This window comes from Leptonotus elevatus, chromosome 2, assembly GCF_054856555.1.
Source record: "Leptonotus elevatus isolate MCC_2025b chromosome 2, RoL_Lele_1.0, whole genome shotgun sequence".
In the NCBI taxonomy this organism is placed as follows: domain Eukaryota; kingdom Metazoa; phylum Chordata; class Actinopteri; order Syngnathiformes; family Syngnathidae; genus Leptonotus; species Leptonotus elevatus.
The window spans coordinates 13,034,691-13,178,869 of record NC_141240.1 but is presented as its reverse complement, the minus strand read 5'-3'; the positions used below and the strand labels follow the sequence as shown (position 1 = coordinate 13,178,869).

Sequence of the window (144,179 nt, the reverse complement as noted above, 5' to 3'; positions counted from 1 at the left end):
CTTAACTAAATTTATTTTTTACTGGAAGTACAAGCTACTTCATTACACGATGCACAGTTTGAAAATTTAACACAGTAATTCTTTCGCATACCACTAGAGGGAGCCCATATACCACTAGTGGTACTTGTACCACACTTCGAAAACCACTGGACTAAGCGTCAGCTTGTAACTCAAAAAACCTCTCACGTTGATGCACTCGTAAGTCAAGGTACGACTGTAAATAAAAAACTGAACAAACCACAAATTCACTTTAACTGAAAATGTGGCCAGGGTACAAATAACTTTATTTTACTTTTTCTCACACACACGCTCGCACACACGCACACCAGGTATTTGATTACAGTGTGTATAGAGGCATGCACATCTTTATGCAGTAGTCAGCACCGTCAAACGAAGATAAGAAAGGAATTAAGGCCTGTTTGCTCTCTAAATGGGTAAACGATAGCAATATTCAAAACAGTAGGGGTGGGAATCTATTTTTTTATTTCAATGAAATTAATTAGAGAGAAAAAAATCAAACACATTTAATTACGTGGAATAGAGAAAGTGATCTTAATTGTGTTTGTCATTATTTATGCCGGAAACGCAAGTTAAGCGATTGCCGTAATACTCTTTTCAACTGTACAACATCACTATCAACCAAATTTGGTTTTCCTATTAGCCAGGTAACCAATAACTAGCCTTGCTCTTACTAGAATGGTTTGACGACAAGGTGAGCTGGTGTCGATGCTTGTTGCAACAGGTTAGCAGGTGATAGCAAAGCCTTGAAGTGCCTCCGTGAAGCAAAGTCATTGTTTAAATCAGCAAAGCAAAATAAAAAAAAAATGACGTAACTCAAAGCATCATGTGCAAAATGTGTATCAGTCCTTTTTTTTTTTTTATCACATTAGTACCATCCCGAAGAAGTTGTAAATGTTTGCTCATACAAGATGTACTGCCTGATTTGATTTGAGGTTGAGAAGTTGAGAGTGCAGTACCTCTTGCTGGAAAGAACTCCCACAGAGAGCGAGGCCAGAGCATTGACAGCGTCCGCTTCTTCGCAGTCTCGTCTCTGAGCAGCCAGGTAGGACAGACCAACGGAGCCACTGAATGCCTTCAAACTCTGCCAGTACTGACCTGATACACACAAGACGCAGACAGACACATTAGCAAATCATGCAGGGGATGTTGACTGGAACGGAGTAGTACAGTGGTGTCTCCATTTTTTTTTTTTTTTTTTTATCAACTTGATTTTATTATGCCCTCTCACCTGGTTTATTCTGATAATACTTGTTCTTTACATATTATATAAACTCAACTAACATAAAGCAAATGTGTGTTTCTGTTAATTTATGGAACAATTATGAAATAGAAATGAAAAAGTGTGAATCACTCACTTAGTTTTAACTACAGTGTCAAGTATAAACATGAGCAGAAACTGGCTTTGTTTGTTACTTTGGTTTTTATTTTTGCTATATTATTGAGAATGAATAACCTACTAGTGTATTGGCATAATAGGAGTAATATGAGATGAGTTTTTGGACTTCTTCCTACTCCCTTCGAGCATGTAGACTGCGTTAATAGCATATAATTGTTTTTTACTCTAACCAGTGAATTTCTCCACAGTGCTATCAAAACTTTGTTTCATCTTCATTCGTGACCATGCTCGCTCTCACGCTTTTATCTCAAATCATATTTTCCCATTTAAATAAATAGAAATGTCTTTAATCCGTTTCAGCACAAAACAAAACAAGCAACCAAAATTTCTGTATCATGATTTTTTAAAAATGAGATAAATAACATTCTATATTATTGTGCTTTATAAAAAAGAAGATAATAACATAATTAAAAGTAAAGAATTAAACAGTGAGCTCGTCATGTTTTCATGCTTCAGTGCACATTTACATGCTATTTGTTGGTGTCTGCGGTGTCTTGCATTGTGTGTTATCATTAAGCTAGCAAGATTTTGCAAGTTAGGGTTTGGTGTGTAATATTGTTTAAAGGTGGATTCCAGGAACTTTTGTCGCTGCGTCTTCCGGGTCGATAATTTTAACGATTGTTTCTCGATCCCGTCAATCAATCTGCCGTAACGATGTCATGTGTGCTCGTTAATAGCGCACTTCGAATGTTTTTAGCATGTAGCCGCTGAGCTTAGGACTCAGACATTCATCGTTGTAGCTCCACCGATCTCACCACATATTTTGAAAATGGCTGAGAGCCGCAAGAGGACATCCGTTTATGAAGTGAGGCCGGCTGTAGCGACTGATGAAGATGAGCCCGCACGTTTCCGGCATTTGATAGGCGTTTCCCCCGGACAAGCAGAAGAGCTGGTAGGTTGGTCGATCGCATGCACAGTTTTTAGAAAGTGATAAACGGGCATTTGGCTTCTACTTTTTGAGAAGAACCTGAAATCCACCTTTTATTGTTTATTTGTTTCAACTTCAACTGAGGATGGTATTAAAAATCTTAAAACAAGCCCTTGGCCTCGTTTTTGAAGATTTGTTCACTATCTGCCGCTTTTTGTGAAGTTTGCTGCCACAGTTTAGCACTCATAATTCAAACTTTTATTTGCAACTCCAGACAAAAAAAAAATCATCTGAACGATAGCTTGTGTTTTGTAAAATTTGTAAGCCGGGTCACTTGTAAGTTGAGGTTCCACTGTACAACAACGGAATACACAGGATTGCTCACTTTGAATTTGTATGACCGTCTGCAGGGAGCGGATAGCGTTAGCATTTGGTTTCTGGAGCAGGACCTCTTCTGAAAGTGGGTCCTACAGGACAAGGAGGACACAGAAGAGGGGAACACATCAGTTTAGTCTAACATTTATTAATCTGGTTAAGACACAAACATCAAAGACACTTCGGCGTTATGGTAAAGTGGTTGGATGTCTTTTTAAAGGAACACCATTACCCAGCATGCCTCACCTGTGCACCGAGCAGCGCACTGACACAGGCTTCAGATGCATCGCAGATGGCCGTGAGGTCATGACCTCCCTCGAGGGACAAAACCAGGCGGCCCCCTGCCAGAGACGTCAGCTGGCGAGTCAGGAAGCTGAAACCTGGGAGACATCGCACACACAAATAAGGATGAGCTATGCTCACCAAACCAAAGTGACGTTTGCCTTGCTGCCTTGACGTCAGCTTTACTACACTTCCCAATATTTGCTTAAGACAAGTATATATTTTGACCCCGTGCTGCACTATGCCAAAAAGCAGTCACTGTAATTATGGTCACATCAGAGATGCATTCAGGGACGCTTGAAGACACAACTCCTGCTTTTCAGGCTAAACTTGACAAGAGCTATAATAATCTATTAATACCTCTCTTGAGGATGCAAAGGGCCAGAAATGAAAGTGGCTGGTTGCTCAGAAAGCAGCGTTGCATTCAAAACGTGGTGAGAGGCCTTGCTTACATTTGGCAGAGACCTTGTACCCTCCAAGAGGTGCGGGGTTTCCCTCGGCAGCATCAAACCCGGCGGAGACCAGAACGACGTCTGGGGCAAACTCCTGGGCGATGGGCATCATCACAGTCCTGAAGTTGCGCAAAGTCACACAAGGGTCAATTAGCCATCATACCATTTAGCGGGACATTACACAAATGATTAAGCAAAATATTAAAACCAGTGCATCAAATAGTGGGAGAAGAACGCTATTGTTTGATTGTTGCTCTGTGCTTGTGAAAAAGGTTAAAGGTTTCCATTGTATTGAACATTTTGGGAAGAGCGGAGGGCTGTTGGCGAGACTCGACTTGAGCTCAGCGCAGTCGGCGAAGTTCAAAGCGAGAGCGAGCGAAGTCTGTTTCCTATTAGAGGCCTGTCACTCTCCTCACGTCATTGACAACATGGAAAAAAAGAGGAAAACAGTCCATCTGGGATCCATTTACCTTCATTATTCTGCCGGGGGACTTTAGAGACCCAACCCCCCACTACCAAACCCTCCTCCCCAATCATCCTCTTTGTACACACGCACAAACACACAATAACACATGCTGCTGCCATGACTGCATGCAGATGGACAACATGAGCTCATAGACTAAATTGAGAGCGCGCAGAGATAAATCGCGCATTCCCATACGCTAATAAAAAACACCTAACACACACAAAGGTCAAATAAAAACATCCTAAGGCAAAATTATACTGCCACACACAAATACAAAATATAAAAAGTATAAGTGTGTTATCACGACACCAAGATTTTGACTTTATACCTGCAGAAAGTACCTCCATTCAGGTATCATAGCAAACACTTCATAACATCGATTTAAAAAAAGTGTGGAATAATAAGTCACGCCTAAGCAACTACAAACTCGTTATACAGTATTTGTATTCATTCAAACAATTACCATAAGGATGGTAATTAGAATACTTTTTCATAAAATAAAAAAATACATACAAGTTAGTTACATTCAGCAGACGCCAACAACTCCACTTAACATAACTGGTTTTGCCAATACTTTATTGGAAGTGCATTTTTTACTCATTTGCTCCCAAAAACATTTAAAACATTCTATTTTAAACGTTTTAAGTGTCCCAAAGACGTATTTATACGTAAAAATAAAATAAAATAAAATAAATAAATAAATAAAATTATGCTAGAGCATACAGATGGCTTTGGTTACAGCCTCTCAACTGCAAAGAATGGTTGAAGAAACGGTAGTCATTACAAAAACGGCTAGCAGATGGCAGCAGAGCAAAATATATCAACCAGGGCCATGTTGAAAAAAGCTCTTTTACTCACAGTTCTAAATAGATTTGTGAATAATGATGTATGTAACTTAGGTATATTCTAATGCTAATTGCTGCAAAATGGAAACAGAAATATACTTTTTTTGTCAGATGAAAGAGGAGACTCTAATCTTTCTTTTGGTAGGTTTCATGTTTTTATAGCAATACAACACAATATTCTGTGGGCATTGCAAAATCAGTCATAATCCAGTAAAACAGCCGGGAGTGAAGGGGATTGCTTTACTAAAAACGGCTGGGAGTGAATGAGTAACAGTAATGTTTAAGGATAAAGTTTTTTTTGTTTTTTTTAAAGGAACCAATTGGAAGAAGAAAAAAAGAAGAACAAGAATGCTATGCAAACACATGCCTGCTGTTTCCTCCCAACAATGCCTGTTAGATTACAACCCTAACCCCTTTTCCAGTAGCCATGTGGTTGCCAGTCTTCCTTTGGGTTGGGAGCATCAGACAACCAGAAAAAAAACAACAACCTCTACTATAAGTTTATCGGTGGCAACCACCCACCAATGACAATTATCTGACTATGGAGCAGGAAGTAACGGCCCACAAGACCTGGGGAACATTTACTTCCAGAAAGTTATTAAGAAAAGGGAGTGCCTGACTCATGCTGTGCAAATGACAAGGACTATCGAATACACACAAAGTACGTCAGAGTATTGTGAAATTGGGCTGTGAGTCTCTAAAAGCATGTTTGCTGGCTCACTGTGAGGGAGACAGAGAACAACTAACTATTATTCTTTGTTGGTTACTATGCGTTGCCTTGTTTTTAAGAAGCATACTGGAAATGTTTTTCCTACCTGAATGCAGCAAGGTACTCTGCATCCCCCATGGGAGGGTCCAGTCCTCCTGTCCATGCCACATTCACGTTGAAGCCCTCACCGGGACCCGAGCCCACCTAAACAGAAACATATTTAGTCAGAATCGATTGCATTCTTGTACATTCGGCCAAGATATAACACCAACCTCTACAGGTGATCCGCTGCCAGGAAAGAAGTTGCCATGATCATAGCGATGAAGCGACATGTAAAGGACACTTGGGTCACTGTAGAAAATTTCCTGGGTCCCGTTGCCATGGTGAACATCCTGGCAATGTAGAATATAATTTTACCATCACTATTAAGACCATTAGCAGTAAATAAAGCAAAGGCGATAAGCTTACCCAATCAACAATGAGGATTTTGCTGACATTGAGTTTTTGTTGGAGCTGTTTGGCAGCAATAGCCACTGAATTAAAGTAGCAGAACCCCCTGTGAAGACACATTTAAAAAAAATTGAGGATAAAACCGACCCAGTTTAAGAAATCTGACTATCTTCATGATGTTTATCTTAACAATAGGGGACTCAAACCCACACAAACTTACATCGGGTTGGAGGGGTCTGCATGGTGTCCTGGTGGTCTAACCACAGCAAAGCCATTCTATTTGGGAAAGAAGGTAGAAATGAGCAAAAAGGTTTTTCAAATCATCATCTTCTTCTTTTTTTTTTTTTTATCTGTGACCAACAACAGAAAGATGGAAAATCAGGCATGAAACAGTTTTGTCCTAACACAGAGCACCCCACACATTAGGATTTTGTTCCACCAGTGATCTCGTAACACGTTCTCCGATACGAACAGACACTTCCAGAAATGTGCCGATGTTTCTGAAATGGACCAGAGGCGGGAACATTTTAAGATGGCGATGCTGGCAATATAATGTTTGATTTGGAAAATACTTTGTGGCGTCTGGGGAACCAAAATCTATACAAAAAAAAAAAACATATCGGGTAGGACATATTTTTGTTTTATTTATCGCCACTTCTTTTTTGGCAGTCTACATTTCGTTCATATCACAGTCCATGGAATCAAATGACTCAGGGAGACGTTGGCTTTCCCCACACACCTAAAAATGTGTGGTTGTAAATATTGAACACGTACAATATTTAAGATTGTTGGCCTTATTATCTGGACAACTTCACTCTTAACACACCTCAGACATAAGTATAATCTTATAGGATAATCTTATGCAGCCACATCTACATATATTGATGTCTACATACGATATATTATCTATTTCCCTCCTCCAACACACCTGATTCAAGCTTGAGCTAGAGCTTGCTGATGAGCTGATCATCTGAATCAGACGGAGGAGGGAAACATCTAAAAAATGCACGACAGGAGTTGGTGACCCTGGCCCTGACGTAGACTTTCCAGTGAAATCTTTTGTAATTTTTAAAACTAAGCTTCGTAAAATAAGTTGCTAGTTTACTTTGTGTGGTGCTTTTCCTGCTCTAGTTTAAGGTAGAAAACATTTTAAATATGACAAAAATGTTAGTAATCTCTTTATCTAGAGATGTCATTCTCAGTGACTGCTTAGTAAGAAAAAGATGCAGCATGTGCACAACAGGACGACTTCACCAGGTATGTCTCAGTTGTGTGATAAAAGCATGATAGTTTTGTTCAATGTTTAACGTCAATAATGCATGCATTCGTCTCCTAATCCAGGGTTGTTTGCACCTTGGAAAACTCTGTGATATCTTATATTGTTACTTTTTTTTTTCATTTTTACTTTTTAAGCAAATTATGTTTTTAGATCATGTCAGACAGTTGCTTTGTGTGCTTATTTTAGACACTGAAAGAATATATCAGCATGTATAACTAAAAAAGTTAGAAACATCGTTTATAGTTTGAATGCAGTTGACCAGCACAGTAGTTTGTCTGCAATGCAAGAAATAGGACCAAGGCAGGGCACATATTTCAACACCTTAACTCCCAGACATCACATTTGACTGGCAGCTCTACATATTTCAATGATCTGTCCCTAGTCTGTATGCATATAATACAGCACCGTGTTCTTGTGTTGACATTTAGAATTGCTAAATCCTAAATTCACTCGCTGTCTGCTGATTTTTTTCTTCATGTTTTACGTCTCATCACCTGTGTAATTTTAACTCTAAGTTTTGCTAACGCTGGTTGCACGTTTGATTAATAAATAGATACAAATCTATTACTATTTTTAATTGCATTATTTCTATAGCTAACTCACAATTAATTGCATAATTAATCAGATTTTCTATCTGTTCTAAATACACAATAATATATATATATATATATATATAAATATACATACATACTGTATATATACATACATATACAGTATATACTGTATATACATACATGCTGTATATATATATATATTATATATATATAAAAAATACAAATAAATTCTCACCTTGAGCTCACCCTTAGCCACTCTGATAGCTAGCTCGACAACACTGCCGGCGGCCATGCGTGCCGCCGTGGACGTGTGCGACTCATTCCAGATGGTGTCGTTGTCAACCTGCAGCACGAATGACAACAGTATAACAAATCAATGCTCATGTACCACTATCCATCACGCTCCTTACACACTTTCCAAGGTTACATTCAAGCACATCAGTTGTCAAGCTTCTGCAGTACTTTATAATTGTGGTAAACTATATATGTTCAATACCACTTTTTGTCAGACCGATACCAGTACAAAATGGATACAAGTCAAGTTTTGCCAACTAAAAAAAATATAAAATGTTCAAGTAGTTTTTCAGTAATATATATAAGTTAAGCAATGGAGTATGAATATATTAAAATAATAGAACAACTTTTTTTTCTGTTTGGCACTGCACATCTGCATCTTATTTTTCACTGAAGTTAACGCTCACACAAGTGTGGTTATCAAGTCATGGCATAAAAACGTTACCACAATAAATAAAATATCTTCCCTTTGAAACCAGCCAAAAATATGCACAAAAAAAAGCTACAGAAAGTGTGTCTACATTCCCTTGCGGCTATAAAAGGCGTATCGTTTCTGAAAATGTTGGACTCTTTGTGAAAGTTGAGAACTTACTACCATTCAAAATCGAAGGGTATATATTTTTTTTAGCACTTTAAAAAAACACTTCAAAGTCAACTATTTTTTTTTTTCAATTTCAAGGCGATATTTGTTTGTGTTCTTTAATGTAATTGTTCACTAAGTAGTGTTACTGTCCACCTGACTCAACATTAGAAACAATCTGTGCTTGTTCATTCCTGACTACACATGATGCTTTTGTTAGTCATGGTCAGGGGTTGTCAAGCAAACATTTGCTCCAGTCCTAAAAAGCTGTTTTTTATTCTTCCATTGCACTGCATTTCATGTCATGTAAAATATTTTAATTCGACACAAAACCTATAATGTGAGTGCATCTGTGTTTTAAACTTACCCCTACACCTCCACATGGTAACATGACAAACATCCTTTGAGAGAGAATTCCTGAGAAACAAACAATAATCCAGTTTTTTTAATAGCAAGAAGCTGACTTGACATAACACCAAAACGTGAGGTTATTAAAATACATGAAAATAATATAATTGTTGAGTGTGTAACACACAGACACATTGTATCATCAAATTTATAAGAATGGATAGAATGAAAATATATGCTAAATTTGGGTAGCGTGGTTAGCACATCCACCTCAATTCTGAGGTTCAGGGTTCTAATCTGAGCACCGGCCTTTCTATGTGGGGTTTGTATGTTCTCCCCACGCTTGTGTTTGTTTTTTCCAGGTACTACAGCTTCGTTCCACATTCCAAAAACATGACGCTCAATTGACATGAGTGTGAACGGCTGTTTAACTATCGGCATGTGTGCTGCAATTGGCCGGCAAACAGTTCAGGGTGTAACTTTAAACCCAAATTTCCTAAACTACCAATCTAAGTGAAGATAAGCACTACAGAAAATGGCTAGATGGATGTTTAAGTTGCAGCATACCTGCCAGTTTGCGGTTGTCCAGTTTGAGCCTGTTGAGTGGGTTGGTGCCATAGAGCAAAACATGGCGCTCTGTATGGACGGACTGCAGTTCCTCCAAAGTTGCCTTGCGACCACGAATGCTCTGTGAGAACACAAGGAGGGCGGTCATCAAATTTAATAATATTAATTTGGTGCTGAACTATCAGGGAGCCCCATGGAATAACAACTGGAAATGAACACATACTAGCTTGAATGTATTATCAGTGTCTGGGGGAAAACAACTTTAGTCAACAAAATGGTTTAATGTTAATCAGATAGCCTTTAGGTTTGAACTAAACAAAAAAAGTTTCACTTTTGACAACTTAGTGCTAATAAGTGTCATACCTCACACTGCCCCCTCAGGCCCCTCTCCTGTAGTCGGGACCAGATGCTCTGTATTCTCCCAGCATGCTCTGGGTGACTGCTGTTGTCTCCACAGGCACACTGGTGCTTCAACATCTGAGAATCATACACCAGGCCTGCACAGGCAAAATAACCTCATATGTACATTTCACCAAGACTCACTGAGTCTGATTAGGTTTCAATGTTCACCACCCAGGTTTGGGTTGAAATGAGGGTAAGATACAGATAATGTGCATACAAACTCACACACGCAAAAGCCCTAATGTGCCACTCACCCGTGGTGAAGCGTGATTTGCTGCTGGCCTCCTGCCCGGTCAGGCTCAGAGGTTTTTCGGGCAGAGTGAGAGACGTGGAGGCCGGAGAGGACTGCGTACGTGACAAGGGTCGATGCACGCCCAACGCCCCACTGACCGCACCGCCTCCACCATTACGTAGCATCGGTACCGCCAGGGTCTCCATCTGTCGGTGCAACTGCTGCAGCTGCTTCTGCTGTTCCCAAAGTAATGACTATAAAACATAAGAGAGGTATTGACAAGGAAGTACACGCCACATAATGTCACATATGAGAAGGACAAAATGGTAAAATCATTAACACTGGGACGGCTGGAACTCTGATTCCTCAGAAATAATAATTCAAATAAATTTGTATTCTCTAATTAGTACTGGCTACAAATTAAACCCAATTCAATTGCCACTGATGAATCGATGCCATCCAGAGGTGGTTAATGATGCCATCTAGAGGACAGTCGACTGAATAACAGTTTTGGAGGAACTACATTTTATATGCCCTGTTTTCCTAGCATGTGAACTACAACTTTAGCACACCAACCTGATTGAGTATGAGTGCATGTTGTAGGTTAATCTGCTCTTGACTACTGGATGTTGCTGGCTCCGCCTCCCTCAAAGAATCTGGCCTCAGTCTGCTCTGATAGGCTGGCTCTGATGGCGACGTCCCTCCGCCGTCCTCTGAGTCCATGTCCTCGGAAGGGATCTGATGTAGTCTGGGCTTCTCGCTGGACTTGGACATAAGCTGTACACACACACGTACACACATCATTGAACAGGTTAAAATACTTAATTCTTGGTTAAATATTACATGATCTAGTTCCAATTCACTATGCTCATGTGTAATTTTAATAGCTTAAAAAGTTTCACATAGAACCAAGGATCAAAGATGGACATTTTACAATACAGATGCTCCACCATATTTATACACAGTATTATCTTTAGCCCCTACCACATAGTACAGACTGCTTTGGTTTAACACATCATTAATTGAGTTTGTATTATGAATAGTTAACCAACAAATTATCTGTGTCATGATTAGTCCTATGTTCACCAAGCAGTACAGTTTGGTTATTCACATTTATCTTGAATATATTGACATTTCTAAAAAATGTTAAGAGTCTGCCTACCTTGCCAAGGTGAGTCTGCTGTTTTAATCGCTCCAGTAGTTGCGTGTTGTGGTGCTGTTGGAGGAGTTGTGAGTGAAGCATCCTGGGGCTCTGCGGGAGGGGTTCTGAACGTGTTCTGCTAAGGGGCTTGTGGGCCTGAGCGCCTCCTGGTGACAGTTGGTCCAAGTGGGAGGAAAACTGTAGTGGGATGGAGTCGAGTCCTGGAACTAATTTGAGACAGTAAGAGATGGTAAGAGCTGTTACAATTTATTCAAGGAGGAGAAATATATTTATCCAAACACATAAAACACAAGCAAACTATAAATTACAGAGAGAAGAATGTGGAACAAAATACCAGTAACCATCCTTATTAGCAATTTGTGGATCAAGAGGCATCCTGTATACAAGTAAGACAGTATATGTGTGTCTTACCAGTGAGTAGTGGGGCATGTACCAGTCCAGATGGCTCCAGAATGATAACAGGAAGTCGTGAGCTGAGCTGCCCTGCTTGATCCTCTCTGCTCAGGGGCAACAAGACCTGCGGCGTCCCGGCTGTGACCAAGGGGCCTCGACCATGCTTCAGAAGGGACAGCTCACCTTCAACCTGTACAGTAGACATATATGTTGTGTTATTTTATGGCAGATAGATTTAGATAGAGTACAGTCGAAACAGTCTTACAACTTGCTTTGTTTTATTAATGAGCCCCCCCCCCCCCCCCACAGCAACCATTGTGAGTGAGTTAGTAAAAGTATATACATAGCAGTACAAATGCAGGATATGACATTAATGGGGTTCCATGTACATGTTGTGTAATTGTTTTTTGTCTTGTGAATATTCATAGGCCACAGTTAAAGGCACATTAGTACGAATGGTTCTGAGACACATTCATAATTTTTGTGTTTTTTAAACTGCATGATATTAAAAGAATGTGAGAAATTATTATACAAAATTGCTCAAACAACAAATCTAAAGATGACTTTTGTATTTTCCACATTATCAATGAATGCATACAATACATGAACCAATATTTTCTGAAGGACAATAAAGGAAGAATATCTATTTTAAGTGCCCTATGTCTGCTTTCTTTGTTGTTAGGCCTTGTGAATACCGGTAACTGTCAGACTGCTTCCATTGGTGGCCTTCTTGTAACAGAGACATCATCAATGCAATTTGTTTGAGTGCCGTGCTTACCCTGGCATTGGCCGGCAGCCCCAGCGTGATGGTGGGCAGAGTGGAAGGACTCTGGATTGTGAAGTTGGCCAGAGTGCCATCTCTGAGCAGCAGCTTCTGTGCCTGGGAAATGTCAAATACAGTGGTTTATTTTTTTTCTAGGAAAAATAATGCACACACACAACGGAATATAGAGGCAAACATTTAACCCAAATTGTTCAAACAATTGTTACAGAAATCAAATAGTCGTTAATGTAACTAACAATTTTCAAACTTTGCAAAATGCCCTTCAAAAAAATGTAATGTAAGAACACTAATAAAGGGTAATTAGACACATTAAATGTCATGAATCACAAAAACACAGCAGGTGTGACACTGGATGCTAGGTTTTTTACTTTTCTGTGATTAAATCAATTATGTATAAACAGCTGACACACTCAGCACTCCAGCAGGCTTGTGTGCCGCTGCATTAAACATGTCATTACTCAATGTCTGGTCATACTCCATGTACAAGAGACGACTTCTCTTATAATGCTTATTTGAAACCTGCATTATTTTCCATCTCATAAGACAAATTAGACATCCCGGCCGGACGAGGTCAAAAATTGGATAAATTAATCATTTATTGAAATTAAAAAAATAGCAGTCAACATTTCAATACATTACCTTAAGTTGACCGATTTAGTGTGAAATGTTACTATTGCTATACGAAAGTGGAATAAATTATGTTTACTACAACAATATTTGTCATAAAATTAAGAGAAAAGCTACTTTTGAAATTATGTATGCATGCAGGATTTCTCTTACAGCAATTTTAGCATTTACTATACCAATGCGCTAAATAAAAGTAATGTATTATATTTATGTATTACTTTAATACACCACTTTCAAATTATGGCATGATAAAGTTTTTCAGGCAACCATAATTTAGTAAAAATGTTTGAATAAGAAAGTGAATACATGCCATAAGTAATAAAACAATTAGCATTTCTCTGATACCTGCATTAGTGTGTGTATATAATGCAACTGTACATTTGTTCACCTCATGTGAAAGGCCGCCTGCAGATGGCACTAGTCCATTTTCACTGGGAAGACTGTCATTGGGAGAACTACAGCCAGAGACTGGTGTGCTGCTGCTGCTCGGCGATGAGTCTGCTAGAACACCAGAGGCAAAAAGAGTCTGACTCATGATGACAGTGAAAAGGTTTGATTGGGTGTCAAAGCGACGATCTTGTTACCAAGTGTATCAGGTACTCTGTGTCTGATGGTGGGTGGAGCACTTTCTTTGCGGGTGAGCGGGCTCTGGCGGGTGTTGAGATGTTTCTTCAGCTTGTGCTTCACTTTTAAATTTGGCTCAGATGCTGATAAAGAATACATTGATGAGAGTTACTTGAGTGATTTAAAAGGAGTAGTAGTTTTTGATAAGGTCAATTTACGTTCACGTCCTTATCATTATTGTTACAGAGTCAAGTTTAGTTTCGATATCCATTGATTTTCACTCCTGCTTGGCCCATTAGGGGCGCAGATGACTTTGGGCAAGAGGCAGAGTACACCCCAGACTGGTTGTCAGTCTACGGCAGGGGAAATACTGCATTGACAAACAACCATTCACACTCACATTCACATCTACTCTATTGACAATTTACAGTCTTTAGTTAACCTAACATGCATATTGTTGGGAGTGTTGGAGAAAGCTGGACTATGAAGTGAAGATGCAAATTGCACATATGACGGGGTCACAGCCGAGATTTAAACATGGGAATTCGGAATTGTGAGACAGATGTACTAACCGTTATACCACTGTGCTGCCTTTCATTGCGATACATAGATTACAAATGTCATTCCTTCAGAATTCAATGACATTTCAATCAAATCTTGAGTTATTGTGTATTTTACCTGCCCTGCGTAGACGTGTCCCTTCTGAACCCTCTGAAAAAGGCAGCGAGGGAGATGAGACCAGAGGTTGGGAGGAAATACTCTGGTCCGGGCCCAGTTTTCTGCAAGCACACCGCACAAACCCAAATTAACCCATGTCACCTTTGAGTAAGTTATCTTAATGGAAGAAGTCTGCCTCCAAATTTGACTAAATGACTATGATTTTGTACAGTTGGATCCAGAAAACATGTTAAAATTTTTAGGACATAAGCTACAGTCAGGAAAAACAGTACACAAATAATTGATGGAGATCTACGGGTAAGTACGACGGCCACGTATAAATATATATATTTTTAGGGGGCAATTTGCCACTTTACAAAGTCGCAAATTTGGCACTTTATTAACTCGCAAATTTACGATTTTTTTTCTCGCAAATTTGCCACTTTATATAGATGCCAGATTTGCGGGGAAAAAAATAATCAAAAACTTACACGTAACGTACTATTCGACTGTTTGTGCCAATAATTTTCGGTCAGGTTTCCAAATAAGGACATAGTAATTGCTTTAGCATAGATTAACCATATCATGTTAAGCATTCGCTCTTTGAACCGTTGTGTACGGCCACTGGCCAGCGACAAAAACGCCTCGCTTTGCGAAGGTCCACACACGGACGATCAAGCATTTAAGTTAATTTGTTAAAATGTAGATTTACTTGAACATTTATGTTTCTAGAATTATTATTATAGTATTTTTTAAAGTATCTAAATTGATGTGTCCAATCTGCTGCTCTCCATCATTCACTTGCATTTACCTATGGTATGCTGGCATCTTAATAGATAGTGGTAGTCAGCTGATAGGGGATCAGGAAGTGTTGTCGCTCTGGCTGCGGTGAATGATGAGTTAAGTTTTAATTTAGGAATGAATGCGTCTCTATCCAGCCTTTTCATTTTATAAACAGTGTCCCATTAACCACCAACGAATCCATACACGATTAGACTATAGCTAGGCTATGTCTATTTCTCGTAAGTTTCTGAGTTTTTTTCTCGCAAATCTGCCACTATATAAAGTGGCAAATTTGCGAGAAAAAAACTCGTAAATTTGCGAGTTTATAAAGTGGTCAATTTGCAAGTTTATAAAGTGGCAAATTTGTGAGTTTTTTCTCTGAATATTGCCCCCGCCTTCTAAAAAAAAATATATTTATACGTAGCCCTAATACGCTGTCGTAGGTAAGTAGAGATACTAGGGGAGAAAAAATAAATGAATACAAATTCAGCTAAGTTAAACACAGACATATGTCCAACTTCCATGGAGCAAAACTAAAAAATTAAACAGATTGCCAAGGTTTGGGGTGATCATTGTGGATTTTCATAAAGCCTTACAGGAACATGATTGTAAAAATTACTGCTCATCCTAAAAAAAGAAAAAAGAAAAAATATATATTTTGAATAAAGATACACTCCATGTATTACGCAGAAACTGTACTGCAAATTTTTGTATGCATGTTGTATCACCTGAATGTCACTGGCGTAGAAGTCAAAGTGTTGGAGCTTGTTCTCTCCAGTGCCGCCTGCTTCTGCTTCTTCAAGATGACCTCCTGGAGTTTCTGTTTAACCAGTGAACTGGCCACTGCACCTGTTCATTCAACCCACCAAAAACGCATCAGAAAAAGTCGGACAACATGTTCATGAAAAAGAAAAAACACACACAGTTGTTTAGTTTACGCAACAAATCCTTATTGTAGATGCTTTACAGTACCTTAAAAATGGTTAAAGATGTGAAATTGCTAATGTCTAACTCTCCATCGACTCTTAGTAAATATGGAGCACTGAAGTGTGACGCATGGTGAGATCACTTGTTTTGTATGTGTTTGTGTGCGTATTGGTGCATGTGTGCACAAAGAGGTGACAGAAGGTGTTCAAGTCAATATTGACCCAATGACTTGTACCAATATTCAAAGCTATATTTAACCTCACTGTTGCAGCTCCACCAGTCAGGTTATATTTAACTAAAAGCAAACAGTCTTTTGAAAAAAAGGAAAAAGGTTCAATAAAAAGATAACATAAATATGCAGTCTTTGGGCACGATACGCACTAAAGCCTTTATGTATTTAACATTATTTCTAAACCTAAACGTAACGTGAACAATAACTTTATGTTCTCAGAAGGTGTGTTGCATGTGTGTGCGTGTGCGCAGGCGTGCGTCCATTCATGAGTTTGTGTCCGCTTGTGAACAGACTTACTTTGTTGACTCTTGTCCTTGTTTTTGAGCTGCTGCAATTCTTGTTGCTTCTCATGGTGTTCCTGCTCACGTCTCCGCTGTTCCATATTAAACTAAAAATACAACATTTTCATTCAACTTTTATTTTATTTTTTTTAATCAAAGTATGTCAATGAATGAACTAAGATCAATAGAAAATACAACTGAATTAAAATTAAAATACAATATTTCCTCACAAGTGGCTCGGGGCATTTATTCATTCAACTACAGATTGAAAGAGGTTTATATTAATGGGGAGGCTTGAATTTTATAAACTAGGTGTTGAAAACGATTTTTGTAGTCGACTATAATGAGATGAAAGTTGAAGTTGATTAATCGGATCGTCTCACAGATCTGTGCAGAAATATGAAGACTTGCCTGCCAAACATATCACTGCTCCACAGAGGTTTATAAGTCTGGCGACGACAACAAACGGGTGGGTCGAACGTCCATTGTAATGTGGCCGATTGAAAGACAAAATGCACAAACCAAGATAATACCCTCAAGCTTTAAACATAGCTTTGCAATTGTAAATTCAACTAGTGGACTAATTGGTTTAAAAGCTACTACAAATACATTTATAGAATTAAGTAAGCATACAAAGTAGATTTGCATCATTTTATTATCCTCCCTAATATTGTGCTGATAACGCATTAACAAAATGTGGAAAGCCTCCATGCTTACAGTTTTGTGGTTAACAAATAAATGTAAATCTGTTCTAATTGATACACAGCCGTCCATTCAAAAAGGGGCCACTATCTGAAGAAATTTTATATCAGTTGAAGAAAAAGTTTTACAAAATGTACTAAAGCAAGCATGAATTATCCTTTGTACCCGTATGTGCTGTTGAAGCTGCTGTTGGGAGAAGGAGGTGCGGGTCTGCGGGGAAAATGGGCTGAGAAGCAACGGCGGGTGCAACGGTGTGAGGAGTGCCGTGTCGGAGCCAGGGCGCATCCCCCGCTCTCCCACCCTGAGGTCCATGGGAAGCAAAGTGACGTGCAGCACACAGGAATCTGTAACATAAGAAAAGAGGTGTCACAATTCATACTATGGTTACACTTGATTTACTCACACACACACAAACAATATTAATATAAATCACATGCAACATAATATTTGTTCCACAGTTTCCACTTTCCAGAACATTAATTCATTTCGCTCACAAACAAAAAAGAACAAACAGATGGTGGTGAAAACACACATACTTTATAGTGTATATTATCATATTTAAGAGGCCAGCTCTTAAGCCTTTAATTAGTGGCTTGAATTAGAAGATGCCGCTACCACAACTGCACATTCTAATGACTTAGAATATGAAAATAAGACCACTGTATTTTAATCATATGTCATTGTAGCTACTAAAGGTTATTTACTTTACATATAAACAGATTTCTAGAGTCATCTGGATAAACCATCCAGCTAGCAGCACCATTCAAAAATTCCTGAAAAACACAAATTTAATTGCACAAAACTGCTGCCAAAACAAAGTCAACATTACACGCAAGACCTAAGTTTAGAACATCAAAGAATCGACTGTAATTTAAAGTGTCTGCTGACTTTAGAGAGCAAAGGCTCATTGGTGTCATTTTTAAACTTTTTCACTCTATGGCTGTCAGGCCCTGACGTAGACTCAAACATATTTCCATGTTCTTTGCATGCAGTTGGGCATATTTGCATTGCACGGTTGAGTCAGTGGGAACTTTTGCCTCATCTGGCACTGAAAACAGGATCCAGGAAGAGAACAGTTTGGGAAAATGCTGGGGTTGTGCACAAAGACGCACACAGACGGCTTGAAGCAATTTGGTGTGACATCATCGATGTGCTGCTGTGTTTGGTAGTCAAACGTCAACCTGCAGAGTGTGAAGTAAATGCCACTCATTCAGAAGGTTGCTATAGCCGAGGAGAACAGAATCTAAAGTAGCTCTTTGGATTAGTGTGACAGTGTGTGCTGCAGTGTCAATCATTCATATTAGGAGGTCCCAGTGCACACAGCCTGAATACAGGCCATGATTAGGCCAAGACAGAAATCTTTTGGTAAACACACACACAAACACACACTTACGGTCATGACTATAAGAAAAGTATTTTTCCTTGGGAAGGAGTAGAATACGCTTGAACAAAGAAGAACACCAAGACCATTGCAAGTGGGAATACCAGTATCTCTCCCTGACTCCCAGTGGTTATAAATACACACTGATCTAACATTTACTAACAGTTAAGTCTTTTGTGTCTACAGGGGGTGAAAAAAACATGTCGACACTTGCAAGCAGACAAACAGATAAATCCTGTGAAGTCACATCTACTTTGTGGTTTTTGGGAGTGTGACTGCTTTATTGACAATGATTATTGAGTTTAACATTACTTACTTCATACTTTAGATGACTCTACAGTTTACTTGATTTACATAACAACTATGTACCACATTTATATAACGAGCCTCATGTCGCTAGCTTCGACTAGCCTGATCGCGGCTTGATTCATACCAGCGGCAACGTGACCACGGAATGGAACGAGCATGATATTTTGAATCTGTTGCTATGTCGGTCCTTCAATTTGTATTCACACGATCAGTGGTTCTAAAACACTTGGCAAGGTATACGATAAATAAATTCCATGTTGTGCTTGTGTATTGTTAGAATGTTAATGCAAGGTGCGCATTTTAACAATTTTGTAATTTAGTTATTTCTTTGAAGCATTAATAATATTGTGTGCTTTTGCAATAATTTTGCATTTATGTACATGTGTCAAAAATGTTTAATTGTGAATTGAAAACACTGTAGCTTTTGCAAGTATTTACCAGTAATAGGGTGAAAATGGAAAGGGAAATGTGAATATTTACTTATCAAGTCAATTTAACGTGTGCACCCCTAAATTTTCTTCCAGCGCTCCTAAAATTTCAAGTTAGGGCCTACTGTGCTCGAGTAGAGAAATATTAGTCTAGAGCCCTACGCGTGCATCACAGTTCACACACCAGCGTGTTAAGACAGAGCTAAACAAGTAGTGACCCTCTAGCATCACCATTGGTCTTCACAGTAACAAAAGCCGTAGTCGGAATTGGCCTCGCAGTACATATTAAGTGTGGGATGTAACTTATTTGCATGAGAGGACCGCCCACTCAAAGAGGCTCATTTCAGCAAGACAAAGCATAAGGTTGTCATTCTTCATCCTTGGGGTGTTTTACAAACATGTCACAGACATGTCAATTATTAAGACACTCGGTAAGTGTTTTAAAGCTAAATGTTGCCCTTAAGTCTGCTTTAGATCAATACCATTAAGTATATTTGGGTGTTGTTACTTCTAAACAAGGGTCCTGCAATTACTACTGTATGTACCAAAAAGACACTAAATACATTCAATGGATTTTTAAGTGGAGAAAAAGTCTCCTTAACCACTTGACAGGCAGGCTTCCCAGTAAGTGGATACACGATGTCCTTTGGCTTGTAAAATAACTGATAATAACACACTTCCCATGTAGTACTTTAAGTCTAGAAACAGCAGTGTAGTTGTTCAGTCAATGACCCTCTGCAACCACATTTATTTCCTCCGCTGTCATTTTCTCAACCAGTCATTTGAAGCTAAAATGTTTGTATATGCGCTGAAGAATGATATTCGATTACAGTCCATTACTCTTGTGCATCGTGCTGAGAAGGAAAATATTTGGATTCTGCCGCAGTAAGTCTGTGCTAATTGCATTTAAATAGCTTAGTGATCCTGTCAATGGAACTCTATGTGTCATGTCAGCAAGAAAGTATGACCTATTTGCCTCTAAAAAGCCTTCAACTGTCTGGGAGGGGTGAGGAGGGGGTGAGCAAACAAACTTAACAAAAGGAAACAAATATCCACAAATATTTATTCCACAGAAGGAAGCAGAGTTTTTGTGATTCTCCACAAAACCAAAAGAATTCAGTAAATGTGACTATTTTCTCGTCTTCTTTTTAAAGTCCTTGTAAAGCAAGCATGTTTTGCAAATTTGGAGCACTACAAAGAAGATTGTTGGTAACATAAAGAAAAAGCTACATATGTAACATGTGGTTTTAAAATTGTGAAAATCAAGTCATTGCCTCGACTCTAAAACGCTGTGGGCGAGTCTGCTGTGCCTTGAAACCACACCCCACTTGACTTAACTGTCATCAAATCAAATACCACTTCTACGACCTGAAATATTGATGATATTTTGTCTAGCATTTGGCTTATGCCTATACACCTGATCCAGAATCCAATTCTGAACAAGAAGACACTGACCTACGTAAGAATCAACCTCGTTCTTCAGTCCAAAGCAGAATGGTCTTTTTTTACCTTTCCCATTTATAACTTAGCACAATGTATAAATTAAAAATAGCTGATTGTTAAACACTAATATAATCACAGGCCAACTAGTATTGTATTTTGATTATTTTTGTACTAAACATTGTTACTTCCCATTATAAGAATGTAAATAATGTATAATGTTTAGGATGCAATCTTTCAGTCGTTTCAGCAAATATGTATTGCCAATTAAGAAAAACACATTATTTTGAATTGTTCTTAGGTGTCTAAATCTGTCCCAGGTGAGACATCGTTTAAACAGGAATAAAATTAAAAATAGAAAATAAAGTGTTATGATAATGATGTGCAAGCATGCACTGGTAATGAATGCACTTAGTTAACATTCATTCAAAATGTATAACAGTACAATTGAATAATAATCACCTTGCTATTTCTGTTCAGTAAAGACAATGCGATAGAGCAACGATTGTGTGGTCTGCATGCGTGCTCATTATCCTATTACTCAGCATTTTGGCTCACTTTGATCCCCCCTCTATTTCAAGTTGTTCTAAACTTGTACTGTGTTATTTTTGACTGGTTCAACAGGTAAGACCAGGATAATGCACTCGTTCGCGCTCTCTCACAGTACAATTGAGCAATAAAAGCAACTGAATGGAAAGAAAATAAGACAAAACGTTAAGTGATAGGGCAGATGACAAAACAAAACGGTATGTCAAAAGACACAAGAAAGCTGCAGGTCTGCCAGTCTTGTCAATGCCCGCACACTGAAGAAGGCACAATATCAGATTTAATCTAAAGCAGAAGATGGGTGGGAACTGCAAGTTCAAGTTTGATTCATTTAAACACAGCATGCATGAATGTATGCATACAAAGTATTTTGTCCTTAACATTTTTTAAAGTGTGCTTTTCTTGTGATGTGCACAATATGAGAAGAGTATGTATCATGTACTGTATGTATGTATGTATAATGTTCAATCACTACTACGTGGTTCATTATTGCGGATTCACTCTATTACGGATTCTTTTTTCCGTCTTTCTTTGGGTCTATTTATGCTGCTATTTCTGTTCTTTTTTGTAATATTTGAGTAAATAGAAACAGCTAATTCTTTCATTCAACATAATGTATTACATTTCTAAACAAAACATAGAATATTTGGTAAATTAAGAAATGTGTATCATGATAAGTTACATTTTTTTTGACATTTTTCTTCTTTTAATTCTTCTTAGCAAGGCAATGTCCCATCACTGGTGAGCTATTTTTAGAACAGATTACAGTTGCTCAGACATAATGCGTGTCTCATTCCTGCGCCCCTACTCCTAGGTACAAATAAGTAATGTTTATGCTTAGAAAAGGTACAAACATGGTACAAATGGGAAATGGTTTCTGTACCTTTTTGTTTGTATGTAAGGTTACAAACAAGTGCTAGGCTTATGTGAATGCCTTTCGAAAGAGGCCTCTGTGGAATGCAGTTGAAATAAGTCAACAAGAGTAGTAATCTAGACCAAGGATGGGAAATGTATTGCATTTTGTGCACTTTAAACCAACTGACAATAGTTATTGTGAATAGAAAAAAAAAGTTTGTATACGTGCAAAACACTTTTTGACCACTCAAAAGGATGCATTGTGGCATGCAATACTGAACTTTTTCCATCCTAAGGCCGGTAATCATTATCTTGTGTGTTTATGTTACCCATAGTGTGTTGAATGTGTGTCTTAACTGTCACGTTAAATTTAAGTTGTACATTGCTAACATGAAACAGTACAACATTCTTAGTTCCATTGATGCCAAGCAAAAGTCACACCTGTACATGTGATAGTGCACTTCTTAGCTACAAATTGATACGATGACACAATTCATCTACAGCTTAAAACTGATCAGCTGTGGTAGGGGAATAATTATTATAATGTTACCCATATCTGGTCTAGACAGTACCCTTTGTATGCAAATAGTTATCCTTAGAGACAGATTTGCCTTACATAAACCTAAGGGATATTATGTAAGGCAAATCTGTATCTAAGGATAACTATTTGCAAACATAACGTGTGGGGGGGAAAAAAATGGGAAACAATTAAAAAACTAAAGCAAATAACTAACTTCAACAGCAAAAAAAAAAAAAAAAAGTAGGACAGTCGCGTCCAATCAGCCATGTCCCTAACCCCTGTATAACATGTACCCTATGGTTCATATGGTACCAGTTACCAACATATAATACAAATCATTAGGGTCCCAAAATGTACTCTGTTTAAAGGGCACAATATCTGTACCCCTACCACCGTGACAAGCCATTGGATATATTTTCCACAAAGATTGTGGTTGGCTTCCAAGCCAATTGGTGTACTTTTGTGGTTCCACTGCATTTTTCGATGGTTAAAATTCATGCATTTTCAAGAATTTCAAAGGCCTCTTGAGAAGCCAGTAATAGAGTCACACAGTGTGTGTTTGTGTAGTAAAGCAGCACTGGTGTCACACTCACAGCTGGCTCTAATAATACACTCCACTCACCTTTAGTCATCTTTTACAGACTGCCACATCCTCTTTTTTTTTTTTTTTTTTTACTTCTTTGCTTCCTTCGACTTGCTCAAAAACAGTTTCATCAACAATGACAGTATCTTGCATATCTTCTTCAACTGCCATTCAAAATGTACGTGTAGAGAGATTTGGGCACCAAAACAAGAAAACTACAAATGTCCAGAGATTGAAGCAGGATATTAATTTGATAATGATCTTGTGTGTCATACTTTGGTCAGTAAGCAGAGATCAGGCTTTGCACGCTCCATAATCTTTACAATCCATCCCATTAACAACAGGCATGGTAACCGTAGTAACGGGGGGCGCTGGTGGAGCCAAAGCAGGAAGTCAAGTCTATAAAAACACAACAATGAGAGCACCAGGGCGGCTTCCTGTTTGAGAGCTGAGTTTAGACGCACATTTCCTCTCATTTCTCTGCCCTAGAGCTTTTGTCTGAGCGTTTAATTCTGAATACACTACCTTGTGGTGTGTTCAATACAGACACAAAGACGAGTTTCACCACTAAGTGATTAAGTAAGCTGCAGCAGTAGAAGTCATTTTTTCTGTGGGGGAAAAGTCTACCGGTATTTGTATTGTTATATTGTCTGTCTACATGTGGTATTGCGCTCGTTGTGCTCAAATATTCATTGCTTCAAGCACTTAAACACCACCACATACATAGCATTTGTTAGCCCATACCTGGCATTTTACATTGTGAGTTAGCCTTTAAGATAGCGGAAATTCAAAATGATGTTTTAAATATGCAACGGCTAATTGTCTTTGCTTTGTTTAGTTTGACAGTAAACAGTTAACTAGGAGAGATGATAAACAGCTTTAGTCTAATTAATAATATATTTATTTTATTTCTTCCTCTGCTTGGAACTTTTCAGTAAGACATACACTATAACTATTTATTGATTGAAATGGTAATGTTTCAAGCTCTTAGTCTTTAAGGGTCACCATTTAACATTAAAGCATGTTTCAAATGCTGAAACAAACCAACATTATCATAAATTTACAACCAATAAAACGTGTTCTATAAAGAGTTAGGGTATATAAATAAATATATATATATATATACACACACACACACATTATTACTATTATTATCATCATTATTATTATTTGATTTGCTTAATAATTCAGTCATGATAATTTTAGCTCTTTAGACTATTCAGTGCAGATGTTATCGCCTTTCCTAATTGTGCTCCAAATGTCCACCTTGGCGCCTGAGACGCTCCTGGATGTCGAATGCAAAATTTTGCTGTTCACATGACCAGAAAGCACACAAAGAGAGCATCATCTGATAAGTGATAACCACAAATAACAGAGAAGGTCTGAGTTGACATAATTTTTTTTCACAAAACCAACAACACATGACCACTTTTTTGTCCCTATTTTCTTGAGTTAGCTACATTTTAATCTGAATTTTGTAAGGGTACAACTTTAGGTCAATGATCAAAACCTGCCTTTGTGATTCCAGGAGAATGGCTGCACCTCCGAATCAATTGGGGCTGTGAGCGACAAAGTTCCTGACAACATTAACATTCCTTTCTACCCTAACACCCCAAACAATGTCCAGGTTGGATGCCCTTCAGCTTTAGAGCTCAGGTTCTGAAAAGTTTCTTAGGTCCAGAATTTAATGACACATCTATAAATCTGTGTTTTGTCCGTGTTACAATTGAAATGGAATATGATTGAAATTTTGCCTGCACAGATTGAAAAGACTAAAAATGGATCTCCACGCAAAAAGTACATTTATGTCTAAAAACAGTCAATTGTGTGTTTTCATGAAATCCTTTTACTTGCATGAATGGTTGTCATTGCACAGCTATGCTATACAAAAAAGAAAAGAAAAACAAAACAAACATTTTCAAGAATTCCAGGCAGCAATTGTGGGAAAAATGAGTATGTAATTGAGCTTAAATAAATTCAACATTTAGGTTGGCAACATTCCGAATAGCCATGTAAGAATGTAATAGAAGACACCCAATGTGGGTTATTTCAGCTGACTGCTGCTGGTTTTGCAATGCTACATGTGCACATTTTAGAGTTTGCAGCCAGATACTTTGCAGAGACCACCTGTTGATCAAAAATCTGAGACGTCTGCACTAAATCATAATACAAGTTCATCCAAAAAAACAAAAAACAAAAATTGACTTATCATTCTGATGACCAAAACAAGCTTCTTCTTAGCTTCATCGCCCATCTACTAATGTAAAAGACAAGTAAGAGCTCATTACTGAAAAAGTACATAGTGCTGAGGTCAAAACACACACACACACACACACACACACACACACACACACACACACACACACACGCACACGCACACGCACACGCACACGCACACGCACACGCACACACACACACACACGCACACACACACACGCACGCACGCACGCACTTAATGAGTCTTGTGCAATACAGGATCTCTATGAATAGTATAGTAGTGGAAGTGAAGGTCACATGGCTCTTTAAACTGGAGCACTCAGTTCCAAGAACAAAATGACTTTGTATGAGTTGCCAAAAATCAGATTTGCGTAAGTATAGTTGCGTAAGTTTGGCCGTGGAACTGACTATTTGTATTTCTATTATTCCCAATTGGATACATTGTCTTGTAATTCTAACAAATCTGAGGTCAATCAGCGTACTGGGTGGTATTGTCTGCACAATATTAGTGGACCAGCCTGGGTAGCGTACATGTTGTGTTAGCATCCTTGCAGTTCAAAATAAATTGCAGTACTTGCACAAAATAAGCAAACAATTTCATGGCATATGATCCCCCCCCCCCCCCTACCGACACATTATAAAAACAAAGACAGTAAAAGCAATTGTCTCTAGAGCACAAAGTCCTTACTGCTAATATAATAATCTACAACTTCTCCATGCCAATAATACAACTGTTTGACACACAAGTTTTAAAAACAAAAAACACTATCAAACATTCCACGGGTCCTTTTCATCTTACCATTCCGCCTGACTCAGTAGTGCAATTTGCCTGAAGCCAGACACAACCATGCACATCCACAAACGTGCGCACTGCATGCCTCTGTCAGAGCCACTAGGTGTGCAACGGTGATTGACAAATGACACTTTACACTATCTTCTGTTCAGACATCACACACAGTCAAGAGGTCCACTCACAGCCATGTTGACATCTTCAGCTCTGCTTGCTGTCTGTAACACAACACAGTGCACTGACGTCCTGATAGTCAACTTAAAACGGCAGAGAGACAGAAAGACAACTGGCAAATTTGGCACATTTTCACTGACGCAGTCGATTGGTCAGCAATAAAGCCAAAGAGCAATTATACAAAACAAAACAGTGCAGTAAGAGTAAGGAAAATGTTTTGGGATGTTGTAGGCAAATTGTTCTCATTTTTAGATTAATATCACTGAATTTTGAATGCTGGCAGAACTTGGAATTGCCCTTTCTGTCTAAAAGTAATTATCCGATTTACCATAAGACAGTGAAGCTTCTGTTGGCTAAGTAATTTCAAATCCTACATTAAAAATCATGACTAAGTAGCCTTAATCTATCCACAAATCTCTCTTGGACTTCATTGCTCTCCCTTCTCTTGTTCTGCTGAGCCCCTCCACATCAAACACATTCTCCACATTACACAACACAGATAAAGCCACTCGACACAGCAGCTAAATCTAAGGATAACCCCACTTTATCTTCTGACACACTCACAGACTCGCACAGATGGTCAACCTTTATCACGCCCAACTCAAAATACACGTCCAAGAAACAAATGTTATGTTTAATAACTGTGGTTTAAATGCTTATCAATAAAAGGCTTATCACTGGAATTTTAAATCATCTGTCCGGGGGTATAAGCAAAACTCATGTACAAAGTCAGCTTGTGTTTGGTGATGGATGGAAGGACGATTGATCTGGTCATCAGAATGGCTGAGTCATGAAAAAGTGGCGACATGGTGACTGATGCTTTGACGACTTGTGGTGGCAGTGGTGGAGAGATTGGTGGCTACAAAGAATTCCTATCAGCCGTGAAGGCTTTTCAGATGATAAGCATAATGGTATGAATTGACTTATCCGGTTAGATACTCCGCTACCCTGAGAGCCTGGCCCAGTTTGATTTAACCCAGTCAACACTTTACACTGGCCTGTGCAAATGAGTATAAAATACCATGAGCTTCTCTAATTAAAAAGGTTCACTGTGTTTATACGATTACATATACAGTCCAACTTGTTTTGAGCTAATCATCAACAATACAATAAAAGCAGGTGTTAATACAGGCTAAAAGAGTGTGGAGAATTCATTCCTTAGAATGTGAATTTGACCAATGTTAACAATAATTTGTGAATTTTGATGATAGCCTGAGTCAATGTTAGCAGTAGCTATGGTCGCTTAGCAACTTAGCGATGGCAACGATAGGAAAGCTGTTGCTTGCTCCGTGTCATTAAGTGTCCCTCCATATGACTTGCACTTTGTGTTGACATTTATGGCCTTCTTCTGCCCATTTTAGGCCTTGGTGTAATCACAGATGATTTTCTGTTGCTTGGCATTCTATAATGTTGTTTGGCAGCTATGGAAATATTGTATGAAGGAGTGCCAAGAAGACAAATAAGAATAGGAGTTATAAGAATGGTACATTTCAATGTTTCACTGATCTAACATTATGAAAAATAATAAGAACTGACGTATACACTGAAATGGGATAGTGCTGTGCAATAACATTTGTAAAACAACATTATTCAATTCGCAAATCAAAGTCTGGTTGGTGAATTTGTGGCGACTTCTTCTCTGCTGAGACTTACTGGATGTAGCAAGCTCATTTTCACTGTTCCAGACATCTAGCTTAAAAAATGGGCCTTGACTGGAGCACACCACAATGGTTATTAAAAGCTTTCACTTTGTGGGAGGGCAGCAGAGAAATAATCCAGTAATTCTTCTTAGTCACTACAGAAAAAACACACAACAAAAACACTTGGACAATGTGTGCAAGTGTTGAAAGGTAAACATAACTGTTTTGTTCACCCACATCTTCTACATTTTACTCTGATAATCTACCTAGGTAGATTTGCACACTTCACAGTTATTGTTTTAAATTGGTCCTTTCAGTGTCTGTTTCAATAAACTGTCTGACAACATCTGAAAGCCAGCACTCGGTTCTTGGAAGCAATTTTCTCAGCAACAGGAAAAGTACTGTACTTATTGCAAGACAAAAACAAACCATTAAGGACAATGGGAAGAGGCCTTGAACTTGTCGGAATTGTACGCTCCAAATGTATGTTGTAATAAACACTGGAAACTGAGCAAATGTTTCTAACTAACGATGCCATTGTTTGAAATTCTCCACATTGAACATCCATCATATTCTGATTTGATTAAGTGTTGTGGTTATGTGAATGATGTCCCCCGGGCCTTCTCTAGGCGTTATTCATATGATTCTCCTATACCTACACCAGCCTTGTTGCTCTTTATCAATTTTATTTTACAATAAGTTAATACAATGTCTGAAACTATAGTACTGATTTTTTGTTTTGTAAAGTATTGTTATTTGTTTATTTTACAAAGTACGTTCAAGTTGCTTTGTGGAGTTTGTCACTTTTTTACTCATGACTGTCACCTCTGGCCTAAAGTGCAACTGGAACCTCTGTGTCAAGTAAATTTTTTTGCATAATATTGAAATCAATAGTGTCAGAAAGACGGGGGGGGGGGGGGGGGTGAAAGTTTTGTTCCATCTTGTTTGTTTTCTGTGTCTCCTTATGAGGTAAGATTTGTTCATTGCGTTACAACAGCGCCATTTCGGTGTGCGTTACTGAGATTAAGTATAGTTGTGAGAAATGTCACCTATATATGTGGTTCAATGTGTTATATATGTTTGTAGCTCATGTAACTTTGCCGTGTTTAATTGCCTCGTTTACCATTGCTTTAAGTGACCTCTTCAGGTCAGAGGCTGCATCAAAGCCTTCTATATGCTCTAGAATTTATTATTATTTTTTAACGTTTAAATACGTTTTGGGAACCATGGCAATATTTAGAGTAGAACATTTTTAGACATTTTGGGGAGAAAATGAGTTTAACAATGGCCGATATTGTAAAGATTATGTAATGATTTCGCACAATAATTAGGAAACAAATCAATATCAAAATGCAAAAAAATTGCTATAGATAATATGCATCAGTGTCTATGTGTTCAAATGATTACTTATGCATCATTCCTATAAATGCACAATGTTCCATCACTGGTGTGCTATTTGTGGAACAGGCCCGAGGGCTACCCATTTGATCCTTGGGGGTTACCTCACACCATGTTGGTTACCCCAGAGTGAAAAAGTGGCTCTAAACAATCAGTTACCAAAATTGTGATTCATTTGATGATCGATTAATCGCTTCATTTTGACAAATCTACAACATACCACATATACATATAATAACAATTGTGTGCTGTACTCAAATGCAAGACACACAAGAACTGGTGGCCCCTTGGGGAGTATAATACACATTACCCCTGGCATATCAAGTGATTTCATGCACCTTGAGGCAGCACAATCGAGCCGTTTGTTCAGCAGGTCAAAAATAGCCGTCTACTGTTTCAGCCATTACTAGACCCAGTCCTGCAAGATTTTTGTGCACACAAGGCCCAAGGGAGTGAGTGGGACCAAATGATCAATCGGCAAAGGTTAACAAGTCCCTGTGATCACTGCAAAAGTTGATATTCGGCTTCAGGTTTGATTACTTCAAAAAGCAAATGACCAAAGCAGTCTTCATCAGATGAGCATGCAGGCATAAATAATACTCTGGTCAGCTGATCCAGAGTGCTTGAAAACCAAGACTGGGAAAAACAGAAACATGAGCGCCACCGCAACTACAGTACATCAATTGTGCCTGTTGTTTCTCCTTCTTCTTATCGGTGCCCTAAGTCTCCCCTGAACTAAACACAAGCATCCACAAGTGGAGAGATAAACGTGGAAACAGTGCGTGTATGCATCTGCCCACATTATGTGAACTGACTCAAATCATATTTTCCTTTGTTACAAGATTGTTGCAAGAATTTTAAGTCTCTTTGTGGGCATTATGGGGACAGGACTGACTGGTTCTTACAAAATCGCTTTGCATGTGTATGCTTGTGTATAAACTCGTAAAGAGTACAGTATGTGAAGAAAATGCTTAGCGTATAAGTGGAAAAGAAACGTACCATACTGTACATAGAGCGACTTGGGCACTTTGTTTCTGATCTTAGATTGTTGCGCTCACACGTGTGGTGTACTGGACGACATTATTTCTGAGTAAAGTCGTTTTACCTTATATGTGTGCTTGACTGATTTAAACAAAACCAGGTACGAGGGCGTGGTGTGGCAAAGAAAGAAACCAACTCATCTGGGTACTAAACGGGAAACGCAATACACCAAGTTGCAATTTCCGACTAAAGAGGGGGCAGCGTGGCACAGTGGTAGAGTGGTTGTCTCCCAACCCAGAGGTTGTGGGGTCAATCCCATGCCATTGTGACCACCTCAAAGTATCCTTGAGCAAGATACTGAACCCCCAGTGGCTCCTGATTCTGCGTCATGAGTAGATGAATGTAAAGTAGAGATAGACCGATATGTTTTTTTCCAAGCCGATACCAATTATTAGTAGTCAAGGACGCCAATATTTGGAGTCGATATTAATTATTACTAAAAAGGAATATATTAGCATCAAAATTTGGAAAAAAAATACTAACTCTAGCTCTAGAATTTTAAAGCATATGTTTATTGAGCAACTTTTAGGGTTCGTAAAATATTGGAGTTAAAAAAAATCTTTAAATAAAAACTTAAACAATTGTTTTCTACAATGAATAAAGTATTCAAAAATGTTTTAAATATCTGAAGTATTAAATTGTTCAATCATCCTAGTTTTAATTTCAAACAAAAACAGAAGGTGCAGAGTGTTCTCCCAGGGTCGGAAGCATCTATGAAAAGTTAATAAAAATATTTTTTTTAAATAGACCTATTATTGGCCATATGATTCTTTAAAGAGGTCGATGCCGATATTCGTCAAAATTCTGAATATAGGCGCCGATAATTGGCCAGGCCGATACGTAAAACGCTTTGAGGACCTTGTAAGGTGGATAAGCGCTATAGAAATCAAGTACCATATACCATTGACAAGCGGTAGGTAGGTAAAATGGATGGATGGATGTTTTTTGTAGGATTGTCTAAAAGCTAGTTTACCCATAAAAACTACTATTGTTCTGGAACTCAAAAAATGTTTGGTGCGAATCCAGCAGACTGAAATGTGTCAATTGATAATATCGTACATCAGGCTCCATCTTCTCGACTAATATTTTTGGAAAATGTTGTTAACAGCCTGTGTGGAAATCTTAAAACTCTGATTCATGAAAAAGGACATGCATGCCGCCGTTTCCTTGCCTACGTAGGTGACAGAGGTAATCAATTTGTGCATCACTGGCCCTTACAGGACTGTAATGGACCAATACGAGTGCAAAGCATGCACAAACCTACGAGGGAATTGGATGTAGACTATATTGCTGAACCCATTTGGGAATGAAACCAGCTATATTAACCATCAACAGTGACAATGACAGCAGTAAGTATGATCACCATAATAGTGGTCTTTGTCATGACAGTGTTCATATGAATGTGCATTTATCTAACAAAATAGATGAAAGGAATAAATGTAATAATGATATAATGAAAAAATGCCAACTACTTGTTGGCTAGTGATACTAGTCTGCAAGATGATGTACGCTTCCTGACAACTGTCGAGGTGCTCTTGAGCAAGGAACCGTGCAGCTTGTATGTGTGCTCTGGTTCTCTGTCTGGTTTGTAAAACAAAAGTCAGAGTGCAAGTTGAATTTTATCTTTTAAATTAAAATATTATTGATATTTTTAATAAGGCGAAACATTTAGTGCTATACTTGAGCCACTGTTGATTTGATCTGAATTAGAGTGCAGTTTAAAGAAGGCTAACATTAGGCATTGAATGCTTAATTGTTAAAAGAATAATTATTTTCATCTTAAAATGTAAAGAACCACTCCCCAGTACATTGTTTTCCATCAACAATTCGCATTCATAATCAAAGCATGTGTTATGTGAGTGTTTCACATTTTTTGCATGTGAAAAGATTGTTGCTGCCTTATGACTAAACTATTCAAACAATGGACAGTGTAAGGAAAACTAATTCAAGTGGGAGACAATGGTGAAAGAGCCAGTGTCAATTGCACACATGTAACCAGATGCTGTAAGCCACGGCCATGACTTCACGGACTTTTTCCACAGGAGCACACATACGCACAGGCAGTGCAGTGCCGAGTTAGCATCCAGTCATCGTAGGCTGGCACAGAACGAGCCAAACTCTATTGAGCCAGACATCCATTGTGATTTTACACAGTGCGATCACACAGGCATGTATGTGCCTCCCGCAGCAGAACACACAAAGAAACAACTGGCCAACTGGTTTGCGATGGGGCGGAGCAAAACATTTTTGATCTAAGACATGCTGTGTGATGTGCGAGTTATACTTGATAAAGTTATGGTTACAAACGGATGTTTGCAAACTACAGGGAAGCCTCCAAAGTCGAACACCTGAAAAGTGGCCAATTTGGAGTTGTTTAAATAAAAAATTCTGAAACTAATTATTGTACGTTTCAAAGCCAAACAATAATTTGAGTTGTAACAATCATCAGACACCAGCAAATCACAAATCATCAGTATATTGGGACATTCCCAGTGATGCTACCACAAAGTGGTACTAATATTGGCAAGAAGGAAAAGTAAAACAAAAACAAAAAACATAACTGGTCAGGGTACTGTGACATAAAAAGGGATCTCGTCTGTCTGCCTGCTATTCAGTATCGGGATAGATCCCTTATTGGCCGGGCCACTTATCGTCGCTAATATTGAGCAGATTGACAAATAGCATCGAACTATTATTTACTTATTACTTAACTATTATTATCGTGAACTATTATTTAAATTTAACTTTATATGAAATTTTAAATAAATTAAATTTAACTTTATATGAAATGGTGCGGGAACTCTCTGCATCTGTTTTTTGTTTGAATATTAAACTAAGATAAGTAAAAACTTACCAATTCAAATATTTTGGAAAACTTTATTTACAATAGAAAAGTTTCATTTACCTTTTTAACCTATGCTGAGCCTGGGAGGTCCTTGAAACTTTTGTTGTAATATTAAAACAAAGATGTCTACAATCTAAGAACTTCTCTTTATGCTTTTGAGACAATAATTGTAAATGGTTACTTAAAACGCTGCATCTAGAGTTAGTTATGAAAAAATAACAATTGGAAGTAACAAGTGTCACAGAACAGATGTTCAACCGGAGGTTCCACTGTATCTCGGGTTTGTTATTTGCATCATGTCAAAAAAAAAAAAAAAATACCGTAACAACTTGTGGAAATTTGGAATGTACCTTACCGTTAAGCTTGACATGATATTGCACTCACAATAGATAGCAGACAAGATCACTGAATGCACACACAAAAGAAAAACACAACAAAGTGTCATTCGCCTTTCCAAATAGGCCAACACCTGTTCTGTGCTTTTACTGCCAATCCCTCACAATTTAACCGCTTACATCATTGTGCATGCTGGGAAAAATGCTGTCACCACAGGCGTGTAGAGAGACTGCCAGCAATGTGTGAGCTGTTGAAATAAATAAAAAAAAAAAACTCTAAAAGAAGACAAGATGTCATCCTGAGGGAGCTTACTGTGGACTGGCAGCATTTTTGCACATGAATGTTCGAATGTTGACAGCTGTGGGCCATTTTCACAGTCATTGGTCTTTTACAGTCATAAACCTACCTGGCACCGGATGAAATACGCTGGACTGCCCCTCTTTATATATTTATCCTGTTGTTATTGGGTGTTGATTCCATCTGTGGGGACAAAAAAGCAATAAAATGTGAAATGCAAATTACATGCAAATACTTCAAGTGAATGTTAAAATCTCAAAAATGTCAGTGTATTGCCTTCTGAGCTGCACGTGAGTAAGCAAAACAAAAAAAATCAAGAGAAGTTGCTGCAATACTGACAAGCGGCCAACAAATGCAGATAAAAGTTTATGAGGTGTTCTACCCATTATGCACCTTGGTGGGCGCAAATAGACAATGGAAGTCTAATATTTAACCCCAGATATGGGTGAATGAATTACACAATGCCTGTGCAGGTAATGTGTGGCTTGGCCACCAGAAGAAAGCTTCCTCGTTCACACAAAACACACAACCATTCATGCAGTGATGGGGAGACATTTCAGGGTGCTTCTGAACGCCTATGCTATACTATCCTATAATAATAATAATAATAATAATAATAATAATAATAAATACGTTAACTATTAATTTCTCAGAATCAATTTGGAACAACTTTGTATGTGTTAAGTTTATGTTTAGAAATATAATTGTTACTGACTTAGTACATTTTACTACATACAAGCTCGAACATTCATTGAAAACGTACAAAAACGACACATTAACATGTCATTGAACGGCTCACGGCTCACTAAAACTACTGGTGAGAACACCTGTGCACCTCCTCGCTTTTAAATCAGTTAGCAACTCAAAAACTTACGACGCCAAGCAAGAAGAGAAAGTAGGCGAACAAACTTCCAACTCTTCTACATCGGCACCCCTACCTTGGAGGGCAACATTCGACCTGTGTGGATCCAAAACTCGTTGAAGTCAATCCAGCTAACGTCCAGTCCAGCTAACGTCTGTTAACATCCGAGAGCCATGGCGAACCTGAACCGGAGGTGGCGGTGCTGTTGTCAGCAGGCTTTACCGCGGCGGAGGAGGAAGGAGGGGGAAAAAAAAAGAGTTGTCGCGGCGAAGTTGCTGGAAAAAAAAAGTCCGGCCCCCTCCAGTACGGCCCCCCTCCTTCTCCTCCTCCTCCTCCTCCTCCGCTGTCGCTCTTCTGCTGACAGAAATAGCAAGCGAGCAAGGCGGGCCCCACCAAAAATAGCTTCGATTTGACTCGGACCTGGATCATTGTTTTCTGACACATTCCAATCAGCGCCTATCTCCATGTAGTTTATTTTCTAATTATCATCGTCATCATCATGAACATAAGAGGCTAAGGTGAGTGCTTAAATTCATCAATGGAATCTACTCTGTGGCTCCATCTGCTGTCAGTCAAATTCACACTCAACAGTACGTGTTGCACTGTAGGGCCAAATGAAAGTGGCTGTCCCGCAAGGCTCTTTTTTTTTTTTTTTGACTGTGAGACCCTAACCTCACCCTAGCTGACACTTTATTTAATCATTCTGATTCATTCTAAACGTGTTGTGGGAAATTGAGCTTGGAAACCTCCGTTTGAAACAATAGTCCATTTGGGATGCTTTTAAAATCAAATCTCAAATCCCAAAATATAAATAGTCAGTGTCGGGCTGTGTACGAAACAGTCCCATTGCTAATCTAATTTAAATTACATCGTACTGATTATGAATGTCCTGGGAAAATGGACCATTCCGTACAGAGCACGTAGCCATGCCCTGTCAGAGGTCAAAATGGTTCCAATCGCTTCCTTAGACAATTGTCCAAAATCACAGCAAATCCTAGCAGTAATAGTGCAAAGTTGCCAGATTTCCCAGTTGATTTTTCAGTCCAAGTTTTTGAAGAATATCAATATTGGAGAGCAAGCAGAAAGGTTTCAAATATTTAAGTCAGAGGTAGGCAAGTTCGGTCCGAGAGCCGCAGTCCTGCATGTTTTCGGTGTCTCCTGCCTCCAACCCAGGTGTTTCAAATCATCAGCTCATAATTACGTTCTGCAGGAGCCTCTCAGCTGTGTTCGAGGAGGGAGACATCAAAAACATGCAGGATTGTGGCTCTCTAGGACCAAACTTTGCCTACCCCTAATTTTTTTTCATTTACTGTATTTCTGCTACACTCACTGCATCCGGATGTTTTGTTGAAAGTGTATATGAAGGCATATATTTTGCTATTCATTCTCAATGACTTCAGCTGGACGTGTGGCCTTCCACATAGCTTGAACCAATGTAGACATTTTTCATAGTTGCTTCTTTGTTTAGGCAATAAACTTTACACCCCTTTCCAGTCATCGCTATTACACAAGCCGGGACTGCAATGTTTCACCATGATTTATGCTGGAACAAACTTTGTATGTCACCAAATAAAGCAATTTTTCACAATAATTTGTCATGCTGAGAAATAATCCGATGCAGGCTTCTATGTCACAGTTATTGAAAAATCCATGCTAATACCATGGTCTGTGATAGACCCCACACAAAGATTGTGAAAAATCAGGCAACAGTTTTCGTTGTTTCTGTGCAGTCTAGACTGCTGTTAGGATGATCTTAATACAGAGCACACACACATTTAGATTCTGCTACAACACAGGTCTAAAATCTGTACTTTGAAGCACAGCTCTGGCGTGATTACGTCATCTTACAGATGTTAAGACGAGCAAGCAATGCGAGCAGGAACTTCCGGGTATGCGCCGACGGTTGTCGAATGTTTCCCGTGGCGTAGAGGACCGAAAGTTGGGAGCAATTGTAAAATGGCGATGTTAGCAAGAAAATAATTGTTTTGGAAAAGACTTCCTGGTAACAGAGGAACCAATATTAAAACGACAAATGACATAATGTAGGACTTTTTTTGCTTTATTTACCGCCGCCTCTTCGTTGGTCAGTCAAGGTGACTCAATTTGATTGGCTACATTCTGCTCAAATCGCAGTTCAATGAGTCAAACGGCTCGAGAGTAGTCGCCAGTCGGCTTACCCCAAGCACATGAAGAAAATTATTCAGCTATTCTCGAGTCATGACTGAAATGGGACTTGGAACAGAATATAGCCAAACAAGGAAGCGACCATAAACAAAAACAAACATCCGACTCCATATAATTTTAACGGATAAGCAATCTTTAAGGACTTGAAAAATCCTTTTATGTGTGTACCGGGCTAAACGTAGTGTTTTCCAGAAATGAGGTGCATGCACAACTATGATTTGGGAAGTTATGATCGTCTTCCCAGTCACCTGACTGGCTCTCGTGGAAAGGTCAATCAGATTGAATTGGTAGTAATAGTAAAAAATACAATAAAAAAATCCATCATGTACTAGAAGCACTGCAGCCAAGACGAATTTACGGGGGGAATAAATATTTGGTTGTAAAGTGTGTCAATCAGTGTTTAGGCCAACAAATAAGAACTTGACAGCTGACCGCCACCGCAGTAAATGTATTATATCATATTATTCTTTCTTTCTTGTTTGTTTTGTTGTTCGAAGTACAATGTTTTCTGTACTGGAGCCATTGTTAATAGCCATGTAATTTGTAGTGTAAGTCAAAGTTGTTAAGTTAATTAAGTCACCCACTGTAACGTCAATCCATCCATTTTCTATGGACCTACTGTGGCCCCAAAAAGTTTGAGTACTGTTGAGGCTGTGTCAGCTACGTAAAGAGTGCAACATTCTATTAGCGTGACCCAATGTGATCAGCTAATAATAAATACGCTGAATGAGAGGAGACAGGCCACATATTAAACACATGACTACAATAGAGGAGACTCTGTGTTGTTTCTTCATGGCATGTACGTAGTTAATTAATACAAAAAAGAAGGCAAGCTTTGTCTGAGAAAATGGCGCCTTTTTGCGTACTTACCAATCCCATTTGCGTTAATACCAATAACAGACTTCATTGTGTACATAAATGCTAATCCAAGTAGTGCATGGTAGGAAAGAGGGTGAAGTGTTTGCAGTTTTTACCGTTTTACCTCCAGTATATGGAGTCATGTTTGTGATTGGCATTTTCCGGATTTATAAACACAAGATTTTAATGTGGAGCCCAGTAAAATGTCTCACAGTAAAAAGGTTCTAGGTTGGAATTGGAAATGTGGCTCTCACACATGTTCACACATAGTGTGTTCTACGCATTTGCGCAGCATTCGGTGTATGGACATAAGTATTGGGTCAACAACTTAAGCTGAAGAAAATAGCAAGTTGCCCTTCGCAGTTTACACTTAAAGCCTTTTGTGTTGACCGTCAGGTCTGGATTCCTAGCTGGTCTTAACTTATTTTTTAAATACAATTTAATCTAATTTATTTTATACTGTATTCTTTTTGCTTGCTCTTATCTTGTTGTTTCCCTCTTACTCATATTTCAACATTCACAGTTGTTTTTTCCAATCTGGCAGTACAATTTTTGCGAGTTTCACTCACATTCTAAAATGTTTTCCCCCACTTTGATCTGCTCTTTGTTTCCACAAAGCAAAACCATTTTCATCCTATTTTCCAACCTAAGCGTAGGCTAGGTCACCGAGTGATGTCTTCAAGCAATATTGAAACCAAGTGGCGTGCGTCTGTCTTCCTCACTAGGGGGTCCGCCATCCGCTCACTCAGCTTCCGGTGTGTCTGTGCAGACGGGGAACCCAAGTACCTTTCTCATAACGCACACCCCTGCATGGGTTTGTGGTGCTGCATGCTCAGCAATGTACATTAGTGTGCATGTGTACACACTCAGTCTATTCAATTGCACAATCTGCCATGAAGTCTGAATCACATCCGGTTTCAAGCTGAAAATAACAAAACCACATGGTGAGAGAAAAGTAGTGCAGCAAGCAACCGCCCACAGGGACAGAGGGATACACACGCACACATGAGTACACACATGCACACTGCAAGTAAGTTAATATTTTCCACAAACATCAAGTGTATTAATTTCCTTTACAGATGAGGCACCTTATTTAAAAAAAAAAAATCCACATACTATTCGCAAATACATAAATAAATGGTCCACTTGGGAGAATCTGCCTGAAGTCACAGAATAAGGAGTCGTCTCAAAGTTCTTTCTTGAGTAACCCATATAGATACATTTAATTAGAATTATAAGTGACCCCGATAAAGAGCGGCAGTCGTTCTATTAGCCAGTCTGGGGGCAGGATGTGGTCAACTATTTGCTAAATATTCGCCTCCCACCTATTCTAACAAACCACTTGATTGAATAAGTAAGTATTTAAACAACTGTGGGAAAATTACAAAGATGTTCACTTGTCAAATGAGATCAGATGAGAGGCCCAATGCCTTGTGGCTCCCTTGCAGGAGCCTTTTTTTTTTATTTTTTAAATAAACCAAGTGATGATAACCTTGGATAATGAGCTTAATATCCAATTTCATGTAGCAGGGGAAGTAAGTGGGTGACCCTCATTTGCAGATTTTAGAAACAAAGTTTTATACACAGTTTGATGCCTCTATCCGTGAAATAAAATTAGAATGCCTGCTGCGTAGGAAGGGTAAGGGCAAGCTTGTAAAGAGGAGAAAGAGACCGTCAAAGCATTGACATGTAATGATGAGTGTAGGGGTAGAGGGTGGAAGAAAGAAATAAAGAAAGGGGAAAAAAACAGAGGGAGGTTGAGAGCACTATAATAATGTTTGGCCTTGGCCTGCCAGCGGGGTCCTTCCCCTTAAGAAGCCAACAGGAATGCAAAGAATGCTGCATGAGAAGAAAAGTAGAGGACCTCTAGAGGAGGGGGAGAGAGACTGGACTGGGCAAGTTGATATGAAAGAAACAAAGAGGAGGAGGGTGGAAACGAGATGTGAAGAAGGAAGTGCAGAAAGAAGATGTTTTTAATAGAGAAGATAAGAAATAACAAGGCTATCAGATGTCTGAAAATCTGTGATTCTTTTTGTGGTGCGACAAGGGAGTACGCGGGTGTGGTCAGAACAACTTGAGCCACCCTCTCCACACTTGTTCTTTGGCGCACTGGAAACGTCACACCTGTAATACCCAGCAAGAACTCCATCACCCCTCAGCATGTCCTCCTTTTAGGAAAACTCTGTTCCTTTCTCACGCTCCTCATTTGATGGTCATCAGATACACTACTTTGAGAAAAATAACTGAACAGACAGCAGGATGTCATATGAATGCACATGATACGCAGATGAATGAGCACAAAGATGTCATCCATATTTGTGCTATTCATAAAACTTTCAACAGATATTAACTCTTTGACCGCCATAAACGTTATAAAACATTTAGCATAAACCTAGGGAAGGGCGCCGAGGACGTTAAAAGACGTTCACTATGTTTTTTTCTTGTTTTTTTTGGAAACGGGTGCAGGAAAGCCTTGGGCAGCTGTGCTGAAAGTATCAGGCAGATCTGGTTAGTATAAGACTCGTTTTGGCCCCTAGATGGCAGCGATGACTCTCTTTGCACAAGGTTGGATGGGCCGCCCACCGTGGGCGTCAGTAGAAGACGTGAGGCGGAGCTAGAGTGTTGAGGAGACAATGGCTGAATAAGCCACAATGGCTGACCAAGCAACCGGTTGCAAGCAGCTCACGCTTGAGCATTTTTTTCAAAGACGGAAAGCATCGATCAATACTAAAAAGCGCATTGATGTCGACGATGATGATGACTCCGAGCTTGACGCCAAAGTTGGAAGCCTTGACGCGACTGTTATGATCACGTAGTAAGCCTCACCGGCTAAGCGCGGCTAGCGCTGCTAAGGCCGGAAAACGCGCACAATAACCGACCGGGTACTTCTACACAATCGGACATTCGATCGGGCGATGGAGAGTTGGCATCGACCAATGCAGATTGATGATGATGGTGATGGTGAATCCCGAGGTTGACGCCACAGTTGGACGCCACAGTTGGACGCGGCCTTTATTCTCACGTCATAAAGCATCACCGGCTAGCTCTGCTAACGCCGGAGCTTTCACATGCGGACATTTTGTCGGACAATGAAGAGTACCCCGAGTCCAATGCATATTCATCGGAGGAGCGGGTACAGTCTGATCACGGAGAAGACACTGGTTCTGGACTACGATGCCACCATGAATGGAGTGGATAAGATGGATCAGAACATCTACCACCCGGTATAGGAACTGAAGGACATGAGGAAGCCAGACGTAACACCACCGTAACGTAACCGTAGCATGATCCTGATATTAGACTTTATGGCAACACACACTGCAGTATATACTTGCTATTCCCCGGAAAAAACGGCCTGCAAGAAAGTGGAGCTTTTGCACGCGAAGAGGCAATCTGTTGTGCAAATGCGGTTGCGTCTCCTTGCACGCAGGGGAGAAAAAACAAAAAGAAAAGCTCGTTGAAACATCCACATATTTGTAAATAGCACCACAGTTGCACACATTTGTAAATAGTTTGCCAAATTGTTGTCAAATTGTTACACTGTTGAATGTAAATAAACGTATTTTGCTATCAAAAAACACTTTTTCATTCTTGGTGGTAGTGTTTTATAGAAGTAAAGCACTATTTAGGTGTTTGTGGCATCATTCATGGACAAAAAGAAGTGTAAAATTCACTAGAATGCATGAAATAATATCGTTTCACTAAAATCTTGATTTCTCCGTATTTGAGTTCAAAACAAGCGAAATCGGGTGAAACTAACCATTTTCTATTGTTGATTACTAAAGAACGGAATAAGGTAGAAACAAACTTTTTTTTCTGATGAAAGATGAAAGTCCAGTCTTTCATTTGGTAGTACGTGTGTTTCCATAGTCCAAACAGAACCTTGACCTTGAAAGATCAGTCAAAATGCTTAAATCGGCTGGCACTGACGGCATCCCTTTTCTGAAAACGTCTGGCAGTCAAAGAGTTAACATTATTGAGATTGGTCTTTCTTTTGAAATACGGTGTCGCTAAGAAGCCTCAAAGAAAGAAAGAAAGAAAGACACAATTCTATTTTTTTAAACCGATTATTCTATCGATTATTCAATCGACTAATCAGATTCATTTAAATTTTGCATTAAAGTGTATTACAAAAGCGTTTCCCCCTGATTACTGTTTATTAACTGGTGATATTCGTATTCATATAGTGCAGGGATCACCAACTTTGGTCCTTGAGGTCCGGAGTCCTGCAGGTTTTAGATGTTTCCGCCTACCAACACACTTGATACTAAAGATCAGGATTGTTATCAGGCATGCTGATGAGCTGATTATATGAATCAGGTGTGCTAGTGGGCGGAAACATCTAAAACCTGCAGGACTCCAGACCTCGAGGACCGGAATTGGTGAACCCTGGTATCGTGATTCAAAATAAGGGGGGATTGATGTTGTACTGTTTCCGGTTCGATCATTGTTTTGCAAAGTAAAAAAACGAATTTGCAAATGTCTTATTTTGATTAAACACAGAAGATAATCAGTCTTCTTTCATGAAGGACTACATAAATCAGTGAACAATTACTGTTGATATGCTGAAATTTACGACGGCGTATTAGGGCCACGTATAAATATAAATATTTTTAGAGGGAGAGGGCAATATTCTGAGAAAAAAAAAATCATAAATTTGCGAGTTTATAAAGTGTAAAAAAAAGCTCTTTGAAGTATTGGGTACGGCCAGCGACAAAGACGCCCATTAATTTGTTCAAATGTATACGTATTTACTTGTACACTCATGTTATTATTTACACATTCATACATTTTGTTATTTTTTTTGTACAAGTAGCTAAGTTGATGCGTCAAATCTGCTGCTCTCAGTCATTCACTTGCATATACCTAAAGTATGATAGCTTCTGATTGGTTAGTGTTAGTCAGCTTATAGGGGTTCAGGAAGTGTTGTCGCTTTAGCACTCGTGTACGAGTAAAGTTTAAATTAAGAATGAATGAGTTTCCATCCTGCCTTTTAATTTTCATAAACGGTGTCCCTTTTACCACCAACGAATCCTCACATTATTAGACTATAGCAATGCAAACTTATTTCTCGTAGGTTTCTGAGGTTTTTTTTTTCTCTCGCAAATTTGCAACTTTAGAACGTTTTTTTTCTCTGAATATTGCCCCCACCCTTTTAGAAAAAAAAATAAATTAGACATGGCCCTAATACGCTGTCATAAAAATCTGAGGATTTGGACAATTTTAAATAAGAAAATGGCTGCAAACGAATACTCGATTATTAAAATAGTTGTCGATTAATCTTATAATGGATTAATTCGGTCGGTTAATTTTGACAGCTAATAATACATGCACATGATTTCCTTAACAGAAGAAATTAGAATTTGGAAAACAAATCCGAAGAGGAAAATCATCCCGGAGCAAATTGTGTTCCAGACAGTTTCCACGGTAGACAAAGCGTTTCAAATCTTCACTAACCTTTGTACACAAAGACATGGACAAACATCTATTCATTCCAACTGGCAACAATTTACATTAACTTTAGTGTGTGGGAGGGGGCACCCGAACACAAGCCAGACTGGGACAGAACATGCAAATTCCACCAAAGAGAAAGCAGGAGACACATAGGAGGTATAGGAGGGTGATATTGACCGAATGAATTGCAACCTCTTTAAGAGGGAACACTTTAATCTGAGAGTAAGTGAGGTCAACCCCGGCGACAGCATACACGAAGTGCATAATGACGGGCGAACGATCCACAACAACCTCAGGATGTTTGGAGTTGCGGCAAGCTGTTCACAAACCATAGCAACCACAAGACTATCCCAAGGATATCAACCTCTCGCACAAGCACACACACAAAAGAAGTTCAAAGTCTCAGAATGCAAATGTGCAAGCCTAAAAAAGTCTGTGTATGCCTGTGTGTGTGTGTGTAGGAAAAACCCATGAAGGCCAAATATAGCTCTACACTTTCATTAGCCAACTTTCAACGCCAGTTCATCGCTCTCTCTGCATTGCTGTAAACAATCAGCTGGGGGGAAAACAGTCGAGAACGTTCCCATACGGCAACTGTCACCTACTTACGTAGAATATAAAGATGATGAAATTGAGTCATGATGGAAATAAGGGCTGCTCTCATAAGAATGTTTCGGTCCGACTCATTGCAAAAATAATAATAGTAGCAAAACGTACGGTTCACAGAACATGCACAGGTAAAGTTAAAAAGGAAATAAAATCTCGGTTTATTAAATGATATAAACAAACGAAATGAGCAATTGCGGCATAATATAGCACCACGGTGAAATATAAAACACATAATTTACAAGGCATGCATGTCCTCCATGTTTATGGAATGTATTACCACTGTTTTTTACACAAGGACATGCAAAATGTTGCTGGTAAATAGTCTTGTTCTTATGTAACTCAGTATGGTATTTAAAATGAATTCCTTGATTGGCTATGAAGAAAATGAACAAACAATTTATCAATTGTTTTCTTTTCTTTTCATGACTTACTTATGATGGGACAACAAATGAGGGACTCTTATCAAAGTTACATATATTTTGCTTAATTTAATTCAGTTCCTTACTGGGAGAAAAACAGGGGTCTGTTTTACCGTCCAATCTTCATTATATATTTTTTTGTTTTAATTGTACGAACAATGAATATGCCGTGCATTATAAAACTGTACTAAAATGTTGCTACAGCATCTAGCAGACAAAATGTACATTATGGACGAAATTGTTCAGATTAGTTTTCCATGACACAGCATTGGCCACTTGTTGCTAGGCAGAATTCACAGGGCCCAATCCTTCCATTCTCATACACCAGTGAAAAGAATGTGGTTATAGAAAACGTTTACATCAGCCACGCCCACTTGACTTTTTGAATGACTAACCAGGAGCTGATGGTGGGCCCCTTGCAGTTTTTTGTTTTTAATGCACATTAATTAATGTCACAGATGAATCACTAATGTGATGTAATGTAAAGAAATAAAAGTATATTCTAGCCTATTAATTATTGAATTCTCTGAGACAAAAAGGATTATGTGAATGAATTTTTATGCAATGTAATGAACACTTTTTGTTGTATAGTTTGTAACGCAAAACCGGGTGATTGTATTTTTCCATCACAAGTGGGATGGATGCTACACTGTCTGCCTGCCCAAGATAAGATACGGTTACTTTGTTGTCTCAGCGAGGAAATTTATCTTGGCTGCTAAAGTGATTTGCTGCAGCAAGCCGCATGATAGAAGTACGGCACGGACACCTCAGCCCGCCGCATAAAGTGACATCAGGCGCACATCACGTCTATCGGTTTCTGTCACTGATGATTGATGAAAGCGGAGTTTCTCAGCTTGTGTTTTCTCTGGTGTTGGCAGTGAAAGGTTACACCTCGCCCCTGTGCCGTGCCCTCTGTGCGACATTATGAGGGAGAACGAGAGTGCGTAAGAGGGAGACAGATGGGTTTTCCTCGCAGGATATCCTGTTCTAAGTAGAGCTGCTGGGCCCACTCTGACCTCCTCACCCCTCTTGACCCGTGACCCGCTCATAGTTTATGCTCACATCTTCAACGATTCCTAATCGCCACAAAGCTCTTCATTTTCTTGCGATTCAGCAATAGCCTTTGTGGTGGCGTCCATTCCATTAGTTTCGTTTATTTTACTGGCCAGTGTGTTTTTCCGCTTTGCCTTTGTCCAAAGTTTCCCTGTGCTTGTGTCCTCTGTACTATTTTTATCATTTCCAGCTCACAATGAACACAAGCTAGTTTTATAGATAAGGAAATGAAGTTGTTAGCCGCACTCACCTCAAATTCATGCACTTTAAGATGCTGATAATTCATAAGTACATTTTCATTAAGTTACAGTATATACAGTAAGTGATTAGATCCATTCTCAATACATCTACTGTCTAATAGTCGGGGAGGGGGAACAAAAAAGTAAAGTAAAAACGTAAAAATGTAATTTGCTGTAGTTCTGTTGGTGTGAAAAGAAAAAGAAGAAAATAATATGCCCTAACCTCTCACATTTGCCACTTCCATCTGTCTTTTTTTTTTCCCTTTTCAAGAATATACATGGTGGAATAGCATTTTTTTGTTTTTACTCATTCACTCCCAGCTATTTTCACTGAAGCAACCCCCTTTGCTCCCGGCTCTTTTACTGGATTTTGACAGATTTTGCAAGGCCCACCGAATATTGTGTTCTATTGCTATAAAAACATGTAGCCTACCAAAAGAAAGATTCGATTCTATTCTTTCATCAGGAAAAAGTATATTTCTATCTGTTTCCGTTTTGTAGCAATTAGCATTAGAATATAGCTATATATAGTTATATTATATTATAGTTATAGTATATAGTTTCATCATTATTCACAAATCTGTTTCAAACACTGGGAAAAAGAGCTTGTTGCAACATGGCCCTGGTCGATCTCTTTTACTCAGCTGCCACCTGCTGGCCGTTTTTAACTACCATTGCTTTAAGTGACCTCTTCATGTCAGAGGCTGCATCAAAACCTTGTGTATGCTCTAGCATAAAAAAAACATTAAAAAACACAATAAATACATGTTTGGGACTATGGCAATATTGAAAAATAGAACGTTTTTATATGTTTTTGGGAGCAAATGAAATAAGTGCATTGTTACACTATTATTTTCAGTAGGCCTACACATGTCCTACATGCACACACTGTACTGCTAGACATCCATCTTGTATAGTACATCGCCATGTAAACGTAATAGCTTTTAGCTGGCTAAAAGCTGTCGCAAATAAGCAGCGTAATTAAAAAATCACATCAACAATTAATCTTTTTTTTCTTTTTTTCCCCACACAACTGTATGTAAATATAAAGACTACAAAAATAACACATAAGAGCACTCACTATGCAGTCACACTTGTTCTGATTGTTATTGAATTTGTGGAATATGAATAAAGCAGCAAAATTTACTGTTTTGTTTTTTTATCTGTCACAGGTGACGGCCATTTTGCAACTTCCTGTCGATTGAAAATGTCATCACAGTTGCTCAACGACCAATCACGGCTCAGCTTGTAAATGTCACATGACCAAAGTCAGAAAACAGGTGAGTTATTAACACTGCATTCATCATTCTATTTTGTCAACAATAATGTTTGAATTTTAGTTGTAGTTAATTCATTAGTTCTCGTTTACTACAATAACCTTGCCTCTTTGCTCAAATACTTTCTCACCCTTTATCCAAAACTATCGAAAGAACAAAAAGCACACAAAAGTCCCAGACGCCCTTTGTCTCTCCCACATCGTCATCTTGTCAGCCCCCCCCCCCCCCCCCCACACACACACACACCCTGGGGTGTTACTGGAATTCATTAAGTGATGAATGGTTGTTTGTGTTTTTTTAAGCTCAACAGCGCCAACCCCTACCTGCGTGGTCATAGCAGGAGATAACCAAACGTTAGCCATGATTAGGGAAATAATTAGCCAATCATCCTCTGACCTACTAGCTAACCCCGAGGTCAAAGTGACACGGGGTTCGCTGGTTCCCAGGTGGCTTAACCATCCGGCAGCTTAGCAAAGTAAGTAATATAGTGGCGTTCTTGTATGCAGACAGGTGACACAAGCACCCCCTGAACACACACATTCCCATCTGTATCCCAGTGTGTGTGCGTGCGTGCGTGCGTGCGTGCGTGCGTGCGTGTGTGTGTGTGTGTGCGTGCTCACATATGGGCAAGTGATAATGATCCCAGTGGACCCAGCACAGAGTTTTCTCAGATAGGCTGCAGCCGAAATCTACACTTCCTGCTTCCTGTGGCTAGAGGAAGTTCTACCATCACTGTCCTCTTATCACTGGTTACAGAGCCAACACATAGGGAGGAAGACTGGGAGGGAGGAAGAAGAGCGGGAGGATAGTCAAGCAGCCTAGATAAAGGAAAATTAGCCAAATAGTGAGATCACGTGACTCCCCACAAATGCATGATAAGATGCCAAATGATAATCTAAGGATGGAAATTGTAATAAGGGGACAATGTGAAAAGGAAAGTAGCACTCATTGGAGCGCAGACTTCTGCCACAGTTAAACTTCTAACAAAAGTTCATCCATTCCTTTGTTGCTGAAGGAGACATTAGGGATGGGTCAATAACATTTGCATAGTGGGGCAGGGGGAGACAGTTCCATTGTGACTCAAATGGTAAAACATAAAAAAAAAAAAGAATGTAAGAATTAAAAAAAAAAATCAGGTTCCGTTACAAACAAACGAATTAAGAAACAGCAGTCTTTATCAGCATTCCTCCTACCCTGATTAGCTTGCAAGGCAGTGACGCTGCAGAGGTTTGCAATTGCGCACAGAGCTCCTGGTTCATGCTGCTTGATAAACATCACACTGCAGCCGACTCATTTCATGGGTGACTGTTGCATGGTTGAATTGCCCAAATACCTAACATTTATGTACCTTCTAAAGTACCTGGTGACCTTACGTGCCTTGTGAGGCAGTACGTTTTTTCCACTATAAAAAATTATACAGCAAGAAAGCATCCTGACTGCATCAGTTGAAACAACCAACAACGGGAATTGTCACAAATATTACTTTTTATTAGATTAGCAAATAATTCCCGAGTGCGGCTTCTGCTGCACTCGGGAACCTGCACCGCTCCCTCAGGGCATGGGTCAAATGCGGAGAATGAATTTCACCCCACTTAGGTGGGTGTGACAATCAGTGTTAATTTAATTTTAATAATTTGCTTTATGGCATGTGGCTCTTTGCCAAGGTAAGGAGGTTGAGGGCCCTAACCCCCCAAAAAATGGACGAAGTGAACACTGTGGAGTGTAACAATGCAACATCCAGATTTACAACCTAAGTGCTGATATATGTTGTATGAAATTGTGTTGATTTGAGCTGCCATGTCAATCTAATCTGATGGCCAATGTAACATGAATTATGTTAGCAATGGAACTGTTTCTCTAATCAATCAGATGTCAAATTTGCCTTGGGACGGGGGGGGGGGGGTTCGGGTAGGTCAGATCGCTAGACCACAATAACGTCATTATTTTTCCATCCTTGGCTGGTCAGAGGAGCAAGCCAAGTTCAACTACCAAGACACATCTGTAGCGATAAATACTGTACTTTTATTAATCAGTGTCTATAAAGTATTTCATTTATTTATTTATTTTTTATCAATTTTTTGAATAAATAACGATTCTTAACTGCAGATATGTACAGACATCATGTGGTACGTTTGTGTGCTATTATATTGTGTTGTTGTTTTTATATTATTGATGGTTTCTATTAGGGCTGCAGCTAACAATTACTTTTGGCAATTGCTTAATCTGATATTTTGGACTAATGGAGGACTAGAATAAACAAATAAAATAATTTATTTCCATTCCCCTTCATTCAAAAACAAGACCCAAACACAGGTAGCCTACCAAAGGTAAGGGGAAAATGTAGGACACAGTTTAACCAACATCAAGTAGATCAGTGGGAAGCCTTGTAGGTTGTGTGCAGTGTAAAGGGGCTGAAGTGATCTAAAGATGGAGTCAGTTTGCTGATGTCTGTAAAACTTCTTTATGTTGCATGCTGGCTAACAGACAACAGGTGCCAGCATGAGAGATTCAGGAAGTGATATTTTGGGGGATGGGAAGGTTTGCTTGCAGGTTGCAATCCTGTCTAGTCGCACCTGATGAAGAGACGTTGGTTTCGGCAGAGGGAGAGAGTGAAGGAGAGGGGGGACAGATTTTTGGGCCCAGGGTGGGGACGTTTTGAGATGGGATCATCCCAGATGGACACAATCCGCTCCCTCCCTTTATAAACAGCCTCTTGCTTCTCGTCATTTCCCCACATATTTCCCACTTTCTAAACAACAAAAACTGTAAACAACATTTCTAACAAATAACACAAAGCATTTTGCTTAGTATTAACAAATATGAGTTCAAATTTATTGTTTTCTCTTCACTTCTGACATTTTTCAGGACCCCTTTGACCCCTTCTCCCCTCCCCCCACATTGCTCGTCTAATTTCTGCCATTTCCAAAGTAAACACACCACTAAATATCGAGCTGACTCACTTCCACTGTGGGTGGCTCTGTTTCCAATTTTCTCACCACCTCAGCCTAATACCTCTTAGAAGAAGAAGTGGGGGGGGGGGCAATGTGCACAACAAACAAAAAAGTGACAAACCAGGCATGCAGTAATACATGTGAACATGTGGCGACCCGGTATGAAAGCAAGCATTCTTCTCCCACTACTTTTGAGGCTCTCAAATAGTCACTGTTTTTCCTTCCTTTCTTTCTCTTTTAAAGAGCGTGGGAGCGCCCTCACAGCGCTGTGGATAAACCGCAGGGCTCAAAACAACAGGAGGAAGACGGTAACTTGAGTAACTTTGACTGGAGAGAGAGAGAGGGAGAGAGTGTGGGGTGAGGTGGGGTGGGGTGAGTTGCTGGGTCAGAGAGGCAAGACCAGAATGGGGGGCAGAAGACGGGCAAAAGATGCCAAGTGTGAACACAGACACCTTTCACCAAACAAAGATCTCAGTTGAGCGCTGCCAAGTGGAAGACACCAAGAATTTTGCACTAAATGATCTGTTGCAATCAAGTCGTCTACACCCTAAACACACTCAACATGAATCACTGTCCGGATGCCTTACCAGTGTGCGGTGCGGTCATTCAACAGGAAGGTCCCCTCAGTCCATATTCTGGTACAGTTCAGTCCAGGGAGCTCCACAGTGGTGAGAAGGGACACCCAACTGATTGCATAGGCACACATATGTACAGCACATAATATGCACATACATGCACAGCATCAGTTCTCCCCGGCCAAATGTTGAGAAAGTGAGGGGCTGCAACAAAAGGCAATAGGAGGGAGGGGAGGAGGGAGAAAATGAGGGAGAGTGAGAGAAAAAGAGAATGAGATTAACCCCTCAGAGTGGACTTGTGGACTCTCTCTCTCTTTCTCTCTCACACGCACATACACACAGACAGATGCTGTGTCATATCATGGACTTCTCGTGATTCTCTCAAGTGCAAAAAGGGAGGGAGTTGAGTCAAGTCGAGACCATGTGTGTCTGACTGGCATGTGTGTTAAGGTAGGACAAAAGAGCAGGAGAGAAAAAAAGCACAATAGAAGGAAACACTGTGTAGAACAGGGGGTCTCAAACTCATGGCCCAAGGGCCATTTGTTGTATGATATTCTGCGGCCCCCAATTTTAATTTGATGGGCTATCATAGCTCAGGCTCATGACACCTTTGCAAAACGTAATTCTGAAGTGACGCTAAGTAGAAGGGAAATATATCCTGGTTGTCACACAGTCCCCAGTTATGTCCTTTTTAAATCCTGCTGTGAAGAGAAACGTTGATGAGTGAGCAGCCAATTGAAAAAAGAAAACTACTGGAGACAGAATGTTTTTTGTTGAACAGGGGCACCCTGACATGTCTTGAAATGCACAGAAAAAGATGTGGTGCTCAAGAAATTAGACTACATACTCAACTCGACATTCTGAGGATGATGCAAAATCTGAATATTTTTGTTTCTTTCTTCTAGTATATTATAATTTAGATTAGAACACTAGTACATTAACAGATGTTCATATATATATATAAATTTTGTGGAATATTTGATGCACATCCCAACTAATTTTGAGAGTAAAAACAATGCCACTATGCAAAAAATACTAAACAATAAATATTGTGGTTTTTTTCTGTTCCAGCATGACTTCTGACATTGTAAATGTTGTTGTTGATGAATGCACAGTCAAAGCTATTTTGACTTTCAAAGCTGGGACCAACTCTTGATTTGATTCCATTAACATTTCTGATGTTTGTGTCAATAAAGTACAACAGTTAAAGGCTCCTGACCTTTTAAGACATATAAGAAATTCCTGTCATATTCACTTGTGCACACATTCCCAGCACAACCCGTCAGCCACGACTCCCACGCAAGTCTTAACCCCCCCCCCCCACACACACATTCTCCCCAGCATTAATCATATCTAGTGATAGGGGCAGCTTCCCCGAGCGGTCGCTGGCTCTCTACGATCCACCTCACAATGGCCCAGTATTGTAGGCCTGCCCTGATTACACACACACAAGGAGGTGCATTACTCCCGGCTAATTCAATTTCCTTCCCTCTGGGTCAACCTTGTTGTGTTTGTGTGTGTGTGTGTGTGTGAACTGACTGGGCACCTCTTGTTCTGTTCTACCGATAACCATATATAAGACGAGGCGGGATACACTGTGGCTTCAAATACAAAGTGCAGATGGACAAAACCATTCACACTCATATTCACACCTACACTGTATGGACAATTTAGAGTCATCAGTGTGTTGAACATACATGTTTTTTTTGTAATGTGGAAGGAAGGGGAGCGTATGGTGAGAATGTGCAAACTCCACAGAAACATCTGAGCTGAGATTCAAACCTAGAACGTTTAGTGACATACTCATCTTTCCATTTATAAATCTGTAACCTGCAAACTAGTTTGTTTTGTTATCAATGAACAAATATTACTATGGACTTACTTGTTCCCCCCACTTACCATGATCCAAAAGGTATGTTTTTCTGCTAAATCGAATCAAATTGATCCATGCAGATCAAGAGTGATTTGTGGTGCAACTGCTCTAATGCAACAAACTAGTTGGGTCTGGATTTGGACTGCAAGGTTGCATCTACACAACATAACCACACTGACATGAACATTCGATTGAAATTCCACATGGTTAACGCAATTCCTAAATACCAAAAATTGCTATTATGATTTATTATGACCACCCTTCTCAGCTCTTAATCCCCCCCAACCCCCCCCCCCCCCCCCCCCCCCCCCCGTTTTACTGTTCTCGGTGGAGACATCCAAATTATCCAAAGACAATTACGTATGAGTATGAAAGTCAGAATGTGGGGTGGAGGTGCAAAATGCAGAGCCGCATTAGTTTTGTGTGATGAAAATCAAATCAAACTCTGTCATGACAACTTTAAAATAGTTTGCAGGCCTGCTTGCTTCTGGCACGTCCCATGAGAACACAGGCGATAGCAATATGTCATACTGGGTGTGTCTCACAGTGCAAGACAGCAGATTCTCATTTGGATGCCCAGGCTGCAATATTACCATAAACCCCCCTCGCTTTCATTTCCAGCAAGATGTTAGCCTTGCGCACTTTCCCAATGGTTCTGTGTAATAAAATTTGTTTATCAGATGTGTTTAGCACATCTGAGTCTCATTGTGGCAAAATATAACAATGAAGGCATACACACACGCAATCCAGATGTGTCTTTTCAACTAGTTAACTTCCAGCTATTAAAAGAACTTGCGCTCACAGACACACATTTAAACCATCACTTTTTTGTTTGTTTTTTGTGGTTGACTTTGACTGAACTCCCGCTCACACTTACTGTCTCTCACTGACACATGGAAAGATGTCATGCTTGTACACAATGATTAGTGTGCGTGGATGATTTGTTGTATGTTTCCACGTCTCCTCCTCTGTTTTGGTTACCAACCTCATCTGCTCAGACTCACTAATCAGGCCTGCTGGCAGGAAAACATGGAGACCTAAACATCAGGTCTTAACGATTCGCTCGGAACAATAAGGGTCCTTCGTACAATTGTCAGACATATAGATGGTGGATTTATTTTTTCATAAATCATATTTTGAACTTTTCTTAAGCAGTGTTCAAGACACGCACACCATAATAAGCAGCACAGTCTGATCTGAAGGAGGAGTATAACAAAAGCTGTTGATTAAAAAAAAAAAAAAAGGAGTTACATTTAACTAAAAAGTCATTACTGTATTGTACTGTTTGTGTTTTTGTGAAAGATTTTTTTTGGGGTAGAGGTGGAGGAAGCTGCAATGGAATAATGGTATTGACATTTCCAATCAATGGGTAAAGATGATTTGAGAAGTGTTTTTAGTCACAACTTACAAGAATGAATTAACCCATATCTCAAAACACCACAGTAGTATAAAAAAATACAGTATGACGCAAAAGCCTTCTAGTGCTGTTTTGATTACCTTTTTCACTGTAGTCCTTTTGAGCAAATAGCAAAACAGTAAACAGTAGGACAGATACTAATTCAAATTAACTAACTAAATTCCAATTAAAAACTGAAAATGTGTGAAAACAATAAACAAAAAAACTTTAGAAACGACTGTCTTGTAGGCCCATGGAAAATACTCCATTAAATCTGATGATCTGGTAATTAAAAATAATAATAATGCAGGAATGGAATCGAATGTAGTTACTTTAAAAATTACATTCAGATGAATTTTTCCCACTTAAGAAAACATAAAGACAACTTTTGTTGAATTAGCATAATTCATTTATATTTAAAAAGGTATTTCTGGATTTCACTCAACACAAATGGGCTGTATATATATATATATATATATATATATATATATATATATATATATATAACAAAGACAGTCTTGATAAAAAAACATTTTAATAAATTAATAAAATAAAAGCAGTTTGTTTTTTTACCCGACACATTTAATTCTTAATATTGTAATGGCATGTCCTCCATAAAGAAGTGAAAGGAGATGACATGATTACATCTTTAGCTAACACAAACTAGAAAAAAAATAGTGACTGTAATTGCGGCTTGAAAACATAAATCTCTCTCCTTCCGCTAATATTGTTTATGTGGCATGGTATGGACACGTGGGTTGTCATCGTGCTGAAAACGTGACGTTCTGTACATGATGTTACTCACTCAGAAATTGAATTCCCCCACAATGTCAATTTTTTTTTTTTAATTTTTTCTTTTTGGAATGCTGGAACTGCTCCAAATGATAATGGCGTTTAGAGGTTTTCAGGGCAAAAAGGATTAAATATGATTCCTGCTTTTGTAATAATGGTATTCATCCCAAATATGCAACTTGTCCCTCCCTGCCTCTCATTTTCTCCACATTGTTGTATTGCTTTTTTTGGATTTAGTGGTGGTATTAAGGAGTATATCAGATCACTTTTATCCCCACTTAAGGCGCACGTCTGAAATGCTGCTGTGTTTCATTTAAGTTAATATGCATTACCTACTGAGTTACCGATAGGTACAATACAATAAGCTAAATGGTAATAATTCTTGAATGAGACTTTCTTTTATACTGCTGCTCCCTGTGCTAATTCATCTGTCAGGAATTGATGTTGCCAGGTACACTGGTGACTCAATGATTAATCCCATGAAAGGGTGGAAACTTCCTCTGTTGGTCACTGAAGTGGAAACCAAATGTAAACAAAGTGAAGAGCTACTGTAAACAAAGACAAATGAAAGGCAGGATTGAAAGGTCAAACGTTAAGGTTTATTGCGTGAAAGTGCAGAACTAGGATGCATTTTGTGCTGTGAAGAATTGATGTATTCAAGGGCTTGAAGTAAAGATGAATAACAATGAAAGCAAGAACACGGGTGGAAAGGAAGAATACAAAGAGGGGGGGGGGGGGGACATTATGGGGTCCAGACCCCTTGATGCCAGCAGCTGCTGCTGTTTTGTGGGTTGACATCACATCAGCAGGTTTATAGAAAAGGCTGGGAACCTCTTCCCTACTTGACCTACTTAAGGAATGTTACCGTTATAAGATGACATGCAATACTCCCTACTTACACGGCGCTCCCTTACTTCCTACCAGCACACATTGCATTGTCATCTTGTTGCTGGGAGAAGTCTTCATTAAGCAAGCCGGAACTAAAACGACTCAACTTTGCTTCTTTGAAATGTATTGAATGCAATAGTCAGAACATGCCGTACACCCGCAAATAGTGGCCTCTATTCTAATAAGACTGTATGTCTCAGGTGCATTGTTCATTCAAATAAATGCCTCCCCTTCACATCCTTTTGTTCCCCTTAGCTGCTACTAGGTACCTTACTATAGCAATGTTTTCACCAAGAGGCACGTTGGCTCGATACGCAACACCCTGATTTGGCCTTTTACCCTATGGGTATGTGTGTAGGCTTGACGTTGATAGCTGCGTAACTGGCGCAACATCATAGCTGAACAGCATGTAACTGACCAGTGGGTATAACAAAGAAGCACAGTGCTGGCATGTGGACATTATTTTTAAACAAGAAACACAAACGTCATTAAATCAAAACCCACAGCGCTTTTGTTTTCTTTCCTAAGTAGCACACAAAGATTTGAGGGTTTTTATTACATAGGACTTTATTCTTTAGCCCAGTGTTTCTCAAATTGGGCTCAATGAGATGTAGCTAGTGGGTCCACAAAACAATTAGCAAGACATTATGTTGTGCTATTAATAACAAAAATAATAATAATAATAATAAATACATTTGGGACCAGGCTCGACGCTTGGCTTTGTTTAGCTGTGATATATCGTGACATAAATGTGACATCCTTGTATAAATAAAGTCAAGGGAGAACTTTTTTTTTTTGACTGATCGTGTCTTATCCAGTAAAAGAATATACAGTAATGCTACAAGGATAACTTTTTATTTTTGTAAAGAAAAAATACATTATTATTCTTTTAACATTCTGACTTTTTATCCCAACAAAATGTTGTTTTCATTTTAAATTTTAAGGAGATTACTTTTTTCTTCTCACATTATTATTATTATTATTATTATTATTATTATTGTAATTAAAACAATTTCGCAGGTGTCCTACCGAAACCTCATCAATCACAAATTGATACATTTCTGGGGGGGGGGGGGGGAGTTGTGGTTTCCACAAATCTGGGTGGGTGTTATTTTTACGAATTAATGACCAATCTAAAGTTTTGAAAATGGCTTTGTCTCTTTGATGATGCAATATTAATGGTTGAGATAACATGCTGTTTTGGGGGTAAGTGTGCATTTCGGAGATACAAGGTTTTGGCCCGACCCGGTGATGTTATTTAAAAATAAAAAATGATTGTAATGTTACAGCATTTTTTTCAAAATAGGCACGATAACTTACATGGCTAAAAAAATAGTAATCTTGTCTACAAATCTATATCGTCCTGTGTTTTTTCTTTTTTAAGACAAAAAAAAGGTTGTGCTTTACCTTGACTAGTTGACTTGACTAGTCAGATCACTGAAAACAAGAAAACCATATCATGGACTGGGACAAAGCATGCATCATTGGAACAGAAGAACAAAAATACAAAAGATGGATAAAAGAAGCAATAGAGATCAGGAAACGAGTACCGGACACACTAAACAAGGACGAAGGAACTTTTCAACTGCCCCACACATGAGATCCACTTCTCTGGAGATCGAGCGACGGAGGGCGTAGTCGGCGTGGAGCGTCACATGACAGCTCCAGGAACATCAGCTGACAAGACACGTCACAACTGTCAGTTTGACAGCTTCTGAGGAAGGCGGCAGTCGTCGCTGAGACTAGTCAAGGTAAAGCACAACCTTTTTTTGTCTTAAAAAAGAAAAAACACAGGACGACTGGACGACTGAAACTTACGTAAGTATGTATTTTTTTTCCTGATGAAGTCACTATGGATGAGAGTTCTTTATTGTTAGCGAAAACTACGTAGCAATTGATAAAAGTATGTGTAATCTCAAAGTGTCACCATGAAAGGTAATGATCTCACATTTAAGCAGGATCTTCCTAAATGAAGACCTTGAACCAAGTGTGCATGCAATACGAATTAATTGTCACCAAGGTCAAAACCATCTGGGAGGACACATCATTTTGTCTTTTTCTTTTTTTGGTAATAGCTGTGTGGTCACAGTGACAGCACCTGTGGGGGCTGTAAATAGAGACGTGGAGGCTGATGTAAACCTCTGAATCTGCTAGCAATTTTCTCATTATTTAACCATCAAATCTTTGCAATTTCCACGAGGCAGCCAGATAGACTGAAGCTAAAAGTGCACTAAAACCCCATGTTTAATACAGATTAAGTGCATCTGTTGTGGTGACTATCCTTCCAAACAGGCTTTTAAAATGGTTAACACATTTGTCCTTCAAACTCTGAATTACATTGTGGAAGAAGATTGCCAAAACACAATGATCTGGACTACCTCCAGAACGTGAAATGTCAATCCGCTAATAAACGTAACCAAGGAAGAGGAACAGCACGTGAGCATTTTTCCACCTACTGTAATCCTTGTATTACAAATTATCAAGGTCTTTCAAACCAAAGTGATGCAGCAGAATATAATTTTGTTAACCTGCAGTTGTGGTCTATTTGATTATCAAGGCCATCGATGACGAGAGAACTCGAAAAGGAATTCCTTGATAGTTCCTGAGAAGCCTGGAAAGAAAGGTGGATGTGTGACGGTTTGACCTGAATTCAGCTCAGAGCTGGTTCAAATGTATACGGGCAGCTTATCTCGCTCTGTGGTCAGACACGTGTGAAGCCATTTCTGCAGATACGCTGATGCCATCAACAAGCACAATCACAAGTGGTCGGTGGAGTGTGAATCTATACCGTAGGCCAAATTTACACCGTTCAACGCATACAGCACGCGCACGTGTGACAGGGTGAACTAAGTTTGGCGTGTACAATCTCAGAGATGCTCAAGTTGAGACCTTCCACTGTACTTGGCTCAGTTCTGTCAGGGTGGTTATTTCAAGAACCCAAACCATGTGCAAACCACATACATCTGCCAGTATAATGCATTCTTTGGCCACATTTAAATGGACCTGACCCAAAACTGGATGTGCCCTTCCGTGACCAAAGTTCTACCACTCTGAAAGCTTTAGTGAGACTCTGCTTATTGTCTTTTTTTTCCTGTATTAATTTTATTCTGACTGACACACAAACCAAGCATGAGTGCCAAACGGCACCCGGCGGACTGGAAGTATTCACTGACTAGCATACAATTAAATCAAATGGTTTTTGGTTTCTGGTTTGGTTCAAGAAAGAGAATGAAGAGTATAGAAAAAATAGAGTGAACTAAAACCAAAATAGTGCTTAAACCGTGATTTTTTTGTGTCACTGCACCCATCATTTAAAGCAAACGTACACAAATCCTGAGATCTTGTGAGGTTGTTAGCAACGGTGGGCAGAGTAGCCAAAAACTGTACTCATGTAAAAGTACCTCGAGATTGAATAATACAGTAGGACTCAAGTACAAGTAAAAAGTATTCCTCCAAATAATTACTTCAGTGGGAACACGTATTTAGTGAAAAATCTATTTAAGTAGGCTACTGAGTAACTTTGGGTGTTTATTTTTTTTTGATCAGAGAGAAAAATATAATAATATAATGCTATAAGGCACTCAAAGCACTTCACACTGACTTCACATTCACCTACTAATGGTGCAGCATCAGGAGCAACTGGGGGTTCAATATTTTCCTCAAGGACACGTGGACATGATCACAAGGCCTTTAGATCGGCCACTCTTTACAAGCCAGCATGCATTGCAGCATACAATACTTATATTTGCACCAAAGACAAGCAAACAACAATAGAAATATCTACAACTTGCAGTACGGCGCTTTCTCAAGTTAGACGTCAAGCTTTTGTGGGCTGAAATTTCCACGATTGGGCAGACACGGGCAGCTTAATATGAAACTGTTATTTGTACAGTTAAATATAAGCGTTGACCTAAAATGGGTGTGGATTATGCAAATTAGGGCACTGCAGGCACACGCTATCATTTAAGATCGATTCTGATTCAACAACATAAACACAGCGGCGCGAATAAAATGGGCCGGTACGCACGTGGCGTAAATCTGACAGTGATTTTGGGTATATAGTGCGCTTGACTTTTGCGGGGATTACAAACATTCATTTATTAGTGTGAATGAGGCCCATCATCGTTGAGATGATATGCTAACAGGATTTGAGACGTCCTGGCTGCTCCGCCAATATGACTGACTGCTCAAGTAGGCGATTTGGGTCACCATGCATGACACAGTTGTTTTTATCAGGAGGCAAAGTATCATCCAAATGATTGCCAATATATTGTTACTTTAAGTCATTCATCCAAAACATACATAAATACCTTCTAACAACCAAAGCATTTTTATCACACTTATTATAGAGCTATTCTTTGCAGGCAAACGTCTCGCTTGTCCATGAGGGAGCCAGATGTGGCAGATAGATTTGCGATATCTGAATGCAGCGGCAGTGTGCGTTTTGCCAGGATGTGAGGATGGATAGATGGAGGAAGGAGGCGAATGAGGAAAACAATGGGCCTGAGAGAACATGAAGAGGTGTGTGTGTGTGTGTTTGTGTGTTGCAGCAGTATTCTCAAAAATGGGACAAGTCAACAGGAATTCACCAATTCATTTCCCATACTCTCTTCCACTCATTCAGCCACTCACCCTTTCTAGCCCCCCTTCGCACAGAATAGAGCTTTTCCTCATGTGACTTTCCCACAAAGACGCAGACACATGTACAGATGGGTTTTGTCCGAAGGAGGCCACAGTGCAAGTAAGAGCAACAGCTGCAGGGATTAGAGAGACGGAATGAAAACGCAAGAAGTGGAATGTGTGGGCGGACAAACAGAACAAAGTGAAGGAGGGGTTGGTGGCTGGCATTATTTACTCACTTATCTCACTAATATGAACCCAACTCTTATAGAAGGAAAAGCAATAATGTCCCTGAGGCAATTTGACCTATTATCCAAAAGTGTTTAAACCTCAGTATTGACTCATTACTATTTAGGGAATTTCTTCTATCTGATTATTCTTCAATAAAGATGATTTATTTATTCTTCTTTTTTTTTTAAATAGAAAATACATGTTAAAACTGTTTGAATGCACATAGGAAAGGCCTACATTTGCCATCAAATATTTTACATCACATTGATTTGATTGTACATTTAAAACATTTTTAATGTACACATACATTCAAACGAGACATTTTCTATTCAGTGTAAAACAGGGGTGTCAAACTCATTTTAATTCAGGGGACACTTTCTCCCAAAAATTGATCTCAAGTGGGCCGGACTAGTATGTCTACGGCCTATTAATCTTTAAATAATGACAGGTCAAAAGATGTCCTCTTTTTTGTTGTTATTGTTGTTGTGCAAATAGTTACAAGCACATTCTGACATTATTCCCTTGTATTATTTTATTGCAGAGGAATGTGGAAATTCTTAACAAAAACAGGTTTAACATTTTTGCATCAAATCCTGAGTTAACAGCTACATTTCAGAATGTCAATTTAAGTGGTCATCAGTGCGCTGTTCAGTGGACATATTTAGCAACAGCAGTTAATTTTAGTTAAAAACGACAGTTTGTGTTTCATCCTCGTGGGCCACATTGGACCCCTTGATGGGCCGGTTCTGGTCCCTGGGGTGTATGTTTGACACTCCTGGTGTAAAATGGACTTCCTAAATAAAAAATCTATACAAATGACCATGGTTGCAAATATGTTACGTTTTCATTTTAAATGTTTGCACTCAATGCCAGTAAAACATTAAGCTAAACGTCGCAATCATTTTTTGTTACAAGGCCCAGAGCAGAAGAAACCCCAACACTCCGCCACGACTATAAATAATATCAATTATTTATAAAATTGTTGTAAGTACACTTCTGCAGAGGAGCTTATACTCTTTGCACATTCTCTGACAATAAGTACACTACTGCCACCTACTGCAGTGGATGTGCAATTACATTTCATTTAAATCCAGCAACAACAACAACAAAAATCTGTAAGTTCACAAGCAGCGCTCTTGGCATATTTTACACAATATAGAATTAATAACTTTTGATCAGAACTCACAGTCAACTTGCAGTAAAGTTGCAACAACACACACACACAAAATGGTCCACACATAAGGAAATCCTCCATTCTGCACACACAAAGAGCCAAGTAATCTGTTGGGGACAATAAAATTCAAGAATAACATGAAGAGAATGTGCTACCAGGCTGCAATGTGTGGAATTATTTGAACAGAAACTCACATATTATTTTTTCCTGTGTCAGTCAGACTGTTGTGGGGCTCTGGGACTATTTTGTTGAGAGGACGGCTCAGCGAGGAAGTCGTCAAAACAGGAAATGTTTTATGTAGCTGAAACATTCCATTTTTAACTCTCACGGGCAGTCGAAAAAACAAAACACTCAGCACCCACACTGTGAACCACGGGCTCCAGTTTGTGTGTTTTTAAGGTACAAAGCAAATGTGTCACTTTAGTCTTGAAGTTTGAGATTGTGTGTGTGGTTGCCTGCTGGGGATGTTTACACACACACACACACACACACACACACACACACACACACACACACACACATGCAGGTATCATCTCTGTGTGTGCGAGCCGTGTGTCTACCAGGCCTCGCCCTGGACACTGCGGAGATGTTGGAGCGTGTCAAGTCTTTTCCTCTTCAAGAGAGGACCTTGACTGGGTGGCTGCACATACAGATTGACTGTATGAACGTCACCCACTCGCTAAGCATACATTTCCGGACTATGTCCCCGGTTCCCCGCAATCAGTGCGGCGGCGTTCTCCCTCGCTGCACCCGTGCACGCCATTCGCACTGAAACTGACAGGTCCGTCTTCCCCCACCTAATATTTATTTATTTGTTATTTATTTTGTTGCTATATTTGAGTCTAACAAGAGTTCGAACTTCGAACTCATCGCGCGGCAGACTCTGTGTTCTTGAAAAACAACTTCACAAAAAACAAAGCTAACTGATTAGCTTCGTTCCTTATTTTTGTTTATTGCACAGAACTTTTCTTCACACTTAATAATATTAATATTAATATATTAATTCATGTGTATTATTATAAGTCAGTAATTGTAAAATGTTATCCCTTTATTTTTACTATTCCTTGCTGGCTCATTTGTTTTAAATTTTACAATAACAATAAATCATTGTTATTGTCAAGTTTTATAAATTGAAAAGTAAATAAAAAAAAATTATATATAGAGAGAGTATGAGTCAACTATGAGTCAAAAATGGACTGATCATCTACTTGGGTCAATTTGACCCAACTTTGAGTCAATAAATGGGTCTTTTAGTGCATAACAACTAAAAAATATTGGTCAAATCCTTTACTTGTGTCAAAAAATGGGGTCATTTTGTATTAAACAACAGAAAAGTTGGGTCAAATTGACCCATAAAGTGGATCCATTTTTTTTATCCATAATTGGGTTACTTTTGACCCAACTGTTTTCAGAGTGTACCGGTTCAAACGTGAAAGGTTCCCATCCCTAATTATGGAATGATACATATTCATTCCGAAAGTATAATGGCTGCACTTTAAGTGGTGAGTTGTGCATTTGGTACCTGCACGTGACATCACGTTGTCCTTTTGTTTTTTTCAAATGTATTTCTGGACACTAGAATAAAAAAAACCAACAACATAATTTACAAGTAGGAGTTATAGTCCATAGCAGAGCACATAAAAATTTACAGCTGCTACAGCCATGCTGCAATAAATATTTGTAAAAAGATATCAATCTTTATTTATTTGTTATGGGAGATGTGGTTGGAATTTCACGTATTAAAAAGACACTTTGACAAATAACTCCACTGAGAGGAATCATTTTTAGAATTGATTTTTTTGGGGAAGAGGCAGTTTCGAGATCTGTCTGCACACCCGCTCTTTAAATGCACCCCACCGCTTTCATATTATTGCCAAGGCGACCCGAGATGACCTAAGACATTTTTTTTGATAAGGGGGCAAACCTGCTTGTACAGCTTTAACGTTTGCCGCTTTCAGCTCAACTGAAGGTATACTTTGGATTCCTGGAACGAGTGGAAGATGGTACGCCAGTCGATTCTTCTGAGAACAGATATTCTGCTGTTTGGACGGAGCTGGCAGTTCCCTGATTTATCGCAATGTTCAGAAGACGCATGCAGCTTTATTGGAAATGGGCTGCAGGAGTTCCCCGCCAATCTTGGAATTCCTCGCAGCCCAGCCCACGCACATCCTACAAAGATGTCCTGCAATTTCAAGAGGAGAGAGAAAATATACATTTGCGTATCCTGTCATCTTTTCAAGTTGATGTTGACGCTATTGTGTCAGATACAGGATCAAGATCTGTGTTTTCTGTTTATGGAATGTTTCAAAAGACACAAAAGCAAAAAAAAAAAAAAAAAAGAGTGGCCGTGCGTTGGTCCGCTGTCCTCCGGAGAGAAAGTGAGAACAGCGCCCGCAAGAGGAACTCACCAATCTTTAATTTCATTGCCCAGAAAAGACCTTCCTATTTTTACACAGGCGATGATGATGATGATGATGATGATGATGATGATGATCCCCCCGCAGGGAAAGCACCCGTTGCGGGCGCGCTCGCTTTTCCCGCAGATGTGTTGTCCCTGAAGACAACCGAAAATAAACGTTTGGAAAACCACAAGGATAAATAAGCTCAAAATTGTGCTCTCGCATGCGTTGGGGGGGTTTGGATCAGTGAGTGAGACCGAATGCTGAAGACATGCAGCATAAACAGGAAGGAAGGAAGTTTGAAGAATGTAATTTGGGGAATAAAAACAAAACCAGGGACCAAAAGGGTGGACTCCAATATATCCACAACATCGGCAATGAGTATGTATACTGTACATACAGGGCTGAGAAAGATGAAATCCACTGCGAGATTTAATTAAATAAAAGGGGGGGGGGGGGGGGGGGTATTCCTAATTCTCATTAAAACACAGTTTTTTTTTATTACAAGTATTCTCCTGATCTGAGACAATGTTTCCTTTGATCGTTTGATGACACCAACTGAGATAGTATGACAGCTTGAAAGAAAAAAATTATTCAGTGTCAAAGTCCCCAAAAAAGATTTGACTGTACGGTTATGAATCGTCCATCTTGAACCCTCCCCACAAACCGCTGCAACAATGCCAGACAAGTCCAACTGCAGCCAGTGGAATGCCGAGTCATAACACAGAACATAAATCCATACAACTGAGGCAGAGCTCAAAAAAAGAATATTAATATAACGCCAGTGTGTTATTTTTGTTGATATTTTCTAGAAACGATTTGGCGTTCACAATTTCCTTGTTTTCGTCGGGTAAGGACAAAATGGATGACCTGGACAAGCCCATGAGTGAGCCTCTTAATGAAACAAACGCTTTTGCACTTGACTAGACAGCACTCCGCACCTGTAGGGGGAGCCCAAGAGCGAGAGGAGTGGGCATCTATGCTGTTGGATGTTGGATGTTGGATGATGCACACATTGCAAGGAAATCAATGTGAATTGACAGATGCTGTGAAGTTTGTATCTTTTGTATTCTTTTTGCATCTCAAGTTAATAACAATAATAGAAAATAAACAGCAGCACTGCGCTGCCTATCATTAGCTATTTTCTGCAAATTCCTCTAATTCTTCCATCTTTCTTTCACTTTTCAAATAATCCCTCGGAGATTTTTACAACGTGCTTTTTCTTGTTTTACATAATTAGAAAAAAAAACATGGCTATTTAAAGCCACGCCGAGTTTATTTGGCCTTCTGCTCAAGTGTCATTTTTATTTAAACCAACTGCCGAGTTTTTTTTCCCGGTTTCATTGTTGTTAGAAGATGTGGGAGGCGGCGAGCGAGGTAGAGGGAGCGGAGGAGTGCCTGGGGTTTACTCGCGGCCCCTTGCGGTAATATTTAATAACAAACATTAAAAATACCACAAAAATCCTCCACCGCATTCCCACGCTCTCAAAGTCCGGCGCGCGCAGACGCGCGTGTGCACGTCCAAACGTGACCTGTGGACACAATTGTCACATTTGGACTCACTTGTGTATTCAAACACATACGTTATTTGCTGTCACCATGGAAATGCACAGTGATGGCAGAATGTGACCCCACGTAGTGAGGAAGCAGTCATGATAAGTTTGGAGGAACACATTTAGTTAAAAGGATTCCGCAACCTCATTCCTGATTGATAGCAACAATGAGTGCTGTTGCGTGTGTGTGCGTGTGCGTGTGCGTTCGTCATGTCGCCAGTGGATTTCTGACCTCGTCTCGAGGTTTGGTGATCGCAGCCAGAGATTCCTTTCCATCGCTCCCTCCCCTCCGTGTTTCACATGTGCGTCAGCAATGATACCGCAGCCCCCCTCCCGTCCCATGACCCTCCTCCGTTTTCCAGCGTCCCCACCCATGCTTCACTACCTCGCCTGCATGCGTGCGGTTGCTTTATGTTGCACTCAATTTACTGACACTGTTTTGTAAACAGGCTGCTTTTTCCCCCTGTCATTTTGTTTAAACACTAAGGATGTTCTATACCACTTTTTTTTTCCAGACGGATACCAAAAACTCACATCCGGATCAAGCCATGTAATTGACATCACTCACTTGGCCACACCCCTTAAAGGTACGCAGACACCACCACTAGTAATACTACTTAAAAAAGTAGAAACTGTTTATTTATTCACATTCCCTTCAATTCATTTCAGTGGGGAGTATTGATTTGACATACAAATATATTGAGTTCCAAGCTTGGTTACGGAAGAAATTAAACTTGCAAGTCAAGGTAATAATTTTTGCCCCATTGAAGTGCCTCCCGTTAGAGCTCTAATGAGCCACTTTTGTGGTGTTTCTGTGTAAAAGTTTCCAATTGTTTCCATGTGAAAATGGAAGACATGCACATGTCAATGTACCGGCTGCTTCATTTAAAGTGCGTCCAATGGAGTTAAAGCTAATGTGCCTTTATTTTGTGCAAACTGTAAGGTTGCACTCATGTACAGGATTCTTATATATATATATATATATATATATATATATATATATATATATATATATAAGGCCCACAGAATATTGTGTTCTATTGCTATAAAAACAGGGGAAAAAATAGTATATTTCTATTATCTGTTTCCATTTGGCACCAATTAGCAATAGAATATAGCTAAGTTTCATCATTATTCACAAACCTGTTGAAAACACTGGGGAAAACAGCTTTTTGCAACATGGCCCTGGTTGATCTCTTATACTCTTCTGCCACCTGTTGGCCGTTTTTGCAATAACTACCATTTCTTCAACCGTTCTCTGTAGTTGAGAGGCTGCATCAAAGCCTTCTGTACATATAAATACGTCTTTGGGAGCATGGTGATATTTTAAAAAATAACGTATTTATACGTTCTTGGTAAGCAATTGAGTAAAAGAATGGTTAAAAAAAAGAGATTTTTTTTCCTTCTTTTTTCCATGCAAACTTACAGTTGTTCTTGAAATTTATGAGCACAACTATAAACGGGCCAAACGTTGCTTATTGACACAAAAATGCAATAAATAGTCACCAAAATTCACGTGAACATCTCTACTCATGTCATGACTTTAACCTCAGAAAAAAAAATCTAAACATTTGCCATATTATTTTGGATTTTATGGGCATTAAGCCTTTTTCTCACCACATCACATACCTTTGGGGCAAGGGTCAGCAATTTTAGGCCAAAGAAGTAACAGAAATCTGGAGCCACAAAGCATTTGAAATGTATTGAGGGCCCAAATTAGAGCTGCACCACAACACAAAAATAGGAGAGCAACATCCAATACGTAGACATTCATTTTCTTCCAACTTTCCTCTCCAGACTTTGTTTTTTATGTTTTACTTTTCTGCCTGTCTGTCAAGTTTCTGAATTTTTTGGCAATTTTATGGGCATTTTTTTTTCTCTCTCTTTTTTGACCATTTTATGGTTTTGTTTTTACATATTTTTGGCAATTTTGTGGATATTTTATGGTTCATTTTGGGATTTCTTCTTTTGCTTTGGATATTTCATTGACAATTTAAAATGTTTTCTTTTCTGCCTTTTTCAAATCAATTTTCTGACTTTTTTGGGGCAATGTTATGGGCATTTTATGGTATTTTTTGGGATCTTTAGTTTTGGACATGTTATGGTCACTTTTTGAACATTTTCTTTTTTGTGTGCCTTTTTTAAAATTCAATTCTCTGTCATTTTTGGCAATTTCATGGACATTTTAAAGTAATTTTCTGCTTTTCCTCTTCTTTTTTGGGGCATTTTTAGGTAATTAAAAAAATATTTTTCATCTACCTTTTGTCTCTCATTTTCTAAAAAATGTGGACTCCGTCATTTTTTCAACATTTAATAATTATTTTTTAATCTAAATCTTTAATTCATTTAAACAATATTTGTATCTAAAAAAATATATATATTTCAAAATAAATATTAATTTCTCCTTTTTTTTTTTTTTTTAAAGAGATCAATGAGGCTCCAAAGCAGCAGGTTTGCAGACACCTGCTCTAGGGTGTGTACACTTTCAAGCACAAAATAAAATAAAAAATAATAATAATAGTGCCAAGATAAGGGAAATGTGTGGCCGTATTGTAGTATTTACGATATTTTTGCACATGCCTTTGTGTTCATCTTCCATTTGTCATCAAGATTCTTAATGAAGTGCCTTAGGTACAAGACATTTTCTTTATTATTCTTATTTTCTGCAAAATTGGATTGCAACTTTGGACTAATCAACCACCCAACTACTTGTGTCTGGCCTAAAACTAAAAATGATTCAAACCTCTAACTTAATGACCGCCGCAACAATAATCTGAACGACATTTCTTCAGCACTGAAAAACGACAAGCTCAACAAATTGTGACCTCTCTGATAGTGACAACCAAAACTTATCATTTGAATGTTTGATGCGAATCTTCCGTTGACTCTCAGATTGTGTTGGTCAAGGTTGTGGCCATTTAGTAATAGTCTGTATTTTGAAAATGACAGGGGTTGTTTTAGGTTTCCAGTATTGCGCCGTGCCCCCCCCCCCCCCCCCCTGATTTGTTACAGTGTTACGACATACTGTAACATTCCAGTAAAAGTGAATGCGTCACAGTGAGCTGGATGTGACTGTGTGAGGCACATGTGTGTTTTCACGTCTGTGCATGCCTCCAGTTTTTTTCCCCCAACAATTATGCAGGAATGCGACTGAGCACATTTGAGACACTTTTTTTTTTTTTTCTATCCCAAGCAGGACTCTTAAACTTCTCTTCTTATGATCTGTGAAAGCCAGAGAGATACTGTAATTGCCAAGCAATCAATCTGCACTCAATCTACACAGTGCAGCCAGCGAGTGGCTTGAGGTGGCACACAACTGAAACCACAGACAGGACAACATGGAGGAAATGTTGAGGGCCGTTTTGTTTTGTTTTTGTCTAGCTGTTTTGTAAGTCTGGGGAAAAAAAGAGAGACATTACTGTTGGGTATCCTTTTGAATCATATATCATTTGTTTTAAATGGACATTGGGCTCAGTTGATTCACAGATGAGTAGTGTTTTGATAAATTTCTAAAATGTGACTGATTAATAATCAATTAGTTGTTAAAAATAATTTTTTTCTTTGTTTTAACTGGCGGCATGAGCACATCAGGGTTGTTTCACATGTTGTGCAAATGTAAACAAATTTGTATTGGATATTTGTCATTACAACGAGAAAGAGATGAGTGAATAAGTCATTGACAGAAAACGAATATTTTTGACTCAATGCTGACAAGGAAGACATGAGAGCTTCATTCAACTCTACCTACAAAGTTGCCCAGTGTCCATGTTTCATCCTTAGAAAGGCTTGACACAACAACAAGAGACCCTATAAGATCGTGACAGGCTCGGACAGAATGTTTTGGAATTGTGGTTCAAGTTAGAATCCTTTTTTTTAATTATAAAATAATAGGACAAGCCCGGCCCCTTTTTAGGCGATTACTGCAGTCAAATGATTTGTGTAACTTCCGTTTTTTTACGCACCTATCAACAGGTATTTTGGCCCACTCCTCGTGAGCAAACAGATGATTCAAGACATTTGTGAGCAGTCCAACGTTTTGCTTTTAGCCATTCTTGGCCGTTTTTAGATGCGTGTTTTGCGTCATCATCCCGTTGATGATCGGCAAATGAGAGCAAACTTTCTGACCGCAGGCAGCACATTTCTCTCCAGATTGCCTTGATAGGCTCGAGATTTCAATGTACGTACTTTAGGACCTGAGCGCCCTCTGCTGACCGAAGGTGTGCACATGCATCTTGGGACCTAAGAAAAGAAACTATTAAGAATAACTTTAACAATGTTATTTTATTAGAGAAACCAGTGATATATGTTTAGATTTATATAGGCCTATGGCATGTAAAAGAAACTACAAAAAATATATATATATTAGAATTTTTTTTTTGGGGGGGGGTTATGGGTTAGGGTTTTTATATATTTAATTGGATAATGATTACAGTCACACGTAGTTGAATTCTTGCGAATTCGATATTTTTATATAATTAAAAATTTTGTTTTACTATAATCAGTAGGCTAGGTTTGTTACATATTTTAAGCTACTATGTTAAAGTAAAACACTAAAAGGAAATGTTTTTGGAATAGTGTACGTTTTTGGTATGTGGGAGGAGACCGGTGTACATACAGAAAACCCATTCAAACTCCACACAGGAAGACCGTAGCTGTGAGTCGAACCCAGAACCACAGAACTTCGAGGCAGATGGGCTAAGCACGTTTGACTCACTCACAAATGGTTAGAATACAGAATGCTAAAAATGTTGCTTTTTTTCTTCACACGACGGTCCTCTGAGAAGTAGTTCCAAAAAAGCCACACACACACACAATGGATGTTTTTGCATCATTATGTACAGCTGCTTTATTTGTGATTTGCTCCAAACATTATGAGATTTGTATTTATTTATTTTTTACTAGATACAATGCACATGTCATCAAAGTACAATGGATCTAATGCAGGGAAAAGAGCACAATAAAAGAAAGAAAACGCGAGCGACACGGCCATAGCAGATTTGCTGTCGAAGAGGGCGATGTAGTCATGGAGCCATCGACGATGATGGCCTGGCAACTGTGTGATGACTGATGACAGACAACGAGGAGCAATGAGGTCTAGCGGGTTTTACTGCATGGTGGTACTTATCTTGGGACGTGACTACATTACAACGGTACCGCTTGTATATTGAAAAGATCACAGTCTGCTGAGCTTAAGAAAATATATCAATCAAGACGTGATTGAATAAGTCGTCGATTTTCATCATTTGGCCTGCGTGATACAGGATTCCCGGTTAACTGTTGAACATGACAACGAGATTGGAGAAACAACCTCCCCCTAAATGAAGGTGAAGCGCTACAAAGACAGATCAAGATCATTCAAAGCCCTGATATTGTCCCAAAATAAGGCTGTGGGGTTGTAGGCACACCGAGGTACAACTGAGCTGAGCAATTATGTGCATCGGTTCAAAGAGTTTGACTTGAAAAAATGGACACGGAGCATTTATATCCACATCCAAAACATACAAGTGCATCATTGGCAAAAAACTGCTGGTGAGGGAGAAACAAGTGCACAGTGACGAGTGTGGCGGCGGCGGCGTCTGTCCGTCCGGGAGACTCAGCTTTTTGCCCCGTGGGCTTCGTTTGTACATGTGCATGAGTGTGACACTGTGTGTACAAGCAAGCAAGCCATCCGACTAGAACATTGAAAAGAGGTAGTGGAGAAAATCAGCCACCTGTCACAATACAGCCACTCCCTACATGGGGAAATACGTCAATCGTTAAAAAGCTTACAGCCTCATAAAATACATGCTAACGGATATACTGATTGAATCGGTCGGGTGCCTGATTTGTCTGGCTCGTCCTGTGTTATATGCCACGAAGGAGGCGGGACTTCCGACTTCCTGGTTTTCACACGTCAGCTTCGTTTCCGTTTCCTGTTTGCGACGTGTGGGCCGCGTCTCAGTGCTTGCGCTTCCGCCTTTGTGTCCAACGGCTGCGTGTTCCAGTCGACGGGTGCGAGTGTGTCTGTCTCAGTTGTCCGAAGCATTTCAGAGAGTTGAGACGCCCTGCACGCTCTCTCGCCAATGGGCGGGAGCGCGCAGGGAGGGGGTGGGCGAGTGTTGGAACGCGGCCATCAGTAGCGAGAAACAATGCTGACGTGTGAAACCCGGAAGTCGGAGGCATCTACCCCATTCGCTGACAGAATACAAGGTTTTCGGTGCAAGATGAGAGAGCAGCAAACAAATGTGAGTTGACATTTTTGAAAGACGGCAGTTTGGCGAGTTGGCTTGGAGTGGCAGGAACAAAACAAAAATAACAAGAAAAAAACTGTTTTTAAGTCTGGGTCCCAATGTCACAATCTTACAGAGTAGTTTGAAGAGCAAAAGTGGACAAAGAGACGCATGTATGTTGGTGCGACAGGCGCAGGTGGGAAGATGAGGAACCCATGCACTTGGGCTGGCATCCTTTACTTTTTACACTTTAGGATCACGCAGAAAAGACAAACAAAAATACCATGGGAAATCACAGAATTATGAGAATAAATATTACCCCGAAAACAAAAGTATTTTAAGTGAGAGTTGAGTCATTTTCTGCATATGTAGTATGTGTGCCTGCGTGTGTTTAATATCACATAAATAGTGTTAACATTAAGCATAATTATGAACATTTGTTTCAAGCATGTTTGCTGGTGTACATGATTAATATTTAGCGGCTGCGGGTCTCAGACTTTTCCTGGTTCCAATGATAATTTTGACATTCCCTCATTAAAGTCACTTTCAGTAAAATGATTCTGTTATTATTTTAGAACCTGTTGTTAAAAGAAATGATCACAATGATTGTAGCATTACAACTTAATTCTCTTAACACTACGAGTGAACTATTACAGCTTTGTGAAAATACAACTTTGCAAAATATTTATTCTAACAGTACAAGTAGTTTCGCAATATTACAACTTCATTCTTTGTGATTTTTTTTTCTCTCTCTTCACTTTTCCCCGTGTCAGTTGCACTAAACTACCGTTTACTTAAAAAAAAAAAAGTTTTTCATCCCAATTTGACGCCAGTTTTTCATAATCTGCTTCAGTTTTGTTTCCGCAAATATAAACTTCCAGTCTGAAATGAATCGTAAAATCAGGTCCGCTTTACACACTAAAAAAAGAATTCAACCAACTGAATCATGTATCGCATACATTTAACATTCACTTGATCTCAATAGGAGGCTCTTCATGACCTCGTCTGTACGCTGATGTGACGACTGACTTTACTGAAGATCTGTAAGCTTATCTATCTTGTGATATGTTGAGGTAAAAAAAAAAAAAAAAATCATCCAGCATTTGAAGATTTCAAACGGGGAAATATAATGACTGTACACGACAAACATATCCTTTCAGTAAGTGTTAAATTAAAAAGGGATCAAACAATCATGTTGCCACACAAACAAAGATATGAGACTGTATACTGAATGTCTATGTGCTGAATGGAGAGGTAGTATGTTTGGTTCATGCAGCGCTAAAGCTGAACTGCAGACACTGGACAAAAATGATGTTCCAGAAATAAGCGCAGAGCCAGAATACAAGAGTTGAGTAAAAAAAAAGAAAAAACTCCAAACATTGGGATCCACTCAGTCACACGCACACACACACACACACACACACACTGGCCGTCTTCTCCACAACAAGGCTCCGATAAAAAGAGTGCACATGCGTGCGATGAGTTGATGTTTGGTTCCCTTCAAGACTATTGACGTCAAAAGACATTTTGAAGCTGATTGAGGTATCTGTTTCCATGATGGAGAGCGGGTGAGGTTTTTGGATGGGTTCTTTCACACAATGACTTGGCTTTCTCTGGTCAGCTAAGTAGTTTTAAATCATGGTGCGATTCCCCTGGCGTGGCTCCTCTTGAATAAGAATGACTCCAAATAATTCACAAAATGTTGCTGATGTTAACGGTTGCCTTACAGGCTGCCACACATGACAATTTAGCAAGGGCAATTCAAGGGGTGTACAATGTCTAGCCCCAGGTGTTCTAAAAAAAAAAAAAAAAAAAAGTACCGTATTTTTCCGATCATAAGGCGTTCTCATACGCATATACTCACGACATAGCAAAAATACGAGTGTTAAAAATGTGGAAGTTAATTTTAATTCCCAAAGTGTAATTTGAACATTTTCAGAGTTAAATGGTGTCCAGAGTCGGTGTTACATCACGTAGAGTTATATTAACTCAACGGAGTGTTAGATGAACTCCACCTTCTAACTACACATCTCGAGTTTAAGGGACAATTTCAGCGGCATTTTCCTCCTTACTTATTATCACTGGGAAACACTGACCGACAAAAGGACTTGGCATAATATCGCCAAATCTATCAAATAAACCTATGGTACAATTACAATAAACTATTTCATATACAATGCTGCAGAAAGATAATGTGTCTATAACCCTATGAAAATGCTTGCTGGATGGACCCGTGCCTAATAATATGGTGCACCTAATACAGTACGCAAATTAGTAATAATTTTCCAATTTTACTTTTCTTAATGTGCTTCTTTCTTAGGCTTTTGTGTAATTTTTTTTTTTTTTTAAATTTTTAATTGAAATGAAAGAGACCAGAGAAAGTCAGTGTGAAAGAACCCCAAGTAAGGCTACTGAGGTGGAGCTGCTAACCTGGCTGGAGTTGGCGGGAGGTTCGACAGTTTGGGTTCGTCCAATCACCAAACACAGAAAAAACGTTAGCTGTCTCAACCAGCGAACCCTGAAAGTTGAGCCGTCTCCCTCCCTCGTCCGATCTGCATTCCTTTTTCAAGCAGGTGATGTTGATGTTTGCACATTAAGTCCAGTTTTCTAAAACTACAACATAAATTCTGAGAGCTGCAAAGTGAGGCAGAGAAGTGAGCAAAAGATATCATCACACTTTGGGATCACGAGACGACAAGTCGTCATCAGTCACTGCATATCCCGCCAGCCTGAGGCGACCCTTGCGTCAAAATTCCTGTACAAAGTCTGGTGGGGGTCCATCTAAAGGTTTAGCGGGGGTGAGATAAAAAAGGTCATTGGGGCATTGTTTGTTTTCACAGTTAAACGACAGTTCACGGCAGACGTTCCCATCAGCCCTTGGTGCACCAAAGAAGCAAAGCCGAGACGGCTGCTGGGTTAAAGCTGTGGTGAGTCATCCACTGCAGTAATGTTGGCTCCTGCAGAAGATGAGGCGGTACGGTGGTTGTTGCTTGATGAATGAAGAGGCACGCCCATGCTGCTTGCCATTGGCTAATGCTTGAGGCAGTGTGAGTTGACCATTATGCCACTGGGGCAGGATTTCATTCCTTCTGTTAAGGTTGTTGATATGGTGTTCAGTTTTGTACATATGCCGGTAGAAAAGCCAGAGAACTGCGCGGTTTCCCTGCCCTAAAAGCGAGGAATATGGTTACTCGGTTAAAAGCGAGTGAACATGGAAAAGGCTCCAATAGTCCTCCTTGCTAATCACTAATCCATTCAAACACAAGTCTTCAGCCAGCAAGCCAAGCGCAAGCTAGACAACGTGGATTAGCGCAACCCAGAAAGAACGTTCACCCAAATCCTAATACAATTTGAACAATGTCAAAAGCTTATCCATTGGCTTCCGAAAGAGAATGAAAATACTTTACAGCCGCAAGCTGGTGATGGATGGAGAAGACACCTTGTGGCGATCGCACACTGATCTGTCCATCATTTGTGTCATGCATAGAAATGTTAAGTGACGAGAGTTTGTTACATTCCACGAATGCCAAGATTTTGCAACAGTTTGGTTTGATAAGCTCCCCAAAATGCAGCACCTGGTTTTGTTTGCTTCAACGTGTCTGACGCGCTCACCGGAAGGGTCAACTCCATCCACCCACTTGAATAAAACAACACAAGGCTCCAGAACTCCTAATTGCATATAGTGCTTGTAACTCCAGAGCATTTCCAATTCTTTTAGTATTTTGCCAACATGAAATTCTAAATATGTACAGACCAGACTGAGCAAGTGGTATTTACAAAGTTTATCCACAAGGGGGAGCTCTAGGCCTGCTGAGGGGCTGTCAAGTGACATTATATCTTGTGATGGTAAAATGCTCCTTTTATCACTTGCAATGCTATTGAAAACATCAACACATTTAGAACCCAACATGACTTATTTTATATTGCTACCTTCAGCATTTGTCCTGAATCCAAATTAATTGGCACCTAAACTTAGGTGTGGGTCCAAGGTCCCCCACCCTCCAATTGGATGGGTGGAAATGTACTTTAGCTTTTGCCTCGCCTGTTATATTGAGCCAATTGATTTGTAGCTTACACTAACTGTTATCCGGTACGATTAGAAATCACAGTGATGCAGAGAGCTTCGAAAACGTCTTCTGATTGTAAGCTTACGCCTGACACGCATTATCAACACCATGTACACACTATCAGACAGAACTTTTTCCCTGAGGTAACAGCGAGCAACTATCTGCTGCTGTCTTAGCAGCCCAACTCAATGTGCTGGATAGCGGCTGTCCAACACATTGTCACGTCATATTTGTCAATCTACAAACTTCACAGCCCCCCCCCCCCCCAAAAAAAAACAAAGAAAAAACGGGAGAATCTGAGGCCTCAGCCAGGGCCTGAACTCACACCCCCTTGTGGTCCACCAAGATTTTTTTTAAACTGTACACACATCAACATAGAAGGACTACTCAGTGCATTTCTACTGTTAACGAGGACTCAACACACACTGAGAAGTCGCCTTCAAATCCGATACGGCAGGCTTTCCCAAACTGAGGGCCACACGGCAGTTTTGTCAGGGTAAAAAAAGAAAATGATTTTTTTATTGATCATCAAAAAGGCAAACTATCTGCAGCCTTTTTTTTTTTTTTTTTAAATCACATTTGTCTTCTGTATTTTTTTTCATCATTAGTTTACGTACATGTCGATGTCGTTTTGAACATTTGCGTCCGCCTGAAGAACCTAGCTGACAATGTTTGGGAAAGCCTGCATCGCATGATACATTACCAACATGCTTCCTCTGAAGCACCCAACCATCTTAAATACATATATATTTGTGTTTATCTATACATTTGAGCTTATACATTTCATTTATATAGCGTTATACATACGTACATTCCTGCAAATTTCCCTTTTGACTGGACAGCAAGGAATTCCAACTGTAGTGGGTCTGTCTCCAGGTTGCCATGCTTTTTGTTTTTCCGCTCCATCCCCGTCAATCCTGACAGGTTTTTTTCCTCTTCATCCGAGCACAGACACTCAGAGCTTGTTTGTAACCAGCAAGTGTTCGTTGTTTAGATACCTTGGCTTGTACAAACCTGTGTATTCCTCTCCAATTGGGCATGTGAACAGCGAGCACCGTGTTGATCCATCCAGCACATTTAGTCGACAAATGTTAAGGGGAACTGTGGCATTTAAGAAGTTAAGATGCTGCGGGCGGGTATCCACCGCATACGTGAATTCTGAGCTTGCATCTCAGAAGTCTTGCCGGCTGAGGTCTAGATGAGGAGTGTGGCACATGATGACGAATCTACGCTTGTCATTAGGGGTTCTCCAGCGGTGGTAGTGAGGGGAGGTGGGGGGCATAAAGGCGATGAGCGCGCCTTGGCTTGTCTCTGCTATGACACCTCACTGCCGAAAACCTCCAGCACCAGCGGGGTGAGCTGCATGCTGTGCTCGGGCTGGAAGGACAGCGAGCGATACTGCTTGGAGTGCTCCTCGTTCAGGCTGCGCAGGTCGGCCAGTTTCTGGATCATCTTGGCGTAGAGGAGGCGTCCGCCGGGGTGGTTGACTCGGATGTAGGCCTGAAGAGTCTCCGACATGTGGTCCTGGAGCTGCTCAATGCGGCCGTGGTCCTGCACCCCGGGACGATCTGCACATGAAGGAGGTGGAATGGAAAGGACATGCACATATTTTCATGAAGTCCATCAATCAAGTGCCTCTGCATGTTCGAGCCAAGAAACTCCATTTTGCCTCAATTGTCACGTAACGCTGCGACGCCGTTTCCATTGCGGACAATATTGTTGATCTTTTTTCCATTTTGATCAATATGACTTCAATATGCTCCTCAAACGAAGTCACTGATTCGCAAAACAGCTCCGCAAAGACAAAGACAAGCTTTCATTGTTAATGTTAAAATATTTTGCAGCAGATGTATTCAGCTAATTAAAATATAAACAAATAAATAAAGACGCTGTCTATCCATAATTATTCTGTGAAGGGAGTGCACATTTACAAGATTTTTTTCCTGTAAAATATAGTCAAAATATCGTTAGAGTTGAAAAAATATATATACAGTGTTTCCCACAGATTTGAAATCTACTTGGGTGGGTGGATCGCGGGGGGACGGGGGATTGCGGGGTGTTCTCAGTCCCGCTACTTGCGCTTCCTCTAACCTCATGATCCACAAGTGAGTGACGGCGAACTAATGTTATATGCAGTATATCTGGTCGCGACACGCTATTTATTGATTTTTTTAAATATATATATATTTTTATTATATTTTCTTGAAATCTACTTGGGTGGTGGCCAATTTACTTGGGTGGCCCGCCCAAGTATTAACATGGTACACAAATAGGTTTTTGTGAAGGAGCATTTTAACTATTTAGTCATTTGATAAATTTGGATTTTTCATTTGTTGGACGAGGACACGTTTTGTGTGTGTGTTTTTTTCCTGAAATAAATCATTGTTGCAAAAGAGCTCATCTGTGGTTAAAGCAGAGTGGTAACGCGTTGTCTTCAACAGGGTGATGTTGTGGGATATATTGATCCCCAATTGCTTGTCTAACACAAAGGAGGCTAAAACAAAAAGTACCCGGGGAGAGCAGGCAGATGGCCATGAGCAGGACGTGTTCCTCCTCATGTAGGTTGAGCTTCTTCAGGCCAACCTGGAACTTGACCAGTGGCTCCAGCAGCTCCAGAGTGTGACCCGCTACACAGGATGACATCAACGTCGGCATTACTACACAAAGCTCCAAGTGAGGAAACGCACTCAAATAGACACACTGTTTGTTATTTGGACAATCACACCAATTTCAACATTCCACATGGACCCATCTTGCTGCATCATCCCAAAAAATAACAGAGTATTTTATTGGAAGCCATGTCGGACTGATGTTGTTTGTTTGTTGGTGCGTACAACTGATGGTGCACACTACAAGTTAGTACGAGGAAAAATTAAAGAAAAAAAAGTCACAATACAACCTTTTGTGACATCATTAATGCAGTATTTGAAGTCCGGTCCTCCGCAGCTCCAGGACATGTCCTCCAGGTTGAACGACTGATTGGAGCGCAGCATGATGATTTCAATGGCACTCGACTTCAGCAGAGCAATCTGGTCTTCTGCCGTCAGTTCTCTTCAAAACATAGTCACATCCTCAGTAAGTACCATACGTGCTTCTGCCAAGGCTTAACAATTTGCTAAATCAATGAGTGAGCAACTGCAACTGAGATGTTGACATTTTAACCCCTTATCAAGTAGCTGTGTGCTGTCTACTCTTTTGTACTGTATCACACAAGCACTTAATTCAGTGTTATATATATACATATATAACAACATGGGACCTACCAAAAGAAAGATTAGCATAGATATTAGAAAGCAATTAGCATTGTAAAATAGCTAAGTTTCATCATTATTCACAAATCTGTTCAAAACTGTGGGTGAAACAGCCCTGGTTGATTTCTTATATTCTGCTGCCACCTGCTGGCCCTTTTTGTAACAACTACCATTGCTTCATGCATTCTCTTCAGTTCAGAGGCTGCCTAGAGCCTTCTGTATGCTCTAGCATTAAAATTAACTTTTGAGAACGAGTGGATGGAGGTGGGCGACACACAATAACATGAACAATGCAACGCATTCAGTCATTACTTAAGGTATCACATTTTAGCGCATGTAAGTTATGATGTCACATATGGTGTTATGATAATTGCTTCTTTAAAATGTGCACGATAAAAAGATTGCCGCTTTGGTCCTGTGTGTCGGTGGTAGTAGCGTCGAATGCTATGAGCGCTAGCAGCCTTCGCTCACATTACTAGTACTTCTTAAAAATGATTAAACTGTTTTTGCCATAGCTTATACATGGGCTTCATTTAATCCACTTTGCTTTAAAAACAACGCTACAAAAATTACGGCAGCCTCCATGTTGCTAATGGATACGTGCTACCACACATGCTCCCTTGGCTTGATCTGCTTTCAATTATTTTTCAATGTATGTTTGAAGTATTGTCCGACAAGTGAGGACACACACATTGCGTTATGTACACACACCCTTGACTCAACATGGATGCACAAATGTGTTGAAAATGTTGCCATTGAAATGCAATAAATCGATATAGAAGCATATTTTAGCTAAACTAAATACTATTAATCAAGCAATACATGTACAATTAATGAAACCTTCCCTTAATTTCTCGATTTCATCTTCATAGTACATGATTCAAATGTCAATGTAATATTTGTTCTTTTTTTGAAGGTGCTAATAGTTTGACGAATATATTCATGATGCAGTGCAACAAGGCCAAGCAGCGGGAACAAATCTCAATATGAAGTTGACTCGGTTCCATGTCTTTGTTTCAGTCATTGCAATGCACACAGTGTTTCATTCAGTCTATTTACAACACAGTGTATGCATTTCTCAAGCTCAGTCTGCAAAGGCCTTGTTTGTTAGGCAGAGATAATGCCTCTCCTTACATATGAGCAATAAATGAGTGTGCCGGCCTTCGAAACCTGCTGCCGCTTGGGGAATTTGACGTCATTTTTAATATGACTTGAACACATGGAAGTATCACAGAGGCCCCTATTTATTGAGCATTCCTTTTGCTGGTGAAAAATTGCGACCACCTAGTGCAGAAAAAGAATTCCTGTTGCATAATATGCACCTGAAGCCTGGGATCATCTTGGCAAACCCTATGACCTTCTGGATGCTGTAGGACACGAGGTCAGCCAGATGGGGCAACATGGAGAGCTTGGTGTCGTCCTCGCTCGAGTCTGGACTGCTCGCGCCGTCCTGGTACATCATTAACAGGTTGCTGAAGTTCATCTTGGTGTCCAGCGACTCTGAGGTGAGACAGGATTAAGAGGCCAGGCAGAATAAGGAGGTGATTAGAAGGAGGCATTTGAAACCAACACAAATCGCAAAAAGCAGGTCATAGGTGAAACGAGGTAAGGCAAAGGGAAATCACAGACTGGAACTGAGTGGTCTTCAGAGAACTTACCTGAAATCTGACACCAGACAAGACAGACGAAGATACATTTACCAGATGAATAATATATTGTAACTAAAGAGTTTTGACGCAAAATACATACAGTGCTATGAAAACGAATTTGCACTCTTCTCAAATTAGTTTCCTCACTTTAATGGTTGTCACATGATCAAACTAGGCATGGGCCTTTTACCGATTTCACAGTTTACAGTGGTTTTAAACGTCTACACTGGACATGACATGAAACTCCTTAAAGTTAACTGCCTCCAAGTTTGTGTTTGTTTTGTTTCCCTCCTTCTCAGCATCTAACAGAGGAGAAGGAGGGAGGGAGCAAGATGAAATAGATTTACAAGATGAGCCCGTAGGCACTGTGACGTCAATGTCAATTTAAAACAAGCAGGGGGCAGTACAGGACAAAATGGCAGATCCCTGTGAAGGGTTAAAAACAGGAGTAGTTTTCTGCTTAATTCTTAGTTCACAAAAGCAGTATTAATCAGAATATTGTGAAAAAAGTGTGTGTGTGTGGGGGGGGGGTGGGGGGTATACCAGACTCACCAGGCGAGTGATTGAAAGAGTCGGACGAAGCATCGGACAGAGAGTGAAGGGAGGCGGCTCTGCTGGCACTGCGTGTTACTGCACCTTCACGCACTGGAGGCTACATGCAAACACACACAAAGATAAATTAGGAAAAAACCCTTTCAGCAAATGCATTAAAATCCAAGCAATATCTTCTGTAAAGCGGAGCATGATTAGCACTTTAAAAATGAAGCAGCATGTACATATCTATTTAATCATTCACCATTGCACCAACTTTCCCACGTCAAAACATGGTGCAATTCTGTTTCCTGCAAACTCCAGCAAGAACAAAATAAAAAAATTGAGAAAAAAGGGGTTGAAAACTACAAGTGAAACTGCAAGTGAAAGTAACCTTGGGTGGTAGATGGCTGAAGGCTGTGCAAGAATAGAGCTATATACTGATGTTATATTCAGTGTGATTCATGTGACTATGACTCATACTTACTTTGAAGGCCAGATGCTCTTTCTCCATTGGCCACAACATTCCTTGAACTCCCCTATGTGCAATTTATTGAAGTGACTAGCTCAGAAGGACTTCATGTCTTTTTGTGATTTGTATTCATCTACAAATGTGCTTGCACCCTTTCACATTTAATTGAGCTCCCCCCAGTATTTAATTCCTCATTCTTCTTCAAATATAGGACTTGTAATACAGTAATGACACACATAGCGCATTTGATAACGTCTGACGTCAACATGGTGGCTTTAGTAACAGAACAACAGTTAGCAGAGGCCTCACCCTAAAGCGGGAGAAGTCCGAATAAGAAGCATCATAAGTCTTGTGGTGAGCCTCAACCAAAGAAGAGATGATCTGCGCCTGCTCTTCGTTGAGCCGAGGCCTTGACGCTTCCTTAGCCGCCTCCTCCTCCTTCCTTTTCAATATCATTTCCTTCTTCCTCTGGACCTCTTCATCAGTGAGGATGACTGCAAGGTAGGAACAAATATGCAGAACATTCAAAACGTATTTTAAACACTGTGGACAGACACCACATACTAAAATATTAGCATATTGAATAGACCCCGATCCAATTAGCTACCAGGCGTATCATCTACTGAAAGGAGACAAGTCTTGCTTTCAACAAAATGCCCAAAGCATCAATAATTTGACATTTCTGCTGAATATTTCTTGCCATTGTGTAATTGGTTCATTTGAGGGATGAATCTGTCTCATATGGTGGCCCTGAAGTGCACAACACGACAACAAAAATAAAATAAACACATGTGGAAAAAACAAAACAAACACACCAGCAAACGGAAAAAAACAACAGCAAATAAAAAAAAAAAAAGGAGGACAGTCCTCCCTTTCGTCCAATCCGCCATGAGTCTGATCTCCCAATCAGTCTGCTTTAATGGAGAAGTACAGAAATCGGAGAGAGGCGGAAATTCTAGGGATTTGTTCATCATTGCACCTCTACTGTTAGCTAAAGCTAATGTGCATCACATATATGTTCAGAAATAGGCAGATAATTAAGATTTAATTAGGTTTTTATTTATTTATTTATTTCATACTTCATGGGTGGGCGGACATTACAGACACCTATTAGTATACAAACATTAAAGTAAATTTTCCAAAATGTCCCCATTACGACAAAATGCCTACATTTACAACTTCAGCAAAATAAATGCGTAGTAGATGTAATTATCTCAGTTAATAAGTTCATACGGACATTAAATAATGAACGAGGCAGAACTCCTTTGACTTCTGTTGCTAACTAAAACAGCAGAACAGAAGCCCAAAAATTTGTCTCCCAGATGAATGATCGCAGAAGGTGCGTTGTAAACGACTTCTCTATGCAGTATTGCATCACCACTTAGTCATTCCTCCTTGGTCCTTGCCAAATTTTGTTTTAAACTTCTGTTTCACTTGTCATAAGTGAGATATACCAATATATACTGTACTTCTGTTATACCACTGCCTTTTTTCCCTCAGTTAATGTGACCTACAATTGAAAGAACACAGTTGGAATGTTTTTTACTCTTACATACACGTCAAAAGACTGTTAGAAATGTATGCTGGTGATGATGGGGTAACCTCCACCTATTTTCCTAGAACAGCCCTTTAGGTAGCAAACTAGTAGTGCTGAATTGGTTGGTGCCTGTCAAGCCATTATTCAGTGTTTCCCCAGGGAATGACACCTGCTCTGATGACAGAGAGAAATCCACAATGCTTCCATTTTGCTTCATGACGAAGCAAACACAATACATACATACACATCAACAAATCATGCTCATTATACTTCTGACAGCTTAGTGGCCTTACATTCTTTTAAATTACTGTAAGTAAAAAAAAAAATATTAAAAAAAGGACTAACGAATCGGTCTAAAAATAGCTTGAACCGGCCGATGGCCCGGTCAAAACGTTATAAATCGATTTTATGTTGCTGGTACAATTTTACATGGTGTGCGCTCCCCGTTTGCCACGTCGTCGTGACGAGGAGGGGAAAAAAACATGGCCATATGCAATTTGCATACAGCAATCCCACAATAAGCGAAGTGCGCATCTCGGCAGTGCGGTGCATTACGGGTAGGCCGGCTGGTAGCCTGCTACCAACTTGTCATTGAAAACTAATGGCGTCTAACGGGGGAAGCGCTCATTTGGACCGTTGGAAAGTTTGTTTTTTATTGAATCTATTTTAAACATGAATAGCACGACAGTTAAGCCTATTTAAGTGCTTATTATTTGAATGAATGTGTGCACTTTACTGGGAGTTGGACCGAGGACACAACACCGGGACGCGATCAAGAGACGGGTAGGAGCTTTCTTCACTGAATGGGGTCAATTGGGGCTAAAAGCAGATTCTTAAATGACTGTCACTCCATTAATTTGGTTACACGTACGTCCGCTAGCAAGCTTCGTGATGCTTCCGTCGGTTCCCTCGCTTTCAGGATATTGACAAAATATATGTGTTTAAAAAAAAATCTATTTTAGCCTCTTATACGTCCTTTTTGATCTCTCTTTTCTGTCTGGAAATTGGGAAGAGTGAACGGAGGTTTACAGGCGTACACTTCCGTCTTTTCGCGCTCTGCAATGGTGGGGTTTTTTTTTGCCGATAAACTCCATTAGGACAGTGAAAAAAAATGGCACCAAGTGCACCTGTTGTTTAAACAATGATTGCAAACTTTAAAGTGTGCAGTTACGCAAACACTTTCAGCACTCCATTCACCGGCATTCAAATGACAGCTTTGTTTGGTAGCAAAAAAAAAGAAGTTTTAACTTGTTTTTCACATATGCGCAAACGTAATGCACACTTCGCTTATCCTCGATGCGGTCAGTGGCTCACGTGATTGGTTACAGTTCATTCACAACATCGCTCCAAGCCAATGACGCATTGCTTCTATCTGCCGGCGGGGCATGCTACTGCGAGCAAGTATTAGCAAACAAGCCGTTCTGTCGCGACCTGAGGAGGGATGAAAACGGGAATATTGTGTCTGTTTGTGCTCCAAAACATGACTATATTGCCCCCGAGTCGCATAGAACAACTTTGAATTACCCCCTGGGCTCGCTCGAAAGTTGCGGGGGGAAAACGAAGGATGACAGGACGTCCAGGACGCAAACCCTTGTCAGATCTTAATGGCTTGGCAGCGTCCCCTGGCTTTGACACGACGAGGAATACACAAACTTTTTTTGAACTCAAGTGTGTAAAAGAAGGATAATCAGACGCTGTCACGAGCGGTAAGTCAGCCAAGATTGTGGAGGGATGACGAGCGTGAAGGAAGAACATCAACAGGCACGTGGTCATGAACTGTTTTGGAACCCGTTTAATTTGAGTTTCTTGTGTCGTTGAGTGCACATACTTCACCATATAAACTCAGCACTGATTTACGTAACATAATTGTCATTGATTTTCGTATTAATGGTATTACAGTTGCAACTGCATTTGTAATGCAGTAATCATGACAAAACGTTATTGTTATTATATGTATTATAATAAAATGGCAGGAAATATATAGTTGTGACTACCTGTATACAGACACAAAAATAAATAAAATAAAAATGTCACAGTACCACCATTTGGACCAGCATCATAATACAATAACATAGTGGAGCTGAGTGTTGAAGGTGAGATAGAAGATTTATTCCTAAAATAAACTAGTATTTAGTATTGGAGGCCACTTCAACAAACATTAACGCTGTGCTTGGATGTAGGAAAATAAAAGTGTTATGTGTGATGATTACATTCGAATGTATTGAAAAATATTGAATACAAATCATACTCAAATAAATGTTCCAAAAACAAGAGTAGAGTATCAAAATGATTATAAATGAATTTGGCAGTTGACTAGTTGTCAAGTAATCAAATAATCGTTGCACTGAATCGAACCAAACCGTATCCTACTGAATCGAACGGAACCGAATCGTTCAATTTTAAAATCGAACCTTCCTTGTATCGGATCGCACCGCATGTATCGAGATGTGTATCGATTCGTCTTGATTGGAGAGATTTACACCCCTAATAATAATACTGTAGTTTAGTCAGTGTCCATTTGCAGAATTATTAAATCTTGTGAGTCGATACAGTAATATCAAGAACCTATAAATAGAGCCCTTCTAAAATGGCTGTAAACCCTTGTACTGTATATGACGTTTTTTGGGGGTGAGCCAAATGAAAGCTGATAGTCACATCTTGATTATTTGATTTGCATTGTGGCAGGTACACAAAAAACTTCATTTATAAAATCCTTCTTGAATTGTAGATACCTTACAACATAAGAAAGAGCTAATAATCTTACAATGGGGAAAATGGCAGTCATTTGAATGCGTATTAATATTTTACAACAGAAGGACTGGTGGTTCATTTTAAAAAATATATACTGGAGAAAAATTCTGTTGTATTGTACTTTTTGATAAAAGATGAGGATTAAGGTTGAGTTGGTTGTTTTGGCTTGTTTTAAATGTCAGAATAATACATTTCCTGCAAGAAGGCATGTCATGTTTGCAATCTCTTCATATGGCTCATACAGCTGGTGGTGGATGTTTAAGTGCCTTTTGCCTTATTCATGCAGTGGGAAGAGTGGCACGGTGAATATGGTTGAATAGTTTTGAGTGTTTATGGTTACTATTTTAGGTTGGACAAGATGAAGGGCTCTCTGGGGAAATTGCTAGCGTTGCGTGCCATTTCCGTATGTCGCACAGCTTTACATTATTTTTGGAACTTTGGACTAAAGTCCTACTACTTCGAACTACAGGGCTCCAATCTAGACTGCTCTAAAATAGTTGCATTTTGCTTCTAAAATTTGATTTGTCTCTCTGTGGGTGGGATTTTCACAATAATGAATGACTCATTTCTCATTATCCCTTAACGTTACAAATTCATTTGTCCACATTATCAACCTGTAATCATTTGACTCAACTTACATTGCTTGTTTGTTGGACATTAGAACAGTTCTGCTGCCATGACCAACTTCATTGTGTACTGTAAGTCCAAACACCAGCTCTCTATGTCTAAGGGTCGGGGGTGCACACGCAGTCGTCAATTCGTAAATTTGTGGGCAAGATGTAAAGAAAGGAATTCAATTGCTTTAATGGTAGTAAAAGTGTGTGTACGAGGTAAATTGAAATATATTTTGGGCTACAACTGCCTTCAATATTGAAAAAACATTGGGGTGGGGGGGTGGGGGGGCTGAATATGCCGGGTTTTACTATGCTGTTATCAGGCCACAGATTTTCACAAACAGTAACATGCTTAAAATAAAATAAAAAATCATCTTTGGCACTGAATGCTTTTTATTCTAATGAACGACTTGAGACGTTCTTGGCATTAAATTGGTAAAAAAAATAAAAAAGAAGCCCACCCATGCTTGAAAATCCTCCAGTGTTGCTGAATTAAAGCAATTATGCAAGAGTGAATGGGCCAAAATACCAGCACAGCACAAAGATGTCAAAGACTCATTGCCAGTTATAGAACTGCTAAGGGTGGCCAAAACCAATTATTTAGGGGCAAACACTTTTTCAAACAGGGACAGGTAAATTTTTCTCCCCCTCCTGTCAAATTATCATTTAAAAACTGCATTTTGTGTTAACTTTGGCTATCTTTGTCTGATTTAGTGATCTTAAACATTAAAGCATAACGTAACACTTAATCAACTTCTTTTTTTTTTTGCTGAAAAACTGTATAAATTGGTGTCTACAAATGCTGTCGACATGTTCTGGTCATTATTTTTACATTTTAATATAAGCTTGATTTGAGGGCAAAAACCGTGTGTTTCATATAAACAAAGCTGGACAAAATCCATTGCTGTGTTTGATATCATTTCTAGGAATTGTTCTCTTTTTGAGAATGCTTGCACAAAACACAGTTTAACTCCTGGGGGGTATCAGGAAACCGATGTTGGTCTCCGTTATAAGAACAGCTGTGTTTTGACTGAAGCAACATCAACATGGTGGCTCATGATCGAGCCTTTCTATCTGCTCACAGTAATGCAAGAGATTTTGTTTGTAGGAAGGAAGCCATCATTATCCTGTATTGGCGCTGCTCAATGCACACAGTGTGTGTCACACTTATGTGTTTTGTTCCAAGGGCAATAATTAACTTATCAGTTTTTACAGCTAAGTGCTGTATTACATTTTTTAAAAAAACACACACACACACACAAAAAAAACAATGGCTTCGGTACAATAATTCTACAGTACATTTCCATCACTATTTATTTAATGCTTATGCCACAGACTGTGTCCAAATGAGAACATGCTGTAATAAATGTTAATGAATAAAAATCTGCTGATTTAAGTATACTTTAATTTGGATGTTTCTTGTTACTTCCATCCGACATCACCTCAGTCACAAATCCCTCAGCCTAATACTTTTTGCATACTAAAGGTAAACATCATTAGCTTGATGTGGTAATAACGCACATACAAAGTGAGTAGAAATAGACGGGGGCTGGCTCGATGGCTCTTGTAGTCGCTTCAGGGAGCAACGCACTGACCCCTGAATGCCTCTGCCCAGCCCATATTATCCTTTTGACTCTCTGCCACAGTGACCGGATTACCCATGAAGCGCTCAACTGTGTAGACAGACAGACAGACTGACTGCCAGACAGGCCATAACTGCCAAGAAAATGAAGGCCTAAAGCCATGAGGGCACAGCTTACAGTGACATGAGGTGGCCTATCTTTCAGATAAAAACAAACTCTCCTACTGCAATTTGATCCTTGAATTACACTTTTTGATTTGGTTCATCATTTTGTGACATCATGTGAGAGGGTTTCTGTTTCACACCAGGAAGCGGCTCAGAGGGAGGCTCAAATGTGACAGCCGAAAATGTTAGGGTAGGAGAACTTTTCTTTACCATAAAAAATTTGAGCAAAATAAATATTTTAAAACAATTTTTTATTTTTTTTATTAGCATATTTTGAAGGCTGATTACAGCTTCTTCTTATTTTGTTTTTGCTATTTTTATAATATACAAGTGAGTGCTGCTCTCACAAAATTATGGTACCGGTATATTAACTGCTAACAGAGTTGGCATGGGCAACAGTTATTTATGGTTCAGGTCTTGCAACTTTAACTAAATACTGGTCATTTTGCTTAAGTCTGTAAACAACTGTTTGAAGTGGCTTTTGAATGATTGCACTTTGGACTCCAAAACCACAGAAGCAGCATTACATAACCACATGATGTAGAAGTCAAAAACAAGAACACCAACAGTTTGGCTACACAGCCTTTAAAAGGCTCCTGAAAGAATCTGGCTGTCGAGCATATTTGGTTTTCACCTCTTTGAACCTGTCCTCATTAATTAGGCTTCAACTGCCCATCCAAATTCAGCTATGCATGCGGCCTCATGCCAGCAGCACCCACTAAAACCATTCCTTCTGGCACCAGTGAATCGGCACAGTTTGGTCAGTGTTTGGCTATTCGAGGGACAAGTTTGAGCCAGTTGGTCTCCAGCCAAGATTGAGCCTACAACTGCATTGTTTAGGCATTGCCTTACAAAAGCCAAACCAACAACTTGAGCAGACCAAAGCACTTGGCAAAAGAAACATTTACGGTTTGTAAAGTGACTAATTGGATGTGGTCATGTCTGGCCTCAATAGGAGAGCTTCAGGGAGAGTCACTATTAAGGACAAAAATAAATATTAAACTTGGAAAAATAGGGGGGAAAATAACAATTAGTAAACTCATTTTCCCCATAGGAACAGAAAATAATGTGAAAACGCCACGGAAAAATCTATGTATTCAACTTAGGTGCACTAAGCGTATGGCAACGCAAGATGGCCACCGGTGGCACACTTCTCGCTAAGGCGAGAACACGGCATTGGGAGTCCAGGTTATATACGTCCGTGCTGTGTTAGCCTGCGAATCCATCTCTGAGTGACCGTGTTTTGTTTTTTAAGCTTTTGAGCCAGCACAGCATGGTAGTGTTTTCATTTTATTTTTTTACTCAGGAGTACACGCGTTTGGGTGGGATTGCATCACATCGGAGCAGGGCGCACGTTCTACTTTAAGTTTTTTATCTGTAAAAATAAATAAATAAATAAAATAAAAATAAAAGTTCCACTTTATGATTGTGTCCTACTGTCCTACTTGTTGTTGATGCCTCACAAAAAAAAATAATAAATTAAAAAAGATATATATATATTTCTGAAGCCTGAAATATGGCAAAAGGTCACAGAGTTCAAAGAGGGCTAATATGTTCGCAAGGCATTCACATTCGCAGTCATTTTGCTAAGTACAATTTTACGTATCAATCCTATTAGTGATATCAGTATCGATCGGTAATTTTCCTGCTAACATCAGTTAACTTGAAGTCTTTCAAGCCAGATGTACGCAACAATCACAATATAACTCCAAAAGATAGGGCTGCATTCAAAAGTAATTATGAGGTATTTAATGTGGAATAATTTCTTTAAGCCCGTATCCCACTGAGCGGCGAACATCTGCGACACAAACTAATTTTTGTTCAAAATTTCCTTTCGACTGTTAAATGAACATTGAGGAAGCGTTGCGAGTTTGAACATCGACGTGAAATCAACATTTGTTAGTGTCGCAAACATTCGCCCCTCAGTGGGATACCAGGAAAGTTCTTAAAGGAAGGACATTTTCTGTCTGCAAGAATACTGTGTCAACAAGTAAGAGAGGTGTGCTCACACTCTTTCATCATGCCAATGTCAATGCAGCGCTTGAGACGACAGGCCTGGCAGTGACGTCGGTTGTCTTTGGTGATGGTACAGCTTCCATTGAATGGGCAGGTGAAGGCGGCTTTACGCTTCATACTGCGCCTAGCAGAGTGAAACATGAGATTGGTTACAATCCTGAATAGTTATTTATGACCTGCTGTGGTTGAATGCTACATCAGAAATGAAATTGAAATGAATCACACAGAACGGAACACATTTCATATTCATGACAATGGATGGAAATAGGCTCATTGAAAAAGGGGAAATGTCTGAACTAGTGATGCACTGAATAAAATTATTAAAGCCGAAAGAGGATGTTGTGGTGACGCAAGCAAAAAAAACAAAAAAAAACAAAAACGCTGCAAGCAAGCAAGCATCTGTTTGAATTAAACACCAAACGCGGGGATGAGCGTCTCCTGGCTGCTCGCTGGCATTTATGAGTACTGGAGAGAGGGGTGTCGCTTGGTAATCTACAGTATTGTCCAGCATTTCAGCGGGTCGAAAAAGAAAGCGCTGCTGAGAACTGCACTAGAGGTTGAGCTACTCTTTCTCCTGAAACGCCTTCCTTTTTTCTTTGATGAGAGCCCCTTGAACGCTTCCACTTTTTCACTTGCATTCTGGTGGCCGTGTTTAACACTTTAGCTAATGTTAGCACAACTGCTATCAACAGTTTTAAACAAGTAAACACTTACCACTATCTCCGGCGACTACAGACCTGTACAGGACGCCGTGTGTGCACTTTGCCTGTTCCTAAAGCCGAATGGCTGGTGCGAAGAAATCATTTTATTTATTTTTAAACGTTGGTGAATATGTGAATGTGCCGATTTTAAGTGTGCCGCACCATGTACCGCTGCAAATAGCCTACAAATGCGCCATCCGCACAGCACCGCACACATCCGTGCCCGCCGGTGCGAACTACTGTATATTAACTACAAAGTAAATCGCACCGCCAGAAAATGCTCAGTTGCTCACCCCGTGTTTGGTGTTTAATGTACCATTCGCCAACATGTCTGTGGTGTGGACACATTTAAATTTATATTGTGCTTTGTTAAAATGCCAGTGCTAAATAAAAAATGTTGGGGCGTTTCGGTTTTCGGCCAAGCAATTCTCATTTTCGGTTTTGGCTAAAAAAAAATAATTTCGGTGCATCCCTTGTCTGAACGAGGACAGGAAAAAAATATTGACGATACTGAGAATAATGCAGCTTCAACGGGCACACATGGTTAAAAGAGTTAATCAGAGGCTTGGGTTCACACTTAAAATTAACTCTAGTGCGATTGTGTGTGCGTGTGCGTGTGCGTGTGCGTGTGCGTGTGTGTGTGTGTGTGGTATCATCTAGTGCCTGGTATGCGATACACAACCTAATCAGAGTGTGTCTTCATATACGTCATATTGGCAACTTTGGTCTGATAACCAAAATGCCTGTTTGAATGCCAAGCAAATCGAACCAAATGGTCACACAATGGATAATTTTTTACAGTCACAATCTATTGTGACTGATATTTATACCAGGAATGGGGGTTAGATGAACTCTTATTGATTAATTACGTGGAACACCAAGATTTTATTATTTGTTAAATAATTCAAGTAATGACTCAAAAATTAATGAATGAGATTCTGCTACAATTAAGCAGGGTTTTTTTCCCTCTCAAATGCCAACTAGTGGTGGTTGCAGCCAAGTACTCCAAGCACTCCATTTGTCCTCAACACACAATTTCACACAATCAACACAATTCGAAACAACTGATTAACACAATCACTTATTCATTTGTTCAAAGTGAACATTATAGCATGGACAGATCCATCCCTACTTACCTGAAGAAGCCCTTGCAACCCTCACAAGTCATGGCATTGAAGTGGAAGCCAGTGGCCTTGTCGCCACAAACCCCACAGATCCGCGGGGCATTGCGATCGAATTCATCTGATCCCGCCACCGACGTAGTAACCGTCATGGGCTCCATCACTGTGGAAAACAAGAGAGAACATTTTCAGAACTTTTTGTTCGTCCTGCTGACAACTGAGCAATCAAAAAAAAAAACATAAAAGCTTGAATATTATATATATATAAAAATGCCACCAACATAAGTAAGATTACAAATCAGTTTGTTTCCTCTCTGCAGTGCGTTGAAGCAAAATTGTAGGGATGCGCCTGGTCAGATGCTCCTATGTTGTCCCTCTTATAAAAACACAGGTGTTGGGTTATTAGCATATTTAGTGGAGGCACTGACAGTCTCACAATACACAACCTGCTATTGCCTGAATGAATCAGCACAGACAGGTGTAAACAAGCAAATGATGCCTTTTTAAAAATCAGGAGGACAATGACTGATTTAATTCTAAAACTCAAAATTTTGTCAATACTTGATTATATTATGTTTAATAATGTCTCCTTACCTACATGAAATGTAAAGACAGTAGGGCTTGGGCGATTATGGGAAAAAATATATAATTGATTTCAAAACTACCATCATTCCTGCACGTAGAACACTTCATTCTTGAACACTATTCTTTTTGTCAAGTACTAAATAATTTTGTAATTATCGATATGTGAAATTCAATTCTGATGTATCCACACATTAACTGCTTTGCATCTTTGCACACATTCAAACCGTGAATAAGCATCTACCTGATCTTTCTATCATTTTCATCTGATCTTATTTTGTTATTCTATTTTTATTTTCACAAGTTTGGGACTTACGTAGTGGGCTAAACGTTGCGTATCGTATTTCGTGCCATATCAGGTGGAAATGCGAGTTGGTAGGTCAATAAAAATTCCTTGAGTCTTTGAAACTTGAACTTTAGATATAACTTGGACAACCAGACAATAAATTTGTAACAAAGTCAAAAAATATATATATACTAAACTAATAGCAACAAAAAAATAATTAATAAATAAACAGCTGTTCATGCTGTGTGTGCGTTGACCTAAATATAAATCGTAATATAAAATATGTGCCTTCAAGTATTGTTATGTTTCATATGTACGTCTTCCCTTATCGTTTGAGTGTGACTATTACTTATTTGAAGGATTACCACTCCCAGAAGTCGATGCCAATTTAACGTTAGCATGTCAATGGAATTTTACATTGACTTTAGCAATAGCACTGCTGATGTTTTTAAAGTGAAGCATGTATTGTATTTAAATATAATGTGTAATTATATTTGTTGTGTGTTTAGTTTGACAGTTAACACCAACTGGGATGTCATTAAACAGTTTAAAATACACTTGCAGAGTGCAGAATTACAAGTCACACGCTTGCTGTGCAAGTAACATGGTGCATTCAGGGTGTTTCGCAGCATTGGGAACTTACACACACACACGCAATATAAACTGATATTAATATAAAACCTGTGTATGCATTTGGATAAATCCTATTTACTAAGTTGAGCTTTTAAGTAGACACAAAGTATCAGGCATAGGCATTTGGTTTTTCTTATTCAAGACAAAAAAGGTTTTTCGTTTTACTTTGACTAGTTTCGGCATCAACTGCCGCCTTTCTCAGAAGCTGTTGATGCCGGAACTAGTCAAGGTAAAATGAAGAACCTTTTTTGTCTTAAATAAGAAAAAACAAAGGACTATATCGATTTAAAGCCAAGATGAACTTTTTAACAAAGTATCAGGCATCCAATTTGACACAGCCTTTGCTTTGAGAGTCTTAAGTGTGACTTTCCTTGGATGAAAGCAAAAAACAAAAAAACATAGTCTAAGGTTTAAAAAGAGGATTACGTCCAATCGACAGATCCGCAAAAGACATTGGTAAAGTTGGGGTCAGATAAGACTATCTTGGCACACTGTCGACAACATCATAAATAATTTGTGTTTGTGAGAGAGGGAGGAGTCGTGTGAGGAGAAGACAAGCAAATGAGGACAAGGAGAGGAGGGGGATTCACGCTATGAATTTGCGTGCACAGAGGGTCACGTGACTGCATGATGTGGCCTACGTGCATCAGAGCACCCACTGATGCATATCTAAGCAGGACAAAGGAGCAACTGGTGAGGTGGTGGAAGAAGTGAACTTGTGGATAAACATTCGACTGCCCTGCATTACTTTAATCTACCTGGTAGTTCATTGGATTGGGGGCAGCATACAGCTGCCTTTCTGTTCCGTTTTACTCCAACCTCGCCTGTGCCCCTCTCGGCCAGTCAAGTTACTGTCTTGCATTTGTCTTGTGCTCCGACGATCATAAATCTAATGTTCCAGTTTGTAAAGCACATGCAGTCCATGAACTGTCTTTGAGCTCTAGCATGAAGGGAACCCCTTTTCTCTGTTTGGACACACAGTCTTGCAACCTAAGAGCCATCTGTTCAAAATGGCTTTTCTCTTGCTGTTCAGTCGGTAGTGTGTTTTCATTATCTTGTACCTTGTAATCGCCATTTAACAACACTCCTGCCTCGGAGACACTTGGTTAAGATCAGCACATATCCGGGACATTATGTTGTCGTTTGGTTTTGTAAAAAATCGTATGATCACGCGAGCGAAGGTCACACCAGGAAGTGGTGACAGCAACGACAAAGGTTTTGATAGCCGAAACTGTTAGCAAGTTTGGGTCATTATTATTGTTGTCTTGAGTCACTGTTTATTATGTTACATTCTAGTTTTTCCAACAAACCAATAATTTTAGGAGTAATTATGGACACTGGTAGACATGCATTGGTTAGAAGAGTTAGTCAGAGGTTTGGGCTGTGTTCACACTTATAACAAACTCTGGTGCAATTGTGCTGATAGATTTTTAGTTTTTTTGGTGTGTGTGTCACCAGTATCATCTGCAACTTGGTGAGCGATAAACAGTTTAATCCGATTGTGACTTCATACATGTCATAATGGCAATTTTGGTTTTGCCAAGCAAACCGAACCAAATGTGCACGCTATGGATCATTTTGTACACTACACTACACTCACAAAATATTGTAACTGGTATTTATACCAAGAATGGGTGTTTCATTAAATCTTATTGATCAATTATGTGGCAACTTAAGAGCCACCTGTTCAAAACAGCTTTTGTCTTGCACTGTGTACTGTTCAGTCGGTGGTGTTTTTTTCTCTCCAATCATTATCTTGTAATCGCCATTTCAAAACACTCCTACCTCGGCCACACTCAGTTAAGATCAGCACATATCCGGAACATTCTGTTGTTCTTCGGTTTTGTGAGAAATCGTTTGATCACACGAGACCAGGTCACACCAGGAAGTGGCGACAGCATCGACGAAGTCTCATGTGTTGACAGCAAGATATAAGAGAACGTATTTTTACAGCCAAAAAATACTTGTTTGAACACAATCAACTTTTGAAGGCCAATTTACGGGGTGCGTATTAAATCAGTGCGTTTTGTTCATAATAATCTGTGGTAACCACTGTAAATTAGACTACAATTACGCACACTTTTGAGGCTACATTCAGTCCGAAAACAAAAATACAGTGTCTTGCCGCGTTTCACATGGTTTCGTGAAGGAGCTACACAGGAGGGGCTCCTCCTTCTCCAACAGAAAAAAATAAATAACATCACTAGATTGTGTTACTTTGGATGGTATATACAATCCAAAAAGTCAAATCAAAACCATAATCCTTGAGAGAGATGCTCACAAGGTTTGCGGAGGTCTTGCGTGAAATAACACACAATGGCTGCTCAAGCTCCAACTTTTGAAACAAAAAAAGTGACAGAATGCCAAATTCTATTTCTGCTCTTATTTTTGTTGTCGTTGTTCTTTGTTTGTCTTTTTACTTGTATTCAAAACAATGAGTGTCTGGTAAAGTAGTAACTCATCCGACAAAGTCAAATCTGTTTCAATCCGTGCAGAAAGTCAAAACTGGACTGTCTGGAATTTCTATGTTCTGTTTCAATCCGTGCAGAAAGTCAAAACTGTATTGTCTGGAATTTCTATGTCATAACTGTTCTTACCACCTCCATGTCACACATTTGCACAGTAACCACAATTTAGGTAATAGGTTTCAACACAACAGTAGTATAGTCAGCAGGTGAGAGAGATGATCCAATAAGTGATGACCTGAGCACACTTTACACAAAGTCCTTGAACTAGCACATGCTACCTGCAGCAAGTTTGCTGACGATTAACATGGCTGTATCTCCAAGTTGAGGTTGCATAAGAAATGGTAATATGACGGCACAAAAACAACCTGTAAAAATAATTCAGAAATATATTTCTGAAAAAGACTTAACAATGTGCTACATTTAGTTGTGGACATTTTATTGTTTAAGTTTTCTTGATTGTTGGGGCGTGTCTAAAGCAGCACCCAGTGACGCATGTGTCACTTCTCCTCCATTATAATAAGAACTGTGCACTTTGGTTTGCATCAGTGATTGTCCGGTAGAATAGCTGGTTAGTTAAGATTACTGTACTAGGCTCATATCTACCTCTCCAATGTGCAGTTCCCCCCACAAATGTATCAACCCTGGATGCCAGAATTTACATAACAGCTCAGTTTTTTATTTTGATTCCCACGTGTTACACATTTTGTTTTATTCAGGCTACCCTAATATATTGAAATGCAAAGCATTGTGAGGTTTATTATAACCAGCAGGAAATATGTGCTCAATGTCTCCCATGTAGTGAGAGCCACGGGTTGAATAATGTGCAACAGTGTTTAATAAACAGTTAACTTCCCCTAAAATGTATCTGTTATGTGGACCCAAACACCGACAGCACACCAAGCGAGGAGGTGAGAGAACCCGCCGCCCGCCCACGACAGCGAGGAGCCGCGGTTAAATTTGTGAGGTAGCTAGCCTTAGCGTGGAGAGCCCCGCAACGACCCAATGGGATGTATTCCAGCTGCCAAAGGCTTTAAGCAGATACATATTTGAGGCTCAAACATGTCGGGGTGTGTATGCATAAGGGGTACTTTGACTTTTTAACATTGACTGTTTAAAAATGTATTGAATTGAGTGCAGTAGAAGTTGGTAGCTATTAAGCTGAAATGGTTGCGAGATAGGTATGTAGACAGAAAGATATTTCAAATGTATCAGCAACCAGGAATGCCTGAGCTCACAGTTGGCTGCTGTCTTTAGGGATTTTACAGTGCACAGGCTTCAGAATTCAAAAAGATAATAAATCCTTGTAAGTGCAATACAAAGTAATCCGAAATAGAAACTCCCAGCAGGATAGAGAATACAGTCATGAAAAATCTGCACATTTTTCGATGAACAGATTTTGGAGGTTTTATAGAACGCTCGAGGTGCACATTGATCTGCACTTATTACGTGAGAAGAAAGTATTCAGTCATTGTCATTAGTCGATTGGTCTTTAATTATCCTGGCACAATAGACCTACCCCTCTACCCCTATAAAGAGGAACATAAAGATCAAAACAAATGCCCCATTGTAAAAGGAATACAAGAGATCATCAAAGTGAATCATCAAGTGTAAGAGACATGAGACAAAAATCACCCTAAAGGCATTTTTAGTACAGATAACATGATTCAACAATTGCTTTGGCAAATACGCAATGAAATGGCCTTGTCAAAAATTAGAAATTTTCGGGAATTTTGGAAGCTCATTTCCACACCCCACTGTTGTTACCCTGTGCGCGTGTGACTTCAGCCGCCCAAGCGGTCGTCCTCACTGTTGACTCTTCAAGCGGGCGATGACGAGCTGTCAGTAAGTTGCTCGTTCTGTTTTTATCGTTTCATTGAAGCGGTCTCACAGTAAACAAAAGCCAGGGGCATATAGTCACACAAGACATGCCTCTGTAATTTGATTGATCTTTTATTTTGTACTTAACTAGGATGTCAGGTTCCTTGGTTCAGCACGGTAAAAAAAAAAAAAAAACATTTTAAATCAGGACCTAATTGTCTGTAAAGTACATAAGTAACCCTCACAATCATCATCACTCGACTTGTTGTCACTCTTGAGGTCCATGACTGTATAGAGTTCAGTATGAGAGGGCAAGATGGGAAATAGAATCATAAAGGAAGGAAGGGCCCTATAGGCAGCACAACGGGAACATTGCCTTCTTTTACCGCCAGCTGCCTTAAGGAGGGCCTCACTAACAGCCTGCCACAAAAAAAAAACTCCAATCCAGCTACACCAGTGCTTCATACACACACCCTCAGAATCCCACCACTTGCAAACCAAACAGTCTGTTAATGTAAGTCCATAAACTGTCTTGAGGCTTCTAAGAAGCTGCATTTATTGCAATGTACTTCAAAAACCCCTACCGGCATTTTTAGCTTCTCTTTTGATTTGTATAGCAGCCTTTTAGGCAGCAAACTATATGAAACTATCTGTTGCACTTTGCTTCATGATGACACAAAAAATAAAATTACATAATTGACATACAGTCATGGCCCCCCAAAAAAGAAAGCCAAATCGGATCATTACACACAGAACTCCAACAATGGACTGAACACCCACAACGTCATATTTGGCAGCACACCAATTGGAAAAGTAACTGAAATAAATTGCTTCCTGTGACCTTCAACAAGTTTCTTATATCTCTCTGGAATTTTGCCCCACTCTTCTTCTGACAACTGCTTGAGGTCTCTTACATTTGAAAGGTGCCTCTTCCCAACTACTGTTTTGAGAGCTTTGTGGAATATAAATTAAGCAGCAAAATACGCCCATTTTTATCCATCCTAGGGAGTGGCTATTTTGCTACTTAATGTCAACTGAAAATGACATCACAGATCGGGAATGTCACATGACCAAACCCAGAAAACAGGTGAGGTGTGATGGTCATTACATCAGACCTTAGAAACATTTCATGAGGAACTACCAAACAAAAATATATATACAAGTTAAATGGTAAATTATGAAATTTTAATTATCATAAATTAATAAACTCAATTTAGTACCAAAATAATTATCTTGTCTCAATTCAGTAAAAAAATATATATACTTAGCGTGAAATCTCGGCTTGTTAAATTGAAAACATTTTTTTCTGTTGGATGAATGGCAACAGTTATTATTAGGCAGTACAAATTTAATAAGAAATTAGGATTACCTAAACACCCATTCAAGTCTTGCACAACCATGTGAAAGAGAACATTGTGAAGGAGATACAGTAAAATATCTCTCGTTTGGCTCTACCACTAGAGATAGTATGTGGTTGTATGTGTTGCATTGTTTGTTGAAGAGCAATTTTTTTTAAACACGTTTAACAGTCATTTTATTTATATTGTATATCTAAGATAATGTATTTGTCTACATTTCATTTTCAATACAAATGTTTAATATTCTTGAGAATCGAAAGATGTTTGCTCTTAGAAAGGATGCGCTTTATTTTTGCTCTAACATCATCACTATATCAATGTGGGGGGAAACATGATAATATCAGTTATCGTTTTAGTTTCTAGGAGAATATATCATCCTGAAGAAATGGTATCATGACAGGCCTATTTGCAATACAATTATTTCTTAAAAGGTCTATTTTTGGAGTTCTGTGTGGAATAATCAGATTCAGATTTTTTGTTTTTGTTGTTCCAATGCAAACAAAAGAAATGAACGTGAATACCAAAGCATTTGTAATTGCTGCAGTTTTCTGGGAGAAGTGGTGCATTTTCTGAGAGAAGCACAGCGGTGCCAATGTTTTTAACCATGACTGTAAGGCTTTGTTCATCAATTTGCAACACCGATTCCTAAGGACGCCTGTTGGATGACTGATGAAGCATAAATAATTTTGTGAATTTGATCATTACTGCCATGGTTTAGCAAGTGATTATTATTTGACTGACAACAGATTATGTCTTAATTAATTTAAAGTTCCATCCATTTGCCATAGTATTTAAATGTGCTCTGTCCCCGGCCGGGCCTCCTGTGCTCCCCCCCCCCCCTCTCCTTGGCAATCCAAAACAAGTTTTGAACTTTGGACCTTGTTTTCCAAGTAGAGGATGAAAACTAACAGGCAACAGGGGGAGTTGTGAGAGTTAGGGTTAGGGGAGAGGGAGCGAGAGAGTGAGGCAAAAAGAGGTTTGTAAATAAATTTAACTTAGGAGTGAAAAGAAAGAATGAAGGTTAGGATAGAACACAAAAAGAAAAGGACTGGACAGAGGAGACAAGCTAAAAATAAAAAAATAAAAAGAGCATGGGAATAAGGAAAAGATGTAAATAGCAAGAAAGCAGCAGAGAAGAAACAAGACTTCTCAAGAGTACGGATCATGCCAACTTGCCAAGTCTTAAAATTCTGTCACCTGCGAAATCATACCAATTACCATATCAATTAACTTACTATTAAGAACTCAGTCAATTAAATAAAACTGATATGGATTACATAATGTTGTCAAGGATCTCAGGCTTTTGACTTCTTCTTGGCTACAACCAGTCGAGGCGATGTTGAATCATTCCCAAATAGTTCGCTGTTTAACATGACATCAGGACCGACATGGAGTCAGCCAAGGGCTACATTAATCGGGACCACTACATTCTGCTCATCATAACACTGGCATTGGAAAGTGAGCGAGAGTGAGTGATATGAGAACATACAGGGATTCCCTTCAAACCATTTTTAAAACAGTAATTAATTGACACCTTTAAGGTTTCACCCATAATCGAACAAGCAGTCTAATACTCCTAATCCTAAACTTCCAATTAGGTCTTATAATGAAGTGGCTCCTATTAAGATGTACAAATTGCAACTGATAACTGATAATAGCTTTTAAACAGATCTAAATTCTTGAAAACTTTAAATGAAAACAATTCTTGGGCAACTTAAAAAAGAAAGGAATTTTGTTTGAAATTTTGATTGCATTTATAACATAATAATTGATGCATTGATAAGACCAAAACCTAAATGGGACCATCGCAAACCATGGTAAAGCTACGTTCAAATTGCATTCACTGATACCCAATTAGTATTTTTTGTTGAATCCGATCTTTTTATATACTTGTTCACATTACAAAAACAAATGTGACGTCTTAATGTGAACGGAACGCGTCTATTTTGTGGCACGCACGCACATAAAGCACAGTGACGAGTAAACCCCGGTTGACACGGCAAGAAAATTTAGCCCAGAATCTCCCCTCCCGACAATCGTAAAGACGGTCTCATATCCAAAAGATAATCTTAACAAATAATCCTGCCGCGTGTTGTGTATTCAGACTGATCTCTGCTGCTCGGAAGAACGTTTGGGCTGCTCGGAAGAACGTTTGGGCAGCTCCAATCTCAAATCGGGGATATTCAACATGATAGATTGTTTTGGCCGACTTCTCACTGTGTGTGTTGTGCCCCAAGGACAAAACGAGCATACAGCCGGTTAACAGTGACGTGACAGTGACGGGCAGCCAATAAGAAAGCAAGGTGGGGAATCCAAATCAAAACAGTCATGGTGCAAAATCCATCCTGCAGCATCATTTAAACACCTTTTCTTTTTATGCCACACTAAAATAAACCACAAAGTATCGCTACTTGTCCGCCATGTTTCTTGACTCTGAAGTCACATTTAATCTTGATAGGTTTTGTGAGGTTTCCCATCTAACTTGGAAATTTTCATGAATAAATTAGTTTGTATGTGATGTGTTGATTTTGCTGTGTGGCTGCACACCACACACTGTATATTAAATACTGTTATAGCATTTTTTTTCTCATTGCGTGAACTCTACGAGTTTGGAAGTTTGCCGACAATTTTAAAATCTTGCCGTGTAAACCTGGCTTAACACACACAAAAAACGACATCTCACTGCACAGTGTTTACAAAGGTAAATATGGTCCTGTCTGTCGAGCTCATTTTAGAATGACAGAGGCGCAAGGCCGGAGGAGGTAGAAATATTGTGGTGATATGAGCAGACGCTCCTTGATCTCATTTCATGGGATCTCATTTCATGGAGATGTCTACTAAAGATGATGTCACATTATTGCTGCACGTCAGGAAGGAACTGTGTGTGTGGCTGAATTACTACCACAGTAAAGTCAACACAACACTGTTACTCAAAGTCAGTAGTCACCCTTCCAAGAGTTTTTGATGACATGTCGAATGTGTAAGGATGAGCATGCATATCTGATTTTTATCCATATAAAACAGAGGTCCAGGTCAGATTAGAAAGAAAAAAAATGTATACTGTACTGTTTGCACTGAATTAAAAAAAATCTGATGCTCGTCACATAGTCAAAAAACTAAACAAAAAAATTGGAAATGAGCTGTAGAGTGAACTGTGAACATAGCTCAAGATCTCTCATTCAGCACACCATGGTGAGATCACATATCACATCTCTGACCTTTCAAACTAAGACTATGTAAGAACAGCAACAGGCCAAGTGATTTCCTTCAGATGCTTCGACGCATATGATCTTAATTTATAGAGCAGAACTTTGCATTAACTCTGATTGTTTCTTAAATAATCTATACATCGTAACATATGTTTCTTATGGAATGAATAATCTTTACATCATGGGGGAAAAAAAATGAAAAAACATTTTCTAGGCAGTCAATGCAATAAGACACCAAATTAAAAAGTGTCTCAAATGCCTACATAATTTGGAAACCTTGAATATTCGCTGTACAAATAACAAAAAATAACATGAGGAATAAGCGGTTAAGAAAATGGTTGGAAATATTACTGCATTATGTACTGGATTTATAATTATACACACATGTATAACTGTAAATGTTTTAATTAAAAAAATTAAAATAAAAAAGATGACCAAGAATCGTTGATGGACTCTATAATAATTTTTCATATCATGGCAACAGCCACCCTACTATTCTCACACGCAAAAATGTCCAGCCATCTTTCTCTCTCTCTCTCTCTCTTTTTTTTTTTTAACCTAAAGCTAGTAAAATGTGTTATCGCAAAAGGAAAACTGCTCTGTTGCTATTTTGTGTTGACATGGAATGGGGCCAAAGGGCCAACAAGGTAAAGCATGTGGGTAAATTATTAACCGGATAAACAGGGTTAGCAAGCCAAGAACAAACTACATACGTCCAGCACAAAGCAACAACTGATAAGAAAAAGAGTAGAGTTTAATAGTTTGGGAAGGCTCGGGGAATACACAACATAATGCAAGGAGTGTGGTTGTAAAAACACCTAGATAATAGAATAAAAATTAATTATGAGTCAACCATAATGTAAGCCTCTTTTACACAGAAATCACACACACTTGGTGTATCATTTATCCACCCTTGACTTTTACACAGAACCTAATGAACACAGCCTATTGCTACAACTCTGTACACTAACATCTTGTTATTATTATAATATATATATATATATATATATATATATTCTTGTTGAATTAAAACTAGTTTTATTTTTTTTAAAGATCCTTGGGCACCCTAAATTAAAATTAAAATGTATCCATATTCTAACCAGTGCCATCATTGACTACATCATTATGCACTGCAGTTTACATTGACATGAGTTGTCCACTTTTCGCATTACCCATTATTTGCATGTGAAGGCAAATATGCATGTGTAAGCGCTAGAGCTGTGCACGAATGGGTGGTGATTCGGTCATTCACTCCAATTATAATTTGCTGACTCGGATCAAATGGTGTGACATCACAGTAACCGGTGTTTTTTTTATACGGTACTGTTTAGCACGGGTGCATTTTGACAGTTTGACAGTAACGGAAGTAAAACGAGAGGTGCTCATAAAGCGAGCCACATTGAACTACCATCTGTTACGTTGTCAGAAAATGTGTTTTCCGACCGGTCACTGAAGTGCACATGAACATGATTGGCCCCTTTGACGGCGAGTCATCCACTCTTTACTCTGAGTGGCTGCCATGTTGAACAGGGAGTCCCGTGATGGTCTATCACACATGTCTGATGTTAGTAACAAAACAATATGCGTCAAAATTGCTAAAGACATTTCTTATGAATTTATTGGAGCCAAACACACGCAAGATGCTACATGGGCGTCAGCAACAAGACAAGGTGATATCTATGTTATCAACATAGAGCATGACTTCTTCAAGTAGCATGCAGGCTAAAACATCCAGTATTTGCCATGAAGACTATTATTACAGTTTTACACCATCAAAGTATGCAACAGACGAAAGGGAGTTTGCAAACATAGACGCTGGCTGGCGGACCTTAGAAACAAACTTGCTTAGCATTAGCATTAGCTAGCAAGAACGAAGCTACAAGGAGTCAGTACTCTAGACGTGGATAGATTTAAAATGGACCAAAGACAAAACAACATCAAGGTGACGGCACAGGATCCTGGAGCATAAAGTAAGCTATTTGAAAAACCTTTCCATGAAGTTGGTATTATGCTACAACAACTCAATATATTTGAATGAAATAAGTGAATATACAGTATGACAGGCTTTGCGAACGTATGATGATGTTGTTACGCTGTTTTATGTGCACTCACTAACATTTATCATTAAATATTGTGATCAAATTGGATTTTTCATATGTTGGACTATGAAGTGTTTTTTCGGCAAAAGTACAATAAGTACGCGATTCGAGTTTATTCGGGACTTGGTCGTCGATGTGAAAGAGAATCTCAAGTGCTGATGAGGACGGGCCCAAGTCCAGGCACGAGTAAGTGCAGAGCGTTGAGAGGGCATGTTTTAAGAACAAGCCTAATATTGGGAAAAATCCTCCCGGCATGCAACTCTGCCTTAAGGATGTCTTTAAAAGGGAAACAAATTAATTCCTTTGTGCATTATTCCCACGTGTTCGTGTGACTGACAAGGACTAAATGATAAATGGCAAACATGCTCAAAAAATGAGTCACAGCTATAGTAGGAAATTATTAACCCTGCATATACAATATACCACAATAATATGGCACAATAAAGTAGAGAAAAAGGCTTTGGTTAAAAATAATTTACTTTTAACCAAACTGTGTAATTTTCCTCTTCAGATGCTCGTTTTTGGTTATTTACAGACTTAAAATCTGTTATCAATGTTATTGTGCAGGTAGTTGAAATCAATCCTAAAACCCAATACAGGGATTAAAAAAAAAAAAAGTAGCATTGTGCAGATGACTACTGAATGTCTAGACTGCTAAGCATGCAAGTGTAACTCTACACGTTTCTACCGCCCACCAACCCAAATACACAAGCTGCTTTTTTACACAAACGACATTAAGATGGAAATGTTATGGCACTGTTACCCAAAACCTCAATTTGTACACTAGACACCGTTGAAAAGTAACATAACTCTATTCTGTGAAAGAGTACAGCCTTACATGGCTTTGAAACTGGAGAGGTGCAGACCAGCAGAAGAATGACACTATGAGAGAGTAGAAGATTACAAAAGTAACAATTACACATAAGGTAATATTGCTGTTTTGTTGTTGTTGCTCTATGCGATGTATGGCATTGGGAATAAAAAAAAACTGATGCTTTTTGGTCATGTCAATGCCTTACTATACATACCTCACATTTTAGTCGGCACCAGGTGTTCGGCTTATCTGTGAATTGGGTTGCTACTTAGTTCTGCCACCCGCACAGTCTCACTTTTCTGTCATAGGCTTATAGTGGTCAATGTTACAGAAGCACCACTGGAGCCATTTGCTTATTGACCACTGCTGAGGTGGTCTTGAATAAGGCACTGGATGGCAAACATCACAGGGGTGCAACATTCTTCTGCCATCTCTCCACAAGCGTGTCACACTTGTCTTGATATGCAACAGGAGCCTCCCTGTTGGAGTGAGTAAGAGGAAATAGGGGTAGCATGTATGATGGCTATTCATAATAAAGATTTATTCAAGTAAACAGCTGCAGATCATGCTGAGCCATGACAAATGAAAAGATGTTATTAGGCTTCAGTCCATATTAATCTTTTACACACTGCATGTGAACAAGAGAAATTCAACATGTAATTCAGATAAGAGCCTCATATTTATTATTTCAGTTCTCCATTTATTGGCAAACTTACTCTCACAGTCAATCTTAACTGAAGGACACAATATTATTAATGGTTTTAAAAATACATATCGATGCTAACTACATAATAACCACTTTATGTGCTTGGTAATAAGCGGAAATACAACTTTTAATTGTAGAGCAGCTCGTGTCTTTAAGCCACCACCCATGGAACATCTTAATGAAGCTATATATTTTATAAGCAATATCTTAAAGAAGTTGTTGTCGTGATCCACAAGGGAATGATTTTAACTTGGTCCGACAGGACTATGAACCTGATCATCACAAAAGTAGATATAAATACAGGTAGATTTTACACAAATGACTAACACACCTGTGGTCTACCACACAAAGCGATTACTTTACTTTTCTATGGAGGCTATTATGAACTCTGTGGAAATGAGAGAAATGCGGGATGTTTTTTTTACACGTCTACATTTAGTGACAAATATCTCTCTTCTTTCTGTTAAACAAGGCTACAAATCTAAGCAGCTGCGAGAGTCCTTTTATTTTTATTTAACAGCTGTACTGTTGTGTCCATTTTTAATTTTGAGAGAGAATATCTACAGTAATATTATTTAATATCTCCCATTGCCTAGTATTATTTTGTATAAAAAAAATAAAAAAAGAAGTTCCATATTTTGTCATTTTGCAATAGTAATGTTTCAGCATTGAGGTACTTAAACAGGTATGATATTGAAATAAAAATGTTGGCATCATAACAATACTACTACTGTATGTCGTTCATACTATCATTCTATCCATGCAGGATTTTCTCTGAAATTTGGCAAATCTGTCTCACAAATTCAACCAATCGCTGTAACTTTTGTGTAACTTCTAATCAGCGCTGTTTTCAGCAATTTTAGGCAAATGTAATTTTTATGCCAATTAAATTCTTCTAGGGCTGTCACTATTCAATCTTTTGATTATTCAATCAATTACTTGGGTAATCGCCTTGACCAATCTTTCTTTCTTTTTTTTAAAGCAGAGCAGTATTCACGTATGTATTGGCAACTGTCCACTTAGCAATCTAAATGTATCCCTGAGAAGTATTCAAACAAGTCCCTGCAAATTTACTTCCTTGTTTAAATAATTTGTCCCCCCCCCCAAAAAAAAAAAAATCACCGCAGTAAAACACCACTCAACAGTTCACAAATGTTCATTATAAAAGTGGGGAAACAATTTTGTTCTGCGTACAATATTGTGAACATAAGCAGAAGTTAACGATTGACGACCACTCAACCACTTTTTGATCAATCTTAAGTAAAGTAATTGTAATATTTGGAGATGATCCTTAGTTGCAACATGTTACATTAAAAATGCACCACTCAATCGCCCACATGAAGTGAAACTTGTGAAAGTATAAGAATCTTTGTATATGAAATATTCACTACTCAAATACAACTCTAAAAGAGGATTTATTGTAACACCTCAAACCTCACTTTTGCTAAAAACATTATTTTGACAGCAACACACCAAATTCTCATTCCTGAAGTAAAACTACAAAATGGTATAAAATAAGTATGGAAGTATTTAGTCATTGTCAATATAAAACCTGTCAATGTGTGATTGTTTTACCATAGCATTTAAACAAATACATGCATTAAACCTGTCACGTCATTGCGCCATAAATTTTGGTTCATAAGAAACAAGAAGTTTCATCAGAATAAGTCTTTCGTCAAATTGAACCACAGTTCCTTGAATTATAAAATTAGACTGAATGTTAAAAACAACAACAAAAAGAATCATTATTTCCTACCCACTACCTGGCATCCATAAATGAGGGAAAATAACAGGCTGAGTGAAAAACAACAGTGTCTAACAGAAAAAATGACTCATCTTGCTCTATTCCCCCATCATTCACTCTCTCTCTCGCTCTTGTCTAGTTACCAGATACAGAACATCCTGAACACAACACCCAACCTGACCGATGGCGTAATGTGCACAAACAAGCTCAGTCTTCTGTTCTGAAAAGTTTGCCTGAACTAAGTGAAATGTAAAAAAGATCGCAAGATCCAGATGATGAAACATAATACATAAATGAAAAAGCAGAGATGTGAAATGTTCATGTTAATTTAAAATATCTTAAAATAGATTTATTTATGCATACATGCATGTAAGAGTATCATTGGGTCCCAAATAAAACAGCAATATGAGCATCTTCCCTGTGATTGAAGTGTTTTACAGATGCAAAATGACATGTGCAAAATCAGCCTTTCCTAATTTAGGAATAGTTGATGACACCTGCTTTTGACTAAAATGATCCGCATAGTTTGTTTGTTTGTTTGTTTTTCCCCCCGGAACCTGTTGCACAACGAACACCAATATGAGGGGGGAGCTGTGACAATGGGCAAAACAAGGCATTACAAAAAATAGAAGCACTGACGTAATGCCCATTTATACACACACGCATACACTACTTACTAAATAGTGTGCAAATAGTTGTTAAAGTTGACCAATGTGAAATTCTTAAACTGGTGATTGTTTTTGTTTTTGTTTTAAATGCTTTTTTTTATTTTTTTTATTTTTTTATTTTTCATCAAAAGCACATTTTCACTGTTGGTGGTATTTTAGAGGAAAAAGGGAATGTTCGGATGTTTGAAACATCACTAAGGCAAAAATTATTAGCAAAAAAACAAACAAACTGTTTTCACATATTTTGTTTCAAAAATCTTGTTTTCAGTAATTTTTGGGTCAAAAATAGGTTATTTGGATGAAACCAAGCCATGTTCCACTGCTGATTACTGTACTTATAAAAAAAAACTGAATAAGGTAGAAACAAACTAGTTGGATATGTTGAAGTCGTAAAGGCACAAAATTGTTTGCACGATACTTGGTTTACAGTACAGTATATACTTGTGTTAATTTGTCGTAGTCGTGAACACTTACAAAACTGCATGTCAAATATTTTGTAAGTTTATACCTGTAATAATAGTAAATTACCTGGCTTTAATATGTAATATTTGACTTTATCGTAGTATAATATAATGTATAATAGATCAGATACTGTTATTGTAATAAAGATTAAGTAATTGCTTGTGTTTGTTGGAAGAAGACCTTGAAGAAATAAGCACATATTAAATCAGAAAATGTGAAAGTGGGTAAATCGCAATTAGATTATTTTCCAAAATACATCTCTATTACAAATTACAGTTTTTGTGTGTGCGTTCATGTGTGAGCGAGTTAAAACTACCCCTACAACAGGACTCCAACCTCCGTCGGTTTGACAATCTCGGCTTTGTGCTTGTATGTGCCACTTCATGCTTCATCCACAAGTTTTATATGAGGAATGTGTGGTGTCCATTTCAAAAATATAATGAACAAAATTACATTACAGTGTCCAGTTGTCCACTGAGAACTGTAACACGTTGAAAAAATCAAAGTGTTATTATATCAGCTTTAACAAATCAGTAAAAAAAATACCAATCGGTATTTTAGCCATATGTTGGGGAGAACTGTGAACACACAATCTAATCATGTTGATACAATGCAAAACCTAAAATGCTGTTGATATGGCAAAAATAAACACTGGGAAAATAATGTGGAAAATAATCTACATTTAATTATTGTGAGTCATGTGGTCAGTCGGCTGGTCTTTTGATCTCAAATGAAATGTGTTCCAAAGGTTTGGCCATCTTCTAAAAAAAAAAAATGATGTCACACGAAACAAAACTGTATTTTTGAATGTTTTTCACTTGTATTTTGTAATTGTATGGTTTAGATGAATACCAAGAATTAAGACCCACAGAAGAAAACAAAAATATCTTGGTGGTTGGTAACAAAGAACCACACGACAACCTTCGCAGACCAAACTTTCACCAATACAACACAACAACACAAACACATGATCAAAAGGTACAGGAAACCATGGAGAATTTGTAAATCTCTGCTGAATCCATCACATCCACATCTGTTAAACATGAGAGGTATTTTTTTAAACAAGTGGTTTGAGTCACCACATTTGAAAACAGAACTGGACTCCAAGCAACAGCTACAACTGGATAGTGACTAGCGTGGTCATAAACACGTGGAATGAGGGATGTGTACAGTGAATTATGTCGATGTTGATGGGAGTTCCAGTCGAAGCGATCCATCACATGTTTGCACTGCTTATGCTTTCTTGCAAAAGTGATCCAAATAGTTCTGATGGTGACGGCGTCTCACAAGCTCAGGTAAATAATGCTTGGATTGCGAGGGAAATTTGGTTACACTATACAGCATGGCACAGCAAAGCTCACTTTTAAGGTCACTACACAGATTTTCCAGTGGATTTAGGTCAGGGCTCTGACTGCAACATTCAGTTTCTTCTGCATATTTGGCTGTATTCTTATTAGGCTCATTGTCATGCCGAACAGTAAATATCCTCCTTCAGTTTTCTAGCAGACATTTAGCAGGGTCTGTTTGCCCAAAATGTATAGCATTCAGAAGTCCCAAGGTTAGGAAGGTTAGTTTTTAAATTCCACCTCAGTGCCACACAAGTAAACGACGTTTAATGGAATTAAAAGTGTGCCCACACAATAAGGCAACGACTGGACTGCTCACACTGTACGTTGGGAGGGCATTGCTTCCACCTACTGCATGTGCTATAGGGGAGAGTAAGGATGGGAATTTCAAACTGTCAAAACAACACCTTTATGTGGACTTGCTAATGCCAATGTTGCAAAACATTTGTAACAGACTATGCTTCTCTAAATTGGGTGTGGAAGCATAGTGACAATAAAAGCATCACTCTGGTTCAAAAGCGCAAGACAAGATGAACGACTCGGCCATTATATTACCGTGGTCTGTTTTTTTACATCAGAAAAAATGGTGATTTAAGAAGGGTGTGTTAATTTACTACATCCTCTTTATACGTTTCAAATGGAGGCGAATGTGAGACCGTCTCACCGGCGGGTAGGAACGTTGACAAAATCAGTATACAGTACATGCAGAGAATTAAGCAAAACAAACACCACCAACTACCGCCGGCGGGGGAAGGATTACGTATAAAATGTAACTGTATAGACTTGTTAGGGCTACTGCTTGTTGCATGTCTTTATTCGCTGTGTGAACTAACAAATCCTCAGAAAACAACACCACTGGTTTCACTGGATACACGCATACACATGCACACGTAGATTCAAACATCAGCATGCGCAGCCACACATGCACACAGTAAATTGGCTGTCTCTATGGAATCAGTGGCTACATGACGGTGACAGACATACAATAGAATGGTTTACAAAGGCTTTGCACTGGATATAAGAGACTAACAACCCTTGTTCAGATGCCAGGATTTTGTGACAAGAACATGAGACCAACATAAATCATTTTAAAAATGCATCCACCATTAATATGACCTATAACATGTATACAAATTAGTTACAAACAAATATGATTATTATCTTGATTTTTTTTTTCTCCCTTTATAAGCGGTTTAGAGGACGGATGGATGGAGTACAGATTAAAGGTCCTAAAGAAATTTTGAAATTAATCATCTTGGTCTCATTTGGCAGTTGTTCGATTTTGTAACTTTTGGCTTGTCTTTTTATCCATTGTGTATACATGCATTTACATCTTCAGTGATAAAAAATTGCTCCCGCTAACCCTATTAATTAGTATTGAAATGCACACAATGCAGTAATATCAGGGGACCACAGAGCTAAAAATAAAATAAAATGGCATCCAGAAATGTGGACAAAACAAGAACAGGTAGAAAAGAGCAGCAACATTCCAAAACTTCCAAAAAACGAACACACGTTCTTCTTATATGAGGTATGTCTTAGAATTACATTATGTAAACTATACAAAAACAGAAGCTGAAGAAATGTTACAGTGAAGAATTTAATCTCTTCAAAAGGCTTTAAACTGCTGTGCGTTCCAATCCGGGTATTGGTACTCGCCCATCCCTAATAAATATACATATAACAGATGAATTTGCTTTTGTGCTCATGGTTTTCACTTTGGTACACATTGTTGCTTAAATAAATGTTGTCCTGTATAGTTGTTTATAGTTTGGCTGATCCTGCGACTTGTATTACAGTGTGACTTGTATATTTAAATTAGTGCTTGCTTGGACTGGCACCCAAAATCTATTTTATCATATGACATTATCACAAGGAAAGAAATTACAAACAACAAAATACTTGTTGTAAGTGTAGCTACCTCCAGACTCAGACTAAATGTTTCTGCTTCCTCTCAGGTGGTGTTTCAATGACTGGAAGTTTGTAACAACTTTAATGTCTGCCTTGGTGGGGAATTTGATTTGGGAGGAGCAAGTGTTCAATATAAAAAAAATGTAAAAACTAAGCCTTAAATTTTAATCATCTCGTCCTGGGCCCATTAACGACATGCCTGCAAGTTCAGTGAGAACCAGCCCAACAGTTGTTACGTAATCCTGCTTGCATACAGAGAGACCAATAAATCTGACATGGCAAAAACAGAACCTCTTTTGTGAAGTTGTCAAGAAAAATTCTCGTAACATACAAAAAAATGGCTTTTCGCTAGTCAAGATCTAGAAATCACACATTTATGCCTACTTGGAGCAAATAAACGCTCTGCCCAGACAGCATTTCAAGCGCACACACTAACGTTGTCAAATTTTATACAGAGCCATAAATTAAAAAAAATAAACATGAACAAATTTATAACTCAGTGTATCAAGCTATGATTTGTGTTGCTCTGGATGGTAAAGTATCAAAATAGCCCCCCGTGTGTGTTACATCAGTGGTCCCCAATCTTTTTTCCACCACGGATTGGTCCATACAAGTCCACAACTTTCACGGACCGGCAACCCAGTGGGTTGAGGAAGGGGGGATGTTTGGCTGTTCGGCGGTTGGTTAATAAAAGGCTACAACAACAAATGCAAATCCACTATGTATTTTTCTGTACCTCTACTAGCAGCACAAACACCATAACGAGGATAACAACAACGCTTTAATATGGTGTGGTCACTATGGTTATGCTTATGAATGATACGAGCAACACAAAAACTGGGGTACTTTGTAGATATAACAATAAATGTGACGCCACACTTTTATGCAACTATATTAGCCAAATTGGTACATTTAGGAGATAGATTGATTTAAGGAGGGCATGATGATGAGGGCTGCCAACATAAAACGGCACCACAGAACAAATATAAAGTCCATGAGTAACTCACTCGCCATAACACTAAATTAGGAGCCGCTCGCCGCAGAGCCCATCATATGTGGGAATCAACTGTAGCTGTAAGTCCATGCTCCTTTTTCTTCTTGGTCATAGGCCCCTATGTTGTCTCATCACTGGACCTTTTCTCCGTTGCAAAGAAACTTTCCAAATAAGTCTGTTTTTTACTCATTTTGCTAACTTGTCGATTAGCATCAGCGCTACACGACTGAGATAATTAGCATCTTGACATAAGTCAAGAGTCCATCGTAAACAGAGAGAATCCGATCACTTTTCAAAATATAATATTTTTAAGCCTCGGCTAATTAATTAACCGGAAGTATAGTACGTTTTTTTATTCTTTCAATTGTACGGCCCGGTCCAAAGTGGCCCACGGCCCGGTGGTTAGGGAGCACTGTGCTGCATGACTTTTGGGGCGTGGAGGGTAATGAGGCAGTTGCGTGCATGACAACTAATACTGCTATAGCAATATCATGTCCTAACCAAGTTAACAAATTTCACATTTGTATTCACAACATTTTGCAAACACACATCTAAAGCAGTACAACTCCAGTGTTATGTTCTCATATAAATAAACAGACTTGTAAAATTTGAAACTGCATAATTAGGTATGCAGTCTATCAAACATCATCACCACCCTCACTCATCATTACCATCAATAATGGGCCACCTCACAGCCATCTCAGGGCGCATTGGTAAGGAGCAGTCCAGGGCTCATCACAGTTCATTGTCATATGGTGGTGGTGCCGTTATCTACCTGCTGCATTAAGCTTGTTCACTCGAGGTGGCTTGGATGGAGCACTGCAGGAGGTCATGTTCTTTGATTTCTTCACAGCCTGTGACTTCTTCCAGTTGAGGGACAAGCTGTGCAGGAAACCACTATCTTAGGAGATGGTAAATGGGTTTTTCACTTGTTTAGTGCTTTTTCCACCGACAAGGTACTCAAAGCGACCACTCTACCACTTGAGCCATGGCACTGTAGTTTCAACTAATACGACTGTGAGGATGAAGCTCAATAGTGTTACATTGCCACTTTCTTCGATTCTGACTATGTAATGTAATTTGGAGCACCCTAAAATCAAATCTCATTCACGCATCAACTAATCTCCGAATTACCAAATGCCAGATAAAGTGCGGGAGCTTGTACAAACAAGCACAGCCGCATGATGGCAGATTTTTTACACCAATGCTGCACAAAGCCAACTATGAGTCATAGCATCACTCACTCAGAAAGGACAGCAAACACGTGCATGACAATACTTCAAACCTGATATTTTCCTACGTGGTTGAATTTTGAATGGCTAAGGCCTCATAACACATGAATTTGGCCCAAATGTATGTGAAAAAGGACACTGAATGTTCACCATGCGCGAGTATGCCATTTGATTTGTCAGTGCAGTGCATGAGACCTCATTCCAGCCAGTACAGTATAATAACCCTGCTTGTGTGTTTGGCCAACTGCTTTGGCAATTTTAGACAGTTTTTACTAATAGAAGAATCATTCAAAAAAATAATAATAATAATAATAAAAAAAACACTGTTAAAAGAGAAGAGGAAGACTGAAATTAATTGAGGTCGGCCTGAGTGGGTACCATGACATACCACTGGATTGGTTTGTCATATGTTAAGAAGACCAATAGCAGACTGTATTGATTTGTAAATGCACGTGACATACTGTACAAAGGTGTAAAAACAGAGTGATAACATCTAAGTGTGAATGTGAAACACTCTGGCCTTCAAAATGTGTTATCGTTTAAGCCCATAAAAGAAAGCAAAGTTCTCGCTCTCACATGTGCGTGCAAATAAAGATTATTTGCCAGCTGTTGTTGCTAAGAAAACTACAATCCAAACACAAAAAAAAGGCAAGGACACTCAAGAAACCAAAGTAAGTTAAGGTAGAAAGACTACTTGCAATTCACATATTGGACAGAAAGTGTTCAACAATGAAGGACAATGACATTGCTAGAGGCGTTGGGTCGAAAACTTTCCAATAGTTAATCATCAGACGATTAACCAACTGTCTCTGATACATTTGTGCCTGTCAACAGCGTTTCAGTAATGCAGGTTTTTATCCCTCCTGAAATTTTCTCTAGTAATAATAATAATAATAATTATAATACACCATTTCCGTATGCACTACTGGTTGTGCAGTTACATGACAAGCAGCCATCAAAATTGGATTATTAACATTAAAAGCCTACTCAGATAAAACCAGGAGTGGGTTGGCCATCGCCACTTTGATTAGTTTCCCAAACAGCCAGTCCATTTCCCGTCCACACCACTCTCTCCGCTCCCCAGTATATAGATACTGTATTGTGATTTAAAAATTCCTGTTAGCATGTCAATAGGATTTTACATTGAATTTACCATTAGCACCGGCGATACTTTTAAAATAGAGCATGCCTTTATTCAAATATACAATGCATGCACTTTTTGTTGTTGTCGTGTGTTTTATAGTGTTACAGTACACTCCAAGTGGGGTGTCATTAAATTAAATGAAGCACGCTCACAGAGTGCAGAGTTACACTTCACACGCTGCGCAAGCAACATGCTGCATTCAGGGTACCATTTGGCACTATAATAGTTTTTCTTAAATCATCATAATTTTAAGAACTTAAGAAGCCAAAATCAAAATAATGATTAAATTTAGATTAGTTGCCCAGCACTGAATTGAGAGGATCATAATGGCAGTAAACATTGATGTCACTCACGTTCGGCACGAGACATGAGGTGCATTCAAACTAAAGACAGCTTTCCCCTTCAATAAACGTTAACAGCAATTTAAATAATGTGGGATTTCTAACAATGTACAAAAGCTGACAATTAAATTACAATAATGGGTGTGAAATCATTTTGCTATTTTACTTAATTGCAATCAATGGTCCATCTGGTCACTTATGTTAAAATACATAATCAAAACAATAGGTTACCATCCTCCATTCTGCAAGTTTTCCCAGTATTAGTGGTTGGAATGTCAAACCTTAATATTCAATGAGACTTCATATTGCTCGAGGGCTTCAATAAAATACAGTACAACAAATCGTTTGGCACCCAAGACTTTTGTACAGTACTTCATATATATATAAAATGATTAGTTGTGTTCAAAAGTTCAAAGTTTTTTCTTCACTTGTTCTTGAATGTTTGAAAATATATATTTTTTAATCCTAAGCATTCTAATTAGTACCTCTATAGTACAGGCATGAAAACAGGTCAAGGGTGAAAAATGTGAGAAGGACTTTGACTAAAATTTTGCCCGTTAATATTTGTCGGGCACTCGTCAAACGGGTTGGGGCCATGCGGTGGACGAAGGGATCAAGGCGAATTTAAATGTTCAAAATTTTATGGCGGCAAGAAAAACATTGTTGCTACATTTATTGGACCATAGATGGATGTTGAAAAAACAGCATGCGATGCGATGCGTTCAAGTAGGGATGGATAATTCTTGCATTTGAACCGGTTCAGTTCCAATTTTCAGTATCGGGGTATCGATATCGGTACTGAACAGTACCAATTTTCATTTATTTTGCTATGTTGTTTGTGGAAATAAATGTTAATTTAACAATAAAATAACAATTTTATAAAATAACATTCACTTTAACAGTTATATTCCATTAAATAAAATCGGACAAATAATAAAACATCATGAATTTAAAACACATGAGCCAGAGAGGATGGAGTTAAAAAAAATATATAATCAAGGCATAACATTAATAATGTATAAATAAATTAATATTACAAATTCCAAAGTGAGAAGCAAAGTTATTTACGATGGAAATAATAAAGAACAAAGTTAAGCAGTAATACAGAACATTACTAATTGTATTAGTGTTATTTCGGTTCCTTGTGCAAATTTCAAAGAGCGTGCGCCTGCCGCACTTAGCACGATAAATTCGAACCCAACTTGGAGTAAAATCTCGCAAACAAATGACAGCTGGAAGAGGACGGGAACGACAATAAAGAGAATAATTGGAACTCGGGCACAAACTCATTTCAATGTATGTATCCGACGCAGTATGTAATGTTTAATAGTGCTAAATGTTGGCCACAAGATTCCGTTATCCATGAAATTATAAATATGGTATAAGTACGTGGTAGGTATTGTTCTAAAATTCTATAATATATTTGTAACACACCTTACAACTGAACATGATTCGAATCGGTGCTTGAAGACGGACATCTGCTTTGTCCGCGCGGTGGAGAAGCTTACAACGCGGCAGCTGCCACTCGGCCTCAGCATCAAGAAGTCCACGCACCATGTGGGGCACCACGCTCAACCAAAGCATGCTAGGAACCGCAAAGCTTCACTCTCGTTTGGCTTGTCGGCGCCGGCGGTCAAATTTCGCTTGCTCCACCCATACCCAGAAATGTAGTGTAAATGAAAACTAGCGCGAGTGGGTGACGTCACTACGCTAAGTGCGCCATAGAAAATTACCAACATAGCTACTCCCGCACAGTCACAACTTAAGACGTGCTTTGGAACATGTCACAGCCTGATTTAATGTAAATTGGCACCGTCTTCGGTACCCATCCCACCCGGAGTTCACTGATACACCGGCTGACTCTTTAGTCAACCCCCCGCCCCGAAATATTTTCTCATCAGATCTGCACCAGTCACGTAGGTGACCTATTTTGGATTCAAAACGGCGAATTTCGCCGAAAGGTGAGGGATTTTCATGCCTGATAGTAATAGTTTGAATTAATCTAAGACATGTTTGATCTTGAATGGAAGTTGCGAGTGCGAGCGAATACACATTTGTGATATCATCAATATCATATTGATTATTAATGTATTCAGAATCAGAACCATTTACATCAGCATCACAACAATAAATTGTTTCTCCCAGCCATATGAGAGGTTAATGAAGTCAAAACACGGAGACAGGCAGAGGATATGATAAAAATGCCCTATGTACAATAGTTAAGTGTTTGTACATGCAGATGAGCGATCAGCCATCTACATCCCTTGTGGGTGGCTAATTGTCCCAGGAAGTGATGGGTGGAGCCTCATGCGGGAGGCCTGCTGTGTTCGAACCAATCCCCTCAGTGGGCTCGTCTCTCTCTCTCTCTGTGTGTGCTACAATCGCATCGGAAAAAAACAAAATGAGGAATGGAATGGAGGGCGGGGGCGGTGGTGCTCAGGAAGGAGGGTTTACTGCTCAGTGAAATCCCTTACACTGGGCCTCAACACACTACCACAAAGAATAAGGGAAGAGAGACAGGCTGAATCTCATTGGAGTGTTTTTGCCCTGCTATTCTCTCTTTGGCAGTTTCCTACAATATCCAGAAATGTGAAAAGCCTCATGTCCAGTATATCCTCAGTTACTAAAGGATTAGAAATGTTCACATATGGTGCTGACAAACACATGGTGACATACATCAGATTCCTATTCCAGGGTTTCCCCCAGAAAACTTGCTAAGCCTGCAGGTGGAAGTACAGATGTCCACTGGCGGCCTATAATGTTTTTATTAAGTTAACAGAAAATGTTCCATCAGCACTCCAAATAACTATACGTTGCGTCCAGAAAATATTTCAGTGTTGTAGTTTGTGCAAAGTACTTCTTGTACATTTTTTCTATTTTCTACATCCACTATTGCTACTCAAACAATGCAAATTCCTCCAATGTGTGACTCATAAAGGTCATTTTAAATATTAATTTAAATTTTTACCTTATAGCCCCTCATCTCACATAACGTATGCGGTGACATCCAACTTTATGTCCGGTCCTACTCTGTGGCTGTGTGTCGTTTACATTCTATTATTTGGTATTTTACGGTTTCAAATTTATGCTCCGCTGTAACGCGGTTCTAACAAGACCTGTGTGACAATAGGGCAGTTTACAATTACGCCCAAACTACTATTTTTAGAACAGCGCATGAGCGTGGCCAGTTGATTTTCGGACAAGAAACACAGGCAGGCGACTGAGGGAGTGTATCCGTATGAGGCACAATTTGTAAACTGACTCACTATTTCACCATAAATTTACTTAACAGACGTTTTAAGGTTACAACAAACCTCTGCTGCTTTGGTGTACGTGACTGCCGATGTGACCGAGATCGAATGAAGGGAGTTTCCAGAGGAATGTCTCCGCTGGGTTTAAGCATGCACAAATAAACGGCAGTGATTTACGCGAAAAATGTCACCGAAGACACCTATATGTGCTCTCTACATTTCGTCGGTGGAAATGGGCCAGCAGCAGAAAATCCAGAACCAATCGATTGCAGGTATGTTTATTATCTGCTTTCTCATCTTTAGCCTTGCTAGCTACCTGCTACAACAAGCTAGCTACTAGTGTACATCATGGTGTAAATGAACCAAAAATAACTCGAGTTTACCTGAGGAAGCCACTGCTGTTTAGATGTGAAAATGTCTAAGCAGCAGCATCTTCCAGCTGCTTAGACATCAAAGAAGCAGAGGTTTGTTGTAACCAACATGTGAAATTATGGTTACAACAAGCCTCTGCTGCTTTGATGTCTGCCCCTATGTGGCTGGCGATGTTGTGACTAAGATCGAATGAAGGAGTTTCCATTGGAATGTCTCCGCTGGGTTCAAGCATGTACAATTAAACGGCAGTAATTTAGCATGTACAATTAAACGGCAGTAATTTACGCAAAAAATGTCACCGAAGACATCTATATGTGCTCTCTACATTTCATCAGTGGAAATGGGCCAGCAGCTGAAAATCCAGAACCAATCAATTGCAGGTATGTTATCGTCTGCTTTCTCAAAGTTAGCCTTGCTAGCTGCCTGCTACAACATGCTAGCTACTATACATCATGTTGTAAATGCACCAAAATTACCTTGAGTTTACCTACGAAAGCCACTGCTGCTTAGATGTGAAAATGAATATAAAGTATCAGCGCTACAGAACCCTATGCCTACAACAACATGCTAGTTGATCAAGGTCACTAAGATGTGAGCGGTCACTGTGTCACTGTGTCATGAAAATTAGCGACTAACACGATATTAGCAGTCTTCTAGACCGCAATGGAGTGGCGGCAACAATCATACAATAAATCTGACCTTTCTATGAAAACTGCTTTATTTCCGCCCACTTTGAGGTCTCCGCATATCAACCACCGTTTAAGCTGTTCCAAAGTGTGTTTGTCGATTGAACCTTGTTGAAATTTCACGCCTGGGACGTCGTTCTCTTCCAAAATGATGTGTACGCGTGTGTCCTGTTATTTTGTCTGACCCATGCATATTAATGAGGAAAACGCGACGTCATTTGAGATCAACCCTATTGTACTGTATCACACAAGCACCTTTTTCAGTGTTTTGCGACTGCATTTTCAAAGCATGGCTTCTCCGCGTCTTCCACCACTTACAGAAGTGTTGGTTTTACGCTACCATGGGGGCAACAGTGACCGTTTCTCAATATGCATTTTGGTTCGTACTTACGTCCTTGTGATGTCTTAAAACATCATCAGTCGCGGCCCAACTACAAGTACGCAAAAAGCCATCAAGGGCCGAGCAAAGAAGGGACGGTATAACCGGATGTTATGCTTCCTGGTTCTGACGTAACTGTGTATACTTAAGTCCTTGTGATGTCTTGAAACATCATCAGTCGCGGCCCAACTACAAGTACGCAAAAAGCCATCAAGGGTCGAGCAAAGAAGGGACGGACGGTATAACCGGATGTTATGCTTCCTGGTTCTGACGTAACTGTGTACCACGTGACTATATGTTATATAATTATGAGTAATACATTAAAGAAGTAGCATTTGAAATTATACATGGGATTAATCCAATTTAGGTTTATATTGGGAAGAAAAAAGTTCTGGAAAGACACCAATATGAGTTGCAGGTTTTGATTTGATTCTCCTGAAATTGTGATACATCTATAAAAAGTATCTTTGAATAAAAAGTAAATCATATTTAACATACACATATATATATATATATATATATAAAACATATATATACACACACACACACATATATGTACTTTACACGTTAAATATGTTTTAATATTTACGCTCATAAAAGGGAAGGAATACTCTACTTACAAATGCAGGAATGCACATGTTGTGCCTAGTCTGCCGGAAATGAAAGAAGAACAAATGTGATGCTCCTCCACTGCCATTCGTTCCTTGAAGTACGAAATATATCTTGGGATATTTTCTCAGCCAAGCCTTCACCAAGCAACAACCGATGGATTGTTGGTTTAAGCTAGCAAAAAAGAACGACATCCGGGAATTCCGTGTGGTCTTGGCTTATGCATACTTCCGATTGGAACAGTACGTGGGGCGTCACTGATGACGTCTCACGAAATCAAAAGGACATAAGTAAGGTTTTTAACCGATGTATGTTGTACAAACATTTTGAAACATCAACGTAGCAGTACAAATTCATTGAAAGCAAGTCACATGATAAATAATAATAATGATAAATAATTATAACGGCAGCGAGATATGCGTGCTTGGGAAGTACATTCTTGAGACCGGGCTTACCAAGACCCTACTCGTTGCATCACAAGAACGTACTCGGTGTTCTTGATATTGAGAAACGGCCAGTTAGTGACTTCTGCTATGTAGACAAAAGATGCAAAGCAAATTTTTGCCTTCGCATTTAGCAAGTCAGCCACTACGAATACTGGGAGAACTGTAAAATATACAAACACAGCGGCTACACTAGGTATGTGCCGATAACCGGTTTTACGGTAAATCATGATAATAAAAGTCAAAAAATTTTAGAACCTCCCAAACCGGTAAGTTATTTAGCCCTGGCCACGACTGGAAGCGTATGCCTGAAATGGGCACCAGCGTTGTGCAGCCGCGGGCAGCAGCAGCCTCGTCTTATTGTTTACGTCACGTGAGTCTGCCTTCGTTGCAGCAGCCAACCACGTAACTGTCGGGCTGGCCGCGTCCTGCTTCGGGGAATTCATTGCTAATTAATCTAGCTACCGCGGCTCACCATCGATGATAACGTTGCTAATTAGCATGGCTAGACATGTTAACATTGACTACAACACAGAGCGTTTTATATGACTCGCCTGAGGTAGGAGAACGCGAGCACTGAGCGAGCTGGAGGATGGCTGAAGGAGGTAAACCAACCAAGCAAACTCCCCCCCCCCCCCCCCCCTCCAAACAAAGTCGGGAATTTTTCAGCTTTCGAAAAAAGAATGGCGACCGAGTGGCTTGGAGTAAGGCTATACTATTTGCAAAACGTGCTTCAGAAGAGTGGCTGCCAAAGAGCACCACCCATCAAATTTGACAAATTCAAGGTCAACTAACATAACGCTATGAGTTAGTAGAGTGTCTTTTATTGTTAAACAAGCTATCGAGGCTGAGAGATGTCTAACTAGCATGGCTAACATGTTCACATCACAGATGTTGTGTTACTCTTTCTGCAAAATCGTTAATTTTACTGTTGTGCTCAAATTAAATGTAGCCGATATGTCTATAATTTTGTTTAAGGGCTCCACCATTTTGTAAATCAGTTCAAAATTGTGACATTATTAAAAAAATAAAAAAACAGCATGGAGGCTGTGCAGAAAATAAACACTCATGCATCAACATTAAATGACAGAATCAATATTGTATTTTTTTATGTTTATTGTGTTGTAGATTAATACTTTATACAAATTGCACGTTTCAGTTTAATTTTGATGTTGTGCCCAATCAGAAATATTTCATTATTCATTTATTGTTGAGCTGCAGGTTTTGCCCACTTTACAGCATTTGTTTTGATAGTTAGGAATTTTCCCTTAGCATGGCAAATGTTTATTGTAGCAAATGCTGTATTCTATATTTTGTTTAAAAATAAAAGCTGTAAATTCAATACCGTGATACCGCAATATTTTTGCTCAAGGTTATCATACCGTTAAAATAAGATATGGGCCTATGCCTAGTCCACACTCACACAGAAAATGCTGTTGACCACATCTCACATCTAGACACTCACAGGCAGAATCACATGCTACCCCTCGAGGTAAATGCATGCCTAACAGACATAACAATACATAGTATTTTCTAATCTCTGTTATAAGTATCAAGACACAGAAATATCTAATGCTGAGTGCAAGCACACATGCTCTGAGTGGCGGCACTAATGAACCAGCTGAGCTTTTACTGCAGCAGTAAAACATGTTGCAAGTCAACTGTCACGTCAGGCTGATTAAAAAGCCTTAGTTCAGATCGTCTCCAGCTAGATCTTCAGTGGGCATTTTTAGATGGGTGTCATACTGCAATTCCACAAAAATGAAAATAAGCACACATCAGGCAATAACATCATCAATCATGTCCGGTTAAATATGATGTACAATGTCACACCTTCCATATTGTACAAGCCAAATATCTATGTCTTCAAATTTTGGAAAGCAGTTAATCCGTTTTTTGGACAAACACATTTTATGCAACGAAAATTTGAAAATCTAGGGAAGACAGAAAAAGAAAAGCTTAAATATTAAATGTAATAAATGTATTATTGTGTATGAAATCCAACACCTTGGCACAACACTGTAACAGTGCTTTAAAGCAGCGCAGCATATCCTGTTGAGAATGCTAAGGAGGTTTTTGTGGTGAACGCATTCTTGGCCTCGTGGGAACTGAGCCCCTAACTGGAGCTCTTCCGTTAAAGCTCCTCTAAACCGTATGCATGGTCTTTGGCATTGTTCACCACCGCAAGTCTGTTAGAAGTTAAAGCTGAAGATTCTGGAAGCCCTTTAAGCATGGCAAGCCATTTACTTAAATGGTTAGGTGAGCCGCTATTTCGGTTTTATCTCGCCAAGCCCCTTACAGTGGGCACTTGAAAGGAGACCTAATCCTACCAGCCACAACACCAGAGCCTCAGGTACATTTACCTTTGTTGTTACCACACAGCTGCCTCCCATAAGGAATCTATTATACACTGTTAGAGGGTTTAGCAGTCACATGTGAATGCAATAAAGTAGAATAATATCTGCTTCTTTACTTCCTTATTGCTGATTTATTATTCTCAATATGGCCAGTTCCTGAAAGGCTTTATAACTTCAAGTGCATGAATTGTCCCAACATTCGGTTGGAATAATGAAGTGGACAAGAGAGTAGTAAAAAAACAAAAAACAAAGGAAAGCTGTTAATCTAGTCTGGTGTTCCGTACTCGGGGCCCTAAAATTAAATTTTTGGTCTAGTTTGCTTAATGTTCAAATTTTTTGAAATCAGTTGATCAAAAGTTACCAGCAAAAATTATGTTGGAAGTCACACTCGAGCAGTCTTGGTCCACCTGTTTAGTGTGCACTGAGTTTGAATGATAGAGTGCACACTTGACCAAATAAACCGCACTGTTAGTCACAAAAACTGCTTTAAAAGGGACAGTAAAGTGAAAATTAAGAAACGCATAAAAGCTTTTAGCCATGTTAAAATGCTAATTCCTCACCGACGTGGTGTTTTTCTCCATTCGCCCCTCTATGAGAAATTCTAGGTCATTCTGCTCTCTGAGCACGAGCCCCTCCCAACCAGAGAAAACAAGTGGGAACTCACTCTGTGACGTCAACAGGTGCGGACCCACCCCCGCACCGCCTAAACACATGCCCACTTTCTCTGAAGCCCCCATGCTCGCAAGATAATGATAAAAGTAGCCTTTATCAGTAAACATTCTGTCCAAATGAATTCAAAGCAATCAATTTGCAATGCCAAAGTGCAATACCAATTGGCCTTCTTAAATTCCCAGAAAGTTTACGTAGCTGACAAATTTCTGCGCTATTGAACATAACTGAACGAATGGTGTAGCGGTTAGCGAGCTCAACCTGTAAGTAGGTCCCCGATTCGTGTTCCACTGAGGTTTTTTTTTCTTCTTCTCCTTCTTCTCCTCCCTCTCCTCCACTATGATTTATTGCGGCAAGGAGCCGTTTTGTTTCAAATGTTTATTGAAGAATTGAACATCCATCCAATTTCCACATTTACAGAAGACGCGGTTTTACTACAAGGGCTGGCCGGTCTTGCGTGGCCACTAGTGCTTGAATGCAGCGCTCCAGAGTTTTGTGGGCGATGCGCGCAGCACTCAGACGAGGGGGGTGCGGCAACCACACGGGGAGAGGCGGGGTTTTACTGAACCGGGCGTTTTACTTCCAAGTTAGAAAAATTGCCAGAAAAATACCTAATATATAACATTTTATAAAAAAATGACATGGTGTCAGAGGTAAGATTTAATCATTATATGCCTATAGTTACTATGGAAGGGCTAAAAATACCGTGATATAATATCTTTAAGCCAACTACAAGTGTGAGTACAGTACATCTTACAATTACTTTTCTACCTTGCTGTGTAGCACAAAGACAAAAAAAAATGAAAGTAACAGAATTTCCCAACATGTTGTTTTCTGATATTTATCATAGGTACTACAAATGGCTGCATCGTTATGTAATGGTTGTGGTTTGTTTGTAACCACAGTCATCTGTTATTTCAAGTCTGGCCACTTCCTCTTTTACCTTCACTCTAAACTTGATCACTGCTTTAGTGTTTCCGCTCTATGGTTTTTAAACTGCTCAATAAGCCACAACCGACAAACCAAAAAAGATTTCCAGTAGTTAATACCTCCTATTTGTGAAGTTAAAGATACTTTTGTCGTATTGGTTAGAATATCTAGTCTCTCAGTATTGGCATATGAATGGTGTAATTCAACTTTCGTACATAAAATAGCTCACTTGACTGAATGCTTGATAAAGCTGAAAAAAAAAATAACACAGTCCAAGCACATTTTCTGTCAATTTTGCTAACCAGCCTTTGGACTTTATACATGACTTGCAAAACAGCTAGTTTTTTTTTGTTTTTTTTAAACAGCCTATCGGGAGTCCTAGCTCATGACTCAACATGGATTCTTACAAGGAAGGATGACCTCGACAACAGAATAGCAAAAAAATTGAACATGTTCATCACATGCCTGCCTAAGTGTGGTTATTTAAGCCACAACCTGAACAAATACACATCCACACCTCTTAAAAGGTCCAATGCCATTCAAAATCATTGTTTCTCGCTGTTTTAGGCATAAAAAATAACTCTGAAACAGTTTATTAAGCTGGACATCTATGAGGTTTGTTGTTTGCATGCAATTGAAAAGCAAAAGGGCTGCAAAATGAGCACAATTGAATTCAGCACCATTGTGACGTTTCGAGACTCATTATTCAAGTACCTGCCCACCTCATGGTTGCTACACACCCACTCAAAATGGCTGAGTGGCGAAAACGCACCAGCGTATAGTGCCAAGCAAAAAAAAATTGCATCAGCTGCCAACCTCAGAAGAATTGAGGAATATGCTGCCTAAATTTATTTTGGGAAAAACTCAGAAGTATTTTAGAACCAGAAATGTGCTGTGTTCAGGCACATTTCATGGAGGATGGCTTTGTCAACACAAGCTTTATCACAGACACAACAAATGACATTTCTGTGGCGGCTGTATGGTCGCATAGCATCACCATGGAGGTAAATTTAATGAAAATTAAAAATAAAAATCACACTGTCAGTCTACCTCAGGGTCATCGCTGGATGACCGCGAGTTCTACGAACGTAACCATGTAGGTTTTTCCTGCTTGGGGACTGGGCTGACGCACTGCCACGATGCACTGTGGTTGGCCATAATTAATTAGGCAACAGCCCACTGAATTTTAATATAGCCAACACAACTAAAAGAATTGGGCTATGTTCACAATGCAGGTCAATTAAATTTTTTGGGGACGTTTCCATTTATTAATTTTTTGCAATGTGAACAGTACAATTGTAATTACTTCCAAATCCGACCCGGGGGCTATTTCGTAGGTGGATATAAATAGGATATGTATCCATTGGGACTGCAGTCTGGATGCTCAGGTTGCGCTCATCTGACCAAGATGTCGTCAAAAGCCACTATTCACCACATGCAAGCGGGGAAGAGTTCTTATCTCACACAAAAGGTGGGGTCAGTTTGCTTCCTGATTTTTTTCTATCCAACAATTTATCAAACACATTTTGTATTAATATTGATCATGTGTCAATTTCAATACATATTGATATTGAATATGTAATTCAGCCATGCAGATGTTTATTTATTACGCGTGGCAATGACATTACAACATCTTTAGTAGACATCTCCATTAAATGAGAAAATCGAGAAGCATCTAATTTCTGCCAAAATATTTCTACCTACATGTTGTGTAGTATATAACATCACTATTTTAATCCCAAAAAATTACGGAATTGACTGATTTCAGATGTTTCACTCATACAGCAGTTAGACTATTTACTATGTAGTATGTAATATTAGGTTAGTTCAGTTTCCAAATCTGGTTATAACCCCACCATTTTGAAACTCCAAAATTGTATGACTTTTGGGACGTTTCACTTTAAAAGGTTCCACTCTTTTTCCAATACTCCAACTGCCAAAAGTAAATTTAAAAAAATAAAAAAATTAACGACTTCAGTTTAGACGTGTTTATACCAAGAACACATATTTGTCATCCATCCATCTTATACCGCTTATCCGAGGTCAGGTCGCGGGGGCAGCAGCTTTAGCAAGGAAGCCCAGACTTCCCTCTAACCAGCCACTTCAACCAGCTCCTCCAGTGGGATCCCAAGGCGTTCCCAGGCCAGCCGAGAGACCTAGTCTCTCCAGCGTGTCCTGGGTCGTCCCCAGGGCCTCCCGCCGGTGGGACATGCCCGGAACACCTCCCCAGGGAGGCGTCCAGGAGGCATCCGAACCAGATGCCCAAGCCACCTCAACATATTAGTCAACAATGCTCAAATAATTAATTCAAAACAATTCATCTGCTGTACCATCTCAAGTTATAAAGCATCAACATAATGAAACTGAAACACACACTGTCATGGGACAGCAACAACGCACCATGAACTTAATAATGAGCTCAATACAAAAGCAGCAAGCGTGTCTTTGTATGTATTGTCCATAAGTCGTGGATTTATGCACATTTGACAATTAGCAGAATTATCAAAACAATCAGCTATTAGTTTACAGCCTGCCTGGAACTCCACGAAGCACAAACCTCCTGAGCAACACATATCTTTTCCATTCAAACAACCTCGGTGCGGGTTGGGCTGGTGTTCAGAGCCAGTTCAGTTCTGGTTCAATAGTGAACTAATTTGGCTTTCCATGCTCTGTGGAGCTCCAACAAACCAACACGATGTTATTGTTTAAGTGGTGAAACTAATTATCATGCAAATGCACCCAAATGTAAAAGTGTGTCCATGTCCACAACCACACCGACGGTTCACAACTCCAGGCAAGAATTCTCTATTGTCATGCATTTCGGTTTGATAAAAATACGTTTTGAGGGGGGGGGGGGGGCATACAAGTAGGCTACACCTTCAAAAAAATTGTTGTTGTTTTTTTGACATGCATGACAATCTCCCCTGGGCAAACAACGGTACCTGTGTCAAACATCTCTTTTCATTTTCCTACTTTTCATCAGACCACTGTGTAACGTTCATACTGTATGAAACTGATAGCCATTGATCTCATTGCTCAACATACTTCCTGTCCAGAAGAATGAGGTGGAAAACAGAACATCAGCTGGTGACTAAGAAAGGTACATTACTAAAAGTAAATACAAATTTCAGAAAATTATTTTTACAATCAAACTTAATTGGGTGAGTCAGTATGGCCCAATGAATCAGCATTGTTTTGGTTGCGCTCCTGAGTGAGGCCAGTCTCGTCAAAGAAAATAGATTGTGCCCCCTTGTTTTCTAGCTGTTGACCATCGGTTATGAAAGAAATGGTAGAAATTTGACAGTCGGCATTGAAACTGCCTCAAGGGAGCTCCACTGTGTTAATACTGGAAATGTGTGGGAGAAACATCTACTATAAAGAACACCATAGTGAAGTGACACCATCCAGCAAGACTTCAGCATATCTATCAGACCTAATTTAAACGATTATTGCTACAGTTTGACTTGTCTTGGATTTCTTTGTTCTTGGATTTCTTTGTGATGTCACTGCACAATGGTAATAGAGATGGTAAAAAGGAAAACTGCGATGACAAGCATAGAATGGAAGTACAGTCACGTCCAAAGGTATTGAAATGGCCAGATCAAGTAATTTGTTTTTGTTGTATGCTTAAGACATTTGGGCTTCGTATCAAAAGATGAATGAGGCAAACGATAATTCCAGTTTATATTTCATATTTACATACTTAAACAACTTAGGACGGAGCACCTTTTGTTTGAACCAACCCACTTTTCAAGTGAACAAAAGTGTATTATTGTTATTATTAAATGAACTTTAAGTGAATAACATTACATATTTGGTGGCCTACCCCTGCTAACCCTTGCAACAACTGCATCAAGCCTTTGACTTCACCATTCTTTCTTTGAAGTGTTTTGCAGGCCTTTAATGCAGCTTCTTTTAGTTCTTGTTTGTTTCTGGGGGCTTGTTCCTTCAATCTCCTCGTCAGAAGCAGTCATGCAAGCCCCAAGCAATGACATTACATTTACCATGATTCACAGAGGAGTTTGTGTGTTTTGGATCATATACAGAATCAGATCCTTTCTTTTTCCATACTTTGGCCTTTCCATCACTTTGGTTGGTTAATCTTCCGCTCATCAGTCCATCAACCTTTGTGGCTCATCGCTGTACTTCTTTACAAAATCCAATGTGGCCTTCTGATTCTTTTTTCATGATGAGTGGTTTGCATCTTGTGGTATGGCCTGTTTATTTTCTTCTCTCAAAATATTCTTTGAGCAGTGGATACCTTCACCCCTACCCTGTCCTGTGGAGGTTGGCAGTGACGTCAAGGACTGTTGTCTTTTCGTGTTTCTTTCCAGCTCTCACAATGTTTCTGTCATCAACTGCTGTTAATACCCTTGGCCGACCTGTTCGATGTCTGTTGCTCAGGACATCAGTAGTTTTGTTTTCCGTTTCAGGACATTCCAAAATGTTGTACTGTCGATGCCCAATGTTTGTGCAATAGGTCTGATCGATTTTCCCTCTTCTGTCAGATTCAAAATGGTCTGCTTTTCTCCCGTACACAGCACACTGGTCTTCAGGTTAAACAGCTAATGCTGTTTTCACATGTGAAACCAAAAGCCAAAGATGTGCATTAATGTTTTAGCAATCAATCAAACACCGAAGCAATAACAACACCCATCAGTCACATCTTCCAATACTTTTGCTCACTTGAAAAGTGGGTGGGCTCTAGCAAAAGGTGGTTTATCCTGAGTTGCTTAACACATCTAAAAAAGCTGGTGGAATTCTCAACTTTTGTCTTATATTGATCTGAAACCCAAATGTCAGTATACAACAAAAACAAAGAAATTGAACTTTCCATTTCAATACTTTTGGAGGGGACCATAGTTTAATAAAAAATAGGTACAATATTGCAAAAAATATGTCAGCAATAATAATGAAAGACAGGTGAAATATAGGCTGTGATTAACTTATTTTTTTTACTTGTATGACAGTCAAGAATGTTAAAGCATGTGATCCCATTCCTGCTGGGTATCCATCATACTTGCCAAAAGGCCAGTTAACAATTCATTGTAAGTGTTTAACTTTGTTTTACACCTGGATGAGAGGTAATGGTATCTTTAAAATTACTTGCACACATTAAAAAAAAAAGTGCTTAAAGATGATGAGAGTTTAGCGCTGGAATGCAGCAATGGCATTTGTCATTATTTCTTACGGGAAAAATTGTGTTTAATTGCCACTGGAATTTTGGAGCTTTCAATTATCATTTAAGGGTGCACAAATCAGCATTGGTAAGTGGTACTTCATTTATATAGCGCTTTTCCACCTAACAATGCCCTCAAAGCGCTTTACATTCAAGTACTCATTCACACCTACTGATGACACAGCATCAAGAGCAACTGCGGGGTTCAGTGTCTTGCTCAAGGATACTTCGACATGGTCACAATGGCACGGGATCAAACCCCCAACCTCTAGGTTGGGAGGTGACCACTCTACCACTGAGCCACACCACCGCCTTGGTTCAACCAAGTCACGCCTTAACACCATTATAACTTACAATAGCACTTAGAGTGCAGACTTGCGCCAAAGTCAACAATTCTAATTTGGATAACCACCAAACTGCAATATCCCATTCAGTGTCTGACTTTTTTCATTGAGATTCATGCATTATTCATAGAAGGTAGAGAAAATATAATAAATGCCTAAAAGGGAAAACAAATATACAGAGTATTTGAGTTTTGAGAAAATAGTGATAAAAAGTGAACATCTATGGCAGATGTAATCATAACTTACAACCCCAACTCCCACCCATCGGCTGGTGAAGAGACATTAACTTAGAGAAATAGACTGAGCATATTGAGAAAAAAGTTTTACAAGTCCAATGCTGACTAATATTCCTGAAAATCATTTATTTTTCCAAATATACAGCTCTGTCAAATATTAAGCGACCACTGCAAAATTATTAAGTTTCTCAGATTTTCCTATTAATTGGTATAAGTACAGGGAGTCCTCGAGTTACGTCGTATGCGACCTACGTCGTTTTGACTTTACGGCACCTTCTTTTTCGTTAATTTCCCACAGTAATCACGCCATTTTTAAGTTATTTAAAGTTGTGTTGTTGTTACCTCCAGCAACGGACCATCGAGCAGTTCGGCTCGCCATCAGGCGCGTCACATTTCCGTGTTTAAGTTTGAATTAGCTCCACTCTGCCATCCGCCAGCAATGAATGTCCGTGCGGAAACACGAAATATATGACGTATCAATACGTCATAAGCGTCATAGTCGCTGCGTACACATGACGTATCACTACGCCATGAGCTTCTTTTTTTTTTATGCAAGAGTGTACAGGAGGGTCTGGCGCAGCATCTGACTGAAGGACTGCAATGTTATTTAAAAGAAACAACCAGCAGGTGGCAGCAAGTATAAGATCAGCCAGTATCACGCAAGAATCTTGTTGTAGAAGAAAAGAAGCAGGAAGTGTAGCTTGGGACTGGGAGTATGGTCTGTCAATACTAGCGTGTTGTAGAGCAGCGGGGAGCAAGTAGAAAATAAGCAATTGGCAGAACAAAACAGTTCAACCTTTTTGGCTTAAAAAAAAAAAAGCATCCTCATCGGCTCATCAAAGCATAACGGCGGCTATCGAGTTGCTGCACGTCAAGGAATGACGCTTTGTTCGTCAAACAAACGCAACGAGCAACCGTCGAGCGATGATCCGCAGGGTTAACGGCTCATTTTGCCGGTCACGTCGACCTAGGGGTGGCAAAAACGGAACATTGAAACGATCAAATCATTTGGAACAATTGATTCACGAAAATAATCGATCTTTTGGAACGTTCGAAATATCAGCGACATCTGGTGGTCAGTTGTAAAATATTACAATCAAACAGTAGAGCATTGTTGCCAGCTCCCCAGTAAGGAAATTAACTTTTGGCTGTCTGTCATCACCTAATTTACACAACTTGCAATCGGCCTATACTGTAATTGTAATGGACGCCATAAGAGAGAGAAATAAGTATAGAAGAACAAATGATCTTTTTGTTGCAGATACTTTGTTTTTAATTTTGCCTCTCAACATGACTTAAATGCTCTGACAAAAAAACCAGTACTATCACATTTAATCAAAAACCTGTAGGCTACATTTCAAAGGCTTTTTTTATTTATCTGATTGTATTTATTTATTTTGCGACAGGGCATTTTAAGTTTTGACAGAAAGTATTAAAGAGGAAAAAGAATGACCTGCAAAAACATGCAGCCTGGATCGGGAATTGAACCGGGGTTACCTGCATTATTATTCTCAGCCCATTGTGCGGGTGCGTTACCACTGACCAAACTTCCGCATACAAGAGTGTCGATGACATTTTCTTATGTAAGTCGATGAAGCAGCAGCCATGGCAATTTTACAAAGTATACTAAGGTTGGATTTATTTTAGATTTAAGACATTTTAATATGGTGCAATGCTCGTATTAAAATTTTAGAAAAGGGATAACATGTTCACTTAATGTGACGTTTGGAGGCGTAATGGAACGCGAAAGGCAACTGTCCCGTGACATCCTGATTCTGAGGCAGATTTAGGAACGCGATTCTAATCACAAGTTCCGCCTGGGTTCCGGTATGTACCAAAACACAGTTTCGATTTTGCCATCACTGAGTCAACCCCTGCACAAACTGTTTGTTTGTTTTTATCAAAAGCACTTTTTGGAACGTTGTTTTATTGCACTAAAACTTTATTTAAATGTTTGAGCTGTCACAAAAGAAAAAATGGTAGTTAAAGTCCAAGTTGTGCTTAAAATTTACAATGCAATTTTACAAAAAGCTCTTTTTATACGGTTTTTTTACCTCAGAATTGGAATTTCGACAAAACTTAGCTATATTCTAACGCTGATAACTAAAGAATGGAAAAAGATAGAAATACACTTCTTTTTTCTGATGAAAGAAATGAGTCTAATTGTTCCTTTGGTATGTTCCATGTTTATATAGCAATATAACACAATATTCTGTGGGCCTTGCAAGATCAGTCAAAATCCAGTAAAACGGCTTGTATTGAAGGGGGCTCCAATAAAAAATGGCTGGTATTCAATGAGTTAATTTTTCACACCGCTTTTTTTTTAATTTGTATTTATTTTTTTAGAAAAGATCATTTATTTAATGAGATGTATGCAGGAGTTCATGAAGAAATGTGTTTTCATTTTAGGGAAACCGGAATTTGTGCAACAAATATTAGGCCTACTGCACACTACAGGATTATCAATTATTTAAATACTGGATCGAATTCGAAAATACTTTGCCGTCACACGTTTTAAACATTGAAGTCGAGATAATCATAAAAACAAGTGTCCTGACCATGACAACAATTTTGACTCTGAAGAGAATAGATTTCATCTAAACAAGGGTATTGTCAACCTACCCTACATGCGCAATGTGCCTGTTTAGCAGCAACACCCCTTTATTTTCTTCACACGTTCAAGTCACAATTGCAGCCACGCAGCTGGTTGTTACTAGTGTTTCTCATTTGCAGAGTCGCGGTTCAGCCCTGCTGCACGCGCGCGCGCACACACGTGTGGAATGTGGAGGGAAGCAACAATAACACTAGCCACACACACGCACACACAACACGGTGCTGGCCTAGCGTGTGCTGGAAATTGTACGTGTGTGTGTATCTGCAATGCGAAATACCACGCGGGGCTCTCCCTTCAGCCTGGAAACAAAGAAAGAAGGCTCGACTGCGTGATGCTGTTCGGACCATGTGCGTCAAAACAGCGTGCACTATAAACCCAGCAAGCGTGTGCGTGCGTGCGTGCGTGCGCGTGCGTGTATGCGAGATTTCTCTTACCTGATGTGGCATATCAACGTTCGCGCTGTGCAGTGGTAGCAGAGGAAGAGGATGAAAAAAAGGAAGGGAGCAAAAATGTTGTGGTGGCCAAATTTTCCGAGCCAGTTGAAGGCAATGACTTAAGGAATTCTCCCCGGTGAAAAACTTTTCCTCGGTATTAAACCAAACTGTCAACAGAGAAGAAAACGGGGGAGTGAATCAGGCAGAGTAACGGTCAGTCAACATGGAGGTGGGACAGGGGAGCGGGTAGTGGTGGGGAGGCGCGTTAGCCCCGATGACGCCCCCTTGATCCTGAGATTTCAACATGCATGCTTTTAATAAAACATAAAATAACCACACACACAAGCATTGTGACACATTCAGGGTAAATAAGTTGCACATGACGCAACACTTCACCTTTGACATAATATCACGCGGCGTAGTAGTGGCCGAACTCCCGAGGCGAATTCAAAAGAATGCTCGCACCGTTCCGTCCCGGTGCCTCAAAGTTGAAATACGCCGTCGTGGTCAAAAGACGCCAAGTTGGCTTCCGCGAGACGCAAGCGTGCGAGCGCCACAGACGGACGTCAACCGGATTCGCTCGCCCCTTGGGGCTAGCAATAACAACAGTGCAGTCCGAGAGAATGTCACGTCACGTATCCATATAGCGAGAGCGGCAGGGCAGTGAAACGGCCACCGGGCAGTGACATTACACCCTGACGGGCTGCGTGTATTGTCCCGGTGAACGGCGTGTCAAAATATAGCAGCCCGCTAAAGAGAGCGGTAATAGCAGCTAGCACACTTTTGTCTAGCCCGAAAGCTACTTTTAAACAGAACCGAAATGACTAAAGAATTAAACGCCAATGCTCTTTGGGTGTTGGAACACTTCTCCGGACAGTGCAAACGTCGCTTAAAGCGCAAAACAACTTACATTTGTCCTTACGAAACGGAGCATTAGTCCAGTCTTGGACGACTCAACGTAGCTGGACAAGCGCTTCTCCAGTGTCCCGCCCCCTTTGTAGAGCCACACGACATATCTATACATACTATAAATCCCCCATCGTCCAATCACGGCTCTTCACTCGCGAACGAGCTTTTCTCTCATTGGTCTAAAGACCGCTCAATCTGTGGTATGTCGCCAGCTGTCTCCCTACCATATAGAGGTGTGTCGTGACGTCACATTAGGCCTGTTTTGGGTAAACAATCTGAGACAAAAAGGATCACAAAACGACAGTAATGCTGATTTTAATTAAACTGATGTATCAAAACAATTAATTAATTACTTTATGTAGGTATATAAGAAATAGTATGTGCACATTTGAGGTTTTTATTTGTTTTTATCAACAGTGCTGAATTGTATCTGTTTAATGTACAGTATTTTAACTGCATTGTCCAAATAAATTATTTAAGATTTACCTATACATAATGTATGGAATTTCAAGCCTCCCCTCGCCCCCCTGGCAAATGCTGGAAACTGATAGTAGGGTGTAGCGGCCTATATGTACACACTACAAGAGTGTGCATCCACAAGGTTTCAAACCCATTTTGGAGTGCTCAAGCACCCATAAATTGAACCCCAGCACCTTCAGAATTTGACAGATTATTATATATTTTTTTAGTTATGGTATGTCTTTTTCAAACAAGCTAGAAACCTGTACAACCAGTACATGATGTTTTTACAACAAACCCCCCCCCCCTTCCCCCTATAAAAAGGTTTGTTCCACCATTCCATCTCTCCCCCTTTGAGCACGCCACACAGAGTAATACGCTTGCCTTCCGGTGATACGCAGTCATGGTGCAATTACCTGGCTTAAACCTGGTTTATGTGGAACATTTATTCTACCTCTCATTCTCAGGCCATTGAATCGATCGCAACTGGACTGCTCTGTTTGTAGCAGTCCAGTTGCGATCGATTCCATGCCCTGAGAATGAAATGATCTAGATGAGAATATATATACCGCTCAATACAAACAAAATATTATCATTACCATTCCTTATTATTATTATTATTATTTTTTGTATTTATTTTTTGCTTCATATAATCGTAGCTCACTGTTTCTGTTGTTTGTTTGTTTGTTTGTTTGTTTGTTTGTTTGTTTGTTTGTTACTGGGACACCTTGTGACCCTAATGAGGCCAATACCTATTGAAAATAGATAGATCAATGGATTGATTCAAACAGAAAATGATTGGATGTGTTCTAAATATACAGTACAGTATTATGGTAATTCAGAATACTTTCCTGTAGACCAGTGGTGTCAAACTTTTGTCATGTGCCATATTGTAGTTATGGTGTCCTTTGGAGGGCCGCTATAATCCCAAATGTAGGATCGCCCCATATTGCATATGCACAACAAATTGATGAATAACTAAGTTTGAAATCAGGGCCAGTAAAACCTTCTTTTTTTCAAATACTAGATTTATGTTAAAAGATTGGTAACAACAGTGCTTTGAATATCTCAACGGTTTTAAAAGTGAAGACAATTTGCGGTTGTATTTTAGCAACAAACCTGAAGTTGCGATGCACATCGTTTGCTATCACAGGATACACACACAGGTTTTTCCCCTTGTATTCTTCCTGATCTATTTTTCAACCAGAATTTGGGGACACTATGTAAATGTATATTCAAAAATTAAGAGAGAAGTTTGCAGCCTCACTTCACCCTCAAGTCTCTGACCAACATCAAACCCACACTAATGTGCACTGTAAGAACGTGCACAGCAAATAGCTTAGCCATGGCTGCTACATTGCTAGTATGACTTATTCATGATGTAGTGTTGTGTTGTTACTCTTGTTTTACCTCAAGAGCTGTCCAATTCCTTCTTTTTCTCTTTTGTTGCTAACTGGAGGTAAATAGTCCCACCAAGGAAAGCGAGGCTGCTGGGTGTCCTCAATGACACGGCGAAGCTGTGGTGTGTGCCCACATGTACAACGGAAATGATAGACAAGATCTCTTCGGCATTCCTTTGTCTCTATAATGTCTGCATGATACAAGAGTATTCTTGTCAAGATGCAGTTTTGAAATAATAACTAAAGTAAAATGGGGAATATAAAATGGGGCCAGTGAAGGATGATCCAAACACTGTCTCTTATTTTACAGGTCTGGACTTAAAAATGATGCCTGCAGCAAAAAAATAAAATAAAAAATCCTAAAACAGACTTGTCATTCCCGTCCAGCATTGGCTTCATTCCGGCTATTATTGTGGCCCTGCCATGAACATTTGTGCAGTTCCTCGTGCTCGAATATGGGACATTTACTTCCGTGAAGATAATCATATTTGTACAAGGGCTATGGTCGCCGTCCACTGCAGCCATCGAGGCTCCGCAGGGGATTGTTGGCATCCTGGTGACAGTGAACAGCGTCTTGTGTCTGTGGTTGTTTGACCATGGCCCAGAGACAGGACACGGACTCTCATTCGACACTGTAAAGCATCTTTGGGTGTCTTGAAGGTACTATAAAATGTATTGTTTTCTTATTAATTTTATTATTATTATGGGCCTGCTAAGCGGAGCAAGCAGCAGCGAAGCTGCTGCTTGCGGAGCAAGCAGGCACATATTACTATCCACCCTAGAAAAAGGGTTTATTATGGGCCTGCTAAGCGGAGCAAGCAGCAGCGAAGCTGCTGCTTGCGGAGCAAGCAGGCACATATTACTATCCTAGAAAAAGGGTTTATTATGGGCCTGCTAAGCGGAGCAAGCAGCAGCGAAGCTGCTGCTTGCGGAGCAAGCAGCAGCGAAGCTGCTGCTTGCGGAGCAAGCAGGCACATATTACTATCCACCCTAGAAAAGTGTTTATTCTTCTTATTTTTATTATGGGCCTGCTAAGCGGAGCAAGCAGCAGCGAAGCTGCTGCTTGCGGAGCAAGCAGGCACATATTACTATCCACCCTAGAAAAGGGTTTATTATGGGCCTGCTAAGCGGAGCAAGCAGCAGCGAAGCTGCTGCTTGCGGAGCAAGCAGGCACATATTACTATCCACCCTAGAAAAGGGTTTATTTTTATTATGGGCCTGCTAAGCGGAGCAAGCAGCAGCGAAGCTGCTGCTTGCGGAGCAAGCAGGCACATATTACTATCCTAGAAAAGGGGTTTATTATGGGCCTGCTAAGCGGAGCAAGCAGCAGCGAAGCTGCTGCTTGCGGAGCAAGCAGGCACATATTACTATCCACCCTAGAAAAGGGTTTATTATGGGCCTGCTAAGCGGAGCAAGCAGCAGCGAAGCTGCTGCTTGCGGAGCAAGCAGGCACATATTACTATCCTAGAAAAGGGGTTTATTTTTTTTATTATGGGCCTGCTAAGCGGAGCAAGCAGCAGCGAAGCTGCTGCTTGCGGAGCAAGCAGGCACATATTACTATCCTAGAAAAAAGGGTTTATTATGGGCCTGCTAAGCGGAGCAAGCAGCAGCGAAGCTGCTGCTTGCGGAGCAAGCAGGCACATATTACTATCCACCCTAGAAAAGGGTTTATTATTTTTCTTTTTCTTTTTTATTCTTCCACCGACTTTTCCGCAAAAATGCGGCCCGAACCGTAGATCGCACCGGGACAAATGAGGTATCAAACGATGCGGCTCGCTCTGACTCGCTGCGCTATTATTTTTATAAGAATTCCCAGTTACCATGGCGACGCTATTCCCAAAAAACCACCCAAAATTCAAGGAAGGAAAAACCCATAGGAATGAATGGGATATCAACTCCAAACGAGCACCTTTTTCCAAGACACGCTGCGCGCGCATACGTTCACCGATTGATATGAATTTTAGCTCATTTTGTTGGAATTTTTCCCATCTTTAGCTCAGTGTCAAAAAAAATATTAAGGAATGAAAGCTCTTCCCCCTGTGCGGGTTCAAAGACAGTGAGTGTAATCGCCACTCTGATATGCAATTAAGGCTTCAGTGACGGGAACCAAAAAATCTATTTCCAAAAGTTTCACTTCAACTCGTCACCATGGCCACAATCTTTGCTCACTAGACATCAAATTCACACATTTTGTAGCCACAAGCCTCTGCTTTCTGAAAAACTAAGTTTTATTTGGCTAAGGTGTCATTTAGTACCTTTATTTTCACTTTAAGCGAGGAGAAGTCGGACTTTCTCGCCTATCTCCTCCATGTTAATTTCGCCGTTTTTTCCCTCTTCATTTTCGATCAATCATAAGTTTTCAACCTGCTCTCATTTGGTCATTTTTCATCCGATTAAAAATCTGAGAACATGCTCGCGTTCCCCAAACCCTTGCCGTTCTAACAAGCCATTTCTGGAATCTGCATCTTCAACCGTTAAGTCGCGAGAGGCTTTTGTTTGAGGTGAGCGTAATCCTATACAAATCAATGGAGTGTTGGTGCGTGACGTCTCCTCACAACTTAAAATCAAATGTGTGTGCGTGAATGTGCATGTTTTGTAAAGGGGCAGTAAGATACTTGATTGTGTTGAACTTCCACATTTCTTGACCGATTTCAATGGTTTAAATTTTAAACTGTTCAGCTCATTGAAATGTTACTTAAAATCAAATGTGTGTGCGTGAATGTGCATGTTTCTTAAAGGGGCAGTAACATACTGTTGATTATTGTTAACTTCCACATTTCTTGAGCGATTTCAATGGTTGAAAGTTTAAACTGTTCAGCTCATTGAAAAGAGTTAGCAGGCCCATTCAAAATTTCCGCGGGAATTTTTCTAGTTGTTGTTATTATTATATCATCCTTCCACGAATTTTCTGCTAAAATGCGGCCCGTACCGTAGATCGCACCGGCAAGAATTAGGTATCAAACGATGCGGCTCGATCTGACTCGGTGCGGCATTATTTTTCTAAGAATTCCCAGTTACCATGGCGACGCTATTCCCAAAAAACTCCCAAATAAAGTCCCATAGGAATGAATGGGAATCCGAAAGAGATCAACTCCAATCAAGCACCTTTTTCAAAGACACGCTGCGCGCGCATACATTAACCGACCGATATGAAAAATAGCTCATTTTGTTGGAATTTTTGTCATCTTTAGCTCAGTGTCAAAAAAAAATTTAAGGAATGAAAGCTCTCCCCCCTGTGCGGGTTCAAAGACAGTGAGCAAAGGGGTAAAAGTCGCCTTTCTTGCATCAGTTAGAGCGTGACTAATTAAGGTCTGAGTGGTGGGAACCAAAAAATATATTTCCAAAAGTTTCACTTCAACTCGTCACCATGGCCACAATCTTTGCTCACTAGACATCAAATTCGCACATTTTGTAGCCACAAGCCTCTGCTTTCTGAAGAACTAAGTTTTATTTGGCTACGGTGTCATTTAGTACCTTTATTTTCACTTTAAGCGAGGAGAAGTCGCACATTTTTGATCTCTTTTCAATGTAATTTTCGCCGTTTTTGCCTCTTCATTTTCGATCAATCATAAGTTTTCAACCTGCTCTCATTTGGTCATTTTTCATCCGATTAAAAAACTGAGAACATGCTCGCGTTCCCCAAACCCTTGCCGTTCTAACGAGCCATTTCTGGAATCTGCATCTTCAACCGTTAAGTCGCGAGAGGCTTTTGTTTGAGGTGAGCGTAATCCTATACAAATCAATGGAGTGTTGGTGCGTGACGTCTCCTCACAACTTAAAATCAAATGTGTGTGCGTGAATGTGCATGTTTTGTATAGGGGCAGTGAGATACTGTTAATTATGGTAGATTCCACATTTCTTGACCGATTTCAATGGTTTGAATTTTAAACTGTTCAGCTCATTGAAATGTTACTTAAAATCAAATGTGTGTGCGTGAATGTGCATGTTTCTTAAAAACCCTTGCCGTTCTAACGAGCCATTTCTGGAATCTGCATCTTCAACCGTTAAGTCGCGAGAGGCTTTTGTTTGAGGTGAGCGTAATCCTATACAAATCAATGGAGTGTTGGTGCGTGACGTCTCCTCACAACTTCAAATCAAATGTGTGTGCGTGAATGTGCATGTTTTGTAAAGGGGCAGTGAGATACTGTTAATTATGGTAGATTCCACATTTCTTGACCGATTTCAATGGTTTGAATTTTAAACTGTTCAGCTCATTGAAATGTTACTTAAAATCAAATGTGTGTGCGTGAATGTGCATGTTTCTTAAAGGGGCAGTAACATATTGTTGATTATGGTTAACTTTTACATTTCTTGAGCGATTTCAATGGTTTGAATTTTAAACTGTTCAGCTCATTGAAATGTTGGTTAAAATCAAATGTGTGTGCGTGAATGTGCATATTTCTTAAAGGGACAGTAAGATACTTTATTTGATCTTGATTATGGTTAACTTGCACATTTCTTGAGCGATTTCAATGGTTGAAATTTTAAACTGTTCAGCTCATTGAAATGTTAGTTAAAATCAAATGTGTGTGCGTGAATGTGCATGTTTCTTAAAGGGGCAGTAACATATTGTTGATTATGGTTAACTTTTACATTTCTTGAGCGATTTCAATGGTTTGAATTTTAAACTGTTCAGCTCATTGAAATGTTGGTTAAAATCAAATGTGTGTGCGTGAATGTGCATATTTCTTAAAGGGACAGTAAGATACTTTATTTGATCTTGATTATGGTTAACTTGCACATTTCTTGAGCGATTTCAATGGTTGAAATTTTAAACTGTTCAGCTCATTGAAATGTTAGTTAAAATCAAATGTGTGTGCGTGAATGTGCATGTTTCTTAAAGGGGCAGTAACATACTGTTGATTTTGGTTAACTTGCACATTTCTTGAGCGATTTCAATGGTTGAAATTTTAAACTGTTCAGCTCATTGAAAAGAGTTAGCAGGCCCATTCAAAATTTCCGCGGGAATTTTTCTAGTTTTTATATTATCTTCCAGCGACTTTTCCGCAAGAATAGGGGCCGTACCGTAGATCGCACCGCGACAAATAAGGTATCAAACGATGCGGCTCGATTTGACTCGCTGCGCTATTATTTTTATAAGAATTCCCAGTTACCATGGCGACACAATTCCCCAAAATGTCCCCCAAAAAGTCCCATAGGAATGAATGGGAATCCGAAAATGATCACATCAAATCAAGCACCTTTTTCCAAGACACGCTGCGCGCGCATACGTTAACCGACCGATATGAATTTTAGCTCATTTTGTTGGAATTTTTGTCATCTTTAGCTCAGTGTCAAAAAAAAAATTAAGGAATGAAAGCTCTCCCCCCTGTGCGGGTTCAAAGACAGTGAGTGTAATCGCCACTCTGATATGCAATTAAGGCTTCAGTGACGGGAACCAAAAAAATCTATTTCCAAAAGTTTCACTTCAACTCGTCACCATGGCCACAATCTTTGCTCACTAGACATCAAATTCACACATTTTGTAGCCACAAGCCTCTGCTTTCTGAAAAACTAAGTTTTATTTGGCTAAGGTGTCAATTAGTACCTTTATTTTCACTTTAAGCGAGGAGAAGTCGGACTTTGGCGCCTATCTCCTCCATGTTAATTTCGCTGTTTTTTCCCTCTTCATTTTCGATCAATCATAAGTTTTCAACCTGCTCTCATTTGGTCATTTTTCATCCGATTAAAAAACTGAGAACATGCTCGCGTTCCCCAAACCCTTGCCGTTCTAACGAGCCATGTCTGGAATCTGCATCTTCAACCGTTAAGTCGCGAGAGGCTTTTGTTTGAGGTGAGCGTAATCCTATACAAATCAATGGAGTGTTGGTGCGTGACGTCTCCTCACAACTTAAAATCAAATGTGTGTGCGTGAATGTGCATGTTTTGTAAAGGGGCAGTGAGATACTGTTAATTATGGTAGATTCCACATTTCTTGACCGATTTCAATGGTTTGAATTTTAAACTGTTCAGCTCATTGAAATGTTACTTAAAATCAAATGTGTGTGCGTGAATGTGCATATTTCTTAAAGGGACAGTAAGATACTTTATTTGATCTTGATTATGGTTAACTTTTACATTTCTTGAGCGATTTCAATGGTTGAAATTTTAAACTGTTCAGCTCATTGAAATGTTACTTAAAATCAAATGTGTGTGCGTGAATGTGCATGTTTCTTAAAGGGGCAGTAACATACTGTTGATTATGGTTAACTTTTACATTTCTTGACCGATTTCAATGGTTTAAATTTTAAACTGTTCAGCTCATTGAAATGTTGGTTAAAATCAAATGTGTGTGCGTGAATGTGCATATTTCTTAAAGGGACAGTAAGATACTTTATTTGATCTTGATTATGGTTAACTTGCACATTTCTTGAGCGATTTCAATGGTTGAAAGTTTAAACTGTTCAGCTCATTGAAATGTTACTTAAAATCAAATGTGTGTGCGTGAATGTGCATGTTTCTTAAAGGGGCAGTAACATACTGTTGATTATGGTTAACTTCCACATTTCTTGAGCGATTTCAATGGTTGAAAGTTTAAACTGTTCAGCTCATTGAAAAGAGTTAGCAGGCCCATTCAAAATTTCCGCGGGAATTTTTCTAGTTTTTATTTTTTTTATATTTTATTCCACCGACTTTTCCGCAAAAATGCGGCCCGAACCGTAGATCGCACCGGCACGAATGAGGTATCAAACGATGCGGCTCGATCTGACTCGGTGCGGCATTATTTTTCTAAGAATTCCCAGTTACCATGGCGACGCTATTCCCAAAAAACTCCCAAATAAAGTCCCATAGGAATGAATGGGAATCCGAAAGAGATCAACTCCAATCAAGCACCTTTTTCAAAGACACGCTGCGCGCGCATACATTAACCGACCGATATGAAAAATAGCTCATTTTGTTGGAATTTTTGTCATCTTTAGCTCAGTGTCAAAAAAAAATTTAAGGAATGAAAGCTCTCCCCCCTGTGCGGGTTCAAAGACAGTGAGCA

The 144,179-nt window shown here is 39.3% G+C and overlaps 2 protein-coding genes and 1 long non-coding RNA gene across 7 annotated transcripts in view; 1 reads left to right on the top strand and 2 right to left on the bottom strand.

Moving 5' to 3' along the window:
• The window catches only part of hdac7a (histone deacetylase 7a), a 52,249-nt gene extending 1,501 nt beyond the window's left edge, over positions 1-50,748 (bottom strand). Inside the window, exons 1-25 of one of the 3 annotated variants that reach the window (XM_086069576.1) lie at positions 50,526-50,748; positions 34,142-34,215; positions 17,398-17,576; positions 16,547-16,637; positions 15,819-15,939; positions 14,329-14,429; positions 13,671-13,793; positions 13,475-13,587; positions 12,454-12,555; positions 11,694-11,865; positions 11,283-11,488; positions 10,697-10,897; positions 10,143-10,374; positions 9,850-9,983; positions 9,487-9,607; positions 8,939-8,988; positions 7,933-8,040; positions 6,085-6,140; positions 5,883-5,970; positions 5,687-5,806; positions 5,521-5,618; positions 3,395-3,513; positions 2,907-3,040; positions 2,671-2,752; positions 978-1,116 (exon numbers count right to left, since the gene is read on the bottom strand). In XM_086069576.1, the coding sequence (XP_085925702.1) occupies positions 978-1,116; positions 2,671-2,752; positions 2,907-3,040; positions 3,395-3,513; positions 5,521-5,618; positions 5,687-5,806; positions 5,883-5,970; positions 6,085-6,140; positions 7,933-8,040; positions 8,939-8,988; positions 9,487-9,607; positions 9,850-9,983; positions 10,143-10,374; positions 10,697-10,897; positions 11,283-11,488; positions 11,694-11,865; positions 12,454-12,555; positions 13,475-13,587; positions 13,671-13,793; positions 14,329-14,429; positions 15,819-15,939; positions 16,547-16,637; positions 17,398-17,544 (2,858 nt within the window). In that variant the 5' untranslated portion in view covers positions 17,545-17,576; positions 34,142-34,215; positions 50,526-50,748. Of the gene's footprint in view, positions 1-977; positions 1,117-2,670; positions 2,753-2,906; positions 3,041-3,394; positions 3,514-5,520; positions 5,619-5,686; positions 5,807-5,882; positions 5,971-6,084; positions 6,141-7,932; positions 8,041-8,938; positions 8,989-9,486; positions 9,608-9,849; positions 9,984-10,142; positions 10,375-10,696; positions 10,898-11,282; positions 11,489-11,693; positions 11,866-12,453; positions 12,556-13,474; positions 13,588-13,670; positions 13,794-14,328; positions 14,430-15,818; positions 15,940-16,546; positions 16,638-17,397; positions 17,577-34,141; positions 34,216-34,970; positions 35,229-50,525 lie in introns of those variants that run through there. The other 2 variants (XM_086069577.1, XM_086069575.1) reach the window with 2 other exon arrangements.
• Positions 34,858-50,284, top strand: LOC147178494 (uncharacterized). Its single transcript, XR_015094162.1, has 3 exons — positions 34,858-35,412; positions 46,883-46,990; positions 50,182-50,284. It is a non-coding gene; the product is annotated as an uncharacterized LOC147178494 (long non-coding RNA).
• Positions 50,749-70,255: 19,507 nt separating the features above from the next.
• Positions 70,256-135,435, bottom strand: LOC147178492 (vitamin D3 receptor A). Of its 3 annotated transcripts, XR_015094058.1 has the most exons (11): positions 135,334-135,435; positions 134,424-134,590; positions 92,121-92,268; positions 90,277-90,407; positions 81,928-82,112; positions 81,168-81,267; positions 80,289-80,466; positions 78,615-78,766; positions 78,226-78,342; positions 76,527-77,283; positions 70,256-74,816 (listed from the first exon to the last, which is right to left on the bottom strand). XR_015094058.1 is itself a non-coding variant. In XM_086068319.1 (10 exons), the coding sequence occupies exons 3-10, from the start codon at positions 92,264-92,266 to the stop codon at positions 77,030-77,032; spliced, it is 1,263 nt and encodes a 420-aa protein (XP_085924445.1). In that variant the 5' UTR covers positions 92,267-92,268; positions 134,424-134,590; positions 135,334-135,435; the 3' UTR covers positions 75,989-77,029. The 3 variants fall into 3 exon arrangements, 2 of the variants coding, with proteins under 2 accessions (XP_085924445.1, XP_085924446.1); XM_086068319.1 differs by lacking the exon at positions 70,256-74,816 and having other exon boundaries at positions 75,989-77,283; XM_086068320.1 differs by lacking the exons at positions 70,256-74,816; positions 134,424-134,590; positions 135,334-135,435 and adding an exon at positions 121,229-121,312 and having other exon boundaries at positions 75,989-77,283.
• Positions 135,436-144,179: the final 8,744 nt, after the last annotated feature.

What these genes read in the sequence shown, in the direction of transcription:
- LOC147178492 (XM_086068319.1), bottom strand. Translation starts at nt 92,266, where the DNA reads ATGGAGCCCATGACGGTTACTACGTCGGTGGCGGGATCAGATGAATTC. An exon ending in GGTTGCAAGGGCTTCTTCAG is followed by an intron (nt 90,408 to 92,120) that starts GTAAGTAGGGAT and finishes TCACTCTGCTAG; the next exon opens with GCGCAGTATGAAGCGTAAAG. An exon ending in CATCTGCCTGCTCTCCCCGG is followed by an intron (nt 77,284 to 78,225) that starts GTACTTTTTGTT and finishes CTTCATGTGCAG; the next exon opens with ATCGTCCCGGGGTGCAGGAC.